The following is a 144,179-nucleotide window of genomic DNA, read 5'->3' as shown; positions in this document are numbered from 1 at the left end:
TCTTCTTCAACAATTTCACTGTGGCTCAAAATATCTGGGGTGGAGTTTGGCTAGCCATCCATTAACAGATACAGCTGGGTCTCATCAGCATACTGGTGACAATCCAGCCTGAAACTTTAGACCAACTGGGCAAGGGGGTGCGCATAGATGTTAAATAGCCAGCATAGTGTAGTGATTCAGAGTGGTGGATTCTGACCTGGAAAACTGGGTTTGATTCCCCACTGCTCCATGTGAGCAGTGGACTCTTTTCTGGTGAATTGGATTTGTTTCCCTGCTCCTATACATGAAGTCTGCTGGGTGACTTTGGGCTGGTCACAGTTCTCTGAGAACTCTCTCGGCCTTACCTACCTGCCAAGGTGTCTGTTGTAGGGAGAGAAAGGGGAGGGGTTTGTAAGCCACTTTGAGACCCCTCACAGGAGAGAGTGGTGGGGTATAAATCGAAACTTTTCTTCTCATTCTCAGTTGTTCTGAATGAAACACTTGCCTCATAAGGCTTTTAACAACCTCTGGACTGAGCCAAGAAATTTTTGTTCCATTTCAAGAGTAATTTACAAAATAATATTAAAAATACTGAAATTAATTACAGCAGTGGTATATCATATAATTTCTGTCATAGATATTATAATCTCATTTTCACATTCCATTCATTTATTAACTACACAAAATTAAATATGAATAGTAAGGAAATTGGTTTTTATGCATTCATGATGCTTTGAATTTACAGTCAATGGTGGGGAGCAGATGTGTGTTGCTAGCATGTAATGAAGGTACATTCTGGAAAAGGCCAAAGAGCACTGCTAGAATGGGCTGAAGCTCTTTGAGATGAAGAATCTCTCCACCCTCCCCCAGCCAGCTGCCCCAAGGATTTGATGTGGGATAACAGATCTGCTGCTTTGTAGAAGTGCCTCTTTGTTTCCACGTGTGCACCGCACATATATTTATAAATAAAGCAAATACAGTAAAAGTAACATTAATCTCCACTGCAGACTGTCTCTTTTGAATGGAACTAATCTAGATAAGTGATGCCTCTGAAACTTCTCCCCACTCAGAGAAACGGCCAGTATGCATCAATAATTTTATGTTTATTTATAAATAAGGCTGAACTATCCATTTGCAGACTGACAGAGAGGTCAGGACTGTGTTTTTGCTGAGATTGTTGCATATTTCAACAAAGCATTGTGAAACACCTTCAGCATGATCCCACTGTTCAAATGTTACAGTGCATCCATGATCAGCGTAGTTTGAAGACAGGTATAGCAGAAAACCTCTCTCCAGGCTATTTCCAAAGCAACAGAAGTCCAAAACAGAAGCAGATGTAGAAGCCCGAAATAAAAGCAAAATAATCTGCTTTTCCCATCTTTGTTCAGAGTTACTAATTTAGATAGAACCAGACAAAAATTCCCCTTGTTGGAAAAACTGTGGTGTATAACAGGAAGCTTACGCTTGCTGAAATCATTAAGGTTATCTAAAACCAGTTAGAAGGGCTTTTGTGGGGGGGGGGGTTCCTTGGGTTAATGCCTACTTAATCTTTGCACTAATTACTCATCCTTGAGAAATAAAAGTCAAAGCAAAGATGTTCCAAAGAGTTCTCTCATTCCCTCTTCCCAAAGGCTAAATTTCATGTCAATATCAAGTTTTGGTTAATGATGTAAAACTGCGATCAGTGTAAGGTTGTGGGAATTTCTGTCATTGTTTATAGTCGAACTTTGATTTAGTATAACTTCTCACAGACCTGTGATCTAGACTAGCATGCTGATATCTATATTATGTGTTGCAGTCAGGACCAAAGGGCAACAGTTCCTCTCTGAAGGAAAATATTTAGCAAAATACATCCGGATGGTCCAAGCAGTTCCTGTGTACTACGGAACCTTCTTGTTAAATTATAACATGGTTAAGCAGTTAAACCAGTGAGGTGATGTCTTTATTCTGAAGAGACAGGAGGACAACCCTCAGCAACGGACACAGATACTTTTTTGGGACAGGAAACTTTATGTTTCAACTTCAGCAGAGAGATTATGACAGTGGATAGTTAACAAATGTCATAGTAAGTATAAATCCTGTGTCACAATCGAGTTGCCACATGATAAATTAAAACCTAATTCACTCACTTTCCCAGTTTTGGCCCTGCAACATTTTCCTTGACAAAATCCTGCTTGCTCTTAGGTTTAAAATGGGTGGCATACCTATCTGGCAATCCGCAGTTTCTGACCTAGAACACTTCCTGTCTAACCCTGAAGGAATGAAAGTCAACTGTTGGAGAATACTGTTCCCCTTGGGGACTGCCTGCTACTTAGCCTTTGGGGAGCCAGGTTTCCTTTTACCCCAACTTATAATTCATGGGGTTGTCTTTCCAGATCATATTTACAGTCTGCTTCTAGCTTATGGGTAATTGCCATCACGTCACAGATGGCTCATGGGGACCCCAGAGCCCCCATGGGGTTTTTAAGGCAATATATGAGCAGAAGCGGTTTGCCTTCCTCTGCTTAGCAACCTCAGTCTTCCTTGGTGATTTCCCATCCAAGTACCAACTGTGACTGACCATGCTTATTGACCTGAAAAGACTGGACTAGCCAGGGCTATTCTGGCTGCTACAGATAGCCTGCAAATGGTGTTGTGAGACTTGTTTTAAGCTAAATGTTTTTGCTGTTTTATGCTGTGGCTGAGTTTTTAAGGTTGATTAAGATTCTTTTAATAGATTCTTACTTTTTTTATTCTTTTATTCTGTTTTGGGTTTTTATAATGCTTTCCTTGCAAGTTACCTCAAGCTGGAGAGCTGGAACAGACATTTTCTGAATAAATGAATGAATTTTTAGAAGTTGCCTAGAGTTAAGGGGTATGCATTTAGTGGCTGTTGTGAATTTCCCAGACAGTGGGGCCATGGTCTGGTAGTTTTTGCTCCTTTTGTTCCATCTATGGTAGGGAACCTGCGGCTCTCCAGATGTTCAGGAACTACAGTTCCCATCAGCCCCTACCAGCATGGCCAATTGGCCATGCTGACAGAGGCTGATTGGAACTGTAGTTCCTGAACATCTGGAGAGCCGCAGGTTCCCTACCCCTGATCTATGGCAAGCCCGCCATAGATTTGGCAGAAGCGCTAGGAGCAAAAACTACCAGACCACTGCCACACTGCTCAGAAAACACACAACAGCCAGTTGATTCTGGCCATGAAAGCCTTCGACAATGCATTCAGAATTCCTGATCATTATTAGATCTGTCCACAGCTGAGCAGTGGCATTCAAACAAATTCTTTATCTGAGCCCTCCTGATGAAGCTCCAGCTCCAGTCACTAGAATTAGTATCATAATGTCTTTTTGTAAAAGTACAACCCAGAGCACAGCCTAAAGGATTCTATTCAATTTGTTGCTCAAATTGAGAAGGTTCCTGTCTTCCTGATTTAGCAACTTTTAGTGATGAAAGCATGAAGAAGAACGTTATTTTCAAGCTGTCCTTACTGATGCTCATCATATTGAAAATCATGAAAAAGAAACAGCTCTCAGCTTATGATATTTTCCTTGCTATGTGCTTTTAAGTGATTTTATGATGAATAAACGAAAGGTGCAGCACATTCCAAAATCCTGCCATTGCCTGACATGCAAATCCAGTCAAGATGTTTGATGCTTCTCAGCCCAAGATGATGCAAATGGCACAACAAAAATCCTCAGAGAAATGGGCTATAACTGGTGTCATTTTTTAAAAGATTGGGAACTGTGTGGTAACTAAAAGTATAGCAACACCACCATCTAATGGTAAGTCTGAGAATGCACAGTGTTAGGATTTCAGACAGCAACATTTTCCCCACTAACCATATATCCTGGGATAAGGAGGTGAAACATCCCAGTTTGGCCATGACTTCTGTATGATTTCTGGGCCTAAATCGGGTCCACCCCGCAAGATGTCCCTTATCCCATGGCTTTCAAAAAATGATAAAATTGGCAATTCTTTTGAAAAAGCCCAGACCAATTCTGCTCCCATGCAAACACCGCAGGAGATGGGATCAGTTTACTTTTCTCCCTCGCGGCCTGCTCTCCCCACCCCACAGCTACAGCCAATCAGAATGTTGGAAAAATGGAAATGTTCGTGCATGCGCAGGAATCTACATAAATGTATGTAAATGTACGTAAACTACATAAACGTTCATGTGGAAAATGAAAATAAACCAGGGGCTTGTGCATAATTCACTAGAGTTCTTCCTCCTGGCCTGAACGCACTGACAGGGCAGCCATGCGAAGGGAGAAAGAGAGATACAAATAACCCCGTATGTTTGATCCTGGTTTTCCCACGGGATATTATATCCATGGGGAAACCGCCAGTAATTCCCAAACTTGATCTGCTGGAGCAACAAATTACCCAAATGCAGAGAGGATGCCAGCAGTCTCTCTGCTTATGTAACTGCAGTCTGTGTTGCCTTTTTTCCCATCAGTCTTTCCTGCAAACAGGTAATACTGTTGTGTCCCTGTATCATGATCAATCGGATCATTTAACTGTTCTTAATGCAGATTTGCTCAGAACTAGGGTTGCCAATTAACCTGTAGAAAAATGTTCTGTCCCTTTAACAAAAGTGTAATGTGGATAGTACTGGGGACTGCAGCACTTGTGGAGGAAGGGAATAACTCCAACCTTACCTACTCACTGACTTGGCAAGCTAGCCATTTGCAAACCAGCCCACCCCAGCCTCATGTCTCATGTGGTGGTGGGCAGTGGCCCCCTTGCCCATGCCCACAGCTCTGCTATAGCATTGGCGAAAGGGGCCATTGCAGGCTTTTGCTGCTCATTCCCCCATCAGCCTCCAGCACTGCAGCCACCACCTTGGAAGACAAGTGTGGGTGGTAGGTCCATCACCTCATTTCGCCCTGCCTCCAGTTCCATGCACTTTGCAGTCCAGGGGCAGTAAGGGCTCCTGCTGCTCCTTCTCTCACCCTCCTTCAGCACTGTCATGATGACAGAGGGTGGAGGAGGGTCTCAGTGCCTGGTGGGGAAGCAGCAGTTCTCTTCCCTGTCAGTCTTCTGCACCTCTTCTATAGGTTCATTCTCTGTAGCTGGGGGGTGGGGGGTGGCAAGGGTGGCAGTTTCGGCTCCTCTTCCTCTGCCCTCCTCCTCCTTGTGTACCTGCCTGCATCAAGAGAACAGTTTTCTGCACTTGGGGCAGTTCTGTTTTGGTTCTGGTTTTGCAATCCTCCTTTTTTAATTTCAGGATTTTTCTGTAATCCTAGGTGTCCCCACAAGTTTTGTAGAAACATGCCCCCAATTTGCAGGTTTAAATATCCACAGATGGAGCCGTGAGATATGGTGGTGTGTGGAGGTTGGCAGTTGTAGCTTTTCATGGTACAAAGCTAAATAGCATTGCCTGGTAAATAACTTCTGATCGGACCTCTGTTACAGAGATAAGGATTTTTTTCTCCAGTCTCACTGGCAACCCAGAACTGTGACTCAGGCAGAAATGGGTGGGAGCCTCTGGAGGCAAGCAAAACTTACTTTCAAAGTAAATATTTTGGGGGGTGAGTTCCTCAGATTTTAATTCTGAAGTATATCTCAGCTATCTGAATTTTGGAAAATCCTTTTAGACAGATCCCAAGGTCAGCGATAATATTTTTCTTAAATGAAAGCCCTGATCCTATGCAAACTTACATGGGGATAATCTCCACTGAACAAGCTGGATATGTAGGCCTAAGACTGTGCTGAAAGACACTTTGTGTAATTCTAGTCATTCCATTTACTTCTAATAATATATATTTTCTAGAAAGTATTTATGTTGTATGACTCAGGTTAGCTTGACCTCATAAGATCTTGAAAGTGAAGCACGGGTGTACCTGGTTAATAAGATGGAAGCCCACAAAGGAAGTCTGGAGCTGCTATGCAGAGGTAGCTTTAAAATGCTGTAGAGTCTCATAGATTAACGTATGACCCAGCTAAGCAGCGTTGCCCCTGGTTAGTACTTGGATGGGAAGACCACCAAGGAAGCTCAGGGCTCTATGCAGAGGTAGGCAATGATAAATCACCTCTGAACTTTTCTTGCCTTGAAACCCCTGTGCAGTCCCCATAAATTGGCTGCGACTTGACAGCCCTGTCCACCCTCTTTTGTTTTCCATTTTCACACATACACATTGACCTCAGGGAGGGAAGCTGTGCAATCAGGGCCCTGTGTCTAGCTTTTAGGACTCTGTGCACAGATCTTTATCTGACTGGGGTTCATACATCCTGCCTTTGGCAGGGAGTTCATATATCATCTATCAGATTTTACAGCTTTTTTTTACTGTCCCTTTGTCCTAGGGAGAATTCTGTCTAGGGGGCTGCAGGGGTAGACAGACTCTTTCTCTGATTTCACAAATTAATGGGTGGTGGCTGTCCCCTAGGCCTGCTGGCAGCTGGAAACAAGTCAAACTGAGCCCCAGTGGCATTGGCAGGTAATGATGATTGTGACTGGCATAACTCACCCACTGAGTACTCTTAACACTGACTAAACCAGAACTCCTGGGCTTAGACCAGCTGCCAGTGATCAGGGGGAGGAGACAGGTGTGCTGATGTCTGTCATTATCAACACAGCTGGCTAGGTCCAAGCAAAAGAGATAGCTTTAAAAAGGGCTTGGACAGATTTATGGAGGAGAAGTCGATCTATGGCTACCAATCTTGATCCTCCTTGATCTCAGATTGCAAATGCCTTAGCAGACCAGGTGCTCAGGAGCAGCAGCAGCAGCAGAAGGCCATTGCTTTCACATCCTGCATGTGAGCTCCCAAAGGCACCTGGTGGGCCACTGCGAGAAGCAGAGTGCTGGACTAGATCAGGGGTAGGGAACCTTTAACACTCAAAGAGCCATTTGGACCCGTTTTCCATGGGAAAAGAAAACACTTGGAGCCGCAAATAATTTTTGACATTTAAAATAAAGATAACACTATATATATATGGGTTTTTTTACCTTCTACTCTGCTCATTCTGAGAAGCGCATGGATGTGCCCGCCCTGCTGCCTGCAGGGTGGGCAAGGATGAAGCTGGCGGCTCGGCCTCACTGGCCGCCAGGAAAGCGCCCGCCCCGCTCCAACGGGATGGGCGAGAGGGGAAGCCCACGGCGCGGCCCAGCCGACCATGGGCAGTTGGTGCACCCGCCCTGCTGCCTGCAGGGTGGGCAAGGATGGGGCCGGTGGCTCAGCTCGTGGAGCCACAGTGCAAGGGCAGAAGAGCCGCATGCGGCTCTCGAGCCGCAGGTTCCCTACCCGTGGACTAGATGGACTCTGGTCTGATCCAGCAGGCTAGTTCTTATGTTCTTATGTTCTTATTAAAAGAGGATCCTATGAGCTGTTTGGCATCACTTGCACTAGTACAAAACCAAAAACGCGTTGCATCAACCGCTTTTATGTGCTAAAAGTGCATAATAAATAATAAAGTGCATATATACATAGAAACAAGTGCAACAATAAATACAACAGCACTATATGTGCCTAATATTCTCAAGGACAAAGCTCTTAGCTGTACAAGTTCTCAGCTGTTAAAGTATCAGCATTAGCACGCAGTACTTCCAGTTTACCGAGACAATGTCCTCTTAAGCAGTAATAATAACGGTACCCTCTGTCCTTAATGTAAACAGGGACAAAGCTCTTAGTTCTTAAAGTGTCTGCATTAGCGCGCTGTACTTCGTTTGACGAGACAACGTCCTCTTATGTTGAATCAGTCAACGGAGTATCTGAGAATCAAGCGAACCCATCTGTGCGGAATGAACGGAATGCGCTATCTTGGCCGTTTACGAATAGTCTTCTTCAGATCAGATTTTCATCATATCAGCCATAATTGGGGTAAAATACTTCTTCGGTGAAATCTTCACATCCATGCACATCCCCATCTAGCACCACTTGCACTTGTACCATTTGAATAATGTCTCAGTCCATTACTGGGTGATGGGATTGTCCAGTTTCAGTATCAGGCTGATGGTGATGACCACCTTTCTGCCAGGCAAGTCTGCTACACAGAACTATGTAGACTGCTTGCTCTGTGCATGCAGATCTGGGAATCACAGCCAATGTTGTATCACCTTGCACCATTTTCATGCACCTGCTTTGGAAAGCAGTGCACATCTTAATTAGCATCATTAAATTAATTGCTTAATGTCCATGCAGGCAAATGAAAATGTCAACCCTCCATAAATGTATAAATTATACAATTTTTTTTAAAAAGCACTAACCTAATAAATTTTAAATGAGCTACAGAAGACAGTTATTGGATTATCCAGGCATAATGTTGCAATGGGCAGGTTGACATGGAGCAGAGTCTGCTGCTAAAAAGGAGGGGGCATACAGCTGTCATGGGGCTATGACTGAGCTTGCCAGTATCCTTAACCAGTAGAATCTTTATTTCCAAATGGGAAGGCCCGACAGGGAGAGAGAGTTTAACAGTCCAGTCCTAAAGCTGCAGCAAAAACAACCCCAGAGCAGCTGGTCAGAATCCAGTGCTCTCCCAGAAGAGTAACAATAGAATAAAATATTCCATTGTAGGGGATAGGTTACCATCCTAAACTACACCAGAATGGATTGGGATTGAGTCCCAAATTTCCTGGGATGGTTCGGCACTTTAGTTTTGTTTGGTGCAACACCCAATAATCCTACAAATACATCTATGATAATTTATTTTATAGAAATGTTAAATAAATTGAGATCCACCATGGTGAAGCAGTTAGTGTCAGATTAGGATCTGAAAGATCCTGGTTCAGATCCCTGCTGTGCCTTGGAAGCTTGCCAGATGTCCTTGGGCCAGTTACACACTCTCAGCCTCACCTACCTCACAAGGATGTCGGTAGGATATAACGGAGGAGAGGAGAACGACGTAAGCTGCTTTGGTTTCGCATTAGAGAGGAAGATGAGGGCATAAATCAAGTAAGTAAATTGAAAGAGGATTCCAAGAGCTTTTTCTTGACTGGCCAGAAGACTGCACAGACACACACCCACACCCCAGTAAAACCCCAGTCATAATGTCATTATCTTTAGTTTCACCAGTGAATATCAGAATTAATCAGAATGCTGTACTGTTCATTTTATTGTTACATGCAGGAACTTCTTCTCTTTCTCCTCAATACATCTTAGTTGTGTTTAACTGTTTTGCCTCTGGCCATTCGGAAAAAACAACAGCCGCTGAATTTCACTGCTGCCAAGAAACACATTACTCTTCATATGCAGCAAAGAACAGTGGTTTGAAAAGCTATGTTGAACGAGGAAGCAGTGCAAAGACTATTGAATCCACAAGGAAAAACTGAGAGGATGGATTAATTTGAGCAAAATCAGTGTGAAATCTGGTGAGTAATGAAGATTTTACTTAAATGCCTGCCTTCATTTCTTGTCAAGTTGTGTTTTCTTTGCCAGATGGTTTCTATATTTTTTTAACTTAAAAAAATGCTTAGAGTATAAAAATGAGGTAAACACACTTATATTCAGGAAACTGCTTGCGTTCCATGGCTGCATTTCTCAAACTAGGTTCATGGTTCATGAATCTACAGAATCTACAGAAGTACTCTATTGTAAGGATACATGGTGAATCCTTCCTGTGTTAGTCTAAATAATGTGAAACAGATACCTCTCAAATGTAGTCTAGACAATGCAGTAATCAGAGGATTATTTCTATTTTCACATGACATTTTTGTTCATTAATACGAGCTATCCTGTGCATTTGGCATGTTGAGCTGGAAGCTTAACAGCTCAGGAATCCACTTCAACAATTCCGTGACGATTTCAACGATTCTGTGATATTTTTTGCCCCATATCAATTAGGACATTTGCATTATACTCCAGGGGAAGTAGTAGGCTTTCAATATCAACTGGCCTTAGAGTTCTGATGCCAAACCATTTGAGGAGGGGGGAAAAGGAGACTACCCAGCCTGCTGTGTGTCTATGGTTTTTCTTTTAAAATACTGGCTTCTGCAGTTTCCTTTAAGAACACTGCAATAATATGGAGCCCCCAGAACTCCAAAGGGGAAACACATTACAATGGGAAAAGGTGTCTCTTTTTTATTCTTTCCACTACACAATGCATAATCAACAATTGTGGCAAGTATTCTGGCAACCTGATGTCTGGCAAACCAAGAATATGGTAAGTTATCCTGTGCAGACCAGACCTGAGATTCCTAGGAATGGTGCAGAGACTCTTCACCTCAGGGAACAGGTACAGAATAGACTTTCCCCTTTTTTAATACCATGAGCTTATTGAGCTGCAGCCATCAGTAGACACCTAGTTTCCAGTTCACTTCAGAACACTCACCAGAAATGTACCTATGCACTGATGCTCACCAGAAATGCACTGGATACAAACAGCTCAGTCCCAAGAACTCTAATTGGTTGAATGGCAACAATGGGGTACAGCAAGGGTCCCCAACCTTTTTGAGCCTGTAAGCACCTTTGGCATTCTGATACAGTATGTAGGCACAGTCACAAAGTGGTTGCCACAAGAGGTGGAGCCAGTCACAAAATACCTGCTACATCTTACCTTCTAGCACACAGCAAAGATTCTTGTGCTGCTGCCAAAAGTTTGTTTTGAAAAATCTGCACAACCAATCAAATGACTGATCTTTGCTTGGGCAACAGCCCTACCTGGCCACATCCACTTTCTAAAATCACTTGGTGGGAAAGGTGTTGTCAAGCTCAATGGTGCCTAGAGGCACCACATTGGGGAACCCCGGGGTAGAGAGTTAATGTAGTCAGAACAATTACTTCTGGTATGAAATTGAACTGGTTTTCACTCTGTTTTCCAGTGTTTAAGAATTCACATAGACAGAGACACACCACTTTGTATGTATAAACAATAATACACTTGACAGTTTTCAAGTGAATTTTGGAAGCGGCTGCCCTCTGAGACCTTGCAGGCCACCTGAGAGCCAGCGTGGTGTAGTGGTCTGAGTGCTGGATTAGGATATGGGTGATCAGAGTTTGAATCCTGAGTCTACCAATGGCATTCTTGGGTGGGGGGGGGACACACAGAGGGAGCATATGTCCCAGGTGCCACTTTAAAGTATCACATGGGGGGCACATTTCACTGGTTCCATGTAGATGATCCTGACCCTTCTCCCTACTTATACTGATAAAAACCAAGGCTTGAAGGTTGCAAAACTGTTGTGGTTGCCTAGCAATGGCCACTGAACACAAATTAAAGCTACAGATGCTGCTATCATTGTGGGTGGTTTTGGGTGCTATTATTTTGAGTGTGAGTGTTAGGATTTTGGATTTTTCTGCAAATCTGGGGCTTTTCTCAGTCGGTAATCCATCTTGTCTGTTCATGCCTCCAAATGTAAGTATCCACAGACAGGGCCACACTGAGAATTAGATGTATTGATCCTGTTGGATCTAAGAGAGTTGAATTCAATTCTGCAATTAGTAATGAAGTTTGCAAATTACCTTGGGCCAGTTAATGTTTTTTAGCCAAATCTACCTTGCAAGATGGCTGTGATGGTAACACTGAAAAAGGGAATATCATGGATGCTGACCTGAGGATAGAATGAAAACGTAATTAATTACAGCTTAGACACTAAATCCAAAACATGGTTTGCTGGTTGCTTATTTTGATCTGGCCACCCAAAGCATAAGAAGCTTTTACAAATAACAATACTCAGTACACACATATTTGTTTTTTGCTTAATTTACTAAAAGGCTGCCTTTTCAATCCGAGACACAGCCTAAGCCAGTAACTTTTCCTGTCTTAGTGCACAAACTTCCACCTGTGCCAGGAAAGTGCCTCTTGTTTGTCACTGATACTGAGTCTGTTTTCAATTGTCTTGTCTGTCTTTTGATTGTAGGCCCTTTGCAGGCAGGGCTGTTAATTGCTTAGCAGGCTTTGTTTACTGTAAAGAGCTCTGGTATGCACTCATGTTTCTGTATTTGATTTCTAGTTCTTCCTTACTGCGGAGAGAATGGAATAGCCTATTAGCTCGGCTTAGTCATGCCTGGAGAAGTGATGCTAATTGCAGTATCCACAGTTCCCTTTGTACTGGTAAGCATTAGGAATTGCTTGGCAGTGTTTCAAGTGCAGCAGGTTCTGCAAGCTGTCCCTGAAGTTCATTTTGGAGTGCAACCCACAAACCGCTTGGAAAGCATGCTTGCATTTAGCATAGCTCAAGTCCACAAGGTAGTTAGTATGCTTTTAAGTGCAGGACTATTATTTGAAGTAGCCTGAAAATCACTGCTTTGAACAAAGCTACAAATCCCATCTTAATATGCTGAAACTTCTAACTTATGAATTTCATCCCTTTGTTACACAGAATGGAACTAAATGGTATGTGGACTATGCGACTGCCATCGAAAATAACAACCTTACCCCGCTGTCCCTTTAATCCTATTATATGAAAGGCTAGTTGTGGTAGCGATGAATCACTTCCAGCCAGTCGCCATGCATAACTCACTTCTAGCCCATCACCATGCACACATGGCTTGGGGATGGGGCTTACACAGAATGGGTAAAAAAACAACACAAACAAAAAAGCAGAATGTAGCAGTTACTCACTCTCTTGCGTGCTCGCCCTTCTCCCCCATTGCTGAATAGTTACAGTCACTGTTCTGTCTGCAGCTGCCTGAGGAGGAGCAAGTACAGGCATCAGCCACTCCCCATGGGAGGGTTGTGACTGCTGGTAGCCACGTCTGCACTGTTAACTGTTGCGTGGCAATACAGGCATCTAGGAAGAGGAGCAGAAGTCCAGAAACTGGAGGAGGAGGAGGAGGAGGAGGAGGAGGAGGAGGAGGGAGCTGATGACACAGGGCTGGGGGGGAGGCAGGAGGGAGTCACCCCCCTCAGTGGGCGTCATTAACCTTTGTGTGTTGATGCAGGCATCTGAGACGAGGAGGATGGCTAGGAGAGAGCTGGTGATGTGGAGCTAGGGGGACAGGAAAAGCAGGAAGGATTGGCCTCCTTAGTTGCCACCATTACCCCACCAACAGTTTTCTAGCACTCATTGTATTGACTTGTACAACAGGCTTTACTGCTATTGTTTACTAGTGGACTTGATATCATTGCTTCACGTGTTTCTCTGTTCTCCTGTCACATTACAGTAAATCACAGATGTGATGATGAAAGCACACACACAACAAAATAATGTTATCATATCAAGCTGGTCATGCTCTCACACTAAGGAGAGTCAAAAACGGATGGAAGATTGCTGTTTTCAGCAGCAGCCCTGAGGTCGGATCTGCATCTATTTGTACTGTGATTTCCTCAACGTAGAACACCACATTGGGAAGCAAAGAGGAAAGAAAGCAGTCTAGAGCCCTCACCTGGATAGTCCCAATCAAACCTGTTCCCATCAGATTGCAGAAGCTAATTTGGGTTGACCCTTGCTTGTAATTGGATGGGAGTCATGGTGAGGAGGCAGTCAATGGCAAACCACTTCTCAGTGTCTCTTGCCTTGAAAATCTTGTGGGGTCACCATCAGTCATATGGGACTGATGGCAAAAAAAGAGAGAGCATTAAGGAGGATAGTTTTATTTTCCCAAGCAGAGTCCTTGTAAATGACCATGATTTCTGGGTTTGGGCAGTAACTGCTTGTTCTTTAGCTTACCTGTTTGCTTATATTTTTAATAGGGGCCATAGAACCTTTTTTTAAAAAAATAAAAGAATCTGGTTTGAAATAAGCTGATTAATGACTTTAGTTCTTAATTATTGTGCAATTATTTGATTAGTGATCCATCTCAAAAGCATTTAGGTTTAATGCACTGGTACTATTACAGTAAGCCAGTATGATGAGATGGTATGGATATCACATGGAATTAAGTGGGTCTCAGGACCATATTACTCCAATCTTGGCCCATCTACACTCGTTCCCAATCTGTTTCCAGGCAAAATTCAAAATACTGATATTGTCCTTTAAAGCCCTTTGCAATTTGGGACCAAAATTCTTAAAGGACCACCTACTCCAGTATGAAACTTCCTAACCACTGCAATAATCTCAGACTCGAGGCCCTGCTTCAGATGTCCCTGCCTTCTGACATTAGGTGGGTGGCAATCCAAAAAATGGCCTTCTTGGTCACGGCACCAAAACTCTGGGACTCTCTCCCCAGTAACTCTCCTCTATTTCCTTCTGTTGCCATTGGGCCTTACCCCACTTACCGTAAGCCCCGCGCTACTTGAGGAGAGTAGCGCGGGGTTCCTCCTCCCTCCCCATGGCAGGGGCGGCCACAGCGCAGCCGCCCCGACGCTGCCGCTGTCGCGCCCCCTTAGCGCGCGGCATCTCAGGCACTCTTCCGAACGGCGCCTTTTGACGACCTCGCACAGAGGGCGGGGTCGTGGTGACGCCTGGGCGCGCGCCTGGGATGCCGTGCGCTGAGAGCAGCGCGCGGCATAGGGGGGATGGAAGGGAGTGGGGAAAGGCCCATTGTCTCCTAGTTGGTGAAGACTTTTTTTTCTTTCATTTGGCATTGTCTCCTCCCTGTCCAGTGTTTTAATTGTTGTTTTTATGTTTTTGGATGCATTTTAGCTCTGGTTTTGCTTTATGTTTTTCTTGTTGAATATGTGTTTCTACTGTGTTTTTTAAGATGTGTTTTTACTATTTATGTTTTAATTTACTTGCTGTCTTGGTGGCCCTTGGTGGGCAGAAAGGCAGGGCATATATTTTGTGAAACAGATAAATAAGCACATAATGGCATTTTGATATAGTTGTCAGCTATGTTGTGAAGACTAAAATCAATATTTTTGTAAAATAAAAAATATAACAGGAGGAGGTATGGCCTGATCAGGGATAGGAGAGAAGATATAAATCAGTACCTAAAGACATTCTAGTACATGTGCCATGTATGCTGACGTCTGCTAAAGGATATGATGTATCTAATAGCTAGCCAGATGATGTATGGAATGACACACAGTATATCAGGATAGACCTGCTTCAGTTATGCTGTACATACTACTATGCCCAATGTCATTTTGACCTGTACAAACCCTTTACAAAGAGCCCTAACCATGAAGACAGTAGTTTAAAAAAAAAGACAACATCACTTTCAGGGAAAACATAGAGTTGACGAGGGAAGCTCTAGGAATCATAGAGTGTCCAGCAATTTCTAGAGCTGTTTTCTGTCACTTTTGGGTTTTCCCCAGAAGTGACTGTGTCGTACTAGTGTCCCCACTACATGTTACTCAACATTGTTAGTGTTGAGTTAGGGGGTGGGTTATTTAGATATTTAATTCTATATTTAATATAGGTAGTCACCCAACTCGATTGTAGTTTAGCTGTAATTTAGGCTAGTAGTATTTATTAGCAGAGCTGGGCCCACCTTTTAGGGGGGTCTAGTTTAGTTAGTCAGGCTTTGGGTGGAGGGACGTTGGCAGAGTCATGGGGGCACCAACTTTGGGGCTAGGGATCCCTGTGCTGGTGGGAAGGGGAAGATATTGCGGTAGGCGGTGGCCATATGATAGAAGGCGTACGAGATATGGTTATGCTCGCTCGCCTTCTGACCTCCGACCTATCCCGAAGGACGATGGTGGCTGGGATCAGGGATACTCTGCTTCGTCCTTGGTGTTGATCAACGCCAGGTCCATCAATAATAAGACCAAGGTGCTCCAGGATTTTCTTGGAGCCCAGCAGGTGGACCTGGCGTGTGTCACCGAAACCTGGGTGCGCGAAGGTGAGACCGTCGCCTTGTGCGAGGTCGCGCCACCGGGTTTCGCGTGTCTCCACCAATCTCGAACACAGGGCCGGGGGGTGGGGTGGCTTTGTTCATCCGTGAAGCCATTCCCTTTAGGGCAGTCCCCGTTCCGGAGATCGCCGGCATTGAATGCGTCGGCCTCGAGTGGTTGGCCGTGGAGAGGCTGGCCGTTCTCCTGGTGTACCGGTCACCTAGCGCACCGGGAGACGGCCTGCCGCGGTTGCTGGAGGTGGTGTCGGACTGGGCGTTGCGGTTCCCCAGGCTTATTGTCTTGGGTGACTTCAACGTCCATGTCGACACCGCCTCATGCACGGTGGCTGCGGAGCTAGTGTCATCCATGGCGACGCTAGGCCTCTCCTTGATAAATTCTGGCCCCACTCATGAGGCCGGGCATACGCTGGATTTGGTCTTCGGGTCGGGGGTGAACTTGGTCGTATCCTCTGTTAACAGAGTGCCATGGTCCGACCACTATGCCCTGAAGGTCCGGGTGGACTCGCCGCAACACCCCCGTCTAGGCGACGGGCTAATTTATGCCCGCCCGCGGAGACTTATGGATCCACTTGGTTTCCTGAATGCTCTACGGGACCCTGAACCCGCCGGCACACTCGATGAGCAGGTGGAGGACTGGAATTCCCGGCTCTCCGATGCCATCGAGATTGTTGCTCCCCAGCATCCTCTACGCCCCCGTTCTCGGCGCGCTCCCTGGTATACCGAGGAGTTGCACCATATGAAACGGGCGCTTAGACGTCTAGAGCGAGTGTGGAGGAAATCTCGTGACGAGGTTGCGCGAACATCTTATAGGACGTTTATGAAAGCCTATGAGATGGCGACGAAGGAGGCGAAGAGGGCTTTCTTCTCCTCCTCTCTCGCATCCGCTAGCTCTCGCCCGGCACAATTATTTCGCATAATTCGGTCTTTAACCTCCCTATCGGAGAGGTCCTCAAATTCACAATTGAGCATTAGCTGTGAGGCTTTTATGAGCTTTTTTGCGGATAAGGTCGCGTCGCTCCGCCAGGATCTTCCCCCCACGTTAGCTACAATTAGTGAACTGGAGACTCCCTTGCCGTCTTCAGGCCCTTGTTTGGCCCAGTTTTCCTTGCTCTCCGAAGCCGCTGTCGACAGGGCCTTGGCTGCTGTTAGACCAACTACCTGTCCTCTGGATCCGTGCCCATCCTGGCTTGTAAAAACTTGCAGGGTGGAGCTACGACCCCATCTGTTGAGTATCATCAATGGCTCCCTCGAGCAAGGAGTCTTCCCGGATGGGTTGAAGGAGGCAGTGGTCCGCCCACTCTTAAAAAGACCACCGTTAGATCCAAGAGATCTGGCCAATTACCGCCCCGTTTCAAATCTTTCGTTTCTGGGGAAGGTAATTGAGAGAGTGGTGTTGGAGCAGCTTCAAGGTTTCCTGGATGTCGCATCGGCCTTCGACCCCTTCCAGTCCGGCTTCCGTGCTGGGCATGGGACGGAGACTGTTCTCGTCGCCGTCACAGATACACTCCGTATTCAGCTCGACCGAGGCGGATCGGCGCTGCTGGTTTTGTTAGATCTTACCGCAGCGTTTGATGTGGTCGACCACGACCTTTTGACCCACCGCCTGGCTGCCTCCGGGGTGCGGGGCACCGTCCTTCAGTGGATTGCCTCGTTTCTCCGGGGTCGGAGTCAGCAAGTGAGGTGCGGGGATCAGGCCTCCCGGAAGTGCCCGCTTAATTGCGGTGTACCCCAGGGGGCTTTACTATCCCCGCTGCTATTTAATATCTATATGCGACCCCTTGCTCGACTGGTACGGAGTTTTGGGCTGACCTGTCATCAGTATGCTGATGACATGCAGCTCATTCTGTTGATGGAGGGGGGAGCGGTCACCGCCCCTGCGGCTCTCCAGCACTGTTTGGAGGCGGTTGCTGGTTGGTTGCGGCAGAGCAGGTTAAAACTGAATCCATCGAAGACGGAGATCCTCTGGCTTGGCCGTGAGGGGGGGGACAGGATCTTCCAGCCACCGGTGTGGGAGGGGGTCACATTGGCGCCGACCCCCTCCATGCGCAACCTGGGGGTCCACCTGGATTTGTCTCTCTCAATGGAGACCCAGGTGGCCCATATAACCCAGGTTGCCTTTTTCCACCTCCGTCAGGCCCGACGGCTGGCTCCTTTCCTCTCCCAAGCAGACCTAGCCACTGTGATCCACGCAACGGTCACCTCCAGATTAGACTATTGTAACTCACTCTACGCGGGTCTTCCCTTGCGTTTGATCCGGAGATTAAAACTGGTCCAGCATGCAGCGGCGCGCTTACTCACAGGCAGCGCCATCTACGATCATATTCAGCCTGTGTTGCGCCAGCTGCACTGGCTCCCAGTGGAGTTCCGGATCATCTTCAAGGTACTGGTGTTGACCTTCAAGGCCTTACGCGGCCTGGGACCCTCGTATATCCGGGACCGCATCACCCCATATGTCCCTGCACGACCTCTTCGCTCAGTAGAGGCCAATTTATTAGTGGTCCCTGGCCCCTCGATGATGCGGCTGGCCTCCACACGGGCCAGGGCCTTTACGGCTCTGGCCCCGGCCTGGTGGAACACCCTTCCTCCGGCTGTTCGGGCCCTGCGGGACCTTAATGAGTTCCGCAGGGCCTGTAAAACGGAGTTGTTCCGCCGGGCCTTTGGAGAGACCAGCCGCTGATATGGTGCCCCCAGCTGGCCCTTTCATCTGGGTCTACTATCCAATGTGACTCACCGCCCTCCTCCCCCTCTTTCCTGGGGAGAATTTTAAAAGTGGGGTTGACCGGACGCCTCTATTACTACTATTATTATTACGGCCATTGTTATCGCTGTTTTAAAGGTTTTAATAATTTATTTATTTTTATGTTTTATATTGTACACCGCCCAGAGCCCCTCGGGGATGGGGCAGTATAAAAGTTTAAATAATAAATAAATAAATAAATGTTCCCAACTTCAACCCTCCTGCTGGCTTAGCAACCTAGTATATTTATTGTTAATTTATGTAATAAAGACCTGTTAAATTTGTCTTTGATACCACCCTTTTGCAAGTTTGCCTCTCCCCAAAATTAAGAAGTCTGTGCCCCTAATATGATAATTTTAATGGAAAATTCTATCTCATTCTTCCCTAAAATTACACCACTATTACTTCACAGAACACAGACTTGCTTGTCAGCAATGCTCAGGACTAAGAGGAAATGTTGTGTAATTATAGAAAAAAATCCACAGCTCTTATTTATGTTAAAAATAATGGTCAAGGGATATAAATAATAGTGCAAGTTTAAAAACTAATTTCAATGCAGTGTTCATTTATTGTCAGTTTGAATATACATTAAAATATAAATAAGAATTAAAAAGTGTCACATTAAAAAGTCATGCCCTTCTAAGACCAGTGTTGTCAATGTACCTAGAAGTGTGTTAACCCTGCTTAAGCTGACACTGTTAGTGACTTACAGTGCAATCATTACTTCAGTCTAACTCCATTCATTTCAAAAGTTTTCGACTGGAGTAACCCTGCATAGAATTGCACTATAAGTCAAGGTAGAGATGTCTTTAAAGCAATAGGCCAAGCAGATCACAATAGTCATAAATGTATGTAGACATGAGTGTATGTCTAGTGTATGATAATTGTATTGTGTGTCTAACAAAAAATCCCCCATGAATGTTTGCATGGCAGGCCTGTGAATCTAGGTAATAAAGCAATGAAGGACCAGAAGTATGTGTATCTGTTTTAATTTAACTTTACTATCCCTACCACAATGTGTGACTAGACATTATCCATTCACTGTCCATATTCTTCTACTGAGGGCTGTCCTACACATTACTTCCCCCCTCACCCCTGCTAACACAAAGATAATCTTTGTAGGAAAAAGTATTTATATTAGAATGGATAAAGGGTAGCATAATACATTTTTCTGCTGCAAGCACATGCTCAGTAGCCTTTATTGGGTGGTTGAGCAGTGCCCCTTCACATGTTATGTTTTAAAATGTACCCAAGATATACCTTGCCCTGGATGGTCCAGGCTAACTCAGTGTCATCAGAGCATGGAAGCTAAGCATGGTTGGCCCTAGTTAGCATTTGGATGGGAAACCACCAAGGAAGTCCAGGGTGGCTATGCAGAGCCAGGCAGGCAATGGCAAACCATCTCTGAATGACACTTGCCTTGAAAATCTTGCGGAGTTTCCATAAGTTGGTTGTGACTTGACTGTACTTTCCTCCACCACCAAGATATTTCCCTAAAACTCTGAAGTGTGAATGCAACAAATGTGTTTGTGAGGACACATATTATACAAGTATACTATTCAGGGATCCAGGATTGGTTGCATTACCCTGTTAAGTGTAGATACTACAGCAAATCTAGGTTTGCCCTGCGAAATGAGTGGTTGTAAAGAGTCTGATATCCATCCATGAGGACTTCTCTCCATTAGTTGTCGCACAGAATATTTCATACATGCTTAACAAACTATCAACACAACAAATGGCACCTCTCCCTAGTTTCTTTATTACAGTAGGCTTGAGAATATGAATCTCAACCTAAGTCCTCATTTAACACCAAGTACAATAGATTTCCAAGCTTAGTGCAGAGACTTCTAGCTTACCTTTCCAAGCCATTTCAGTGTATGCTTTTTCTCTATAGCTGTTGGGGTTACTTAAATGGCTATCCATTTTCCCTAACACTCTCCCATATCATGTCCTAGCTCAGGGGTAGGGAACCTGCGGCTCTCCAGATGTTCAGGAACTACAATTCCCATCAGCCCCTGTCAGCATGGCCAATTGGCCATGCTGGCAGGGGCTGATGGGAATTGTAGTTCCTGAACATCTGGAGAGCCGCAGGTTCCCTACCCCTGTCCTAGCTTATTCCCATTTGAATGGATTAATTTATATTTTCTCTGGAGTGAGTCATCCAACTCCTGTTGACTTTCCGCCAGGAGTTAATTTTAAAGATGCTCTGCAGCCTTTTGATATCAAGTAGAAGCAGTCTGGTACTATTGCAGTTCAAGTGCATCTTCTCACTTTTGTGTAGAGTCTCACAAAATGTTCCCCAGTACCTAACAAATCTAAATCCTCCCACCCAGCACAAGTGACACATCTGTACATTGAAATTCAGCTTTATAACTTGTATTATACCAAAGTGGCTACAATTGTTTTCCTCTCTTCCATTTTGTGTCCTCACAAAAGCCATGTGAGGTAGGTTAGGATGAAAGTGTGTGAGTGCCCTGAGGTCCCCCAGCAATCTTCCATGGCAGAGCGGAGATCTGAACCTGAGACACCCAGATCCTGGGTCAAAACATTAACCACTATTCCAGCTTAGCAAATTACATTTTTCTTCCTGGACTCCAAGACTGCATTCCTTAGCATCATTGGTAGAGTTATGTACCACAACCACAGCAGCCTTCTCTACTGCACCTACCAACCTTTCTAGACAACCAGGAATGTCTACAGCCTTCACCCTGGGCAGGCATGCCACTGTGTGGTCAAACTGCTCTTCAGAGACCTCTGTGCAAGGAATAAATCTCCCAAGAGCCCCCCTCATCGGAACCCCAGAGGGGGATCAGAGGATACTGATTCACCCCTTAATTTCCTCACTCCTCAGACTGATGCCTCCCATCTGGGGTTGTCAACCTCTGGGTGGGTTCTGGAGATTTCCCAATATTACAGCTGCTATCCAGACAACAGGGATAAGTTCTCTGAGAAAATAGCTGATTTGAAGGGGCACTGAGGTCCACCCATCCCCAAACCCTACCCTCTCCAGACCCTGCTCCCAAATTTCCAAGAATTTCCCATCTTGATGTTTACACCCCTACTCCCATCACTACCCCAAATACTTCATTCCCCAAGATGGCGGAGAGGAGATCCGTAGAAAGTTCCTACATCTCTCAGCTCCTCTAAATCACTAGTCTTAGTCTCAAGGCAGTGTCAGGAGGAATGGAAGTGGCAAGATGGCTAGAACTTTGTCCTGGCCCCAAAGCATAAAGGGGAAATCAAATTTAGACACTTGCTCTTTTTTTGCCGCTTGACAAATCTCATGGCTTATTTTTCTGCTCAATGCATGAAATCTTTTAAATTTTTATTATGTCTAGGCTTCTCAAAAAACAGAAATAGCCCTAGCCACTTCTAAACCTCTGAGCAGGCCTGACATGGATATGAATTCATCCCTGAAAGTCTGAAGCTCATTGCTTGACATTCCCTGTCAACCCATAACTTGTACCTAGCAGTGAGGCAGTCATATATGCAACACTGGATAGTTCCCATTGACCATGCTGGAATTCTACCTCCATGATTCATTTCATCTAGTGTGTATGTGTCGAAAACCTCTAGTCCAAGGGATTCTCAGGATGGGACAGCAACACAGAGAATTTAAAAAATACTAGTGTATGAGCAAAGGGGTGGGGAGTGCGTGACACATCGGGTGTGCGCTGGTGTGGGGGTGTAGAGGGGATGCTCCAGGGTGGGGGGGGGGGTGGGGCAGGGGGGCAGGGCACACGCATGCCCCAGGCACAGTTCCCCCTCGCTCCAGCCCTGTGTATGAGTCTTCACACCTCAACCTTGGTAGTTGCCATCAGTCCCTTTTCACTACCTAAATATTCAGAAACAAAGGGCAAGCTTCCAACCTCCTTCAGATTAAAGTCAAAAAAGTCACCCCTGCAAGATAATCCATTTGCTGCATGAGTTACACAAAACAATTAGCCTGGTAGGCATAGCCATGTATGACTAGGTACTGGAATTTGATTGAAGCCACTTAAAGACAAAACATCACAAGATATACTTAAAATGATTTATTAAAATTGTGCAAGAATATTTATAGAAAGAACAGTGGGCAGTGAGGATTAAAATAACAAAGGCTAAATCAAAAGGACCAACTACCTAGTAATAACATTGGTTCAGTTTTACCTGATGTTAAACTTTTCACCTGAAATTCTTTAGCAGTTGAAGTCCACTCTTTCCAAGAATCAGTACAAGCAAGTACAAAATCAAAAGGTCCAAGGTTGGATCAAGGAGCCATGAATAAGGCACCAGGAACAAAGCTTGGCTCCAAAGGGTGATCACTACTGCACAGAGGATTATCGGCTGCCCTCTCCCCTCCTTGGAAGAACTCTATAATTCTCAAAGCCTAAAGAAAGCACAAAATATTCTGAGAGACCCATCTCATCCAGCACACTCTCTTTTTGAACTGTTATCATCTGGCAGACGATACAGGTCTATAAAAACTAGGACAAAGAGGCTTAGAGACAGCTTCTACTCTAGAGCTGTGGCTATGCTGAACTCCATGGCTTCGTGTTGATGTGTTTGGGGCTGTGTAGGGATGGGTGGAGGAAGGGAAAGTGAGGATGGGGTATGAGTCTGAAATTGTGTGCATCAAGGAATGCTGCTGTAAATTTCGTTGTGCGTGTACAATGACAATAAAAATGCTTATGCTTAAAGTGCTAAACTTTATAGCCAAAGGTCTGAATTGTCCTGATCTCATTTGACCAATCAGATCTATGGCTGGAGATGTCAATTGACTACATAATCCTGTTACTAGCCATGTCATGAAGTACTGATTGGCCAGTAAGTCTGCCCAGTTCTCACAGGTATTGAGGCTTATGATTTCATCTTCACTAATTATATCGAATGTGGCTTCACTGTTCTTGGCCTTGGAAACTAAAGAGGAGTCAGGATACAAACTTCTTCCTCCCAGCATCTGGGTCCTTATCTCAGTTACAAAAGATCATAGCTTGCTGAATCTCAAACAACAGCACAATTATTTTCCAATTTATATTTTTCCATTATAGACCTGAAGCCTGAACCAATGTGTAACAGAACAAGAAACTGCACTAAGGGACTCAGTTTCCTTTTCACTTCAAAGACATTTATTTGGAACTATAAATAATTTTTTTAAAACCTATTCTATTTATTTCATACAAAGAAATGTTGGGAGGTTATTTGAACTCAACTCTGTGTTGTGGTTTGACATGTGCATTAGAGAGCCAGTGATTGCTTTTTGCAGGACAAATCTCCAGAAAATGTACTCATTATGCTCAGTCACTATCTGAGTACCGCAAATGAAACCAAGCTAACAATTATGTTTGGCTAAGATCGTGAAACCAAAAGGAAATGAGAAAGATCCTCACAGCCCGGAAGTATCTTTAACATGTGCCACTAAGAAATATTACTTTGAATCTTGTGTTTTTAATAAGAGTTTCAGCATGAACAACTTTTACACTAATCCCTTCTCCCTGGAAACTGGTTTGGCCTAATTAGAAAAAGGAAGTATTGAGTTTGCAGTGGTACAAGATAATCACTGGCTTGTACTTTGGTGTTTTTAACCAGTGTGAACCTGGAATCATGGAAGAATGTAGTTACACAAAAGAATTGTACAACACCTAAGTGAAATAAGGAGAGAAAAATACAGCACACCAGGAAACGATCTCACGTTTTCTTACTGATAGCATTGCTACATGCCTAGAAATCATATAGTACATTTCCTCCTGAACTTGGGCAAGCATGGCCCACAGCCTGGTAAATCTGACAAGGGAACCCAGCAGCTCCACTTTCTTCTGTCTACTTAAGATATCATTACAATTATTTCACTGGAAAGCATCATGTAAGAGTGATAGCTTAGGTTACCAAACAACCATTTCTACATGAATCTCCCAGGTTTCTTTCAGAAACAAGTGTAAAACTAGTGCAGCTCAATACATCAGCTAAAACTTGCAAACCTCCCCCCCCCCCGCCCCCATTCTCTTTCGGCCATTTTTGTGTAGTACAAAGACTTAATAATCTTTGTATTGTCAAAGGCTTTCATGGCCGGATTCAACTGGTTGTGGTGGGTTTTCCGGTCTGCGTGGCCGTGGTCTGGTGGATCTTGTTCCTAACATTTTGCCTGTATCTGTGGTTGGCATCTTCAGAGTGTATCACACCTCTACCAGCCATGGATGCAGGCAAAACATTAGGAACAAGATCCACCAGATCACGGCCACACACAGCCTGGAAAACCCACCACAACCAGTTAATAATCTTTGATCATTAACCCTATGTACTTACTCTTACATTTGGTTAAAAAAAGCTACAGAGACCCAGCCCAGTTGTGTGAGCCATCCCTGAAATATAGGGCCACTATTGCTCAGGAAGGCCTATTGGAGAAGGCTATGTAAAATGAGAAAGGTTCAGATTTCTGGGTTTTAATTAATTCCTCACACCTTTAATGTGGGCCGCTCCCCACAATTCTCCAAATAGCAGAAACTATTCCATATCAGCTATCCATCACATCTAAGGTAATCAATTTGTAAGTATATATATGTAACTTACCAGGAAAGATCACAACAAGCCTGAGTAAGGGAAAACTAGTTAGAATGGCTATTCTCATAAAATATGGCTTGATAAGAGAATCACCATGAAACATTGTATGAAGCTGAGTCAGACCATTGGCGCAGTATGATTCCTCCAGGTTCTCAAGGAGATGTCTTTCAGATTACCAGCTACCTGAACCTTTCAAGTGGAAATATTGGGGACGGAGGGTGAGAACTTAGGAATGTTCTGCCACTGATGAACCAGGGTGCCTCCTCTTAGCTTCCTTTCCCTTACTGAGTTCATTTCTACCCATAAAACTATAGTGGATCATGATGGTTCAAATACATTTTTTTAATGTAGGAAAAAGGGGATGACACTTTGCTGTTTAATCTGATAGTGATGTAGAGCAAAGTTACACTACTCATTAAAGCAAGACCCCAAGTAGATCCTAATAAAAATTTAAAACAATAAACTGATAATAAAAGCAGCTGACAATACCATAACAATTTAATATTAGCTTGTTATCTTTAAACAAAGGTTCTCTGAAAGAGAATAACTTTTTTTGGTATGGTTAAGGCCTGCAGAAAAATAGGCAGACAAAATTTCATGGTTATGCTTACATTCTTTCACTTGAAGTGATGTGGACTAGAATTGTGGGTTGCATACAATCTTATACTTCCTCATGAGTCACTAGTACATATCTCAAGAGTACAGATTATAAGCAGCCTGAGGCTGTGAGAATAATACTATGGATTAAAACATACTATGAAAAGAAATACATTATTGAGCAATATATTCCTGCAACCTTTATTTTAATTTTTTTAATCAGGTGATAGTCATTTATATCCCTATTTATCTGTTTTCCCCCAATGGAGAGTGAGCATTCTCATCTCCTCCATATTAACCTCACAACAACCCTGTCAGGCAGGTTATGAGAGGAAATGACTGGCCTAAGATTACGGATTCTAAACTGGGTTTCCCAGATCCTATCCCAACGATCTGAACACAGCAAGACACTGGGCCTAGTCAGGAGGTGAACGCCCATGAAGATGACCAGGAATGCTATCAAAAAAGATCCAAAGTTCCTGTGGTCATCATAAGGAACACTCATGTCGGTGGTGGGATTCAGCAGGTTTGCACCACTTCAGCAGAACCGGTTGTCAAAATGGTGCTTGTAAACAACCAGTTGTTAAATTATTTGAATCCCACCACTGACTTATGTCCTATATAAATTATGTTTTCAGCATATGATTTTGGAAGCATCTTCCTTACCTCCTAAGAACATAAGAACATAAGAACAAGCCAGCTGGATCAGACCAGAGTCCATCTAGTCCAGCTCTCTGCTACTCGCAGTGGCCCACCAGGTGCCTTTGGGAGCTCACATGTAGGATGTGAACGCAATGGCCTTCTGCTGCTGTGGCTCCCGATCACCTGGTCTGTTAAGGCATTTGCAATCTCAGATCAAGGAGGATCAAGATTGGTAGCCATAAATCGACTTCTCCTCCATAAATCTGTCCAAGCCCCTTTTAAAGCTATCCAGGTTAGTGGCCATCACCACCTCCTGTGGCAGCATATTCCAAACACCAATCACACGTTGCGTGAAGAAGTGTTTCCTTTTATTAGTCCTAATTCTTCCCCCCAGCATTTTCAATGAATGCCCCCTGGTTCTAGTATTGTGAGAAAGAGAGAAAAATGTCTCTCTGTCAACATTTTCTACCCCATGCATAAAGGTGAAGACAGATGCAAAGAATTCATTCAGCTTCTCTGCAATCTCCCTGCCATCTTTAGCACACCCTTTGTTCCTTTGTCATCTAACGGGCCTACCGCTTCCCTTGCTGGCTTCCTGCTTTTGATGTGCCGAAGGAACTGTTTTGTTGCTGGTCTTGATGTTAGCATGGCGTTCCTCATGAAATCCTTTTGCCTCCCCTTACGGCTAATGCTTGCTTCTCTTTTTTGCCCACCATTTTGTGTTTCCCTCTCATATTCTTCATCGAAGCCAAACTGGACTTCCATTTTTTCTAAAAGACATTTTCTTTTTCTTTTTCTGATAATTTCCCTCAACCTCTCTTATTTTAACCACATGGTGGCAGCTTTCTTTTGGACTGGGTGCCTGCCTTTTCTAATACCTGTGGAACTTACATTCCAGCTGAGCTTTTATTACTGTGTTTTTTAAATAACCTCCAAGCATCCTGGACAGTTTTGACTCTCTTGATTTTTCCCTTTCAAGCTTCCTATGCACTTTATCCCCTCATCTTTGAGAAATTTCCCTTTCTGAAGGCGAATGTAACTACATTAGTAGTTGCCACTTGTTCACATGCTGAGATACTGAATCCGACAGCATTGTGGTCGCTGTTCCCTATCTGCTCAACAACACTGACTTCCTGCACCAGGTCCTGGGTCCCACATAGGAATTAGATCTAGGATCACCTCTCTCCCTGGTTGGTTCCACAACCATCTGCTCTAAGCCACAGTCATTTTAGCATATCCAGGGAATGCTCTCTCCTTACTATGACTGCTGAACATGCATTTTTCCAGTTTATATGGGATAGTTAAAATCACCCATTACCACTACATTTTTGTTGTTTTGTTGGCCTCTCCTAATTTCTTTTTCCATCTCAGAATCCTCTCTTGTGCACTTTGGTCGGGGGGACGATAATATATTCCTAATATTAGAAACTGTCCTTCACACCTGGTATTGATATGCACCCAGATGATTCTGTAGGGGAACCAACTCTACCTGCATTGTCTGAAATTTTATGTGATACTATGCTCTCTTTGATGTAAGGGCAGCTCCACCCCCAATCGCCCTGTCCTGTCCTTCCCTATAGGGAGCCTGTAGCCTGGTATAACAGCATCCCACTGGTTCTCCTCATTCCACCATGTCTCTGTAGTGCCCACTATATCAAAGGTCCTCCTTCAAGAAACTCTGTACTCTAGCTCCCCCATTTTAAGGTCGAAGATACTTCTACTATTAGCATAGAGACACCTGTATACCCCTGTCTCTGTCCCTTAACCTGGGATTTATGTGCTTTACCCTCAAGTCTTTTGTATGGACACTATCCCTTGTCCACATGCACACATTGTACTATGTTCCTTGCTTGTATGTGGTTGAGTTTAGAAAAAACCTCCCTCTCTGTCTGCATCCCCCATAGATACTGTATTCAGAACCAGGGAAGTCACCTCAGCTCCTGTCGAGAAACTTTCCCCAGTGATCAGTTTAAAAGCTGTTTCTGCCACCTTTTTTTTAATGTTGGTAGCCAGCAGCACCTAGGTTCCCTCTTTGGTTAAAGATGAAGCCCGTCCCGTTTGTACAGGCCTGCCTTGTCCCCAAAAGGTTCCCCCAGTTCCCTGACAAATCTGAAACCCTCTGCCTTAAACCACCTTCTCATCCACACATTAAGACCCTGTATCCGGCTTGCCCTAGCTAAGCCCTCTTGGCCTAGATGGAGCAGGGTAGCATTTCTGAGGGAATGCTACCTTGGAGGTCCCCTGGACTTCAGCAGCACCTTTTTTTCCTAGCAGCCTAAATTTAGCTTCAGAACCTCCCAGCTACATTTCCCAATGTCGTTGAATTGCCAATGCTTGGACCACAACTGCAGACTCCACCCCAGCACTGTCTAAAAGCCTATCTAGGCGAAGGCGTGACATCCGCGGCAACCTTGCGCAGCACCAGGCAGGCAAGTCACCATCGCGGTCATCCGCCTCTCCACAAACCCAACTCTCTGCATTTTCTAATGATCCCGAATCACCCACTACAAAGGGAGTCCCCCCACCTCCCGGGAGGGTATCCTCCGAGTCTTGAGGATACTCCTTTTGGGAAGAGAAGAAGAAGAGGGGGGCTCAAGGAATGTGACAATGAGAGACAAGAATGTAGGTGCTGTGGCTCGTGTTTTTTCTTGTTAAGGATTGCTGGGCTGAGGGGCTTCCCCCTATGTTTAAGTTCTGACTAACTGCAGTATTTGAAATCAGAAATGATTTGCCCCTTAGGTCAAGAAAGCTGGAAAATTTTTACCTTCCATAGCAGCGTGTAGTGTGGTATAAATGTCTGACTTGCTGGAAGCTATAGATATAAATGGCAGCAATAAACAATGAATTGTAGCTATAAACTTTTTTGTTTTATTCTCTATGCCATTCTAAGCATGGTTGTTTTGAGCTTTTCATTTTGAAGCTAAGCCCCAGAGTGTTTCTCCTTTGTTGAAATTTGCAAGTTTCCAGTAAACACAAACAGAGCTATTTATTTTTATTTACATTATTTATACTTCGTCTTTCTGACTGGGACTCAAGCAAGATTACATAGATGAGTTAATACAATCAACAAGATGAGACATTCAATAAACCATGAAATAGGATTTGGATTGTAGAACCAACCAGCAGTCTATGGCACTTACAGAAGGTCTTGCACAGATGAACAAAGTGGCATAACACAGGGATAGTCTCACCAGTATGAAGGGCTTTGCATGTGATAGCCAGTACTTAAACTGAACTCAGCAACTGACAGATAACCAGTGGATTGACTGTAGAACGGAAGTAATATGCGTGCTTCATCTAGCTCCCAATAATTGTCAAACTGCAGCATTCTGAACCAAGTGGCATTTCCAGATTGATTTTGAGGAGATACCAGTGCACAGTGCATTACAGTTGTTTAGTCTTGATATTACAGTGGCATGAATCCAGGTGGCCAGATTAGCCATAGCAAGGTAAGGGAACATTTTTTGAGCTACTGGAAGAAAGCCCTTTTCCCCCCACCTGTATTAACTGGCTTCTCCAGCAACAACAACAAAAAATTGGCCTAAGGGCTTTACTGAAAAATTAAAGAGCATAGGTGATTAGATTGCACCCTGTGGGATCCAAAGGTCAAAGATAAGGGCCACTAAATTAAAAACTGTTGTATAGCAAAAAATACCTAGGCATTTATTCAAATTAAAATCATTCCATCATAGTAGATGGCCCGTGTGTATAAAATCACAATGAATACACACAAAAAGTGTGACAGAGGATCTTTTTAGTGCTAATTTGTTGTGATTTTATACAGAGCAATGGCTCTGCAGTATCTTAGGCTGAGGTTCTTCATATCACCTGCTACCTGATCCTTTTAACTGGAGATGCTCTTCCACTGAGCCATATCTCCTCACCAAGGTTTTTGTATGAGGTATGAAAATAGATCGTTAGATGTGCATAAGTACAGGAAGAAAGATCCTTGAGACTATTAGAGTCTAAAACCTGGCACAATAGAGACAACGGGCAGAGGAGTAGGAAGTGAATGAATAAACAGGGGAACAATATGTGTCCATTTCAGTTTCATGAACTGAGTAGGGTTGCTAGCTACCAACAGAGATCAGTTCGACTGGAGAAAATGGCTGATTTGGATGGTGGGCTCTATGCCATTACATACCCATGAGGCACTCCCAACCGCCGCCACCACCTTCACTTTCTAATTATCCAGATATTTCCCAACCCAGACTTTACAACCTTTAGAACTGAGGGTTAGATTCAGCAGGGATGGGGACTAAGGGTTTTTCCCAAAAGCTTCACAGTAAATGTGGGCTTTGGAAAAGTAAGATGTTAGCTCATTAGCCATTTGTCACATTAAACATTCTCAGTTGACATGACATGACCTACTAGACAGGGTGACATAGGTTTACTATAATGTTTTTATTGTTTAAAAGGTTCACAAACTTATTGTTAAAAAAGATTAGCAAACTTCCATACTAATTTAGAACCTGTGTAGTAAAGACAAATTATTCATTCCCTTTATCTTTCTAGTTCAATTTCCATTAGACCTGCCCACCACTGAAGAGTGTTCTAAATTACAAATGATAATTATAGTTGAGTCTTTATAGGTGTTTTTGTGTGTTGTGAACTTATTTCTCCTTCACAAAAGTCTTCAAGAAGATTATAAGAATCTGCTGCTCCTTCCTCACCTGATTTGACCATCATTAGAATATAAATAATAGAAAGGTTAAGATGAGTAGTGATTTCTCCAAACCATCTACACCATCTGGTCACCATATTCCCACTTGTTATATAATTAGAAGACACTCTTCACCTCTTGAGAACTTATAAATTGCAGCTCCTTAGTAAACATCTTAGAAGCAAAGGACTATCCTTGGCATCCCCCCCCCCCCCAACAAGCAAGAATATTAAAAGCAGTATTTGGCTCCATTCCAAAAGCCACTCACTCCATTAAAGTCCCACTACAATAAGTGGCATTGGTCCAGAGAAAGTGGTTTTATTGACTGAAACTATAGGTCTACTGGTTGTATTTTTCAAATGTCCTTTGTAGTCAACTATAAACACACATATTTTCAAGCTCCAGGGCATTGTTTTCAACATTTTTTTAAAAGGCTGTTGTTTCCCAAGGTCTAATTTTGTTTCTTATGTAACAAAAGACTTGTGTTGATTAGAAAACAGTGTAGAGAACTGGAGGGGGGAGTGAACTTCTGTAGTAGCATGTTTTGTTTGTTTAGTTTGTATTTGCTTCTTGTAACATGGTACAGACGGGAAGGGGTCCATTGATTTTTACTAAGCAGGGGGTCATATTGGGTAAAACAAGGACATCAACTACTAAACCTAAGCCAAAAAGAACAATTTGTATTCAATCTTGAATCTCCAGTGACATTTATCTTTAATTGTTCTGCTGAGGCTCTGTGACAGCAAGTACAAAGTCCAATTATGATAAGAAGCACAGCCCTACTGAGTAAAGCTTATTATGCCTTCAAGAGCATGTTCACCATTAGTAATTACTGAACAACAAATACCCTTGTGAAACCAGTTTTGGTGCAAGCTTCATGAGCTGTCTCAAAGAGTATATAAAGTATTTAAATCCAAACATGAATACTTATTTAGTATGAGTCTGCTGTTTTCCATTTGTATTCTCCCAGAAAAGAAGATGCAGTGAAATTTGTGAATACAGCAGAAGTCATATTTGTGACAGAACAAATTTGTCTGACCTATTTCTATGTCTTAATTATTTCACTTCATAGTAACACATTACTGAGAACAGTATCCATTGGATACTCCTCCTGGCCAAGTTCCATTAAAACAAACACATAAGCCCAATGGAGCTTGAGCAGGAGAACATGGCAGTAGACTAACCCAGAGATTAGAAATGCACGGTATCTTAAAGAAGTCAAATTAGAAAACTTTTAATTGACATCCATAACCAAAGTATTATATATCAGTTAAGCGATGAAAATTTAGCTATTTCCTTCCTAAGAGAACTGCTCATGAGTAAACAGTACAAAGTAAAAACTTGTTTACTTGACCCAAAAGCTTTAAGCATCGGCTTGGTCTAATTACCTTCTGGACCCCAAATCCTGCTTAATACTGTTAGAAACGTTGGTCCAAGGACCCTCAAAATAATCTGGACAAAATTGGTGAAGCAGGTAACAAAGCTTTTATTGGTTTACGGTCTTGCAGAGCGGGTGTCCACCCAGTAGTAGGCACACCCTTCCTTTGTTCTACAGCAGTTTATAATGCTTTTTTCAGGACCACCCAATCCCTCCCTCACTTCTCCATTGGCTAGGAGATGAGGGCCATAGCCTATTACAATTCATCTAGGCATACTATGTCATATACCAGGTGGTATCTCCTCCAATTAATACATCTCTATATGGTCATTTCCTGTAATTAATATTTGGTTCTTAGCTGTCAACCCTTCGTTAGTGTCTTCATGATATATATCCATGCACCTGCCACGTCTTTGGTTCCCTTATCTTACTGTGAAGACACCATCATATTTTACCCCTTCATCCAAAGGCCTTCTACCTTGGCACAGGATCTTAGCCTCCTATAGCGGGTGCCTCTTGGCACAAGAACCTGGGTCTTCCTGACCCACTTCCCTGCTTTGAGAGACACTATCCCAAGCTTGCTAGGGGCCCTCTTATCAGCAGGTGTCTGTTTGGCACAAGAACCCATGTTCCATTACTGTTTATGACTATTGAAACCGAGCTTCAGAAGCATCTTAGAAAAGACTTTTAGCTAGGGCCTTAAGAAGCTCTGAATTGAGTTTCTGCTTAATAGCACCTACTGATTAGGATCTAGAGAAGCAAGCTGTTTTAGCTATTTTACACTTTAAACTGAGAGAATAACATTTATAGCAGGATTCATTACAAATGAAGCATTAGGATACATATATTGAACATGGTGATTAACATATTCTTTAAGTTTCATTGTTGGCTACAATATAAAAGCATTCAAATATACAAACATGATTATAAACTACTACATCACCACATCACCTGTATTCCCCTCTAACCCTTGACCTTTCTTCTTCTGCTAGCTCATTATTTTAAAGCAGGTGTGCTTTTAATTGGGATATGATAAGAAATACACAGGTCAAATGGAATATACTAAGCATCATACTCCCATCTCTCTTAATTCCATCCAACTTAACAGGCTTTATTCAAGTGTAGATACTATACATGGACTTTATATTCAGAGTTCACCTACTAAATCTTGTGATTCTGTGAAGGGTATATTCGTGACTTCTAAATCCCATATTTGTGCACTAAAATATGTTTATGTGTGTAGATAACTCAATATAATCTTACACCTTATGAAAACACCTAAAGCTACCTTCTTTTATAACTTATAAGGCAATCATTGTCATTGTCCCATGTATACTTTATAAAAGTAACACCTCTTTGGCATATGTAAAAGCAACATTTTCATCTATCACAATACTACACAAGGGGTCTGCAATCTTTTTGACCCTGCTGGCACCTTTGGAATTCTGACACAGTGTGGTGAGTGCAGTTATAAAATAACTGCCACAAAATGAATGGCACATGAGGTGGAACGAGTGACAAAATGGCTTCTGCAATTTAGCTTCAGTTACACCAGCAAGATCCTTGTACTATGGTGACAACTGCTGCCAAAGCAACATTTTAAAAATCTCCAGTGGCAAAAGCCACACCTACTTTCTAAAAAACACTTGGTGGGCACCAGAAAAGGTTTCAGGGGGCATCATGGTGCTCATAGGTACTAGAGTGGGGATACCTGTGTAACATACTGCATCTATGGCTGCAATCCTATAATGTTTTCCTGAGTAGAACTCCTGATAATTGTTATAAGTCATAAACTATCAGTAACTATCAGTGCAGTCCTAAGCAGAGTTACATCCTTCTAAGCCCATTTATTTCAGCGTACATAGACCGGTACTGTCTCTAGAAGCTAAAATGACTAAACTGAGGCTGTCATAGTTTGGTCATATTATTCATGGAAAATACAACAATGCTAGGAAAGGTTGAAGACAGCAGGGAAAGAGACCCAGCATGAAATTGATTGACTCTATAAAGGAAGCCACAGCTCTCGATTTGCAAGACCTGAGCAAGGTTGTTAATGATCAGGCATTTTGGAGAACATCAGTCACCATGAGTCTGAAGTGACTTGATGGCACTTAACATACATACAGACAGGTGTAAGATCTGCTTCAGATTGCAATGTATGTCTTCTAAACACCACTGTCTTTAAGAGATGCCTTCTTCCTCTTGAATATGAAGTTTATAACGAATACAAAGTTATATCCTTCTATGTTAATTGAAATCAGTGGGATTAAAAGAGCTTAACTCTTAACAGTATACTGTGACTGAAGTTACAGTTCAAATTGATAATAAGTACTTCAGTGCTGTGCAGTAGCAGTAAAATATACACTATTCTTCCATTAGCAGTTTCAGGTTTCTTGGCTACCCTAAGTGCTTGACTATTCACACATGACCAATAAACCAGCATTATTTAAGGAAAAAAATTCTAAAGTATTATAGCAGACCCTGTCCAATCAGTATAAAACAGAACTGCTGTTACCTTGTTCATAAGACAGTTCTTTGTCTCATATTCCCCACTGCCCAATATTAAGTTCAGGATTAAGTTCATTTGCTTGAAGAGTATTGATGCTGAAGAGTATTGATCATGGATTGCTTTAATCAAGATGAATTCAGTATTGGAGCGAACTCTGTACTGCACCAACTAGTGTTTGTGAGAAAAAGACATCAGCCCAGAGGTTTTATCCTGCCAAGAGTCTAAAGCAGGGGTAGGGAACCTGCGGCTCTCCAGATGTTCAGGAACTACAATTCCCATCAGCCTCTGTCAGCATGGCCAATTGGCCATGCTGGTAGGGGCTGATGGGAATTGTAGTTCCTGAACATCTGGAGAGCCGCAAGTTCCCTACCCCTGGTCTAAAGAGTAACCAGTAACCTAGAACAATCTCAAGTTGGAAATCCCTATCATTTTGGCTTCCTTTTGTCCAACACTTGTCCCCTGAGAGTTGAAGTCTGATTCTCTGTACCTTGTTTCCATTCCTTCCACCACTTATTCCCCACGTGTTTTCCACACAACCACGGAATGAAGAAAAACATTTGTTCAAAAAGAGTTTTCTCTGCCTTCATGATCGTTATTGAGATCTGTTCTGTAAGAACCACCAATATTCTGCATTCTAATTTGTTTCCTGTGAAGGTTCTTCTACATAGGAAGAATACACCAGACGTTGTCTTCAAACAACAGCCTGAAACTGGATGAGGGAAGAGGGTTATGTTCTGTCAAGTCACATGGTTCTATGATTTCCTTGAAAAAAGACATCTATTATGATCTGTGGAGATTTGTTGCTTTGAAATAAGGTGTGCCTGACCAACATTCTTCTCTCATTCTATTCCCCTATTGACCCTCACTATGTTGATACTGATCATTATTGTACAATTCCAATAAAAATATGCTTCCTTCTTCCAGAATTGTGCAGTTTGGGTTTTGTCCCTAAAATGCCATTCCTTGTTTTTGTACACTGGATTTTTATTCCTCACAAGTGCTGCTGAGATGGAACAAAAGCTTTTCCTGCCATGGATTCCTGTCTTTCCTGAGTTGCTTTCTAGCTGAATACATGGAAACCATTTTATACTGAGGTGAACCATTGATCTGTCAAGGTCTGCATTGTCTAGTCTGACTGGAACATCAGGGACTGAATGTGCAAAAGCTGTACCACTGAACCAGTTCACAGTGAAGTCCACCCACTGCATCCAAATGATTTGGATGTTTGCTGAAAAGTCTTTCTCCCTTTTTAAAGAAGAAGCCATGTTCCAGTACTGTTGCCAGGTCTTCCCTGGCCACCAGTGGAAGAGGGGGGGGGGTGTAGAGTTCCCAGACCCAGGTTGGGAAACTCCTTGAGATTTGGGGATGGAGTCAGGGAATGACAGGGACCTCAGTGTGGTACATAGCCACAGAGTCCATCCTTCAACTGATCTCTATAGACTGAAGATGAGCTGTAATTCCAGGGGATCTCCAGATTCCACCTGGAGACTGGCATCTCTAGTTAACGCAGTAAATTAAGAGGACTGTTGCAAGCAAATGTGTTGGTTTTTTTAATGGGGCCTTTTCAGAACTATTCAATTATCTTCTTTAGAAAATGGAAAAGTCAGACAACAGTACTGAGAAATGATCAGCAGGCAATTTCTGTCCTGACCAACCACATGATTCATACAAAAATATGGAAGTGGGGAATTCAGGGCAGATGGCATTACCTCATTACATAAATGCCAATAGCTGAATGCATGAAGAGAAAAAAATGGACCAAACCTTTCTCTTAAAATCTTTCTACAAAGTATGACAAAAACCAGAAGCTAGGTTTTCCCTCCATGGCAATTGTAAGTGTTCGGACAGACATTTTGCTATTAAGAAATCTTGACAAAAACCTAGTTGCTCTGTTCTAGAATCAGGGATAGTGGCATCTTGAAATAGGATGCAACCTAAGCGAAAATAATAATTCTCTTAAAAATAAAGGAAGCACACAATAGAAGTCTAGATCCCTTTCTTTAAAAAAACCACACTGGGAAAAAAGAAGTTATCAATAGTCCTACATGAATCTCCACTAGAGAAGGAATCTGCCCAGTGGTAGGGTTCAAATAATTTAACAACCGGTTCTGGTGGTGGGATTCAAATAATTTAACAACTGGTTATTTACAAGCACCATTTTAACAACTGGTTCTGCCGAAGTGGTGTGAACCTGCAGAATCCCACCACTGAACATGCCCCTTCTCCCCAAGGCAGAGAGCACCGTCTGAGAACCTTTGTGGGATCCCTCCCGCGCACAGAGGCCTCGCGCGTCTCCGCGGGGCTCTCAGGGAACCTGCAGTGCTTTCACACACCTTCCCTGAGAGCAGGAGGGACCTCTGAGGAAAGGGGGCGAGCGCGGGCTCCTGGGGAGGACTGAGGCTGCATCCCGAGGCAGAGGCGGGAGGGAGAAGGAAGGAAGGCAGGAAGGAAGGAAGGGGAAGAGCCTTGGTGCTGCCCGGCGACGGGAGGGGCCTGAGCCACCGGCGCAGTGTTGGGGCTCTCCTTTCTCCTCTCCGCGCCAGAGCTCCAAGGAGGAAGGGCGCAGAGAGGCCGGCCGACTGGTTTTTGCACTGAGCTCCGAGGAAATTGACTGGCTGGCGTAGCCTGCGACTCGAGGAAGGTACTCGTCGCTCTCCAAACAGCGGCAGAGCTGGCAGGGAAAGGCAGAAAGGGAAAAGCCCCGCTTTTGGAGTTAGCCGGCAGAGAAGGACCAGACCGGTCTGGCGCCTCGTTAGCGGCTCCTGCGGCGCGTAGGTGCGAGTGGGTTGGAGTGCAGAGCAGAGGGGCAGCCAGACAAGTGCCGCCGCCGCCGCCGCAATCCTCTCCTCCTGCTGCGCCTGCCTGGAGTGGCTTTGCCTCCTGGAATTGCGTCGCCTGCGGCAAGCTCCGAGTTGCTCGAGGTAGGGGTGCGGAGAACCGGTGTTTCCTGGCCCATTTTTGGAGGTATCCCCCTCCCCCTCTTTGCCTTTCACCAGAGCCCGCATGGGAGGGAATGGCACGGAGTCTCTGTTGTGCTGAGGGACGATTCGTTGCAGCGCCGGTGGAGGATTGGCGCCAAGGTGAGTGGGCAGTCAGACTGGCAAAGGTGGGAGCTGCGTGGAGGTCGGATTCGGAGCCCGGAGGGCTCTGTTGAGGGGCACCCGGAAAGTCTCTTCTGTCCCCACCTCCCGCTTGTTTCCTCTCTTGTTCTGTATCCGGATTGAACAGGTGGAACGATGTTGCTGTTGGCAATGCTGTCTCCAATGCTCCTTTCGTTGGTTGAAAATGATACCAAACCTTCCCAAATGGAGAGGTCGCTGAGAGTCAGAAGATGGGGTCATGAACAATTCTGATTTCAAGACGGAATGCAGGTTTCTCCTGCTCTCCTCGTCCAGTCCCAAATTGGACAGGCTGGCTGGGGCCAAAAATCTGCCTTTGCTGCTGTCTGGTGGCAGAGGTGGCTGATGATTGCAGAGTTCAAGGAAGTTGTGGAGATGGGTGGTTGCATGTCTGACAGTAGAATCAGTGCTCTGGAACAGTCATGACCACGCTTAACACATGCCTTGATTTGTACTACAGCAGCAGAATCTCCTGAACAAACCCCAAATAAACCTCCTACTGAATCTGTAGGTGTCCTTAACTAAGCAAGAGCCCTGTAATTCTTGACCGCCTGTGGGCATTTAACATGTTCACATCTGCTCCTTGTTTAGTTTTGCCTGCAGGTAACTGAAATATCTTGTTGTGGAGAACAGCAACAATTAGACCTGCATCAATATTTTCATATAGCTAGGCCATTGCCCCCATTTCCTGCTCTCCATCTTTGGAATTTCTTTGGCTGATTTAAAAGACAGAGTTTTTGTCTGAATAATACAGCAGGTGATTAGATTTCTGTAAGCCTTTGCTGTTTCCTAGCAAGATCAAACTTAGGTAACCAAATCTCTCTTACATTCCACACACCTATATTAAAGTGGGAGATTTAGGATTTGGTTGCCAAATTTTAAATGGATGTGCAGATATACTTTTTGTAAGCCAAAGATCACCAACTAAGTATAATTGCCTTACATATATAGGAGAGATGCCCCAGTAGTCTCTAATGGAATAGAAAGTGTTGAATGTATTTATTTATTGACTTATGTGGGAAAATGCAAAAGGTACTTCCTTTGACACAGTGCAATGTGTTCCTCTAGAACTGAAAACGTTAGGGTCATGGCAGGAAGGCAGTCTAAGATAACAAAAAAAAAAAGGGCCCAAACCATGGAACTCTTCTACAGTACACGGAAGTGTTTTCTTATGTGGCTTCTCTGGGAAAGAGGACTGGGATGCAGATAAGATTGTGTGTAGTTGCATCGTGAAATAGTTATATAGTCAGGCTTCTAAAACATTTAATTTTGCTGCATGATGTTCTTAAACGAAGCTTTCTGCTCAGTATATACAGTTTGCCTTGCGTTGTCACAGGATTGTTTGCTTAAAATAGCATTGCTTCCTGGAACCAATAGGTATTGCAGTGGTTTATGTAGTCAGTGCAGGGGAGAGTTTTCTCTTTCATTATATGCAAAACATGCTTTTGTATATTTACTGTGCTTATCTTTGTTTAATTTTTTTTCCATAGAAGTGCTGTTGCATTAGGTCACCTGAAGGAAATGTCATGTGGCTCATTTTACCTTTTGGAAAAAATGGCAATGGGGCCCCGGAAAGTATGAGAAACATCTTTTTAAAACTGGTGATTCTGAAAAGTGACTCTATAAGTTTATATAGTAGCTGAGCAACATGAAGTCCTCCCTGATTTCTTCCAGTGGTCTGCAGTGTATCCCTGTTTCTTTCCATTTATGCAAAATACAGGAAGTTGTGTTTATAAACCCTGAGTTAATCACCAGTGCTGAGGGATCTGATGAGTTCACATAATTTGCAGATATTTTGGTTTCTTGAATTAGGAAAGTATGTTTTCACTGTGTCCCTCCCCCCCCCCACTGTTTAGCCAGTTCACTTTTTCTCATTTGATGAGAGAGCCATTGAGATCTGTCTGTAGACAGAGAGGCTTGCCTTCTCGTGCTTTCCATGGGTTCATTGTGCAGCCTTAGTACTGTCTCTCAGTCTTGATTTCCCACTCCTAAATAGGGCTGCCAAGTGACTAGAAAAAACAACAACAAAAATCAGGCATGTCCCTGTGCCTTTAACAGCAGCTTGATCTGACATAATCAGCAGTTGAAACTTTCATAGCATGATCCCTATTTGACATGGCTGATAAAGCCGCTGCTATGGTAAGAACAGTATTCATAAATTACACAGCAGTGACCTAACAAGAATATTGTGAAGGTGAATATTGTTGAAGCATTTTGCAAATCGACAGTAAAAAAGAGACTTAGGGAAAAGTTGTATCTGCTTATTTCTTGAAGAATGTGGGCAATTTTCCCTCTTCCAGTTACGCATAAGAAGGACTACTATGCCTAAACTCTTCTAGTGTCACTAAATTGGGACTTTGCTTCTATAGAGTAAAACTATTTTCTCAGGCTCATTGTGGATGTAAGCGGATTGGATATGTTTCTCATTTTGCAACTAAATAGAAAAAGGTAGTATTGCATCTTATAAACTACAGGCATTTTTTAATTAAATATTCTCAGCCAATGCCTTTCTGTATTCCAGAATTAAAAGTTGCCACTTTAACTACTTGAAGATGCAGTTAATCACTACATTAATCCCAGTCTGAAAGTTTGGCAATGACAGTAAGAGAGAACACTGGGACATGGTGTTCTTAGAGCCATGAAGATGTGCTAGTGCCATTCAGCCAGTGTGTTCTGGTCAGCATTTAATACTAGGAGTGGGTTTAAAAGTATGGATCAATTCACTTTTAAAATAGTCTATAGTATTATTGAGGAATTTAAGCCATTATAATTGAGATTTTTCTCTTCATAAATTAAATTCAAGTGCCCTGACATGGATGGTCTATGCTAGCATGATCTTGTCATATCTCAGAAGCTAAGCAGGGTTGGCTTTGGTTACTACTTGGATGGAAGACCAACAAGGAATACCAGGATTGCTATGCAGAGGTATGCAGTGACCACTGTTCATTTCTTATCTTGAAAACCCGTTGGGGTCGCTGTAATTTGTCAGCACATTCTACTGCCAAAGTAAGCTTAGTTTAAAAATAAATAAGGAACCAATTCAGATACCTGTAATCGACCTTACAGTGTGGTCCTATGAGAAGCTGAAAGTCAATATGCTTAGGCCTGAATAATTCTTCATACAGTTTTGCTTACAAATCTTGTTTTATTTTCTTGAAAGATATGCCCTTATTCTGGATTATTGAAATGAGCAGACACAAATTTGAATAACACTTCATAAAGTGCCAGTCAACTAGACATGCATAACTAGTAGTAGAACCTCTGCTCATTGTTCAACAAATATAAATGGGAATGTTGTAACTGAGTAAAGAAAATTCTTTGGTAGCTGTAGAAAGTCAGTATGTTTCCAGGAATTTGTCGCTGAACATGAGAAAGAAATGTTCTTGCATTTGTCGGCTACATTCCACACGATTCCCGGCCACATAGCTTACGTTTATTGTTTACACATTTACTTAAAAATAATTTCTTTCTGCCTTGGCTCATTCTTGAATTTGTTTACATGATCAAAGGATATATCTGGGACAGTATCCATAAGCAGACAGAGCCCCTGAAATATGTCAGGGCTTTCTGAGGAGTACCCTGTTACCACCTTGCATTAAATGTATGGTGAAAATCTGAAGAGAGAGATGGCTCTTAGCAAAAATTGGTGACTATATTCCAAGATGGGACTGTTCACTGGAATTTGGCTCCATTGCTAGGAAGACGCTGATGGTACAAACAAACCTGAAGCTAATTTTGTATACATAATTTGAATAAAAATGCTCTTTCTATCATGTCTCAACTTGTACTTTGTGCAGCTGTGTGCTGCATAATGTTTGTCTTTCTCATGATTCCATTTTGATCTAGGTGTCATCATGGTCTAATGTGTAGGCTCATGCAGAGCTTCGCATCATGCCTGATTGATAAGCCTACTGTATGCTTCCTGTACCCAGTGTAATTGGATAACAGAAATTAATAACTTTTACTTAACTACAAGATTGGATGTGTGATTTGCCAGTCAGCAGAGATTATTCATAAAAAGTTGAATGATCTGTATATACAGATTTTGAATGTTCTGAATTTTAAATTTGTTCTGTTATATCTGTTTATGGGTTTATTGTCGATTTATTATGCTTAATTAAATTCTTTTTTCAAAAGACGATCTCAAAATAACTAACAAATTCAGTTGGTGAGAACAGGCCCATAGAAGGGTAAGGAATGATGTGGGTGGGGCCTTTCCTACCATTATGGCAGAACTAAGAGGTGGAAAGTGGTGTCAAGTCACAGCTGACTAATGAAGACCCTGTGGGGTTTTCATGGCAAGAGACATTCAAAGGTGGTTTGCCATTGCCTGCTTCAGTGTTGTCACCCTAAACGTCCTTGGTAGTCTCCCATACAAATATTAAAGAGGGTTGACCCTGCTTAGCTTCTAAGATCTGAAGAGATCAGATTAGCCTGGGCCATCCAGGTCTGGGGTGTATCTAAAATGCCTGCTTGGAGAAACTCTTAAATCTTTGCACCCTCTTTTGATAGTGGAAGACGAAGGAAACTTCAGGTGCTATCTGGGGAATGCTAATGGGACAGGGGGTGATATTACCTTCCCTATTAATGGTTTGATTAGGTTTCTGGGTGAGTTTCAATGTAGTAAATGCTCTTATGTGGAGTGGGATCTAAGGTTATTGTCTTGCGAACATTGGTATTTTATTTTAACCTGGGTATGAAGGGATCCCAGTGAGTCAAGGAACAAATTGGGGCCATTTAATGGCTTTCTGATGGGAAGCTGATTGTCTCATGAGGAGATAACTTAATTGCATATAGGTCAGATCATGATTCAGTGGTCTGATATATTTTGGGGTTTAACGTGTTTTTCAGGTTGGAGTTTGATTTGTGTTTGTGCACGCACATGCATATGGGTTTTCCATGCTAAAATTATTGGGGTATCAGCATTCTTTCTATATGTATTATTCTTAATGTTGTTGCCGTCAGATATCTGATGTATATTTCATCTGTTGCAGAAGTATAGCTTCTGAAAGAGAATAAGGCTCTCGGGAGGGGATGATTGACTTTATCTTGGGTACTGAGTGTCACTTAGCTAAAATAAATTAAAAATAGAGCATATGCAATGCTTACAGATATCCATTACTGAGATGGTAACTTGCAGTGACATAGATGCACACAGATAATTATATGTTAGAAATAAACTACATATAGTTGCCTCATGTAGTGGATGGCCCTCATTGCAAGGTATTTGAAGGTACTAATTAAACTTTGCATTTGCAGATAGGATAGTGACCTGTTTGACTAGATTTTGTGCAGGGTCTGCAGCTTTGAGAAGTTGGTTTCTCCTGTAGAACAGCTGAGCAAATGTTAAAGCAGATGAGGTGAAGAGTATAGATATGCCAACCTTTTTAAGTATAATTTTTATTGGGTCTATTTGGCTAATGTAGCAGAGGTTTACCCAGTCATGGAAGTGTGATATTGAGTGCAGTAAATCAATCCTCCAAAGGAAGATTACTCCAAAGGAGAAAATCGCAAAAAGTAAAACATGCACTTACTCAAGTAGAGTGCATTTCATTAACACAAATGGCCAGCTATTCTGGCATCACATGTCTGCAAGTATGGTACATTTGTTTCTGTAAAAACATCTGTCTCCATTGCAATGCATATGGAAAGAGAAAGGTACAAAGAAACAATGGCTATTGAAAGAGAATGAGGAGGAATCAGAGGACAGCTCCCAGTTTCAGACAAAGAGAGGAACATCCCATTCAAGAGATAATATATACACTGATTTAGTCCCCTCCCTCCACAATGTCCAGGCATACTGAGTCACTCCCTACAACAGTGATAGCAAACCTTTTCGAGACTGAGTGCCCAAATTGCAATCCCAAACTCACTTATTTATTACAAAGTGCCAACATGGCAATTTAATCTGAATTCGAGGTTTTAGTTTAGAAAAAACGGTTGGCACCGAGGCGTGTGTTACTCGGGAGTAAGCTTGGTGGTAGTCAGTGGTTTGCTTTGAAGCAACCGTGAAACTCTTCCAACTGGTGAATCACGACCCAAGGAGGGTTTACTCAGAAGCAAGCCCCATTGCCAGCAACTGAGCTTACTCCCAGGTAAAGGATCGCACTTTAGTTCTTCGCATGAAAATCAGTGGGGTTTAACAGCACTTAACAGGGTTACCTACACTGCTTCCCCAAAACTAGGTCCTAGGTTTAATGCTAATAATTGGGCCCAGTGGCCCAGGCCAGCCTAGATGTGGGGGGGGGGACTCTGCACGTGCCCACAGAGAGGGCTCTGAGTGCCACCTCTGGCACCCGTGCCATAGGTTCGCCACCACTGCCCTACAACAATTTTCAAGGGCGCCCCGTCAAATCAGGGATGCTGTTGGAGGGGAAATGGAGTTTAATTCTTCCACCTCCACTAAGTAAGCTGCCCTCTCATTCCTCCTGTTAGCCACAGAAGGAGGAAAAGACAGGTGCTTGCTTCTTACTTTTCTTTACTTTAAAGGATTTGTAAAAGGAACTGTGTGCTTCAATCAGTGAAACTGCAATGGGGAGGAAAAGAGTTAAACATTCACCTTTGACCTGTGTGGCCCCAGTCTAAATCAGCTCTTCCCTGTGGCTTGTGTCTACATTTTAAGAACAGTGGGAGGATCCATTCACTAATGTTCCAGTGCCTTGTTTGTTTTGATTACAAATTCACATCCATCTCCCATTGTTGGCAACATTTAAAATAGTGTAAAGATAATTTCACATGTGTTTTTCCCCCCATGGGTCTTGACATGGATGGCCCAGTCTAGCCTGATCTTGTCACATCTTGGAAGCGAAGAAGGGTTGGCTCTGGTTAGCATTTAGATGGAAGTCTGCCAGGGCATACCAGAGTCTCAATGCAGAGGCAGGCAATGGCAGAGCACCTCTGACAATATCCACATGGAACTGCCTTAAATCAGCTGTGGCTTGACAGAGAGAGAGAGAGAGAAACTCTTCCAGTATAGGAAGAAAAGTGCCCCACGGAATATATACAGGGTTTTCTGTGAATGTGTTTATTTTTTGCACTCACAAAAAATAACCCAAGCAAATCTTGAATGATTGCTAATTGTTTCTTTAAAATAAGCCTAGGAGAGAAAATAAGCCATTGCAACCCCATTTAACTGTGTTATTAAAACAGCTTTGAAGAAGCTATTATGAAGATATTTTGACAATGACGTAGGAGTTCTTTTTTTTTTGATATGGTGGTTTGGAGCATATTGTCCTTAACATCTCCGCTCCCCCCCCCCCCAGCAGTGCAATATAGTTTTAACAAAAGCAATTATACAATGCATTTAAACCGCTGTTGATAATCTTTCAATAATCATAAATGTTGTTGTTAAAAACTATCTTATATCAGAAACATTCTAATCATTATGCGAACCAGTGCACCATCAACTATATGACATGATCGGTTGTCTCCAGCCAAATCCTAATGTTGCATTTGTTCCAAATGCTCAGAGTCATATGCCTAAGGGATTGCCAGGGGTATTTATGAATCTGAACAATGAGGTGAAAATTATATTGCCAGGAATTCAAGACCAATGCCCAAGACTGACCTATTATAGCATCCATCCCACCAAAGATGGCAGTATATCCTTTCTTGTTGCATACAGTTCTGAATTAATTTTTTCCCTTGGATTTACAGCCCAGCAATTCACACATGCCTTGCAAAAACAAATCCATCTGTTTGCACTTCCAAATAATCACCAACTTCAAACAGCTATTTGCCAAGAGCCATGTTCTCATTAAATAGAAGACAAACCTAGGAACCTAGTCCTGCAACAAACTCTATTGCAAATTATTCTCTCGTATCTACTGGGATGGTACTACTGCTAGATGAATAACATCAGCCTTTCCACTTACATGTCAATTACGGCATATATTTAGATGCTGAAAATAACTACATTCAGGTAGCATGTCAATTTTGTAAGAATATATTGTCACTACAGAAAACAAACATGCACCCGGACTTTTCTATCCCTACTCCCCACTGCAGCCCCTTTGTACTTCTTTCAAAGGTACACCCGAATATCAAGTGACCCTTTGAAAGACATTTGATGTAGGGATAGGAAAGTGGTAGGTGCATTAATTAGTTAATTAATGTTGAATTATTTTGTTAAAACTACCTAAAACTGCAGTTCAGGAAAACAAACCCATGTTTTGGTATGCTTATATAAGACAGAGGTGAAAATTTCTTCATGGGTGTCACTTACAACCCATGTCTTTTCTGAGCAACTACAGCAGCTTGTATCCTACACATTTACTAATCTGAATCCTTCCTCTGACAAGAGAATTTTCCACTGGTGCAAAGGCCACTTTGGAAGAAGGCATTGAAGCATGGTACAGAATAGTTGGCACAGAGGAGTAGGGGGATATATTGTATAGCTACCTTTACCTTGCCCAACAGTTGTAAAAAATAACTACATCTTGCTTTAAGAACAAAAAACTTGCTGAAGACAAAATATTTTCATTGATTTTCATTGCATTGCTGTAAATGACACTAGTAGATATCAAATGTCACAGAGGCCCCCGTATACTAGAATTAAGTATTTTGTAAACTTCTATCCAGGCAGCCCAGTGCACGGGGGGGGGGGGGGGCTGTTTTGCACTGCCTGGGAATGGCGTAGCTGCGCCGCCTCCAAAGAAGAATGTGCAGGAAAAATTAGTAAACTCATCCATACCCTGAAACTCCCTGTTGTGTTCCAGTGGGCTGCACCTGGTTGTTTGCTGGCATAAGTCCCCACTAGCAAAAGAGAGCATTCCCGGATTGATAGCCTTCAGGAAGCTACTAAAGTCAGCTCTGCACCCCCCCCACCACCACCCAGGAATGCCTCCAGCAGTGCAGGCATAGGCCCTTAGCTGAGGAATACAGGCATAGTGCCTTCAATGGCATCTGGATGAATCAAGAGTTATGTGGCTTCCCAGTGTCACTGTAAATGGCCCCTGAGGTGGTATACATGGTAGTTACGCCTGGCAGTGATGCTAGTGCCAGGGTCATGCTGACTCCACAGCCCCCTCTCCCACGGATTGTACTCAGGGGTGGATTGTACTCAGCAGGTTCGCACCACATCGGCAGAACAGGTTGTTAAAATGGTGCTTGTAAACAACCACTTTTTAAATTATTTGAATCCCACCACCGGAACCAGTTGTTAAATTATTTGAATCCCACCACTGATTGTACTGTAAGAGTTAAAACAGAAAGGAATGTCCCTGATCCTAATAAGTATTTTGAAACATTCTTCTTGCTATGAAGGCAAGTATATTATTTTTTTTCTCCAGGAATTGAAGAATAATAAATCTAACAAAAATGGAATCTTGCCATTTCTATAGTAGTTAAAAGATTACTGGGTGTTTATTGCTGTGTGTTTTTTCACAGATTAGTCCAAAGCACAGTATATTCAGTGGGAAATGATTGGTGTGTTGGGTGTGTGTTTGTTACATTGCCCAGCCACTGCCCTAATATACAGTTAGGCACAAAGATCCTCTGTTCCCTTGCTCAACTAATCTCACAACGTAGACTCTGCTTATGACAGCTGAAATACTATTTACTTGTGCTCTACCTACATATTGGTTAGAAATTGATCGTTAGTGAGTTTTTCTTCTGTACATAAATGCTGTGGATAAAAAAAACTTGGATGTGTTACATATTTTGAATAAATATGTCTTTTGCAGCTAAAGCAGAACAGTGCATCATTCTTTAAAAATAAGCTTTGAGTGGAGATCTGAAGTTGACTGTTGTAATTTTGTTCCTTTAGGTTTGTTTTGTTAACCCTTTATGGAACACTTTACGGAAGTATTCTATTCTGGAACACAAAGGGCAGCAGATCTGAATGTGTGTGGTAAAAAAAACCCTTCAGGAATGTTTAATAATATATATTAGGGTATGCTTGCAGAATTTCATATTTCTTTAATTTCTTTAAAATTTAATTTGCCCATTGTTCCATTTTGATCTTTCCAATTCATTTTATGATGGCAAAAATGCAAAATATAAAAGTGAAAACAAACAAACTTGGCTAATAGCAAGCATATATGCACTCTCTCTCTCTAATAAATGTTCTCAAAGCAACGTATATCTACACACGGGACTGTTCTGGTTTGATTTCTATTTTCTATTTCTATTTTCACCTTACTACAGAAAAAAGGGCCTCCTTATGATCTGCATAGAAGTTTGCATTCCTCGTAGTTGCTTGTGCTTTGTAATTTGTCTTTGCATGTTGCAGGACATGTAAAACTCAGCACAAGACATAGAAGAGACATCAGACATCGTGAAACTGTTGCATGTTGTTGCATACTTTTAGCTGAACTTGCAACAAGCACATTGCAAGAAACATTATACTTCTTTAGTAAGGTACTATCCCCAGATGAAATTCAGGAAGTTATCACTTTTACCCAATTCCAATGAAATTGGCTGGTATGGAATGTTCTGTGAGATAGTTGTGACCCTCCTCTGTGAATTCTACTTTTGGGGTTTGTTCCTGGACATTTATAAGTATGTTAAAATTGTAAATGTTCCTGCAAGTATGCCAGGCACATTGTGTCTTCTACTTGAAAATGTTGCAGGTTAATTTATTTGTTCAATTGCACGTTTAATTCAACAAGCAAACAGGCAAGTCAGTCACACATGGAGGAGGACCATTAATCACTAGATGGTACTTTACCAGGTTTTTCTGTCACATATAACAGATGCTGAATTTCCTACTTTTTCTATTGTTTGAATTGGGATTTTCTATTGCTTGATGGGATTTTTGATAAAATAAGCCATATACTCCATTGTAAAACCTATACAGGTTTGGCTGAGAACTTGTATTGGAGAGCAACATTTTGTACTTTTTATTAAGATCGTTAGTTACATTACTTTTAATTTTTTTGAGTAACGAACACAGCTACCCGTAATCTCTTTCTTATTTTAAGATGAGTTTATGGAACTGAAAATGAAGGATGAATTGAGTCTTTATGCCTATTAAAGGTTAATAAAGATAAAGATAAAGAAAGATGAATTGAGTCATACATGAAGTCACAGCAATGTTCAACATTGAGTCATGACTTGCATGTGTGACACAATTGTCTTAGCAACTGGCAGCACCACAAGCTTTTTAATTGAGGAAATTCACATGATCTTCTGAAACATATGTATGAATCTTCCTTATCATGCCAATAGCCAAGAAATCTAAAGGTTGAGATCTAGTTTTGAAAAAAAAAGGTTGCCTAGTTACATTCTCATTTGCTTTAGATTGCAGCTGCAGTATTTACATAATGTCTCCCTCTGTGGTGCCAGTAGGAGTTGCATTGTCTTACCAAATTGTGTTCTGGTTTTTATGCATTTAAGCTAGCTTCTTGAAAACATTATTGTGTTTAGGTTTCCCTGGCCTTTTCCATTTAACAAGGATCTCATGTAGAAAGGTTGGCAAGGAATTAATTCTGCTTGAGACCTTGAAGAAGCACTATCAGCTGAAGTTAGACAGTAGGGAAATAGATGAACCAATGGTTTCTGTCACTACAAAGCAACTTCATAAATATTCTTTGGGATAGGACAGGATAAAAGTGTGAATTAATGAATAAATATTGTTGAGGGCTTTCACAGCTGGATACAACTGGTTGTGGTTGGTTTTCCGGGCTATGTGGCTGTGGAACAAGATCCACCAGACCACGGCCACACAGCCCGGAAAACTCACCACAACCAAATGAATAAATAAATTACTACAAGTCAAAGACAGACACATGCCAATCCCAGATGCATAATTTTGCTTCTCTCCTATTACTATCAAAACAACAGTGTCTGTTCCTTCAAAATGAATGCTATTAATTCTGATTGCTAGCCTTCAGTGCTCAGAATGGGAGAACTGGATTTCTCAAACAAAACAACATACCAACATTGGAAGATTAGACTTTCCTCTTAACATTGTCCTATTTAATAACAGTAATTTTCTAGTAAAAATCCTATTTAAAAATCAAGTGAATAGTAATGATACTGAAATCAAGGGAACTGCAGTTTATTAATCTCAAACCACTATAAAGCAAAATTATTTTGCCAAGGGATGGCCTAGTAGTCTCAAATCCTACACTAGTACAAATATCAAACCTATTTTAAACTCAGGTGTAGAATCTTTCTAAATAACATTACATGACAATACAGTTGCCAAAATTTTCTTCCTAATTAGCAATTCCTTTCCAAACTATGCAGAGGGTTGAATATTGCAACTATAAACTGAATATTGTAGTTCTACCAAAATATCTTCTGAGAAAACTGTGGAAAAGGAAAATGGTGATACATTTTCATAATCTTTTCTAATTTTGGAGGGTTAAAACTTAACAATTTGTGTTTTATCTGGAAGGTACAAGTTGCGCCAGCTGTGGCGTAGTGGTTAAGAGCAGGGGCACTGTAATCTGGAGAACTGAGTTTGATTCCCGTTCTGCCACTTGAGCTGTGGAGGCTTATCTGGTGAACCAGATTAGTTTGTGCATTCCAACACATGCCAGGTGGGTGACCTTGGGCTAGTCACAGTTCTTCGGGGCTCTCTCAGCCCCACCCACATCACAGGGTGTTTGTTGTGGGGGGGAGGCAAAGGAGACTGTAAGCCCCTTTGAGTCTCCTTACAGTAGAGAAAGGGGGATATAAATCCAAACTCTTCTTCTCTATAAAAGATTAAAATAGTGGTACCCATAATTTTTTGCCATTTCTGCACCATTTACTTCAAAAGTCTACTGAACTATTCAGTGCCGAATTAAATTGCTAAGTAATACATTAACAGCTTTTTTTGGTGAATTATGTTCTCTTTATTTCTGAATAGCATTAAGCAAGACAAAATAATATATTCAAGTGTAACTTTGACTACTACAAAGGAGCCAAAACATGCTATCTGGCTACTACAAACCTAGATACACCCTGTTAATGTATAATTATGGAATGGCATTTGCTGTAGATATATTTGCTTAGTATCTGTTTTAACTTTCCAATTCTAGATCTTTGAGCATGGCATAAAAGTCATGGGTCTCATTGATGGTTCACCATCAAAAAGCCACATACCTGATTCACAAAAACAGGGCTTCATTGTCAAGGACAGGAAACAGAATCAGCAGGAACCTTTGTTAGCAGCCAGTCTTCTAAACTGAATATAAGTTGCCGATACTGGCGTTTGACGTTTGCTGAAACACCCTTTTCCAGCAGTGTCCTTTAATCTTAGTGATCACATTCTAACCAAATAGTTGTTGCATGCAGAGATCAAATAGTGTACACTCTGGGAGTTTCCTTTTTCTGTAATTAAATGAGGGCTGAATAAAAGTTACAAGAATTAGTGGATGTGCATTCCAGTTGAATAATGAATGTTATAAATGTGTATTACAAAACTAATAGTGCTATACTGAGCAAAGTTATACTCTTCCAAATCTATTGACGTGAATGCTCAGATCAGAATTGCACTCTAGGAATTCCCACTAAACTTTAGACAACTTTGTTGATCTAAGAAGGATTGGAAGTGATACAGCTTTCTAAAGACGTAAGAATATTCCCTCAACAGAAGGACATAATAGTACTTATTATGGAGCAGCAGTGGCGTAGTGGTTAAGAGCAGGTGCGTTCTAATCTGGAGGAACTGGGTTTGATTCCTCACTCTGCCGCTTGAGCTGTGGAGGATTATCTGGGGAATTCAGATTAGCCTGTGCACTCCAACACATGCCAGCTGGGTGACCTTGGGCTAGTCACGGCTTTTCGGAGCTCTCTCAGCCCCACCCACCTCACAGGGTGTTTGTTGTGAGGGGGGAAGGGAAAGGAGATTGTAAACCCCTTTGAGTCTCCTACAGGAGAGAAATGGGGATATAAATCCAAACTCTTCTTCTTCTACTACTTTCTAAGCAATTTCTCTTAGAACCTCATCTTTTAAGTACTCCTCTTCACTTTTTGTGCTTTTGTCCACAGCACTAACAGTTGGGCCAGTTTGTTAGATATGGAGAATGTGCTGATATGCAAAGCTTCTTCAGTAATTGGAGGAACTTTCATAAACAGGAAAGTTAAATTCAGTTTAACTTGCATGGCAACTTGTTCCTTTAGTCAGGAGATCACCATCTGTCTTCCTAACCTTGGCTGTGTTACAATGCCATGTTTTTCACGTGGATAAAAACATTGTTGAATAATTTATCCAAATATACCGTGCACAAACAAACCTTCTGTATCAAGCATGAATGGTTTTTTTGTTGGGAAAAATCCTCAATAGTTACATTCATATTTGTTCTCAAGGTAGTGATGGATTAAATTTTAAGCTGTTTTCAGCAAGCTTTCAGTCAGGTACCTTCTCTCTGGAAGTAGATGTGCTTGGAATCTCAGTTCTGAGGGTTGGTTTGGCTCTCTTCCTTCCTATGTTGAGTCAGATGTGGGCATCCCCATACTGGAGATTATTACACCAGTGCTTGCTAGTATTTAGCATAATATACGAAGGTGAGCAAAATGATGACAAACGCACATAACTGGCTCACTGTAGGTATGGTGCCTGTAGTAACAGAAAATGGCTCTAACTTACCAGAGGCGGGATGTATGTGTGTGTGTGGATATGAGTGAGGCCCAGTGGAAGAACCACACTACACCATGTTGGAGACAAAATAGGTCACAGCTTTTCGTGGCCTCAGCCACAGGACCACTAACGCAGCATGAGGATGGATCCCTGCATAGGGCAACCGCATGCCAGAGGAAAAACCATGGAGTGTCAAACCCAGGTCTGTACAGGCACAGGTCGCTGCGTGGTTCCTTGCCACCTGGTGGTAAGACCAGCTGATACTCCCTGATCTGGGTGTGCCGCTGTAGGGCTCTACCCCGAGATCCCTTATGGGGGTTCTCAAAATGGGAGAGATGCATACACAGGCATGGCCTTCCCTACTCAAATATAACTGCTTCAGTGTCCAAACTGCCACAACAACAGGGTGATAGAATAGAATAGAATAGAATCTTTATTGGCCAAGTGTGATTGGACACACAAGGAATTTGTCTCCGGTGCATATGCTCTCAGTGTACATAAAAGAAAATACATTTGTCAAGAATCATAAGGTACAGCACTTAATGATCCACCTGGTCACCAGCAGTGGCCAGCTCCCCCTTCTCGCTCCCCAGCCCTGCTCTGTAATCCTGCTCCTAGGACAGTCCTGGGTGCTGGGACTTCTGTGATTTGTTGTGAAGTACCAGCAGAGACCAAGATTTTTTCCTGTACAAGGGGAAGAAAAGATGGAGTGCAGGAATTCTGTACAAGAAACTCTTGTGAGAGCAGATGTTTCATAAAGAGGATTTGCTTATGCACCGTGTTTGCCATTTTGATGGATATGGGAGCATCCTTTTCTGCACTGAAAGTGTCCTGGGATTGAGTTGGAAGTCTTTTGTGTGTGCTATAGGACTTGCTGTTTAAGTGCTCTTCCCTGATGTTTGTTTGGATGAAGTTGCGCCTTGAGATAAATAGTTTTGCTGCAAAGATTCTAGATTATGTGAGGGCATTCATTTTCAATGTAATGCATTCCGCTTTTGAGTGTGCAATATATAGTGACAAATTCTCTACTTTTTCATTTTTGGAAGCATCCTATCAAAGATTGCATTAATATCCAAAGTTTTAATAGAGGGAATAATTAGACTGGATGTTAAATGAGAAGCTTAAAGGTCTTGTGATATGCAGCAAAATGCTTTCCTGGGATTAGAAGGATTTTTCTTTTCCACAGGATTTAAACTCTTAAAGCTTGAAGGCAGGCTTGATTTTTTTTTTTAGTGCAGAAATCACATATATAATGCTTTTTTTTTGGAAACACAGTGTTTTATTTGATTTTGCTTACCTGAGAAAAACAAAATCACTTTCCAGAAAGGAAATATACATGCACAGGTCTCTGATAGAAAGAAAACTACAAATGCCCATTTCCAAACATTGGTGTAGCATTCTAAGTATAAATTTGGAAATGAGAATTTTGTTAAGTAGTAGTAGGGTTTATATAGGGGGATATCTGCATAGAAAATCTTTATATAAAAATAGCCTTCAGTTCCTATAACGCAAATCTCAAATTCCAAAACCAGAAAAACTCTTTGCAAGTGCATCACAACTGGTATTTAAGATACCATAGCAAGATTTTTAAAAGCAGGAATTACTTCAGTGCTACCTTGTTATTAAGTTCTACCCTGGTTGCCCATGGCAAGTAACATTTATCTGAGGTGTGACCCTGTTAATAAACTCCCCTCCCCCTGCAAGAGACAGTGTACATTTGCAGACTCACAGCAGCTTTAGGCTTCCACTAAGGCAGTTTCACCTTTACATGTACATGCTCTCTCCCTGCAACAGGAGACGCAATAACTACCTTAGTTTAAAAGGAAAACAACAGACCTTTGTGGCTTTTATGTTTACGCACACACATTTTCTTTCTTGCTCTGAGAGGAATCTCACCAGCCATAAGGAAAGAAAATAAGAGGTTTTTTTATATCCTGCTTTTATCAACTGTAATGAGTCTCAAAGCAGCTTACAAACTCCTTTCCCCTCTTCTCACAACAGACACCTTGTGAGATAGGTGGGGCTTAGAGAGTCCTGAGAGAACTTTGACCTTCATTTGCCTCTGGGCTGGTGTTGTAATTGGAGACTTAAAGAGAATACAAAACTTTGATTATTTTTGCATGATTATATGTATACTAGCAGTAAAGCCTGCTGTAGAGTAAGAAATACTGCAGGCATAAATAGGGCTGGGGGTAAAGACAGGTAGGGGCTGGGAAGGCTTGCTTGGAGTGGGAGGTAGGGGATAGGGCAAGGGGGCTTTTGGAGCCAAGGAGCTGTGGCAGCAAGCTGCTGCTACTCCAGGGCAGGGATGGAATGTCCGACAACGAACCCTCCACCAATAAGGGAGCAGGACTCAGTCCGATGACAACCCCTCAGTTCTGCTCCCTTATTGGTGGAGTTTGTTGTCAGACATTCCATCCCTTGGTGCTTTATTATTGGTAAGATATGCACTGTATATGAGTTTATTGAGGTGGTTAGCAACCTACTGCTCTGGTTGAAAGTAGGCTAACTGGGCTCAAAGAACAGAGCAGGGGGGCAATAAAAAACATGGCTTTGTGTGTCTTTGTCCATGGGGTTGGGACTAATAGATTAACTTTCACACAATTATATTTGTAAACTATGGATAACTGGATTTTTCTGTGCAACAAAAGGTGAAGGAAGATGTCGAAGCAGCGGCTTACACGAGAGTAGGACACCTTGAGGGGTGCAAGGCAAACAAGAACTGCAAGACACACAGTCACCGTTCAGATCCGTTTATTTGCTAACCACCACCAAAGTGCTCCGCCAGACACAGCTGTTTCCAAGCTCCTTCCACTGAGTGGACTGTGTCTACTAATATACAAACCAGGTGCCAATCCGATGCCCATGCCATATCAGTCTTTGCACACGTTACTTGGTTATGCACACTGCACTGATTTACACACGGCACTAGCAGGAGGGAGTGTCCAACTGTCAAATAGATCATGTCCCATCTAAGCACATGTTCCAACACCCCTTCCATGATCGGTTTGACAGACATTACATATTTACACTTTATACATTGGATACAGACAGTACATTCAGTTGCTCACATAAAAGTACATACTTTTCTTTAGCAGTAGGCTTGGTTAAGGCGTCAGCTACATTTGACTTTGAATCCACATACTGCAGCTTAATGAACCCACATTGTACAAGTTCTCGCATCTGTTCATATTTCAGCCTATGTACTTGGTTCTAGCCTTTAGATTCTCTGTCTCTGCTAGATGAATGGCTGTCTGTGAATCCTCTAACACGGGATTGGCTGTTGCACTGTTTCCTAACTCTGACAACAATGCTTTCAACCAGATCAGTTCGTTGCATGTTTCAGAGATGGCACAGAACTCAGCCTCAGCAGTTGAGAGACTAACTGAGGTCTGTCTGTGGGACTGCCAGGATACTGGTACATTGGCATAAGTCACTACAAACCCCTGTGCATGACTTTTGGTTCTCACCGTCAGCAAAAGAGAGCTATCTGTTGTTGCACAAAGCACGTTACTCTGTTTCTCTGCTTTGACCAGTAATCCAAGTTCAGCAGTGCCATTCAGATATCATTATCCTGCGGGTCAGACCTATCCAGTCATGCTGCGTTGGCTTAGCAGCATGTAAACTTAGCATGCTACGGCAAAAGCCAGGTCTGCAATTAAGCGTCCAGTTCGATATGGAAGTAAGCTTCCTAATAGAGACCTGTATAGTTCTGGATCACTACACAGTTCTGTATCAGATCCTTTACAAAACTCTACAGTCATTGGGGTCGCGGCAGTTCTCCTGCGATCTAACTCCAGCTTTCTTGACTATGGCTTCTATTTTTCTTCTTCTGGCACATGAAGAAGCCTTGATTTATTACTTGTTTAATGTCTATGCCTAGGTAGTGGGTTATTTCACCTAGATCTTTCACCACAAAGGTTTCACTGAGTTCTTTGTAGATGTTTTCCTGCCTGCTGGTCAGTCTTAGTACATACACAAATGTCATCAACATACACCAGTATGATTTCTCTGTCTGATGCTTGACCTCTCACATACACACAGGCATCAGCAGAGGTGCGATGAAACCACACTCTTTTCAGTTTTGCATCTAAGCAGCAGTACCAGTTCCTCCCAGATTGAATCAGGCGGCGGTACAGGGAGGCGGCTGCAGCTGATAAACCATGTTTGGGTCATCGCCTTCATAATAACAGAAGTAGCCATATAGGCGTTTTGCCTTAGTGGGCATTAAAGTGCAGCACATTGAAAATCAAAATGGTAACCTCATGTCATACTTGCTCGCTAGGGCAAGGACAGACCCGCGGAGCTCTGGTCTGGCTGTGGAGAATACCCTTTCTCCTCCTCCGGTTTATCCTGCGCCAAAGGCGAGCAACAATTCTTGCCTTATAAATCAGCCTATTGTCGGGCAACAGTTTTCTTTTAAATACCCACTTAGAACCGATTACTTTTCTGCCGGGGGGTGCAGTTACCTTCACAAACACATTTTGTTTAACAAAGGGAGTACTATGTTCGCCTCCATAGCTTCCTCCCACTTCTCTCTTTCTTCAGTGGGAAGAGATAAAATCTCTGCATAGGAGGGACGGTTCAAAACAGAAGTCTGACACACATAAACATTCTGACTGTGACCGTACCCGGTCAGGTGGTACACCCTTGTTTATCCTTTTGATGTGCGGGGATAGTTCGTTCCACCTCCTCCCCTTCTGACTCTTCACTAGAGGAGACAGTTTGTTTATTTCTCGGACGTTTCACACTCTCTGAGCGCTGACCTTGAACAGCAGCTGGCAAAGCCTGCTGTCCATTAACTGTTTCAGGCTCAGTAAATGGAAGTAACACTTCTGTGTTTGAGTGGATTTTCTCCCAGTTCGCATGCTTAACAAAATTAGCACTCGGAGATGACAACCCGTCCATAATGATGAAAGAAAACCTTTAGGTCCAGTGGTTCAAAGCCAACAAAGGTCAGAGTTTGCCACTTGGGGTCACCTGTCTTTCTCTGCTGTGGTGGCACCAACACATGAGCCTTACTGCCAAAAATCCTCATGTTTGACAAGTCAGGATTTTTCCCATACAGCAGGAAAAAACGGGGTTTGTTTCACTACAGAAGACCACATTCTGTTCAGCACATATGTGGCTGTATTTATTGCTTCTGCCCAGAAGTATTCTGGCAAATTAGCATCTAACAGCATGCTTTCTTTCATATTTTTAAAATGCGGTATTTTTTCTTTCGATCGCGTTCTCATGAGCCCGATAAGGATTAGTTTTTGCGGTGTTGGATTCCCCTTCTTTCCAGCCAAGACTGAAATTGATTATCTGTCCATTCTCCTCCCCTGTCCGTCTGCCAGCGCGATCACCTTATGACCCAGCTCTTTCTCTATCATTTCCACCCAGTTCTTGAACTTTTGAAATGCCTCAGCCGACTTTGGAAAAGTCACGTGTACCTACTAAAATCGTCCGCACAGAACCATTAGGTACTTCGCTTTTCCCTGACTGGAGTTGGAGCGGTCCTGCAAGATCCATATGGACCAGTTGGAGTGGACGGACAGACTCTCTGGTGCTTCTGGCAGTTGAAGGATACGCCTTCACTTTGGTTTTGCCACACACAGAGCACTCCAAAAACTTTTTGCAGGGTTTTACCTTCAGACCGCACACCTTTACTAGGTTGGCTAGTGCTCTGAAGTTCATGTGTCCAAACACACGATGGTAATAATGAATGCATTGGTCATGAGGAGGAACATTAGACACATTTGCTACCTTCTCAGACATACAGACAGTACCATTATCACTGTGTTCTAAATAATACAAGCCATTTAACAATTTCCCTCGCGCACACACAACATCATTTTTAGATATTGTACATATTTGATCAGCAAAAGTAACAACATACCCATCTGTCGTCATTTTAGCGGCTGAGCAAACAGAAATCAAACAGAGTACATAAAGGGACATTTTTAATGTGTCGCTTGCAAAGCAGGCAAGTAAAGCTGTTTCCTTGCTTCTCCACAGAGACTGGAGTCCGTTTGCCAAACCTGCGTGTTTGATAATGCAGAATGCGTTGATCCTCTGTAAGCAAATGCTCGGTTCCGCGATGTGCATAGAACAGGCAGAGTCAATGAGCCAAGTTCCATCTCTGTCCTTGTCAGTGCAGCGTAACCACAAAAGCAGGCGAAGAGGCGGAGAGTCCCCTCTCCCAGGACCCTTCTTCTGTCTCTGTTTGGGCTTCCGTCCGGTCCAGCACTTTCCGCGCATGCTCTTGCTAAGTGGCCAGGAGCTCCACCGGTAGCTTAGCCTGGTCAGCACAAACAGCAGGAAGCACGACGGACCCGAACTCTCAGGAGTTGTTTCCCTCTGAGGCACCGGCAGCGCTCTTCTGGAATTCCCTCTGTCGCTCGCAGTCCAGCAACCGGTGGCGTAGTCCAGAGTTAAAGGCGGCATCCGCGAACTGTCTGGAGGCTGCTGACCAGCGACTCCCGCAGATAGATCTGGCGGCGAAATCAGCAGGTAGGCTTTATGTGAGTCCTCATAAAGCAGACCACGATCAGCCAGCTCAGAAAATAGCGTTCGCATTTTTCTGTAGGTGCTCAGAGAGCCGGAGTCACCCTTCCATTAGCCTGGTGATGCAACTGTCTTGTTAGTAAGACTTTCCTCCAACAGACTCAGCTGGTAGGCATGCCTCTGAGTAAGTTCCAGCATTCGAGGCCGCTGCATCTTTGATATAGAGCAGTTAAGGGCTTTCTACCGCCAAGATGATGGATGCTCTTGCCGGCTTCCTCAGCTCTTATCTCCAACGCTGAGGGCGGCGAGGTAAGGAGCTGACACAAAGTCCTGAAATCCTCCATGAAGAAAGGCTTTCATCTTCCAAACACCAGGTCACATAGTTGTGCTCTGTCAGCGCTCGAAGGCAAACCGGCAAAAGAAGCAGCCATGGTGCAGCCGGGAACTGTTTCGCACACAGCAACAAAAACAGCTACTCTCGGTAAAGGGCAGAATCTGGGCCCATAACCTGTCGAAGCAGCGGCTTACACGAGAGTAGGACACCTTGAGGGGTGCAAGGCAAACAAGAACTGCAAGACACACAGTCACCGTTCAGATCCGTTTATTTGCTAACCACCACCAAAGTGCTCCGCCAGACACAGCTGTTTCCAAGCTCCTTCCACTGAGTGGACTGTGTCTACTAATATACAAACCAGGTGCCAATCCGATGCCCATGCCATATCAGTCTTTGCACACGTTACTTGGTTATGCACACTGCACTGATTTACACACGGCACTAGCAGGAGGGAGTGTCCAACTGTCAAATAGATCATGTCCCATCTAAGCACATGTTCCAACAGAAGATACATACGCAAACCTGGCATCAAACTGGGTTTATACATCAGTTGGTTTGACTCTTTCACAACTTGGATCACTTGCAGAATGCAGGAATTGCAAAACCAGATTTTTAGGAAAGAATTCTAACCGGGTTTGTAAAAAGGCCCATCAAGTTCTTTTTTGTCCGACAACGAACCCTCCACCAATAACGGAGCAGGACTCAGTCCGATGACAACCCCTCAGTTCTGCTCCCTTATTGGTGGAGTTTGTTGTCAGACAAAAAGGGCAACGAGGATGATTGAAGGATTGGAGCATCTTCCTTATGAGGAGAGGCTGCAGCGTTTGGGACTCTTTAGTTTGGAGAGGAGAAGAATGAGGGGAAATATGATTGAAGTCTATAAAATTATGCATGGGGTAGAAAATGTTGACAGAGAGAAATTTTTCTCTCTTTCTCACAATACTAGAACCGGGGGGCATTCATTGAATATACTGGGGGGAAGAATTAGGACTAATAAAAGGAAACACTTCTTCACGCAACGTGTGATTGGTATTTGGAATATGCTACCACAGGAGGTGGTGATGGCCACTAACCTGGATAGTTTTTAAAAGGGCTTGGACAGATTTATGGAGGAGAAGTCGATCTATGGCAGGGGTAGGGAACCTGCGGCTCGAGAGCCGCATGCGGCTCTTCTGCCCTTGCACTGCGGCTCCACAAGCCGAGCTGCCGGCCCCATCCTTGCCCGCCCTGCAGGCAGCAGGGCAGGCGCACCAACTGCCCACAGTTGGCTGGGCTGCGCCACAGGCTTCCCCTCTCGCCCACCCCATTGGAGTGGGGCGGGCACTTTCCCAGCAGCCGGCGAGGCCGAGCTGCCGGCTTCATCCTTGCCCGTCCTGCAGGCAGCAGGCTGGGCGCACCAACTGCCCGCGGCCGGCTGGGCCACGCTGCGGGCTACCCCTCTCGCCCGCCCCGTTGGAGCGGGATGGGTGCTTTCCCGGCAGCCAGTGAGGCTGAGCCGCCGGCTTCATCCTTGCCCACCCTGCAGGCAGCAGGGCGGGCGCACCAAATGCCTGTGGCCGGATGGGCCACACCGCAGGCTTCCCCTCTCGCCCACCCCGTTTGAGTAGGGCGGGCGCTTTCCTGGCGGCCGGCAAGGCCAAGCTGCTGGCCCCATCCTTGCCCGCCCTGCAGGCAGCAGGGCGGACGCATCCACGCGCTTCTCAGAATAAGCGGAGTAAAAGGTAAAAAAACCCAATATATACAGTGTTATCTTTATTTTAAATGTCAAAAATCATTTGCGGCTCCAAGTGTTTCTTTTCCCGTGGAAAATGGGTCCAAATGGCTCTTTGAGTGTTAAAGGTTCCCTACCCCTGATCTATGGCTACCAATCTTGATCCTCCTTGATCTCAGATTGCAAATGCCTTAGCAGACCAGGTGCTCACGAGCAGCAGCAGCAGAAGGCCATTGCTTTCACCTCCTGCATGTGAGCTCCAATGGTGGGATCCAAAAATTTTAGTAGCAGGTTCCCATGGTGGTGGGATTCAAACTGTGGCGTAGCACCAATGGGGCTGGGCAGGGCACGACGGGGGCATGGCTGGGCATTCCAGGGGTGGGGCATTCCTGGGCGGGGCTGTGGCAAGGACGCAGCCGCTGCGCCGGTCCTTGGGCAGGAAACGAATGCACGCAGGCACAGGCTGCCAAGCACGCCGGTGCACCTCCTGCTAGACTGCTTCAAGTTCTGCGCACTACTGCTGAGAGGAGGGGCGTAACTAAGGCAAAAATCACGTGGCAAAATCACCAATTAGTAACCCCAAAATCACCAATTAGTAACCCCAATTAGTAACCAATTAGTCTCGGCACACACAAATAATTAGTAACCTACTCTCGGGAACCTGTGAGAACCTGCTGGATCCCACCTCTGGTGAGCTCCCCAAGGCACCTGGTGGGCCACTGCTAGTAGCAGAGTGCTGGACTAGATGGACTCTGGTCTGATCCAGCAGGCTAGTTCTTATGTTCTTATGTTCTTATGTTCTTAAAGATCATGGCTTTTCATTGTAAAGTTTTTGAGGCAGGTGTTATGTTTTAACTGCAATTTGTACAGAGCTGTTAATCACTACATTGTATAAATATTTTATTATAAGGAGGTCACAGACTGTATCTAGGACAAAATCTATATTAGAATACACAAAGGACAACTGAATTGATTCACACAATATGCAACTGACATTATATGTATTCGCAGCTTATTAGATTCCAGTTACAGTTAGCAAAGTATTTAATTTTCTTTTCTTTTAAAAGGAACTTAGAAAAACAAACAACGTCAATGAATGGGTTGACTGTCTTTCTCTGCTTCACATTGCTTGCAACATAGCTAAACAAGGTGAGTTAATCTTAATACTATCATAAGAATCTACTATTGTTTAAATAGGCAATTATTTTCACATGTTGGTTACAAAAGGCAGATGGAGTGAGGGAAGTACTCATGGAGTACCTTGCTGCTTTGTTTATAATTATTCATTTTAACGTAGGTCTTGTGGAGGTAAAAAATGTTAAATCACAAGCTTGTACTTCTTGGTTAATGGTGTCTGTAGCACCCAAATAAATCCAAATCGTAGCTCTTCCAGAAATCGTTGGTTAAAGTAGTGTTTTAGCATGGCCTGAGAATGTGCATTCTGATAAGGTTAGATAAGACTATTAGTTTAACTCTAAGCAGAGTGCATTGAAGTCAGTGAGCACAGAAGTGTGGAACATTGGCCCCTTCCCCACATGCAGAATAAGGCACTTTCAATCCATTTCGCACAGTAAAATCCAGCTGCAAAGTGCATTGAAAGTGCATTATTCTTCATGTGTGGAAGGGGCCTCTGTTTAGGATTGCGCTGCAAGTCATACTTCGAGAAACAGAAGCAAAAGGTGGGTGCAGAAGCAGCACTCACAGTTTCTTCCTCAAAACACATTTCCTTGTTCTCACTGTAAGGGGGAGGGCATCTTCAAATGTGGATTAGTCCAATTGGTCGCTCAGGGAGGCAGGTCCCTCTGCTGGGCTGTTGCTACCCAGTTTAGTTCCTGCCTAACCATAGTGAGGACACTCTTCAGCTGCTAGCTATATTTTCTTCTTCCTTTCTGCTTTCCTCCCATTCTTTGCTACTATATCCTATCTTATAACCTTATCTACAAAAAAAACACCCCCACCAGTCTTCCTCTCAATTCTTTTATTCTTCTCTTCCTCCACCATAATCTCCCACCCAAGGGGAGATGACCGAAGCTGGAAAGCCATGGAAAATGCTCTAATTAGAGCAGGTAGCCCTGAGAAAGAATTTTTCTCTGAGGAGGACACCGACCTGGGTCTGTTGTTGGCACAGCAGCTGGAGCTCAGTTCACTAACAAGCAAATTAGAAGAGGGATAAGAGCAGTGCATGGGGGTGCTGCAAATCAAGCTGTGAAAACGAAAGCGGGAAAGCGAACCTTACAAAAAAGCCATGAAAAAAGCCATGGCAGCAAAAGCCCCCTCAAAAGGAGTCAGTTCAGCCCTGAGGGGTGACAGTGGCCTGCCAGACCTACAGAAAGCTTCAACTTTAGCCAGAACAGTTTGATCATCTCTCAGGGGAAAGGAACAAATGACCCTTTCACCTTGAGGTCAGGCAGCCATCTTGAGAATAGGAAAGGTGGCCATCTTTTCCCTGGGATCTCTCCCATCTTTTACAAATGGATGTTAGGGAAGAAATGCTGCACCTCCAGGTCAGCCATGCCATAGCCACTACCACCGAAAGTGGCAGTAGATCTCCCTCTCCCACACCATCAGAAAAATCAGGTGCTGAAGACCCCTAGAAGACAAACCTGACTCGCTCAGGCAGCCAGAAAGGCTCCCTCATCAGGAGCCCCCAGAGGCTGCAGACGTCATCTCTTCTCTCTAAGAAGAAGAAAAAGAAGAGGGAGAGTTTTCCTCGGAGTGGGAGGAGGAACCAACTGTAGAACAATTCTCCAGATTATTTAAGGAGAAGATTTTCAATTTCTATTAGCTGAAACCATTGCTGCTCTTGACCTTACATAGGACCTGGGCAATGCAGAGGGGAACAAAGGAGAAAAATCAAAACCCAAGGGGAGCAAGCAATTCTTCCCTAGAGCCACTTCAGCAGAGGAGTTGATCCCCCTTCCAAAATACTTTGAGAGACTTATCAAAGCAGTGGCAGAAACCCATGTCTGATAGAATGTTTCCCAGCACAGCCAAAAAAATTACATAACCTAGAACAGGGGTAGGGAACCTGCGGCTCTCCAGATGTTCAGGAACTACAATTCCCATCAGCCTCTGTCAGCATGGCCAATTGGCCATGCTGGTAGGGGCTGATGGGAATTGTAGTTCCTGAACATCTGGAGAGCCGCAGGTTCCCTACCCCTGACCTAGAAAGTCAAGCCATGGAAATGCTACAGCTACTCTTAGTAGCTAGCCCCATCTCAGTGCTACAGCCTTCCAACCTGCTGTTGGTAGATGGCATGGGCACAATAAAAGACTCATTGGTTAGGAAGGTAGACTTCACTGCCAAGAAAGTCCACAAAGCCTTGGTTGCAATCAGAGCCTCAGCCATGACTGTTCTCATTGCAAGAGCCTCCATTGTCTGGTCTCGAAAACCTATTCAGCTTATACCACCAGACAGTTACAGAATCTTTGAGGGTATGAAGAGAGTACAGAAGGCAGTCTCCTTTATGATGGGCATCTCTGTAGATATTATGACCTATGCAGCACGTGTCATGGTGGCCACCACTACCTCCAGAAGGGCATCATGAGCTAACAGATCACCATTCCAAAGCTATCCTCATGGCTTGCCCCTTTGACGGAGGAAAGCTCTTTGGAGAACTGGACAAAATATTGATCAAAACAAAGGGTACGAAAAAGGCAATATCCAAATGTCTTAGGCAGGAGGACAGAAGGGTTCCCTTTCAGACTTCCTTTCACTCTTTTCATACCCTTCTTAGGTACCAGCCAGAACAGAAGAGACACTGGCAATCTTCAAAGGGGACCTCTTACAGAGGAAGTATGTTTCATAGACACTCTCATTACTACAACCAGGAGGGTATCAGAGCTGGGGACTTTTTCAGGCAGACAGAAGCTGTGTGTTTTTCACAAATATAAAGTTGTCCTAAGACCAAACCAGACCTTTGTTCCCAAAGTCAGCCTCAGATTTCCCAGAGAACAGGAACTCCACCTTTTCTCTTTTTGCCCTAAGCCAGAGCACCCTGGCACACCTTAGATCTATGCAGGGCCCCTAAGGATCTACATGAAACACACAACTCCAGGAAGATCATCAGACTCCCTGTTTATCTCTACCACAGCCCCTAACAAGGGCAAAAAGATGTCCAGAGTGGCCATTAGCTACATGATAAAACAATGCATAATTCAAGCATACTGATCCAGCAATCCACAGGTGTCAACAGCCACCAGTGCCACCATGGACATACCACCATCAGTAGAATATATTTTTCCAAGTGGTCTTCAGTCTCCACGTTCGTAAGACATTATATGCTGAATACCACAGAAGATGAAGTATTCAGACGGAAGGTGTTACAGGATTTTGTAGATGCAAAGAACTCCAAGCCACTCAGAAAGACACTGCTTTTGGACATCCCACATTTATAGATGCCCTCCCCGTCAGAGTGAGAACAAACCCAGATTACTTACCATGAAGGTTCTCTCTGCTGTGAGGAAGGGAGGTCATCTCTTGCCCATCTGGGCTTACGCATACAGTGAAAAGACCAAAAGGCAAACAACAATCCACAAAGAATAACAGCAACAAACAATCAAAAGGGCAAGTACCACATTAGAGACAACAGGAGAGAAAAACAGTAGCAGATCCTACGTGCTAGCAAAATCACTGACAAACTATCCCCTGCTATACTGCCCTAACTATCTTCTTCTCCTAGGAGATCTATTCAGTTTCTAATAGTTATACTGTTGCGTTCTAAGTTACAAGTATTAAGTTATGTTCAAGTTAACCTCTATAGCTTGAAAAGTTTTGAACTGGGTAGCAACAGTCCAGCAGTGGGACAAAAAGCAGAAGTTTAGTCCCGCCTCCCTGAGTGACCAGTGGGAATAACCAATGTTTGAAGATGTTCTCCCTTCCGCAGAGCAGAAGGAACCCTCATGGTAAGTTATCAAGGTTTGTTCTGCCCCCTTAACCGAGGTAAGCGGTTCATCAGCATTGGTTTTAACTCTATAGCAAATTGGAGATTGTTTTTAAACCAGGATCTGAAACAATGTTTCTGTGTGTGTAGGGATGAGAGGCCCCTTACGTGTAGCACAGGGGTAGGGAACCTGCGGCTCTCCAGATGTTCAGGAACTACAATTCCCATCAGCCTCTGTCAGCATGGCCAATTGGCCATGCTGGTAGGGGCTGATGGGAATTGTAGTTCCTGAACATCTGGAGAGCCGCAGGTTCCCTACCCCTGGTCTAGCAGTTACCGCTCAGATGTGATCTTTTTTGTTGCTGTCCTGCTAATAAGAGGCTCTTGACTATTTCTTGATAAGCAGCCAACTGACTGTAACATTTTCAAATCCTGCGACTTGATTTATTTTCTCTTTTCAGATGCAGTCAGTAACTGAAAATGGAGATCCCTCTTCTGGAAAACAAAATGAAGAGAAAACGTACAAGAAGGTTAGAAGTTATGTGTCTTTTTATCAGTATTTTTATCAGTGTCATTATAAGCCAGTTTGTACAGGATTCTGTCTCAATTCTTTTATTTGAGATGTATTTGAGATGTGAATACTTTGTGTGTTGAGCATGGGAAAGTTGATAGTCACGTTTTCACAGATCCCAACAGTTTGCATATTGTTTTCTTAATGAGATGCTTAGTGTTCAGAACTGAGCAGTCTTCCTGTGCTAGTCATGGGCACCAGTTCAAATCCTCGCAAGAAGCAGCAACAAAAGAGGAGTTGGGTTTTATATTATGCTTTTATCTACCTTTAAGGAGATTCAGAGTGGCTTACAATTACCTTTTCTTCCCTCCTCACAACAGACACCTTGTGAGGCAGGTGTGCTGAGAAAGTTCTCAGAGAACTGTGACTAGACCAAGATCACCCAGCAAGTTCCATGTGGAGGTGAGGGGAAACTAATCTGGTTCTCCAGATTAGAGTCCACCACTTTTAACCTCTACACCAGGTGTGTCACCCTGATTTGTTCGAGGGTCAAATATGACATAAATTTGATTTGGTCAGGCTGTGTCCTTGGGAGGGAGAAGTGTCTGCCTCAGCTGGTGAGCCCCTTGAGGGCTTTCTAGCTTGTGGGGGCTGCCTCAGATAGCAAGCCTACAGCAGGCTCTCCAGCCCAGATTGACAATGAGGGGAACGTCCACCTTGGATGGCAAGCCTGCAGTGGGCTCTCCAGCCCAGAATGGCATGGAAGGCCCAGCTGCCTCAGCTGGCGAGCCTGCAGCAGCCTCGCAAGCCCAGATCAGCATTGGGGTGCCGGGCGGGGGGGTTAGTCAGTTCAGATTGGGAGTGAAGGGATGGCTACCTGCACTGCTAGTGTAGAATACCATATGGGGTGTGGGTGGCTGCTGCAGTTGGCAGGCTCACCAGCCCAGATTGACACTGGGGAGTATTGTCAGCACTGGGAGAGAGTGGATGTCTCAGATGGCATAGAATAGATTATCATGAGGGAGGGGTGACTTGCCAGGCCAGATGAGTAGTAGGGTGTGGTGGTTGCCTGGACTAGTGAGCCTGCAGCAGACCAGACTTAGAGTGGGGTGAGTTGATGCCTGGACTGGCAAACCCACAGTGCGGTGGGCTTGGTGTCTGCACTGACTAGCCCATTGCAGGTTCACCAGGCCCAGATTGATACTGGGAGCAGGGTGTTGCCTCAGCCAGCTTGTGGGCACGATAAGCCCCCTCAAGGGGCCAGATCCAGCCTCTGGGCAGCATGTTTGATTTTCACCATGCTGACTTTCATGGAAGGAAAACACCAAGGGATGGAGCTTTTTTGATCCTGACTTGCAGGAAAAAATTAAAGGTATTTACTTCTTTTGAGTTATCTACGGAGCCAATCCCTAACGTTGAATAGTGTAACTTTTTTTTGTTTCTTGTTCCAATATCCATGCAGACTCTCTGACCCACCTGACTTGACTTAAAATTTAATTAGATGTTGCTGAAAATTCTTTGCTTAAGATGTCAGTTATTTGGTGTCTTTAAAAAAAACTTGTTCATATTTGGAGTGACAGCATTTTTTGGAGAGTCAGTTTCTAGTGTGGGGTGTTTGCCTTTTACTGCATTATTTTTGCCCCAGTGTCCTAACCATTTGAAGTTCACATGTTGGCAGACAACAACAGAATAGTGTGTTGGTTTGCTCAGAGACCCTTTTCCATGACACCTTGTCTACTACGAAATTCCAGTGCTCTGCCAGTGAACCTCTATATCTATTGCCAAGGACTTGTCAGCATATGCTTAGATGCACACACAGTTTTTGTAAGATGCTACTAGACCAGTTGTTGCTCCTCATGGGAATTCTGTTTACAATAAAATGCATTCTATAACACACCCAGTATTCCCTTAGAGCTATGCTTTGAAGGACGAGCCATTAGGACACTCCCTATGGGCAAACCCTTGATAAGTTCCTAAAGAATCTCAGGGCTCCCTGAAACACAGTTTGGAAAACACTCCTCCAGTTCTTGGAGTTTATCATTGTAATTATGCAGGTATTCTAGAAATACAGTCAGTTGTAGCTGCATTTGTGTCTACCATAGTGTTCAGAATTTATTGCATAAAATACTGTACCAGGATGGGTCAGGTACAAAGTTTTTCCAGACTTTATCTCCCGTTCTATAAATTGAGTTGTCTAAAATATGTAATCCAAGTTTTGACTTTTAAACTGTTTTCTGGGAATTAAAAAATGTGTAGCAGACTAATCATTAGCTATTAATTATTAGTACTTTTTCCACTAAGAGCATTCAAATAAATTCTAAAGTCAGCACAACACAGGGGATGTCCTTATCATTGTATGCTGTGGTTACTGGCTAAATACTGGGAGAAACCCCCAAAGTTAAGATGTAGCACACATCATCCTTACCTATTTCCAGTTCTTTCTAATCCGTGGTTTGGATGGTTGAGCATTCAGATGTTGCTGTGTATAAAGTACATATAGATTATACACCAAATTCTGAGTAAATATTGGCCGAAGGAGGAAAAACAGAGTTTTTGTTTTATAAGGTTGGAAAGAGGCATGTTTGGAATGAGAAGCGGAGTTGTTGGTAGATTGGTATTTGCAATAAAATATGACAACAATTGGGAGAACAAATAGTTTCTTTTTAATCAAGTGTTTCTAAAGCAAAAATGTCACTCAAACCTGCCCTGATCTGTGGCATTGGGATGGCAATGTTTAAAGCAATTTGGTTAATTCAGGAATTCTAGTATCAGTATACGGTATATGATATTTAATATCTAAATCAGCTTACAGTATGTGATTTCAACTGCAGTATTTATTTCCTTTGACTCTGTTCACCTGATGTAGGTGTGTTGTGCAAGCAGAAGATAAAAGCATTACATTGCAAGAAAGAAGATATATTCAGTTTGAAATCACAACAGTAATCTTACAAAGCATGAAAGAATACTTTAGTAGTCTTTGGACAAAATCTGATATTACTCAGAAGTACCAGCAGTAAATGAGTGTCTTGTTTGTCCTCTGTTTGCATTTCCTGTGTAATATCCAAATGGGGAACTTAAATCTCACTGAGTTTCATGAGCTTCATGTGAGTTCTGAATTGGTACAACTTGCCATGGTGAAAGTGCACAAAATCACTCTTTGGGTTGGTATACTAGAAGCATAACCTGAGGTTTTTTTGTGCATCTGCTGCTAAACCTTCTTTGTGTTATGGAACTCCTACTTAGAATTGTAGTTAAATCTGTGAAAATCTGGAGATGGCGATTGTATAGTATATCTAACAAATCATTCAAAGGAGAGAGTGATGATTAGGAAAAGGGTTGGAAGGTTTGGACATGGGATATATACCTAAGAATTCTGTGTAGTATTGCTAGCCATATGGTCCAGTGGATGGAGAGAAGAGTACTGCTATATCTTAAATATTCTTGAGCAGGACTTTATCTTTCAACTTCAGTTCCCTATGTATAAAAATGACCTATATGGTTGCCAGTACACATATATTGTGATTGTACAGCATTTAAGAAGATGAATTTACTGCAGTGAAGAGAGATGGGAGAATTTGGTTATCTAAGCAATTTTAGTTAATGCACAGTAAGATATGGTTGTAAGAAGCATGACATTGCAACCTTGTTAATCTAAGCAATTGAGGGTGGTGTAATTAAATTTTTAAAAATTTGGATACTGATCCACACAGAAATGCAACAGTACTAACAATCAAATTTCAAATGGACCCAAAAGCTATGTTATTGGGCATTCTACCAAAAATATACCAAAAAAAAAAAAGAACTATTTTTGTATATAATATCGGCAGCCAAAATTACTGTTGGCTTTACCTGAAAAACTGAAAGAGTTTCCTCTGGATTGGGAAAATAAGGCAAAAGAGTATTACTATATAGCAGAATTAACTCATTTTGTAAACAGAAGACCTGTGCGTGAATTTAAAGAAAAATGGGAGCCCTATTTTAAGTATTATCAAGTGTGAACGGTTTATCTAACTTTGATGTCATGTTGCATGATTTCATGATGTCATGATGCATGATTTCAACATGCAAGTGTATAAATGTAGACATGCATTTTTGACATATTAAAAAATCTTAAGTATGATAAAATGCAAAGTTTCATCTAATTTTAAGGGATGTTATCCTGGTTTTTAAATTTATTTCATATTCATAGATATTTAAATAATTTTAAATTATGTAATGATAAGGTTATAGAAAAGATTCAGCAAATTTATATATTAAATCATATTTGTCTTAAAATGCAATTCATATTCCTCTAGTATAACTGATAATTAATGCAGATTCATTTATTGTATATTATTTCCTTTCCTGTATGTTCTCCTTTTTTGTTTAATAATGTTTTGTCAAAAATAGTGAATCCTGCTACAAAAAAAATAAGCAGACGTGGCTCTGGTTAGTGCCTGTATAGGGGATGGGAGTCATTTGTAAGCCATCTTGAGTTCCATAATGGAAGAGGGAGGGATCATATGAATCATGGTGTGTAGCTAAAGGAATCATTCTGGATTAGTGCTCTGTAGTACAATGCAGATTCTGTTAATTGCATTTTAGCGCGAACTACTTAATCTGAAAGTGCCAATAAAATAGATACCTGACATTGTTATACAATTTAATAGGTTACTGTTTAATAGGATTAAGCTTCTATCCTGTTCTAGCAATTATACTAATGCTACATTCCCAGCCAAAAAGACGGAGTCCATGCTCAAAGAAGACAAAGCTGCCTTTAAATATTTTCAAATATTATTAGGAGACAGTTGCTGTTTCCCCAGTATATTTTACCACCTTTTAAGAAAGCAGTCAAGGGAATGTTTTGTTGATACTGTTTATTTCTTTAAATGAAATAATACTTAGGGGAGGGAGAAGGAAATTGTAGGTCGGTATTCAGTGAGACAGGTAAAAGAGTTTTGTGTTTAAGAACTAGATTGATTTCAGTCTATTAGCTATCATTGTGCATGAAGGTTGATAGCATATTTTAAACAAGCAGTAAAGCCCATTGTGGTAAACAATTCATTGGGCTCTAAACAGATATTGGTGACACATATGCACATAAGGTTGCCAATTCCAAGTTGGGAAATTCCTGGAGATTTTTTGGGAGGGATTTAGGCACAGCAGGGTCCACTCTCCAAAGCAGCCATTTTCTCCAGGGCCAAAAATAGAGTTATTTCCCCACCCCACATTTAATTTTTTTCCCTTTCCCCTCTAAAATTACAAAAGGCAAAACTATATATTGCTGATATCAGCAAGAAGAGCTGAATTCAATCATGTACTTTATTCAATAAAAAGGCAGGCAGCCACAATACCTGCAGTGCAAACGACCCTGGAGATCATCACAAAATGGCAGGTGCAATGAAGTGGCACATTTATAGTATGGGAGGGAAGGCAGCCACTGGGGAAGAAATCCTCAGCTCCTGCTCACCCTGGAGTCGTTGAAGGGCCCCAAGAACTCCTTTCTCTGGCTCTGATTTGGGCCAGCCCTGACTCATCATATGTTTGTCCACTGCCACAGGGAGAAAGCCTTTGAGCTGGTTCAGCAGTTGGGGGGGGTCGCACCCCTCACCCCCAAACCACGCGGTGATTAGCTGGCAGTGAGTTGTCGCCGTACGTTCCATTCTTTCTGAATTATATGTTAGGATGACTTGTTATACAGCCAATTATGTCATAGATGTGCACATGACTTATAGCATATGATATCTGCACAATATAATGGTGTTACAAATTATACAAATTTCTCCGGTTTATATTGTCAAGAAAAGCCTATTCCAAAAGAAGACCTGTTTTCTCTGTTCTAGCTTAACATAGTCTGTATGATAACCTTGTTGCTTGTCTTATATTCCAATAGTGAAGTCAGCCAAATCTTTGAATAGTTAAATCTACTGACTGGAACTGTGAACGAATAAGACAGATCTTTCTACAAACTTGAAAAGTGCCCCAGGTTTGCAGAAAAATCTGAAAACCTGAAAATGATAAAAGGAATAGAATAGAATAGAATAGAATAGAATAGAATAGAATAGAATAGAATAGAATAGAATAGAATCTTTATTGGCCAAGTGTGATTGGACACACAAGGAATTTGTCTCCGGTGCATATGCTCTCAGTGTACATAAAAGAAAAATACATTTGTCAAGAATCATAAGGTACAGCACTTAATGATTGTCAAATATGTCTAGTAAGCAATCAGGAAACAATCAGTAGTAATGAAAACATAAAATGTAAAATCATAAAATAAAATAAAATAAAATAAAATAAAATGTCAGCACAGGCTATAGTCATACAGTCATAAGTGGGAGGAGATGGGTAATAGGAATGATGAAAAAAGTAGTGCAGTAATTATATAATAAGTATATAATAAATAGTTTAACATTATCGAGGAATTATTTGTTTAACAGAGTGATGGCATTCGGGAAAAAACTGTTCTTATGTCTAGTTGTCTTGGTGTGCAGTGCTCTGTAGCGACGTTTAGAGGGTAAGAGTTGAAACAGTTTATGTCCAGGATGCGAGGGGTCAGTAAATATTTTCACAGCCCTTTTTTCTGACCCGTGCAGTATACAGGTCCTCAATGGAAGGCAGGTTAGCAGCAATTGTTTTTTCTGCAGTTCTGATTATTCTCTGAAGTCTGTGTCGATCTTGTTGGGTTGCAGAACCAAATTACACAGTTATAGAGGTGCAGATGACAGCCTCAATGACTTCTCTGTAGCCCTGTCTCAGCCGCTCCATGGGCAGTTTGAGCTTCCTGAGTTGGCGAGAAAAGAACATTCTTTGTTGTGCTTTTGATGACATTTTGATATTATGTGAGAATTTTATGGCATGAGATATGATGGAGCCTAGAAATTTAAAGGTCTCTACTATTGATACTGTGTTGTCTAGTATTGTGAGAGGAGGTAGGATGGGAGGGTTTCTCCTGAAATCTACCACCATTTCTACGGTTTTAAGTGTGTTCAGTTCTAGATTGTTCCAGTGGCACCACGAGGCTAGTTGTTCAACCTCCCGTCTGTATGCGGTTTCATCGTTGTCTCGAATGAGACCAATCACTGTTGTATCATCTGCAAATTTCAGTATTTTAACAGATGGATCGTTTGAGATGCAGTCATTGGTATACAGAGAGAAGAGAAGTGGTGAAAGTACACAGCCTTGGGGGGGCCCTGTGCTCATTTTACAGGTGTCTGATGTCTACAAGGAGTACTTGTAGCTTTAAGTAATGGATTCTCTCAGTGGCTTTTGCTAGGCAACTAGTGTTTCAACGATTAGCCCTGTCAGTAAAGGGCAGGGGGAGAGCAGAATTCTTTCAGGTTTATTTTGGCCTTTGAGGGAGAATTCACTGGGGCTAGGTTGTCAGCTCCAAGCTTGGAAATTTCTGGAGATTTTATGGTAGAGTCTGAGGAGGTCAGGGTTTGGGGAAGGAAGAGACGTCAGCCAAATATAACACGACCCCATCACCTTCAGAAAAGTCATTTTTTTTCCATGGGGGACAGATCTCTGAGTATTCCCCAGGTCCCACATGGAAGTAGGCAATCCTAGGCCCTGAATAATATTTGGGTGACTTGATGCCACCCAACTTGCCTGACTCCACTAGTCTGGGCTGCTTGCTGCTGTTTCATATCAGCCACCCTGTGAAAAACAGTGTGGTGTAGTGGTTAGAGCTTCAGAATAGGGTCTGGGAGACCCAGGTTCAAATCTCTATCTTGCTAAAGATGTTCACTAGGTGATTTTGGACCAGTGACATACTTCCAGCCTAACCTACCACACAGGGTTGTTGGGTGGGTTGAAATGAGGAGAGAAGGCTAATGTAAGCTGCTTTGGCCCCACTGTGAAGAAAAACTAGAGTTTTCCAAGATAGAGGCTGCTTGGGGGGGGGGGATGGAAAACTTAAGATAGAGGGGCAGATAAAGGTAGGTTGGCTGTTGGATGGGAAGGCGGTAGAGAGATTTGAGAGATGGAGCATGGGGTTTGAAGAGGGGAGGGACCTCAGAAAGGCATAATGCCATAGACTCCACTCTCCAAAGCAGCCATTTCCTCCAGGCAAACTAGAGTTGCCAGCCTTCAAGTGAGGACTGGAGATGACCCAGAATTATAGCTGAACTTCAGATGACACAGATCTATGCCTGTCCCCCCCAAAAAGCTGCTTTCGAGCGAGGAGACTGTAGAATTATATCCTTGCCTCCACAAATGGTACCCTTCCCAAGGCTCCACCCCCAAATATCCAGGAATTTCCCAACCTGGAGCAGGTGACTCTGAAGGGAACTGATCTTTGTAATTGGGAGAGTTCTGGATAGCTGCTGCTACCTCTGTTGCTGTAGGAAAGGGGAAGCAGGTGGGAGGCCAGGAGGGTGATTGAAGAAGAAAGAGGGAGTGATGGGGCAGAGTAAGAAAGGGGGTGGCAGGAGGGAGAAAGAGTGAGATACCGAGAAAAGAAGGAGCACAGGGGAGGAAGCAAAGGGATAAAATGAAATCACTGCTCCCGCAAATTTGTTACTTATTATTTTACATTTATTTGTTTAAAAGAGTTATATTCCCCTTTTCAATGCAGAGCTTTCAAGGCCGCAAACAAATAAAAAGTAATATTATCTGAATAAACAGTCAGTGATATTAGTCAAGTGTATAGCAACTTAAAGAAATAGATTAATTTGTTACTCTTAAGATTGTGATACAAGGATTACTGTCCCAAGCTATCTATATTTATATCTTGGCAGGGAACCACTAGTCTACATAAAGTTTATGTGCATCTATTTCTGCTTGAACAGATAAACTGTATCTCCTACTAGAAGCAGGGTGTGTGCCATGAGAAAGCACTCTGCCAGGAGTCTTGTTATGTAGAATTGTGCATGTGAATTGTAGTTAAGTGTATTTTATGTGTTCTCATGACACAACATTAACTGAACAGTCTATTTCTGAAAACAAACACTGCCTCCCCCCCCCCCACCCCCCAGCCATTGTTACTGAAACATGCTTTGGACACTTAAACTTTCAGTTATTCCATTATTGGTATATAATTAATATAGCATGTTTTTAATCCTGGCTCATATTGCTAAAATAAACTTTTTAGCCTACTCTGATAAGCCACTTCCAGATGGATAGGCAGTGACTGAAAAGTCTGCAGTTAAATTAAGGGCAATCATACAATCTTGTGAGCTGACACAGCAATTGAGATACATTGAGAGGAGTACATCTCGTATATAGATGCATACAAAGAGAAATAGTCCTTCAAATGTGTAGGTCTCAAGCCTTTCAGTTAGATTCAATCCAGTGTCTCATTAGAGACCAACAACGTTTTCAGAATATAATCTTTCAAGAGTCAAAACGAAGGGAGCTTTGACTCTTGAAAGCTTATACCCTGAAAATCTTGTTTGTCTATAATCTGATACTGGACTCAAATTAACTATTCTACTACAGACCAAGATGACTGACCTCTGAAACACTTTGTTTTTTATTCCTTATGGCTTTGGTGTTGTAAGAATCTGTATGAATGCTCTTTGATGCTTTGACATTGCTTTGAAAAGTCTCTCTTCCTTTCCTCCCCAGGGAAAATTCTCTCCCACTTTTCAGGGCATTAGATCCTGGTTCTTTTATCTCTTTATCTCATGGCACTGCATAGTTGTCAGCATTACACTTTGCAACTCTCCAGTTCGCTTCGAGTGAGCTTCTTTAGAAATTGTGAATGCTTGTTAGTTTTGTGCAATGAAGTCAGTTAACAGTTATTCACTATTAAGATGACTAGTTATGGATTGTGAGGACAAGGCATATTTTGTATAACCTATGATCATTAATGTGCAGTTGTACTTGTACTGTATCTGTATAGCCATAGTAACTCTGAAGTTCATAATTAGCATATCGATTTTATGAGTTAAGGGCTTCAAAAGAAAAAAATGGCAGGAAATGTTGGGAGAACTGTGGCAGGAGAAATGTTTTGTATATTTTCTTCATTGAATCCTGTTGAGTTATGAGTGGAATATGGCTAAAGATGAATAGCGTTTGGCATATATAGCCCTATATGGTTCTAACTAACTCAATGTATTGCTTATGCAATCAATTCAAAGTATCAGTAATATGCAATACAGTGCTCAAAATCATTTAACATGGAAGAATTTTATTTTTAACCAGTATTCTTGTTGCATTAGTGTTAAAAGTATTAAAGGATAACACTGGAACTGTCTGGGTAATAATAACATTACTACAATCAATACACAGTTTATTATCAGGGTGGAGAGTGCATTTAACACATAAGTGCATTTAACACATAAGTAAACGCTACTGGGGGAAAAAATCAAGACAGAGCTCACTGAGCCCACTGGGCTCAAATTCAAGGGTCAACTAACCAATAAATACTCTACAACAAGAATACATTTTTAAAAAAATTAATAAAATACATACAAAATAGTCAACCTTTGAACAAATCTTTTAAGAGTTTATGTACACTACATGCTACTTTTACAAGTTTAGATTGTCACCTTTAATATTACAAATATTACAAGATTTAATAGCTGAAGAAGCATAAAGCTCTAGCATTTGAGTAGTGTCCTGGAAAAGCACATAGGTTTTTGAGTCACTTTGTAATGTATGACATATAGAAGGAAGGTACAAGCAGCCAGAACAGAGCCTTAAGGATAAACATTCTGGCAGACATCGCCAGGTATAAGCAATTCCTTTGGGAACTAGCAGGGAATTCTATAGTTGTTCAGCTTTGGTCACCAAGGGAAGGTACTACAAGAGCAACAAACCAGAACAAAGCTAGTAGCTACATCAGAACTCTCTCCCATGAAAAGGAGAAAAGTGGTAGGGCAGGTGTGTGGGAAGCCAGTGTGGGAGAAGGCAGCTGAATCTCATTGCATACAGAAAATAGAGCTGTATCTGTAATTACATTTACTATGTTACGTTTCCTATCTTGGCAATCATATTAACTGGCCCTCTGTGTAGGAAAGCACTGTTTTCCCCACAACCGTTCATATGCTAATTTTCCAACTATGGAATCACACTTGCAAGCACTCCATAAAACTTTACTACCAAATCAAGAGCTCCTTGCAAGAGTGAGGACGCCTGTCCTTATGCTCCTAAGTCATTTGCACAAGGAAAGGCTTCACCTTTCATTCAAGTGCCAAGCAAAGCTAAAAACCCTGGCTGTTTGCTCAAGATGCATATGTGGAGTCCACTGCTGTACATGCAGGTCTGCGGATCAAAGTCAAAAAATGGTTACACAAATCTCTTCCCTACCCACTCAGGCATTGTACTATGTGCAGCTATGTCTACATTATCAAAAGTAATTTTATGCTTGCAAATACAAGGAATTGGTACTTGGAGTTATATCACCTTTCTAAAATTATTATTTTACCACTCTCATTGCTCAAGAAAGCACCTCTACCAATGGCCTCCATACTTGGCCAACCAGTCTGTCCTTCCATGAAGCGGCGGTATGGGTGTTGGGTGAGTCAAGATGTTAATGCCTTTTGCGGCTGGGTTGTAAGTAGGTCCCGGCGATGGAGCATGGCCAGCTGTGGCTGACAGCCCAAGAGGTGCTAACTGTATTCTCTGACCAGCTAAACCAGCTTCATTTTTGTGAAAGGAAGGGATGTAGCCTCCGTGGGCATTGTAAGCGGCCCCTACAAAGCTGGGGTTTCCTGCATTGACAAACCTCCAATAGGCGCTGGCGGTTTTGAAAACACATAGTTGTTCCAGGTTCCTTGACATCCTTCTTTATTGGCTGCTCCAAGTATGTATCTTGATTGCTTGAAGTAGTATTGTTTTGCTGATGTAGTCGATATCCCAGAGTCAATTCTCTTCAGAATTCTGTTTTCTCCACCTGGCTGGCATGACATAGGGGACTTGGGAACACTAAAGAGAGATTCCTTGGATTTCTTTTCATGTATCATTGTAATGCTGGGTTTGGGTTTGGAAATGTCCAAATTTTGCATCCTCAAAATCATCCCAGCTATCCATAGTCTTTAATACAGTTTGACCCCATCACCGCCGACAGTTTTTCAGGCCCACGGCACCACAAGGAGGCCCTATGGCTGTTTGCTTTGGAGAGTTTTTATTGATGGCTGGAAAGAACGGTTCCTGTGACTTTGACAGTTGTTGATTGGTTGAGTTCTGCGGGAGCTGGATTGGCTGGAGGGGATGTTGATTATTCTTGGACAGAGACTGAAGTTGAAATCTGTCAGGTGCATCTGGTGAAGACTAAGATTCTGACTTGGATACAGATTCTAATTTTGACATAGGTTCTAGACTGGGCAGAGAGGGCTTTGGCTCTGTTGGCAGGACTGACTTGAAAGGTGGCTGTTTCTGATCCAGATATTGTGGAGGTGGAGGTGGTCCTGAAACTGACTTGAAAGGAGGCTGTTTCTGATCCAGATATTGTGGAGGTGGTCCTGAAACTTAACCAACTTGGAAGTAGGAAAATTTCAGTGCTCGGCTTGCTGTTGGCCGCCCCTTTGGATCCCAGGTCAGCATTTCGTTCATAAGGTGGATGGCTTCATTGCTAGCATTCGGAATGAGAGTCTTTAAGTTTATGGAGACACACTGAGGGAAGCGGAAGTTCATTGCAGCTGCAAGCTGGTACCCTTCTGGCCAATTGGCCTTCTTTGGGGTTCCTAATGTAACCTCAGCTTGTGGGTTCTGTGGGGCAGAACTTGAAAGGAGTTTGCAACAACTAAATTTTAAACAAAAAGGTTTACTTTCTTTAACATATGACAATTATCAAACATTAACATTTAACTTAACATTCCAAGGTCCCATTCAAGTTTCATTCCAAGTCCTTCTAATTACAGTCTGATAATGCCAAGTCCATTCTTCCTACTGGTGGTTGGCTCATGGAGACTCTTGAGGCTTGGTGAACTGGATTCAAGATGATGAAGGTCCCCAAAAGAACTCTCAACAATTACATATACAAAAACCCTGAAACAATAAATTCTAACATTTACAATAAAGCAAAATAAACAACTCCCTTCCCACTAGTTCCCAACAACATTGCAGTTACCTTAAACAAGGTGTTAAGGGCTTAATAAAATCAATCAAGGTCCTAGCCTGGTAGCCTTGCTTCCTCCAACCTCATGAGTTCTGCAGCCTTCTGCTTCTTTTCAGACTCCACCCCTTCCTGGGTCATCCCATTCTTACATAGGGGTTATACTAACAGTTGGCAAATTTTGAAGATCTCATCAACTTCACTTGTTCCTGGAAAAATTGTGATTTTCAATGTCAGCTTTATATTCATTAACTTTTTTTGTGTAGGGATACGACACAATATAATATTGTCACATTATTTTGTTGGGTGCATAATGTTTGTCCATTCATGCGCAGTCTGTGGAATTAGTCTTGTGTACATTATAGAATACAACTATGATGCTTTTGATTAGCAGCAGATATTGAGGCTAATTATTACCACCAGTCTTCTGTTTTCCAGAATGTTTAATTAGGGAATTTAACAAAACACTTTCTCACCTGCCAGCATAGTTTTTATTCAGTTTCTGTTCAATAGCTTGTTTTTGTTGAACGTGACAATGTCTAATGTGCAAAGGAACTGAGAAGAAGACCCAGCAGGGAGTGGGCAAGTAGTCAGCTAGATAGAGGTGTAAGGTTAGAAACCCTTCTGTCCTTTTGTGTCACCTCTTCTCTTTTCTTAGACCAATAATTTGAGGTCTAATTTCCTACTTAGAAATCTCCTCTTCCTTTTTTGCTTGCTAGCAAGGTAACTGAAATTTATCTCTTGTCTCTCAGCTTTCCTATCTGAAATGTAGTTCCCCAATAAACATCTAAATGTACTTTTAATCAGTGAGTCCGCCACTTCTCTGCATAACTAGGAATCTACCAACTGTTTTTAGTATTGTGATGTGGTTTAAATTATAGGCTACCTTGAGCAGGACTTTGAAGAGGCGGTGTAGAAATCCTGAGTAATGATAATAAACTTTACACTGATAATAAAGCCTAGTTTTTCTTGTTGCTAAGGTTTTATGATCACCTTAACTACTCAAATAAATCCACCCACATTAGTATACTGTTTGCCTAGAGACAGACTAGAATCTACATTTCATATTTCATTCAGTTCATTTTTTGCACACAGCTCTTGCGAAGTAATGTTTCTTGAGAGGATTCAGTTTCTTTTATCTATAGTCTTTTGCAATTAGCCTCTGTTTTCTGTGGCTGTTCGGCATGCAAAGGTTCAGTCACTGAAAAAGGATCAGACTGAAACAAAGCCTAATCAAAGTTACATAATTTAGTGTTTATGCAGGACATTAATCTTTTATAAAAGACCTTTTCAGGGGAAGAAATGGGAAATTTCTGAGCAATTCATTCAGTTCTTTTACCAATTAAAGTATCAGTTCAGGAGTGACCAACTTTGTCTTGTAGTTAGCAAATTGGCTCTTAGGAACTTATGCAGCTTTCAGTATTAACTAGTTCAAATAATAACACACTAATGACCCATCAGCACATCGTTTGTTATGTGAAAAATAAACTGAAACTCGACAATGTACCTTCGTTTCATGAAAGGAAAATACCATTTTCTATGCCAACTATTCTTGTGACTTTCAAAAGAGTTTGCTGAGGAAAAATACTGTGTGATAGGAGCAGTTTGTTTTCTACTGTTCTGCAAGCTCCACCGATAAAGGCTCCAGGTGGACAGAAGCAGTCATGTCATATGTGGATCGTACTCTCTGTATTCTTTTTGATATAAGAGTTCAGTGAAATTCAAGTAATAGAGACACTTCTTAATCATTATATTTTGGCTTGCAACATTGTGTTTCTAGGGGTTAAAGTAAGCAGAGCCATATCTCTGGAAAGGGCCTATTGCTGTGTAATCTAATTAACTAAATGGGCTGCTGCTATTTTTTTGGTTCAAGAGCAACATGCCCAGCCAGGTATGCACAAAATTATGGCTATGTAACAGTTAAGTTCACGTTATTTTGTTCTGAATAGCAACAGTTGGTGAAGAGTATTTAAGTTTAAAAGTGTACAATGTTTTTATAAACAGGTTTGCTCCATAAAATTTAGTTATCTTTGTGTTTTAATTATCTAAAATGGAAGTGGCAGGAGGAAAAATTCTTCAGGAGATTTGTCAGAATGTTTAGCACTTAATGTGAAAGCACTTTACTTTAAAAAGAAAGAATAATCTGTACTTAATAGAATAGCTCAGGATCTTTTTTATGCAGTCCCAGCCAAACATAACTTGTAAAAATTCACACAGCCAAGTAGCAAACACACACACACACACCCCCCCTCTGTGAAGAGCTTTCAAACAGAATGCAGTAAGCATCAACTATAATCTTTTAAAAATAAACCTGCTTCCCATTTGGTTCCCAGGTTCATATATAATGGCTCACTAGCTGTGGCTGTTGCTTGCTTTTTCCTTGACTTACTGTCTCTCATTCAACTCATTAACATATTGTTCAGTAAGGTACCAACACAGCATCATGGTAGCCACTCTTAGCCTACCCAACACCTTCTTTCCTGACAAGGAATATGCCCACCATCTTTATTGTAATCATCAGGCTTAGAGTGGTTGACTTCATCCTATTAGTCACTTTTTCCAAACAGGGTTGTCTGCTGGTTGTCACTCGTTAGTTGCCTTCTCTACTCTTCTATTGCCGCCCCACCCCCCATAGCATGGAGGATCCAAGACCTCTTATATTACAGGTGAACAAACAGACACAGCTTTAAAAGAAAGGGAGTGAGCTTTGGAGGTGTACCTGTCCAAGGGAAAGGCAGGCAGGAGAGCTGAGTACTTCCCTCTCTGTCCTCTCTTGCTAGAATAATATAAATGTGAGTGGAAGTTATTATGGTTCCCCCTTAACTTGAAGAGCTGTTAAAGACTTCTTGCTATAGAGGGAACCAATCTAGGCTCAAGAATGAGGTGGATGTTATTAGCTGTCTGGTAAATTCTGGTAAACACAGAATTACTAAACAAATATTTGCCCTGGATTTTGTGGGGAGGATCTTAGAACCATTCACATATCTTCTCTGAACTTTGCGTGTGTGTGTGTGTGCGCGCGCGTGCGTTTGTGCCCCTACCTGTTGGATGCCAGCTTTCAAGCAGTGATTTACACAACAAACTTCTATGTATACAAGTATCCTAACATCTCTTTCAAATATGTTAGGTGAACTTTTTAGTCTCAGTTATGATATGGGATTTTTTAGGCCTAGTAGTTTCTGAAGCTATATCTTCTAACTAATGTTCTGTATGTCAAGATGGACTGTTTTATACTGTAGGCAGAGAGGAGCAAGCAATGAATCTCCAGATTTCTAGAAATGTTGCATTGTGCACATGTGTGTATTTACAAGCTAGTATTTGAAAATGTTCTATTTCTTTGCAGACTGCATCCTCAGCTATTAAAGGTGCCATACAACTGGGAATAGGATACACAGTGGGTAACCTCACCTCTAAGCCAGACAGAGATGTACTTATGCAAGACTTCTATGTAGTAGAAAGTGTATTTCTTCCCAGGTAAGGACCATATTAGAATTTTCTTCTCCAAATGTATTCATGTTTTATAATTTTTTTCTTTGCATCTTCAAAGAATTATATTATATTCATTATATTACTTTTTCTCCTTCAGTGGGGCTCTGTCATCCAGGCTGGTTAGATCACCCCTCCAACTGTTCAGGCAGGGCTATGCAAACTTTTTGCTACTGTCCAGGACTGTAGGGCCCTTCCAGTTCCGATAGCTCTGCAGTTCAGACAGGTTGCTATTCTCAGCTCCACTGTAAGAGAACAGAAAGAGGAAGTAATAAATTACATTCATGACTGAAATGAAGAGCAGTTCTTCTTCCACTCCAATTTCCTTGACACCTGCAGTAGGGAAAAATAAGAACTTGAGTAAGAAAAGGTCCGCTAGGCCAGGATCATTGGGTGTCAAAGAGACCAGCAATTGGGGACTCAAAGAAGGGGCCAGGCCAGATTACTCCAGTACACCGGAACAAAACCTGAACCCAGCTATCCCACTGCTGGGACCCCAGGGGACAACTGAGGACTTTCTGAGCCTAGCAGGATCTGTGCCACAGAACACGCACCTGACTAAGGCAGTGGGGCCAGTGCCAGCAACGACTTTCCGTCTGTGCCAGCAGGTGGGATGTTTCCCAGGAGATCTGAGAGGACTGAGCCCATTTAGAACCCCCTTCAGGCCACAAATTGGATGGGAGGCCTCCTAGCTGCAAAACTAGCAGGGAATGTTTTGGCAGGAAACCCTATAATGGTGTCACTGCCATATTGCCTGCCAAATTTCACCCCCCTTGCAGAGCTTAAATCCCCGGTCATTGTCTTGGCCATAACCATGATGTTGCAACAGGCCTTCCAAGGGAATCAGGAATAGCCGCAAGCCTTTTCGCTGCCCCAACAAAACCAGTGACGAGGCAGCAAGCACGGGCAACCCCCCACCCCGTGCAGAGGAAAAAGCCGTGTACCTTCAAGCATGCAGGGAATCGACTGGAAAGGCAGCCAAAAGTGCAGGGAAATTTGTCCCCTACCAGCCCAGCAATTGGGAGGAAGTGAACTCTGTCTAATCAAGCCCCTCCTTCCCAGCCACAAAACATTTCAACATTTGGGTTGTTGTTAACTGAAGCTGGACTTTGAGGATTCCCTTTCCACTAGATTTGAAGCTACAGCTCAGATGAGGAAAGGGGGTGGTCTGGAGATGAGGAGGAGTCACAGGACATTTCCACCAGGCTGTTTGCTAGGGGGCTCTACTTAAGGCTCCTTAAAAAATGGTTGCTAGTGCCAACTAAAGGAGGGTAACCAGGACTTTTGCCAATCTTGACAATAGAGCTTTAAAGCATACATCTAAACCTATTTCTGGCAGCACCTTTCCAGACCACTTCAATACAGTCATCAAAAAGGAGTGGATTTCTCCCAACAACAGACCTCTCTGGGTCTGATAGCTAAAAAATAATATACCCTGACCTAGGAGGCCATGGAGGAATTCAAAAGTGCCACTGGTAGATGCCTCAGTTGTTACATGAAGTGGTGGGAGTCTGTCCCTTTTAGAATTAGGGAATTAGCAAGAGAAGACCTTTGGCTTAGTGAGCAGTCGGGCAAGCTTGGAATCATGGTTGCCAACACATTCAGCTAAAAGAAGGTTACAGGGAGGAGTCATAATTTTTAATGCTGACCTTTGTAAAAAGCAACCTGCAGGAAGCAACCTAGAACACATCATAGGCTAGAAGATTCCTCCTTGCTGTGATAGTTATTCGCTTACAGAAATTTTTGCAGACTGATTTCCCTCCTTTCTGAAAACCTAAGTGGCATAATCAGCCGAACTATTTTGGGATTCCGTCACCTTATTCTTCCGTATATGTAGATCAGAACATTTAACTGGCGAGCACTGGCTGTGGTTTTGCTCTGTATTATAAACACAATCTGGTAATATTTGTTGGAGCTGTGAGAGTTTGCTGAAGGCAATGCCAAGTTGGTTAGATGCCGAATTTGTATGCTGTCCCCAGCACTGTATTATGACAATGAAGAGGCATTGTTACAATAGATTCTGCCTACTTGAAATTCAGTAAAGGAGTCTTGTTTGCATTCCAGTACAATGACACTGATTCACCAATGTAATGGAGCTGCTTCATAAGACAGCCAACAGATGCTTTTCTTGATTAAGTAATTACACTAAAGCAAAACCTAGTACAAAGTTCTCTGCTTATAAAATCGCCCCATTTTTATGCAGCTAGGTTTAATAGCCAGACCCCACAGCACCAGAAAGTCTGTAAGTAATTGCAGTTTTGAGATAAGATCAAAAAAGTAGCTATTCTGCTTATGGTCAGCTAGTTAGGTATCTCCAACCAGATAAGAACATAAGAACATAAGAACAAGCCAGCTGGATTAGACCAAAGTCCATCTAGTCCAGCTCTCTGCTACTCGCAGTGGCCCACCAGGTGCCTTTGGGAGCTCACATGTAGGATGTGAATGCAATGGCCTTCTGCGGCTGTTGCTCCCGATCACCTGGTCTGCTAAGGCATTTGTAATCTCAGATTAAGGAGGATCAAGATTGGTAGCCATAAATCGACTTCTCCTCCATAAATCTGTCCAAGCCCCTTTTAAAGCTATCCAGGTTAGTGGCCATCACCACCTCCTGTGGCAGCATATTCCAAACACCAATCACACGTTGCGTGAAGAAGTGTTTCCTTTTATTAGTCCTAATTCTTCCCCCCAGCATTTTCAATGAATGCCCCCTGGTTCTAGTATTGTGAGAAAGAGAGAAAAATGTCTCTCTGTCAACATTTTCTACCCCATGCATAATTTTGTAGACTTCAATCATATCCCCTCTCAGATCTCCTCTCCAAACTAAAGAGTCCCAAACGCTGCAGCCTCTCCTCATAGGGAAGGTGCTCCAGTCCCTCAATCATCCTTGTTGCCCTTCTCTGCACTTTTTCTATCTCCTCAATATCCTTTTTGAGATGCGGCGACCAGAACTGGACACAGTACTCCAAGTGCGGTCGCACCACTGCTTTATACAAGGGCATGACAATCTTTGCAGTTTTATTATCAATTCCTTTTCTAATGATCCCCAGCATAGAGTTTGCCTTTTTTACAGCTGCCATGCATTGAGTTGACATTCCCATGGAACTATCAACTAAGACGCCTAAATCCCTTTCCTGGTCTGTGACTGATAGCACTGACCCCTGTAGCGTGTACGTGAAGTTTGGATTTTTTGCCCCTATGTGCATCACTTTACATTTTGCTACATTGAACTGCATTTGCCATTTCTGAGCCCGCTCACCTAATTGATCAAGGTCCGCTTGGAGCTCTTCGCAATCCTTTATGGTTCTCACCACCCTACATAATTTGGTATCATCTGCAAACTTGGCCACCACGCTACCCACCCCTACTTCCAGGTCATTTATGAATAGGTTAAAGAGCACTGGTCCCAAAACGGATCCTTGGGGGATACCACTCCTGACATCTCTCCATTGTGAAAACTTCCCATTTACACCCACTCTTTGTTTCCTGTTTCTCAACCAGTTTTTAATCCATAGGAGGACTTCCCCTCTTATTCCTTGATTGCTGAGTTTTCTCAACAGTCTCTGGTGAGGAACTTTGTCAAAAGCCTTTTGGAAATCCAAGTAGACAATGTCCACCGGTTCACCCCTCTCCACATGCCTGTTTACACCCTCAAAGAACTCTAGTAAGTTTGTAAGACAGGATTTGCCTCTGCAAAAGCCATGCTGACTCTTTCTCAGCAGGTCTTGCTTTTCTACATGTTTTATAATTTTATCTTTAATGATAGATTCTACTAATTTACCATGAACAGATGTCAAACTGACTGGCCTGTAATTTCCCGGGTCCCCCCTAGATCCGTTCTTAAACATTGGTGTGACATTGGCCATCTTCCAGTCTTCAGGGATGGAGCCTGATTTCAGGGATAAGTTGCACATTAAAGTGAGAAGATCAGCAATTTCATGCTTGAGCTCTTTAAGAACTCTTGGGTGAATGCAATCTGGGCCAGGGTATTTGGTAACATTTAGTTTATCAATGGCTGCCAGAACTTCTTCCTTGTCTACCACTATCTTCGCTAGTTCCTCGGATTCGCCTCCTAAGAAGCTTGGTTCAGGTGCAGGAATGTTCCTCACCTCCTCTTGGGTGAAGACAGATGCAAAGAATTCAGTCAGCTTCTCTGCAGTCTCCCTTATGCTTATTTTCGGAATATTGCTATTTGGAAAAGTTGTGTTGACAGACACCAAATGCAGTTCTGGAAAACTTGATAGGAAATTAACAGTTTTATCCTAATTAGAGTTAACCCTTCTAAGTCTGTTGAAGTAGAGGGATGTAACTACTTACCATACCATAGTACTGTGGGACACTGGTACTGAGAAATACTGTGTATCTCCAAGGACTTCTGCATCCTTGCATTAGATTAGCAGTGTAATAAAGCAGAATTTACAGTTCGTTTCTAGTAGATAATTATTTTGGTTCACTCAGTTACGATGAGGGACAGGCAATTAAATTATTTCAAGGGTAAAGACTTTTAAAATCTACTCTCCCCCTCCCCCTTTTAAGCAAGTTCTTTATTACTACTTTAAATATAGTTGCAGAATTCCACAGTACAGGTTTGAATTAAATAAATTTGGAGGTAAAATATAAATGACTAGCAGCAAACCCCATTGTATTAACAAATACAATGGGATACAGAAAACTGTTAGTGGGGTAACAGTGCCCACCAAAGGGACCAGGCCCTCCTGCTTTCCTCCTGACTTGGCCCTACAATTTACCAGATGACAAAAACCTAGCCTAATTATTCAATGAAAATAAAGCTTACTTACAGATTCCACCCTTCCCCACAAACACACAGACAGGCTTCCCTAACTTTGCAAATGGGCTCCCCTTTCTCAGATTTTTCCCTCTCCCCTCTCCCTGCCCCACACATAGACAGGCTCCCCTAACTTTGCAAACAAGCTCTTCTGGCTCAGACTTGACTTGCTAGAGTTTGTCCTGTGTTCCCAGGCAGGAAGTTCTTCAGAGTTCACCACAAGGACCTAGTCCTGGTAGGGAAAAGCACACTGTTTGGGGAGGAGGGGAGTATGGCTTCCTACAGCGAGGGCTGCTGGAAAGTGTAGTCCTTGCCCCTCTACTAGGAGCTGGAATCTGGGTCTTCCTTGATGGCTAAGGACTATACTTCCCAGAAGCTCTCGCTTTTTCTGGTTCGTCATTGGGAATACACTGCTCAATTATATAATAAGATATAAACAAGTTTGGACATACACTGTGTGTGCTGACTGACAGTGGCCATGGCCTAAACGTATGAGTGAAGCCTTGCTTTGCATTTGGTTGGTGCTGTGATGTTCCATTTAGATGGTGTGCAAATTAGGACTCATATTCCTTTCAGAAATTTCCTAGTCAAATTCAGTGTTTTTACTTTTCTCTCTTGACCCCATAGTGCTAGAATGGCTGTAACTAATTGCTGCATTTTTGAGATAAGAGATGGAGACTGGCCATTCTGTTTCTGGTGCTCACTTATTCTGGAATTTCCAGTTAGATTTCTGGAATAGTTGTCATTGATTTTAACTGTATACCTGCATACACAGAACCACATACTGAAGTCAAAAAGTGTACTTTTATTCATTTAACAGTTATTCTTATCAGTGGGGGTGGCTTACAAGCTCCTTTCCCTTCCTCTCCCCACAACAGACAACTTGTGAGGTAGGTGGGGCTGAGAGAGTTCTGAAGAACTGTGACTAGCCCAAGATCACCCAGCAGGAATGTAGGAGTATGGAAACACATCTGGTTCACCACAAAAATCTCCAACACTTAGGTGGAGGAGTGGGGAATCAAACCCACTTCTCCAGATTAGAATCTATATGCTCTTAACCACTACACAAAATCTGGACTTCCTAAACCAAGGCCCTTTCCGCACGGGCCATAAACAGCATCCTTTGGACGGCAAAAATGCCGTCCCTAGAGAGCTGTTCGCATGGGAGGCGCTGATGTATCGCAGCAGTGCCGCCCTCACTCCCCCCCCGGCGGCGCAAAGATGCTGCTTTCGAACTTCGCTCCCTGAGCGAGGTTTTTCGGAAGCAGCATCTTCCAACCGCTGCTGTGCAAACGGTAGCAGCGGGAAGGCACCATTCCCCCCCCCCCCATTTCCTGAACGCCTTATCATCCCCTCCGACCTTCCGGAGCTTCGCACCGGCCAGGAGACACAAAACCCCTGCCCTGTGACTCCAGAACTGTTGCGCAGGACAGGGGGGCATGTCCCCTGGCCTGTGCGACGCGCCGGAAGGCTAGAGGGGACGGTAAGCCATTTGGGGAACAGCTCAGCCTCTGCACAGGCTACGCCGTCTTCTCCACCCCTACCGGGACCGTCCGTGCGAACAGTCCTGGGGGGGTGCGTCGGCGTTGTTTATTCCGAAGCACCCCCGCAGCGTGGCCATGCGGAAATGGTCTAACATTGAACAACAAGAGTTTATTGTTAACTATTGTTTGAGTTTCTATATATTTTGTGCTGTTACTGGGATATATCGTGTAAATGGTTCATAATTCACTTTATTTTAAACTTCTGTGTCATAATATAAAAATCTACTAACAGTGGTTGCAGATCTAGACACAAGTTTCTTTGAATAGTTTCCAAACATCTAAAAACGTCCATTCGCAGTTGCTAGCTATATGCCATATATTCAAATATTGATAGCCTTCTAAAATCCTCACGCCACTGATTTACCAGAGGTGGCCTTTTATCTTTCTGGTGTTGTAATATAAGTCTTTTAGCTGCAGTAAAGGAACAGAGGGTCCATTTTTGTTGACCATCGGTTAGCCTCTAAGAGACAGGCAAATTGTTTAAAAGTATATAGACATCCTCAAAAATCAATGAACAATCTATTACAAAATGGATGTAATAACTTCTTCCCAGAAAACTGAATGACTGGACATGCCCATATGTTTAAGTGAAGTGGCTGCTAAGTTACAATTCCAGCAATTAGATGCTTTTCTCATTCCTTTGCTAAAGAGTCACTGTTGTGCCCAGTATATCTTGAACATAATGTTTTGCTGAACAGGTCTCAGTGAGATCCATGCAGAGGGCAGATATAAGTTTTAAAGCCATATCCCGTTGCTTGGCAGAATAAGGTGATTTAGTTGCTTATTCCATTCATTCCTGAGACTTTGCTTATCATATTTATTGATCAACCTTAAACATTTATAAGCAAATATTGTAAGTTTTTTTTCTGCCTTTGTTTTCTGCCTTTGATGTATTGCCATTCTACATTTGGTAGTAGGTCAAATCTAGACCTCAGCTCAGAAACTGGCAAAAACTCACCCTCATAATCAATTGGTCCAATGTAAAAATTCCCATCGGTCCAAGCATTCTGTAAAAAAATTCTTCCCAATTTTATGATCTGGATTGGTCCATAATGTTAATTTAGGGTGTGATAATGGATCAAATTTATGTTGACGTGCCACTATACACCATTGTTCGCTAACTGCAGAAACTAGAAGAGGACTGGGATCCACTTTCGCATAAGTGCATTCCATTTAGAGTGGGGCATCAGACAAGAAACATCCAAATGAGCCCAAGATGGATAGCCTAGCTGCAAGGAATGATCCCAGTAATTAGTATAGATTAACAAGTGCGTCTTGTGATATGAGCTAAGATCAGGAAAAGCAAATCCACCTTCATTAAATGGAAGTTGCAGCCTGTTCAAAGAAATCCAAGACAGTGAAGACCCAACCAAGATGTCCAAAACAATCAGTTTTGGAATATATCTGCAAGGTATATCAAATTAATTGCACATAAAATATAAATAGTCCTAGGTATATTGCTCATTTCGAGTGCATTTTCTTTGCCCCATAGAGACAAGTTTAAAGTTGCACATCTTTCTGAATCCAAAGATATGACAGCAATTGGCTTGTAAAAATTAGCATAATCATGTGCATAATATCTCTAGGAATCAGTATTCCAAGATATGTAGCAACATCTGGGCGCCATTGAAAATGTCCTTAGGCACATCACTCTGATATCTTGTCTCCCAGTGGCATCAACTCAGATTTTGTCCAATTAATTGAATATCCAGATTGGTCTCTGAAGGTATTAATCATATTCATTAATGTAAGAATGGAAGATAGAGGTTCTGAAATAAATAAGAAAAGGTCATCTGCATAAAGGATAACTATAAATTCCGAAAACTTATGTTTAAATCCATGAATATAATTATTTTGCCGAATAGTGCAGACTTTTTATACGTACGTAAGTACCTGCAGGTTTCATGTCAGTCCCAGCAAGGGGCTTTGAGGGCAGGTAAGCAGAGGTGGTTGGTCATTGCATTCCTCTACAAAACATTCCTTGGTGGTTTCCTTTCCAAGTATCAACCTTGCTTAGCTTCTGAAATTGGAAGCTATACCATATGCCACTTACCCTCCCAAACAAGGATATTATAGGGGGGGGAAAGCAACAAAAATAGTCCTGGCATCAATAAACTGTTACTTCTTTTGACGTCAGACAGAATGTCACACTCAGTAGTCCTGCCTGTAGTGCCAGTTTTCTTTTGTCACATTGGTAAAGGTTAAACAGAAAGTAGGAAGAACTGTCAGTAAAATGAACTAATTTGGTGGTTAGAATAATGCTATGAGAATCATCTGCAATTTAAGCTTCAGGGGACAAATTCTATTCTGATAACAGATTTCTTTCACAAGCGTCTCTCTCTCTCTCTTCTTTTCTGTTTGTCTTGAAGTGTGTGCCATTCCTAGAATCTTATCAGTAGCTGCAAGGGCTTTGGAAGGACTTCCTTTAACAACTGCTGTTGCCACTGTGCTTAAGCTAGTTATAGCCTATTTCACTGTATGCAGCACATTTTGGCAAATTCATGTCTTGCTTAGCTCTCCTGCATTGCAGACAATTCTTTTTCCTCCCTGAAGAGTAGTGTCTAAAGCAGTAAAGCAGAACAGTGAAGTTGGCAAGCAGTTTTTGAATAAGAAAAAATGCTTTTAAATTATATGATGATTATTTAACAGCTTGTTATATGCAATTTTCATTCTTTTCCATGGGACTTTCTGTGGATCTACTCTCTGAAACCTACACTGTTTTAGAGGAAAGCATTGTGTAGGCTAGTGTTGTGCTGTTGTAAATGGTAGGGATATAGGGATGTAATAAGAAACCTGGCAGCACTCTGTAACCCCTGCCAGTGTTCATAGTGGGCCAGAAGAAGAAATGAGGTAAAAATCACTGTCATTCCAGCAGCACCACTTTCAGTGCAAGTGCAGAAATGAGATCATTGTGTTAACATGACATTCTAGGATTCTTCAGAAACTTTGTGGTTTTAACACAGAGCTTCTGGTGAATTTTAGAGTGTTGTTCCAATGCAGTGATGTCACTTCTCGGTTCATCAAGGAATGAGTTCATGCTGTTAGGGCAACTCCCATCCTGACTGGCAATCCTGTATATATGTGCTGTTCCTTTAGGCATCTTGTACCTTTTGATCTCCATCAGAGGCAAAGTGCTACTTTTTTCAGGTTTTAAGTTTGCATGTTTGGTTCCTATTATGGCATCTGACTGCCCAGGTGATGAGAAAGGACTTCTGTTGTGGGGCTTTTCTGTCAATTTTGCCAACTGTCCCAGTTTAACAGACAATAAGTTCTGTTTCACTTTGGAACTGCAGTCTAACTCAGTAAACACTATTATTTGGAGTTTCATAGTGCTGACGAAGAAGTAATTCACCCAATATGTTTGGCTGGCCTCTTGCCCTGAACACAGTGGGGTGTCTTAAAAGACAAGGTACTTACCCTTTCCTGGGACATTTTCCATTTTCTGCATTGTGAATTATGAGAAGGAAAAAATGAAAGACAGCACCAAAAAAAGAGATCAATGTGGATATTGCAAAAAATATATTGGATATTAATGTCTATACTCTAAGAAAATACAGAACCAAATGATTTAATGTAATAATACATATTTTAATTTTTTAGCGAAATATTTAAATGAAAGCAAAATGCTGTGCTCAGACCTTAACTAGGTGGAACAGAGTGGACAAATTAAGATATGTCACTGCCCTTTAAGCATTTGTTGTGTAATGCCTTTTATGTTTCTCCTTCAGTGAAGGGAGCAATCTGACCCCTGCTCACCATTATCCAGACTTCAGATTCAAGACATATGCTCCCCTAGCCTTCCGCTACTTCAGAGAACTTTTTGGTATTAAACCTGATGACTACCTGGTAAGGATTTACGTTTTTTCCATAAAAAGGAAAAAAGAAATATCTATGTTTGAACTAATAGGAGCAGACCCGGTTTACTTTAAAATAGGAAAAGCATCATTCTTCCGAGGTGCCATTTCCCACTGCTTATTCCTTACCAGGTAGGGAATGTTGAATTTTGCATACTGTTGCATGATTCATATCCAAGGAGGCAGTATCTGTTTTGTGGTGGAGCTAAGAAGAATTCCCTGGTAAGTGTGATGGTTGATAGTACAGTATTCATTAATGCCTGCTTGGGGCCTGGAGGAAGATTCATGTGCTGCCAGTAGGTCTCTCTAAAAATTCTGAGATGCCCAGTAGCGCCCTGCCCCTGCCCCCCCCCCGCCCCAATCCCCTGCCTGGAATTCCCTTGTCAATTCCACTGTTTCTCAGTTGAAAGAATAAATATTCATGTAATCTTTTTAAAATCCATTTGTATTTGACATCAGGATTTAATTTTTGGTTTAGAAATTTTTATTATTAAGACTTTAAAGACATACAAAAGTCAAACAAAGAGAAGAAATATAAAAAAAACCTACACATATCATGTGGTAAAGGAAGGGCTCCAATTTCAACTGCACCAAACCAAGCAGAAACACATGTAAAAACTTACTACTTGTTTTCTTGTTACAATTGTAAAAATTAATTCTTAATTATTCTTTCTAATAAGTTTCATACTTTTCTCTATTATATCTGTTTTCTTGTTTTCTGTTCCTCAGACCCACAAATCATAAATTCCTTTTTTCTGCTTCATACAAAATGTCTATCAGAGGTTTCCAGATCTCAGTGAATTTAGATACTTTTTTTCTCTAATCAAAGAAGTAAGTTTAGGCATCTCTGCCAATTCCAACAACTTCATAAGCCATTCATCTGGCATCAGTATAGATGAAGTTTTCCATTTTTGTGCATATAATATTTTTGCTGCTGATGTCACATATAGAAACAAAGTTCCGTGTTTTGTTCAAGCTGTCTGTCCATAAACTATACATTTAGTTCTTGGCAATGTATTTAATTTTTCAGCTTTTAATAGTTTGCCCTAAGAAATTATGTGCTAATTGAAAACTCAGAAACCCAACAGGTAGCTGCTGGATCATGTCATTATTTCTACTGGAAATATTGTAATTGAAGTTAAATACTCCCGTGGATTTTGCTGATTGAATTCTAGTTGAGAGACCTCCATCTGTTAATTGCCTTATAATTGTCTCATGAAGTACATAAACATTTGCTTTGATATATTGTAACCTTGACCTGAAAAAGAGACATATAATCTGTAGGATATAACCTCTGCACTTTAAAAACTGTTTGCAGTTCTTAATTTTGCAGACATGCAAATTGATACACACTGAGGCCCTTTCCACACGGCGAAAAGGGTGCCTCTCCACTGGCAGAAATTATGCCAGTGGAGGGGAGGGGGCCATTCGCACGAGAGTGTGTGAGCGGCCGCTGCAGAGGCCGGCGCAGAAGAGCCACCTCTTCTGCGTTCCCCCCCACTCACCTCGTCCTCCAGCGTCAGTCTGGAGGTCTGCAGGGACCTGCCCATGCTGCCCTCCAACCTCCAGGGTTTGGAGGGCAGCGTGGGTGGGTCTCAGCAGCCCTCCAGACTGACGCTGGAGGATGAGGTGAGTGTGGGGTGGACGGGAAAACGGCGTCTTTGGCGCTGTGCTGTTCGCACCGCACCAACGCGATTGCGGTTCTTTCCAAAAACCTCCCTCTGGGAAGGGAGGTGGAAAGTGGCGCCTTCGCACCGCTCGGGGCCGCACAGGACAGCGCTGCTGTGTTACAGCAGCGGCACCTGTGCGAAAAACACCCCAGGGACTGGTGTTTTTCTGTCCCTGGGCCACTGTTTTTGGCCCCATGCGGAAAGGGCCATAAATGTGGAAACAGGCATCTACATGTGCTCAGTAATGGATGCAATAGCTTGGGCCCAACAGAGTGTGAGTGGGATTCTATTTGTGAAGAACTTCTCTGTTCTACATCTCCAGACTTCCCGCCAGATAATAGAATGTCACAGGTGGGAAGGGGACACTGTGATAGGAAGGACTAGGATTGATGAAAGTTGGGTATCTCTTGTTCAGTCAGACGTGCCTTTTGGTAATGCATTGGTATCAAATCCATAGGAGTGGAAAAGGATGACATACAACTATGTGCTTTGTCCTGTCCATTTAAAACATTATGCCACTTTTCCACTCAAAGGTCTCCAAGGTTGTGAACATAAAAACATTCTGTACTTACTGTAGCTTTTGGGTGGTCTTCAAGGGCAGCCCCATGTAGCATGCATTGCATTAATTTAGAGTCATGTACCACAGTGAGAATATTTTTTTTGCTGAGGAAGGGCCACAGCTGTTTATCCAACAGGAGTCCTGAAGCACCCCAAGATTATAAACCTCTCCTTTAGGGGGAGTGCAACTCCATTCAGAACAGGGAATGACCCATTCTGCCTATATGGCAATAAAACAACATACCGGTAATGTTGAAGTTAAGCACAGCCAGAAGCATTTCACTTTGAAATCTCATATTCAGTTAGAGCTTGCTGTGTCATAAATATTTACCTACAGGCAGCGTCTACGTACAGTCCTCCTTCATCTTGTGAGATATAAAACAATGTCATATGTCTAGACTGAGATTTCCACAGCAGTGGGCTGACTACAGGTGTTGGAATCGTTCTTTTATACATGAGGAAGAATGGAAGAATGAAAGATGGGGAATGTTTGGTTTACACTGATAGGGAATGGCAGTGGACAGCTCTGCTTCTGCTTCTTCTCTACAGTTGTCTCCCAAAGAGCATGGCAGAAGTGCAATGGGAATTGGGAAACAGAAAATACATACGTTGGAACTGCTTACAGAAAAAAATTGTGGCAGAAAAATATATAAAATGTTGTCATTTGATAATGAAATTAATTGAATGAGTATAAATATGTTCTATGAGTATAAATATGTACTATGCAAGGCTAGGGATAGCTTTTTTAAAGTAGGCAAACTTTCTCAAAAAGGCATGACTGAGGGAATCAGGTGTCTTTGTACACTTTATTCCAAATAATTCAGTGTTCAATTATAATTTTGGAACCTGAACTACCATTATTCACGAGGGCTAGTCCCCAGTCCTGTTTCTTACAGTACACTGCAGAAACTCTAGAATCTCACTGCCCTAAAATTGTTATTCATACTTGGGTCATTAAGCCCCCACTGTTCTGTACCTGCCATTAACCTAGCTATAGTGGGAAGAAATAGTTTCAGAGCTGTGTTGTATAAAATTGTTGTTTTTTGGGTTTATTTAATTTTAACTTGCTTCACACTTTATTATGGTTCTATATGTTGGGAGGAGGGGACAATTCTACCATGTTCAATTATTTACTTTCCACTGACACTGGCCGATTATGCACAAGGTGTCTGCCGCGCAATGGGGCAAATGTCAGTCACAGCAAGATTTCTTAAATGAACATATTTCCTTAAACTCTGCTTTCACGTTCTATTCTATCCACAGCAAGTGAGACCACTTGTAGCACAATTTTAATTTTCTTCACTGCCTAAGTGAAATAGATTTGACAATGAGCACATTGCTCCAGACCTCTTCCCTCTGCCCGCAGCCAGCCTACCTAGTCTCACCCCTCCCTTCTGCTCGCATTGCTTTTCATGCTTTCCCACTTGCCCTCCTCCCTGTTTTTGACTCCTTCCTGCTTCTTGTCCTGTTGGATCTTTGTTAAAATTTTAATTTCACAATATATCAATAACTTGATGTAAAAATGATCAACTCTAGTCGATCCCTCCAAACACCCAATTTGCCCATGCATTGTTTTCCATTGTCCCTGTTCCTTTGCACTGATCAACAGCCTGGGATGTCTCTCGCCCTCCTCATTTTATATACAAGCTATCAGTGATTTGAGACCACTCCAGGAAAGGACCATCGGCCTTGATGCATGGCATTTACAGCACATCTGGAGAGGGACCATTGGGAACCTGGGGAGTTTAGCAAAAGGCAGTTCACGTTGTCTTTTTGCAATCTGTGTACCGCTATTACTCCTCCATCACTTCTTGCCATAGAAGGCAATCAGTGATCAGGCAAAGTGAGCAGATGCCATATTCAAGACTTTGTTTTGGTAATAAGTCACCTTTTTAGATATTTCTATATATCACTATGAGAATTTTTAAAAATTACATTAAAAATTAAAGCACGCATGCGCAATAGAAAACTCACAAAAACAAGTGGAGATTGCAGAGATCTCCCTCCCTAGGACACAAGCAAAAGCCCGCTGATGGGCAGTGCCTGCCGTGCTGCAAACAGGGCGGTGGGTAATAATGCCAAACATGCCCTGAAACAAAAGCCGTTTCCGCATGGCCACGAATGGTCCCAGAATCAGCCGAGAAGACGGCACCGCGGAGCGCCGTTGCCCGGTTGACCTGCCGTTTCTGTGGCCATCGGGCACGTCGCCGAGGCCTGGGGACACGCCCCCCCTGCCCTACGCGACTGCTCCGGCATTGCAGGGCAGGGGACGTGTCCCCAGGCCTCGGCGATGCGCTGGACAGCCACAGAAACGGTAGGTGGACGGTGCAAAGGGGGGAGGGAGGGCGCCTTCACACCGCAGTGGCTCAAAGCCACCGTTTTCCGTAAACCTCGCTCAGGAAGCGAGGTAGGAAAACGGCGGCTTCGCGCCGCTCGGGCGGTGCGTCTGCGAAGCAGCTGCGCCCCCTATGTGAATGGCTCCCTGGGGACTGCATTTTTGCTGTCCCCAGGGCGCCGTATTTGGCCCGTGCGGAAAGGGTCAAAGACTCCGCAGTGAATTCTCTTTGCAGTTGCGAGAAGCTTGCCGTGCTTAATGGGCCACTGTTTATTTTCATTACTGCCTCTCTTGTGCAATTTCCTATTTCAAATGCACCTTCACTTTTGATGAACAGTGTATGTATAAAATGTATGCAGTTTCCTATGAAAAAATTGTATCCATGTTGGAAATTTGTGTGATGATTCCTTTACATGCTTCACAGTTCTGTCATGAAAAAAAGGGTTACCGGTACAATAATTGTGATATCAATTCCAAAATTACCACAGTACTTAGGCACAACTTCAGAACTGATATAGCACTTTACACTTTTCTGTTTGACATATTTTAATTAGGAATGTTATTTTACTTCAATAATAATGAAACTGTTAACGTTTTAGGGAATTTGGCAATATTATTTCTTACTGTTAAGAGAGGCCTCTTACAAGGGAATCTAGATTGATACTTCTTAACTCAGCTAAGCATGCTTAATAGCATGAAGTGTCAAAATACTGTCATTTGCTCTGATAGATCTTTGTGCACTAACAAATCTTATATTGAATATTTAATTTTGAATGCCAAACTTCAGAAGTTTCCATTGGATAGATTTCTCCTACATTATGTTTGTTTCTTTTTCCTTCAACCCTGATAAGAAAAATTTAGTCTAATTTTATTAAGTTTTTAAGAATCCTATTTTTTTGTCACATTTCTCATCAGCAACTGAAATTTGTACACACAGGAATGAATCTCTGTGCTTACAAAGCAAAAGTAAAACTTAATTTCACATAGAGGGTCCTGTTAATAGAACCCCATTATATGAATTGTGTATTACAGTTCAAAGATTGTTACCTATATTCCAGTCCCTCAAATTCGTGAAGGCAAAGTTGCTAAAGCCAACCCTGTACAGCCCAAGAGGCTCCTCACAGTGGATTCAATTCAATATCCCTTGCATGCATCCAATAGCAAACAGAATTTGGCAAGGGGGGGGGGGGGAGCTGTGTTCTTGAGCTGTTTCTGTAGGTTTTAATTTCTCATGCGCAGGAGAAGTTACCAAAGAGATTTACCTAACAAGAGAAGTTTTTAAGTAATGCCTGAAAAGTCTTGTGATCCTTGTGTGCCAGTTCTCTCCAAGCACTGTGGAAAAGAAAGCTGTTTGTGAGATTTGGGAGAGCTTGTTTGGGCTTCATCAGTTCTAACCAGGCTTTCTTTTCCAAAGTTACTGAGTATTGCAGAATGTCTAAATACCAGGGCCTTTCAAGCTTAACCTACTTTTTAAAAAAATAACTGTACTGTCGTTGTCACCCATAGTGTCATTAACATTTTTTGCTTCTGTGTTCAGTATTCAATTTGCAGTGAACCTCTGATAGAACTATCCAATCCTGGTGCCAGCGGATCCTTGTTCTTTGTCACTAGTGATGATGAGTTCATAATCAAAACAGTTCAACACAAAGAAGCCGAGTTCCTTCAGAAGCTGTTGCCTGGCTACTATATGGTAAATAAATTGAAGTGCCAAGCTTTCCCTCTCTGTTTTCTTTCTTTCTTCTGGTTAATTTTTACTTACTTCTTTAACAATCACTTCTCTTTATGTGTGTGTCTGCGTGTGGATTTTAATACATCTTGTGTTAGCGATATTAGTGCTGCATGCACATGAGGCTGATGGATCTTTAATCTCAGTCTGAATAGATGACATCCTGATCTAAGGAGCTGGTGTATGTATGTGCCCACGGTATTACCGCTGTGATACCATCACTGCATCCTGTTTCATTTACGCTTTTGTGCTTGCATCTTGTTATGAGTATGAGTGCTAGCAACATAAATCATAACACTTGACCTGTTACAGTGATACTCACTCATTAACTTGAGAAACACATGGCTTTTTGATATGCCAACTGTGACTCTTCGGGGCACTGTTCCCCAATGTGACATCCAACCCATGTTTTTGAGAAATGGTCAAGGCTATTGCTCTAGGCAGCTTATGGCTGGCAGATGTTTTACACCTTGAAGCAGCCACATGGATGATCTGGAGGATGGGTTAGCTGTGAACTTCCCAAATCTACAGGTTTTGTGATATGGATGGAAATAAAGGGCCCATCCTCTCCATCCTCCTCCTCCTCACCCACCCCCACTTCTCTGCAGCCTGTGCATTCGTATCCCAGCATTTGAGCCTCTGCCAGGAAGACAGCAAGCTAGTCCTGAAAAGAGATACTAAAACTGCTGCTGCAGCAGCCACCCAGAAAAAGAGCAAGTTACTCACAGTGGGTAATAGTGGTTTTATTTCCTTTTCTCCATGAGCAGTTTTCTCTCCGTGCCTTGACAATCTCTCTCACCTGACCTGCTATACCTTATGCTGAAGAAAGTATAGATAACCCTTTTTCTTGCTCCAGGTATACATGGACAAGGTTCAGCAATGGTGGGGAGAGACAGCCCTATATGTCTCTCAGGCAGTTTCAGAAACTTGGTTATAGTTACTTACTTAATATTAATAGTTACCATATATTATTGTGCATATGTGGTTGAGATGAATCACAGGGCTTACAGTAGCCATGTGGCTCTTTTGGTTGATGGGAATTGTGAATTCGACTGCCTATGAGCCACAGAGTGAGTGTCACTGATTTATAATGTCTGATTTCATCACTCATCTGTTCTAGCCCTTTTTAAAACTATCCAATATTTAACTATGTAGGCTTTTATTTTTGTAAAAACGTATAAGCTACTTGTGATCATTCACTGTGGTTGAGAGATTGGGAACAGATACAGGATTGCATATACACAAACTTTAATGAGAAGTCTTCTGTAGTAATCTTGAACCATTAAGGGTTACATTAGTATAAACAGTAACCTCCAGTATCACTATCTAGGTTTCTCTTTTAACCAGGATCAAAAAGAGAATAGTGAAAACTGATTAAGGGAGAACTTCGGTTATTTTTTGCATTGCTTATTGTCAGTGTCAATGAAACATTAAACCATGATTAAGATAAGGGGCATTCAAACTTTTGGGGTGGAGTTTGCAATCTGGCAGCCATCTTTGTTTTGGAGTATCATGTGTTCATCACCCAAACATTGCAGTGTTTTCGGCAAAACATTCACTGAGGTTTAACATGTTTTGAACGACTATAGTAACCAAGTTACTGATAGTCCTGAAAATAACTACTAAATTTCTTCAAATTGATTCTTGTCTGTTTGTCAATGAGTTTGATGTAGCAGTTGATAGTACGGGCACTTGTAATGTTGATATCTCTCTTTTTTTAAAGAATCTCAACCAGAATCCAAGGACGCTGTTACCAAAATTTTATGGACTCTATTGTGTTCAGTCAGGAGGTATTAATATCAGAATAGTTGTGATGAACAATATTCTGCCTCGAGCACTGAAAATGCATTTCAACTATGACTTGAAAGGCTCCACGTACAAAAGGAGAGCATCCAGGAAAGAGAGAGAGAAGTCTAACCCTACCTTTAAAGACTTGGATTTCTTGCAAGACATGCATGAAGGATTATATTTTGACTCAGAGACATACACTGCACTGATGAAAACACTACAGAGGGATTGTCGAGTAAGTGAAACATTTTGGTATTGTTCAGACAGTGAACCATCCTTTTATATTTCTAAGTAAACCATGCAGTAAGATAATAATTGCTTTTAGATAATATGAAGAAAAGAATTACAACCTAAGATAAAGCACTATCAAGACATGCAGCAGAAGTGGTGGTTGTTGTGGTTTTTCTGGACTGTGTGGCCAAGGTCTGGTAGTTTTTGTTCCTAATGTTCTGCCACATCTATGGCCGACATTGTGAGATGTGTTTCTCTCTGCAGCACAGTGCTACAGAGAGAAACACATCTCACCGTGACATGCCTCTTGGGACTGTAAGACAGTTCCCCATGAGCAAAGTTTGGTGGTTATTATCACTCTGCAGGACTGTTGCTGAACTTAAAGGTACCTTCTGCATTTATTTATAGTGAGCTTGGAGATCTAATGATCAGCTGCATATTCATCAGATGACTTTCCTAACAAAGGTCATTGTTGTTGCTCCTAATCTCTAACACGAGGATTTGGTGAACTGAAGCAATTAGTAATGATACAAAATGTATTGAAATATCTGCCCTGGAAAAGCATAAGCTCTTTCAGCCCTTATTATGTCAAACGTTTATTTGTTAAATAATGTGTAGTTATTGCAAAATGTACTGCACTGAACATAAATGAAGTAATCAGATTTTAAAAGCACAAGAAAAAGTAATTTCTGACACAGTATGTAAAGAAGCTTATTGTATATTTTCTCCAAACTTGCCTACTAAGTTTCCAGACCAGGATCATGGGATTACATGCTTATGTACTCCTGTAGTTTGTGCTTGAGTGTGTGTTTGCGTGTGTCAGAATTTTGTGGAAGCTGCTGCAGGTGTGCACTGGCATTATGCAAACAGAACTGTCTTGGTTCTACAAGTTAATGTATGGAGTCACTCATACAGGACCACCTTAATGCATAGCACATGCAGAGCTTTGGTTTAGTGTCCAAGGCATCAAACTTAATGGTTAGACTAGCAGGCTTAGATAGATCTCCAGTGTTCCAGGGAAGCTTGTTGGGTGCCCTTGGGTTTGTCCTCTCATTCTGCCAAATGCACTGCACAGGGTATTTGTGAGAATAAAATAAATTATAGGAGAATGATGATGCAAGCTGTTTGGGTTCCCAGGGGTGGGGGAAGCTGAGTATAAATATCTGAATAAATAAATAGAATGTCACCACTGTGCTTTGAAAACTCTCATGACATTTTTAGCTTTGTAAAAGTTTGACGTTCATTATTGCCACAGTATAACTCAACCTGGTACACAAACAGGAATTATCTGGGACTATGCAACAGTGACTTGACCACCAAAACTTTAGCGCCTGGCTGCTCACCCATACCTACAGTAACATTAGCTATTTGTGTCCCCAAAAATAGAGAAACCAACCTCTGCTAAAAGCTTTCCTGCCCTGAAAGTCCCCTGAATGTGCAGCTCTTACGCACCACAGGAGACTGGCTGTGTGGAAGTCCGATGTGCTGTAGTCATACACTGCAGACAGTAAAGATCACAGGTCATTGCTGCTTTTCAGATCCAGGGTTCTTTTCCATTGGACTACTCTGTTTAATGTCAAGCATAGGGAAGAAATGACACAGTCAATCATGGCACCATCTGCCTTTGAAACTAGCAAATCAAATGCCAATTGGTTGTCCCTTTTTGATTCCTACAATTACTTGTGCTGAAAATCATCATACGTATAATTATCAGATGGTAGGGGCAGTGCCAGACATCCAAAGATGGCGTGTTTAGGAAGCCACAGTCAGGAGGAGCAGGAAGGGCATTCACTGCACTTGTGTGCTAGAGACAGATGCAGAATGAGAGCTGGCAGCGGCAACCAGGGAGCTGAGCTGTGAGCTCCTTTTCTGTTGCACATCTGGCTACAGCTGTCTTTCCTTGTTCCTGTTCCATACTTCATCTATACCAGCATAACATTCAGGAAATGTTTTGTATCACAATAAAATATCACATTTCACTGCATTTTTTCTCTCTCTTATTCCAGATGTAAGTCTTTCTGATCCCTGGCTTTAGGAGAATAAGGTCAAAAGCTGTTTTGCTTGGTGTCTTCAAATATTTGGCCAAAAAGTTCTGATTAGCATAAGCCCTAAAGCAGTGTGTGTACCAGCAGGATATCTTCTCCGTTAGTGCAGATTCTAGTTTCATACCAAAGAGAGTGGATGATTTCTTTCCCAAGCAAAACACATTTCAGCAAAGAATTAGAACCTTGTTCCCCCAGAGAACTTCAGCTAACACCACAAACCAAATATTACTCTACCTCATAAAACCATCTTTCTCAAACTTTTTAACTCAGTCCCTCCTTTTAAGTATACACAACCTCTGTACACTCTCTTTACTTTCTCTCTGTGCATCTCCTTTCTTTCTTCCCTACAGCATTCCTGCCCCCCCCCTTTTGAGGGGGCCAGACTCGTCATGTATTTCAGTGCATCTTTCCACTCTGAACAGACACACGTTTAGGTTTCTGGATGCCATAGTTATTTGAAAAATTGAAGCCTTTTATTTACCACATTCCATTCACCTGCCGAGTATTGAATTTTTCTGGAAAGCAGCATTGAAAGTTTTGTATCGTTTTTCCCTTGTTCCCTGTGCAGTACTGAAGTATGATAATAATCCAGCAGCAAAGCAGAGGAATTTAGTCTGATTGAATATTTGTGTGGCAATATTGCTATTCTCTATATAAAATATTTCAAGTGCAAAATCAAAACACAAATTGATAAAATAACTAAAAACAAAATAACCAGAGGAGTCAGGTTACAATGTCATGTTTCTAATTAGAAGTCTTGATGCTGGAAAGCCTCCTAGGAGCACCTCTTTGGGTCAAACAAATTGTGATATTAACTGCTCTGGATTCCGCAGTTAGCATTAGATATTGGCACTTTAATCTGTTATGTATTATTGTGGAATATAGCAAGATTTGTACTTTAGCGATGTCTACGTCCTTGGGTTTTTTAAGGATAGCTTTTGGCTTTTGTCAGTGGCAGTTCCAAACTCTGAGTTCCTGATTTAGCTTAAAATTTGAGTAAAAACAATCCTCTCTTGGTTTATTTTGTGAGTTTCGCTCAAAAGCTAAAGCCGTTATTCTTAGTATTATTGAATTGTTTCTTTAGATGTATTTTAATTCAGAAACTAATATATCTTTTAATAATCAACTTTGATTATTTCTTATCAGGATTAAGGGTGTTAGAGCAGCACGTATACCACTCTGAGCTCTTTGGAGGAAGTTGGGATAACAGCACAATGGGCCAAACGACAACTACATGGGATGTTCAAGGGTCCTTGAACTACCTGTCTCTTGATAGCAGCAGCAAACACCTGTGGGTGGGATGACTAATGTTGGTTAAAGCTCCAGTGCCAGGGAAGGGGCAGCTTAAATGTTTCCCTTTTTTCCTCCTGTCTGAAGCTTTGTTGGCCGTTTTAAGCCCAGGCATACCCATATTATGTTTCATCCTAACTCAACAACTCCACTGTATAAATGGCCCCATAGGACTCTTTATCAGTTGAAATACACAGTGGACTTCTAGTCATGAGTCCCCTGTGTCAAGTGTCACTTGGTCCTTAATATGCTTTAGTGGCTGCTAATATTAGATTGAAGCTGGCTGTGGGGCACAGGGGATTCAACAAATATCTGTCTAAAATGGTTCTTATAACCTTTTCTGTTCCATCACAAAACCATGAAATGTCTGCATTCCTTTTAAAGTTATTTTTTTGTTCATGTGTTACCATCCTTCTGATAGCAAACTTGATAGCCCAGTGCCTGTCAGTAGGCATTGAAACAAAGCAGGGAACTCCCCAAGTAAGCAGGAAAATAGTGCTGTGTAAGGCACCATGGTCCCCCCAAAAAAGTCCTAAAAAAGAATAAACATTTTATTGCATTCAAGTAAGTAGAAAATACTTAGAGCAGTGGAGTGTTAATTAAAGGGAGAAGGAAGCATAAGAAGAGGCTGGGCTTCTAAAAGCATATTGAATCTTAGGAGAGATGGTTTTTGTGTGCCCCCCCCCCCCCCTCCCGAAATTCCATTTTCTTGTGGAAATTTATTGTGGCCCTACAACTTTCAATGAATACCTGCATTGGTACATTTACATATATTTGCATTTTAGGGTTTGTGCAGTTTTATACTTGACTCTGGCCTTAAACTGGCTAAGGGCCACAACCAAATGTTTGTTTGAAGATCATAGACCAGAATCATATTGTATAATATCCCAGATAAATATTTGTTATATAGAAATGTAAGACATTTAACTTCTGATAGGGCTAAACAGACTTTTGGGGGGTTGCTTGCATTTCAAAAAGTTTATCCTGGTGTCTTGTAATTATATATAAGTACACCCAGTAGCTTAATTTTAGACACAGCATATGTCCAACTTTACCTAGTTTGAGGATTTGTAATTATTAATTGTTTAATCCATTGGAGCCTCAGTGTTGAAATAAGTTATTCATTCTCTTTCTTAGTATAAAGATATAGTTATAAACAGAACAGAAAAAAGAAAAAATTAAAAGCCATGTTAATACAACTGTTACAGTTCAATCAAAAGACAGAAAATACATACAATATAATAAGCAGTTATATAATAAACAATAGACAATAAGTGATGATGGCAGTTATGAACAGAAAATAATGAGTATTAAATAGTGATTATCATAATATACCCTGTACAGTATTAGATAAACCCATAGTGATGTTAAGCAATACTTTAAGTTAATTATAATGAAATCGAATAAATATAAAGCTTGCAATGTTGGCTATTATTGTAAATTTCTAAAAATATTTTCCTGATTTACAAAATAATGTAATTTTCTTCAGAATATCTTAGATTTTCTAAAACATACATTTGTAAATTATTTATATGAACAGTAACTCCTTTTTTTAATTATTTAGTGAAGCCAGGTACACTTTGCCCAACTTCTTATTATTTAAAATGTGTTTTTGTTTTTTCTTTATATGAGTCTCTTGAATGCGTTGCATATATGCATTTTGTTTTTTAATTGATGTAATATTTTTGTTCACTTAGAACAGGGGTAGGGAACCTTTAATACTCAAAGAGCCATTTGGACCCATTTTCCACGGAAAAGAAAACTCATGGAGCCGCAAATACTTTTTGGCATTTAAAATGAAGAAAACACTGAGTATTTTGGTTTTTTTACCTTTATGCACGCTTTGTATAAAGGGCAACTCTCCTCTTTCCTCAATTTCTCCCTTCTCGTCAGGGTCCGCTTCAAACCCTTTGATTATGACCTTTTCCCAGTCTGTTTCCTCCTTTCCCCCTTGTACTGTCTCTAATATTTCTACCCAGCTTTCAGTTATCTTTTCAGCTCCCCCCCCCCCTCTACTACATTCAACCTCCTTCCCTGCTATTCCTCCCCTCTCTGGGGCTTTCCCACAGATCTCCACCCCGCTTTCTTGTCTCTCTCTCTCTCCTCCTCTCCTGATGCCTCGGCTCTCCTTTCCCACCCTCCCACTTTCCCCAGCTTCTTCTTCTTCTGCTATTCACTCCCTCTGGGGCTTTTCCCACAGATCCTACCCCTCTCTCTGCATCTCTCTCCTCTCTCTCTCTCCTCCTCTCTCTCTAGTCACCTCGGCTCTCCTTTCAACCCTCCACTTTCCCCAGCTTCTTCCCCTTCTTCTCTCTGCTATTCCTCCCCCTCTGGGGCTTTTCCTGAATCTACCCCCCTCTCTTGTCTCTCTCTCTCTCCTCCTCCTCTCTCCTAGTCCTTTCGATCTCCTTTCCACCTCACTTTTCCCAGCTTCTTCCTTCTCTGCTATTCCTCCCCTCTGGGACTTTTCCACAGAATCTACCCTCTCTTGTCTCTCTCTGCCTCCTCCTCTCTCCTAGTCACCTCGGCTCTCCTTTCCACCCTCACTTTCCCCAGCTTGGCTTCCTTCTTCGGGCCTCGTTAAAGGCCGTCAAGTCCTGGGGAAGAACCTCCAGGTTCCTGCAGCTCCTTTATGCGCGGAGCGGGGCGTGCAGCCAACACCATCCGGCCTGAGCAGGCTGCCTTTTCTCAGGATTCTACCCCTGAGGGGAGGAGAAAATAGCAGCCTGGCTCAGGCAGGCGATCACCAGCTACCGCTTCCCGTTCATGCGGGAGGCGTGGGTGTCCCGAGGCTGCCGGAGGCTCCTCCCCAGACAGCCCGGAGGCTGGCCAGACGGTAGCGAGGCGCTCTGGCGCTCGCGCAACAGCGGCGAGGCCTCGGTCTGGCCGCAGCCCGAGCTTTGGCCCAGCGTGCGGCTGTGTGCCCAGCTCCGTCCTGAGGGACAGCGAGGCGGCGGCTGCGGGCAGCGAGCCGCCCGAAGGCGATCACGCTGGCAACACCCTCTCCAGCCGGCACCGTTGCAGGGCCCGAGGGGCAGCAAAGGCACTGGGGCAGGATTTAAGGCGGCGTGGGAAGGCTGAAAGCGAGGCTCCGAGAAGGAAGAGCTGGGGAAAAAGGTGGAGGATTGGAAAAGCGAGGCTAAGGAAAGGAAGGAACAGAGGGACAGATCTGTGGAAGCCAGAAAGGGAACCCATCTCAGGAGCCGCACCACAAAGGCGAGGAAGAGGCTTGCGTTTCATTTCTCGCGATGCAGCGGGAGTTCCCGACCCTTGAAGCTTAGAAGGAGAATTCAGGGAACCATTAATATTGCCAGTCCAAGACAGTCTTTTTATCCATTTTATTCCTAATGCTGCCAGCCTGATCCTGGATTTGTTTCTTTCTTTTTCCTCTGAGTGCGCAACTTTGTTTGTTTTCGGGATCCATTTTGCTGGCTAGTAGGAGATTTTTCTAACCAGTTCACCAAGCTTTCAGATTGTACGGGAATATTCTGTTGATAATTTGTCTGTCAGTTGCTTAGCTTGCTCTACTGTAGTAATTATTCTTTTGCCCTTGAGTAGTACAAATACTAAAGCAAAAAGAATTCCCCAATGACACTGTATTACTTTCTTTTGTAACATTCATCTTAGAAAATCAAAGTCCCTGCTTTTCCTCAATAAATTTATAGGTAAATCTTGGAAAATCTGAACCTCCTTTCCCTGAATCTTTGAGGGGAGATTCTCTTTGTTTATTCATGATTTCTTATATGTAAACTTGACCAGAATTTATTCTTAATATCTGGTCAATATCTGGAAAGTCTCCTTGAATCTTCAGTTAGTCTTGTAATAACTTGTGAAAAGTGTAATCTAGATTTGTCCTACCAAGATCTTTTAGAGTTCACCTAAATCAGATATTACTGGTTCTGCTTTACACTTCCAACATTTCAGTCCAAAGTTCTTGCCCATCTAAATGAAGTTCGATTCCATTCCATTTTTCTTTTGTTTTTCTGCTTTCTGGAGTATTTTTGTATCCTTTTTTAATTTTTTGATAATCCTGTTTCATGCCTAGAACTTTTTATATGTTCAAGGTGTTTTCCCCATGGACAGTATATCCTGGGATAAGAAAGTGAACCATCCCGGTTTGGGCAGGAATTTCCGATAGGCTTCCGTGCCTAAATCAGGCCTGCTACCCATCCGGGGTCTGTCGCCTTAGGATATTTTGTCTGTGGGGAAAACATCTTTCTCTACTTTTTTCTTGACTTCTTTCTTCAGTTTGTTTGATGTGGTTCATGATTGTCTGAATTCACTGTATCAATGTTTCTGAAAGTTTATCCATTCTGCCTAAAACATCCCTTTCTTCTTCTACTACTACTACTACTACTGCTACTACTACTTCTTCTTCTTCTTCTTCTTCATCATCATCATCATCACCATCGTGTAATGTCATCAAATAAATCATCATAATATTTTCTTCTAGGATGTTTTTTGGCATGCCCGATCTTAGTGCCCATTATTGTCTTTCTATTCTTTTCTCTTTACTGATATATTTTATAGTCTTTCCCTATATGAATCTATTGACTAAATAATCAACAATATTCAAAATAGCTTAGGCTATCAGTGTTATCATCTGTTCCATATGCAATAATTCAATAATTCAACAAATATTTATAAATCCAAAAAATTATTTTTTCCACAAGGAAAATAATTCAGACAGTTCAACTATCAACTTACAGTGCAATCCTGAAGAGGGCAGCTGTACCACAGCCGGGGATGGTGCAGCTGCTATGCAGCTCTGCTGCCTCCAAAGAGGTGTGGTACACCACAGCCAGCAAGCGAAAAATGACACTACTCCTTTCCTAATAGAAATGGACTGTGCAGCTCAATGGGCTGTGCCACTGGTTTTGCTGGCATATGGGGCCATTTCCATACCGTACCATGCTACAAGCCAAGCTAAAAGCTGTGCGTCCACAAAACATTTCATCTTCAGCACAGGATCTGTGTGCTGGAGAACCCACTGATACCATGGCTGTTGCTGAAGATGCACAGGAATGTTTGGTGATACTGTGGCTAAACCACATCATTTAACATAAGTGTCTCTATGCTTGTGTCAGTGCCTCTTATGCTGGTGCAAATGGCATTTATACTGGCACTGGGGTCAAGTCACCTCCTGAGCAGTTGCACCTCACCCCTCAGGATGGCACTGTTATTTTCTTAATCATCTCAGTTTATAAAAATTCAAGATAAAAATTATAAGAAAATAAAAATATAGATAAAAATATATAAAGAAATATAAAATTATATTAAAACTATAATAAAAGGAAAGACAATACTAAGGTAAGAAAAAGGAGAGAATAAAGTAGTAATGTTAGTATATTAGTACTAACACAAAATACAAAATTAGTATTATTACTGGTCAGTATTAGTTGCAAGAAAATTAGTTGGATTGTTTTTCTTTTTTAAAAGTAAAGTCCCCAAAAATGGTCCCAAAAGGGAAAAAAGGAACAGAATATTGATTTTCTTGTAATATTGATCTTCTTGTAATTCTTTCTCAAGGGCCCCAAAATCCTTCATGATCAAGCTCCAGCCTCAACAATATTCTACTATGTCACCTTTTAGTTCTCAAGTCTGTTCTAGCCTACTGCATTTTTAAACTGTGTCATAAGAGAGAAATTAGGTCAGGTCTTGTAGTGGCTTGATCCTTTGGGGAGTTATTCTGGATCAAGTATTATTAGTAATACACACCCATATTAAAGGTCTCATTAGAAAGAAAAAGTGATGATGAGAGAGAAAAATAGTCTGTTTTTTGGGGGGAGGTGTCTTCTTATAGTCTGGCAATGTAATAAATCCAGCTTTCTTGTTTTTGCCAGCTCAGAGGATGGCTTACGTCATCGCTTCCTACCATTTCAAGCAGAGTATTCAAAATATATTTCAATCATGTAGGCCTTGAAGTATCTAAAGCAAACTCAGGAAGCCTAGGGGACAAAACCTGACTTTGGCACCCCCCTGGTATGGGCCCTCCCCACCTGTGACCAAACAATTATTTTACACCTTTCAGCATCCGCAGAAACACCTCCACCCCAGCAAAACATACATGGGTCTCTCCCCACCAGTTCTCTTTCCCAATTTTGTCCTCACACCAACCCTATGAGATAGGTTGATAGCCTGAGGAACAGCTCCAAGCCAGTGCAAGTTGGTATTAAGCATGTAAATCTCTCACAAATCACCCCCAGCAAAACATTTACCAAACAAATGTCAGTATCATCTCTCACAAAACACTTCCCAGTGACGGAATCCACCTCCAAACAGCGTCACTTTCAATGGTGTTTAAACTAGGGAGCCCAGATTCTTATTTTAAATCCACCTTAAAGGGAGAATCTGAGGTTCCCAGTTAAAACAACATTGAAAGTGTTGCTATTTTGGGGTTGATTCTCCCCCACCCTGAAACAGCATCACTTTCAATGTTTAAACTAGGGGACCTCACATTCTCCCTTACAAGTCCATCCCGAGAGAGTGAGATTTAAAAGGAGAATATAGAGGAGCGGAGGGTGCCTGCTGTCAGAGGTGCAATTATTAAGGTAACAGCACCAAAATTTCAGGGTATCTTTAGGAGTCTCTCCTGTTGATACCACCCAGGTTTGTTGAAGTTTAGTTCAGGGGGTCCAAAGTTATGGACCCTCAAAGGTGTAGCCCCATCTCCTGTTAGCTCCCATTGGCAGAACAATGGAGAGTTGAGAACACCCTTTGGGGAGTCCGTAACTTTGTGAGTTATTACCCTGAACCTCCTGCTGGGTAGCCAGTATCATCATGAGATCTCCTAGAAAAAATCCTGAAATTTTGGTGCTATATATATTATTGTGCCCCCCCTACAGAATAAAGAAACTGAAAAAACACTAAAAATACAAAAAAACCCCACACATGAACCTGAAATTTTTGTGCCTCTCCTCCTACTGAGTAAAGGACATAGAGGATCCCCCTGGCTTCAAATGCACCACTCTGTTGTGAAGCAGACTGCCCCAAAATTGGTTTTTAATTAATCAAGGTCTCTGAAGAACCAATCTTTCCTCCCTGTACTCTGTCCCCAGTATGGAGGCAGATATGACAATAGCACCCTCTGTGTTCTTTCCCTTCTGTTTTAAACATCACTGTATATCTCCCAGGAAACAGTTGAGAATTTTCAGCTATTCTTTTTCTAATGTTAAAATAAGGTGTTGCTTCTGCAAAGGAAGAAAAAAACAAACCATCTGTTAGTAACAAAATGTTACTGTCACTGAGTATGTAATGTTTTAATGGGACTGGATGGATCCATGATGCTGAGGTTTCTTATTCATTTGCTGAGAAAATTTTCTCTCTTTAAAAAACAAAACATGCCTTCATTTATCTTAACGTGAGTTTGAAACACTTCACATCAATTTCATTCATCACCATTTCAAATAATGACCATACATTACAGCACTAGCAGCAAAACCCTTTGCGAGGGAGATGGAATGGGCCCTAGCAAAGGGTGGAAGAGGAAGCATCTCCCCCTGCAACAAGCTTTACTGGGGCTGTAGTATCCCCCCACCATTGCTTCCGGCCTGGCAGCTTGTACTGCCATCTATCTGGATTCTGGGATCTGTGGCTTGGGGGTGGGAGATGTTGTAGATGTGTGGTTTGGGGTAGCTGGGAAGATGAGGATTGGAGGAGGAAAGGTGAGGCTTGGGTGGAGAGCAGGGTGGCAGGGAGCTGCTTGGAGTGGGGGAGGGTGGAATGGTGAGGACCAGAGTGAGAGGAGGAGTTGGAAGAGAATCACGACTGGGGTGTGGGGAGGCTTGGGTGTGGGGAGAGACTTGGGGTGGGGGAGAATTTGAAGATGAGTATGGGGGGAGGGTAGAAAGGTGAGACTTGGGGTGACGGGTTGGAATGGGGATGCTTGCAGTAGGGGAAGGCAGGAGGTCTTCTGCAGCCCGTGGAACAGCCAGTTCTGTGGACCCAGGCTGGCAGGTGGTAGAGGGAGATGGGAAGGCTTCTGTGGGCCTGCAAAACAAGTTTTCTGCAGTCCTGGACTGCAGAAAACCCTGGTGGGGGTGGGAGGCAGGAGGTGGGGGTGGGAGGCAGGAGGTGGGGGTGGGAGGCAGGAGGGCTTCTATGGGTCTCTTGAGGTTAACACTTTTCTACCCAGACCCAGATTGCCCTGTTGTGAGGGAGGTAGGAGGAGGCTCCGGCGGAGAGGGGATGGAGATGTTGCCACGTAATGGGGAGCAGAGCTCACCTTGTGAGAGTCCCTTCTCCCCTGCAGGGTGGAGAGGTACGTCATCATGACATTCCATTCCTTTAGCCATTTATTGTTTAGAATATCTGAATCATAAAATTAACAACTCTTCATGTCAATTGACACATGTTTGTTTCTCTGTAGTCAAGCTGACACCAACGAAATCCTTTTATTATAATTAACTTAAAGTACTGATAACAACTGGAAGTTGACTACTGTCCAAATTATACCTAGAAGAATTTGACTCTAATACAAGAGTTTCTGTTGACATTGCTTTTTTATTTATAAGTTTATATTAGGTAAATTACTTTAACTGGTAATATAAGAGTTGCTGCTTGCACAGGCACATTTATTTGTTTTGGTTTAATGTGCTGTCCCTCCCCTTTTCATGCTGTAGAATAGTAGTATTCTTATGTTAGTATTTGTACCATTGAGAGTTGCTGTGCTTGTCCCAGCCTTGATGGCCTTTTTTTCCTTAGAAAAGAACATTGTGCACTTTCTTTTGAAAATTAAAATTCTAAGAACTGCTTTAGGTCTTCACATACATGTACAGAAACAAGGAAATTCAGACATATGAGCAGCATGTTATTTTTATAGGACTCCGTGAATTGTGCTTTCTATGGACAGGGTCCCAGGTTGAATCCTTGTCATGTCCAATTCAACCAGGAAACTGCTGCAGTAAAATTGGGAGAGACTTTTTTTCTGTTAGCTTGGAGTCCGATATTTTCCCAGTTACACAGTACTGAGCTAGACCGATAGCATGACTGACTGTGGCTTTCAGGTTTATGTTGTAGTAAACTCCTAAAGAGTCCTCCATTGGGAAACCATGTCTCAACTCATTTATCAACAAATGAAGTGGAAGAATTCACAGTGGTGGTCAAAGCTGCTGCCTGGTGATTCTCCTATCATGCTTAAATGATAAATTTGAACGTCCCATTATAACTAAACATGTAAATTGCTAACATTAATTAGTCTTTATTAAAGTTTTATGAAATACTTAGCCAAGATACCACCTTGGCATTCCATAGTACAAACACTGCTTTTATTTCAAAGTTCAGGCCTCCTTTATCTTGCCTATCTTCTGTTTCTCTTATGTTTTCCCACAGTTCTATATCTGAAAGCATGGTATTTTTTATTTGGATTTTATGTTAGATATTTTAACACAGAGTTTTCTGTGGTACAAATTGTTTATTGAAAGAGTGTATGCAGATATGTTTCACTTGAATGCATTTATTGCTTTTTAAAAAATATACCTGTATTGTGGACTTTCTCTGATGCAACAAAACTAGTTTCAATCTAATTTTTTTTATTTAATAGGTGCTGGAAAGCTTTAAAATAATGGATTATAGCTTATTGCTTGGAATTCACATATTAGACAGTGCTGCAAAAGAGAGAGAAGGCGAGAGTTCTCAGAATGCATCTGATTCTAAACGTCCAGGAGGTCAGAGAGTTCTTTATTCTACTGCTATGGAATCCATACAGGGTCCAGGAAAAACTGGCGACTCGGTCATCACAGAAAGTACTGACACGTGAGTTTCTGAAAATCTGAATGTTTTCCACTTGACTGTTGCATCCAAAATAAAACCAGCTGTCTTTCAGTTTATAAACAATGCAAAAATACCTTAAATCATAATGGTTCTCAGGAATCATTTGGGCTATTTTCCTGTAAACTAGAAGATTTTAAAAGGAATTGATAATCTTTTTAAAGGAATTGATAATGTACCCTTGATCATGTACCCTTAAAGTTCTGGTATTATCAATAATGAAAATACTCAGGCTACAATGATGAATAACAGATAGCATTAATTGTGTGATTCAGCTATCCAAATAAAAATGCAACTAAAATATCTAAAAGGAAAATAGGACTATCTGATAAAATATCTGAAAGGAAAATAGTTCCTTTTGCTGCCCAAGTCATGTTGTTCTTGGCCTTGTACTCGTAAATCTAAGCAACATAGATTTTTTTTGAGTTACTATAGTTCTATAACATACAATAACATACAATATCTGAAAATTTAACATACAATATCTGAAAAATATTTTGTTATTGCCATCAGAATGGGAGGCATACCTGCTAAAAGCCACAAAGGAGAGAAACTGCTGCTATTCATGGGTATTATTGATATCCTGCAATCTTACAGGTAATGTAGAAACTACTGTTTTTATATCTGCTCAGACACCAAATTAAAATACATTTATAAGATGGACACTGAGCTAATTTTTGTTGTCATGTCATCAGGTTAATAAAGAAACTGGAACATTCCTGGAAGGCACTTGTTTATGATGGGGTAAGCCCAGATTTTAAGTTATATGCATTTTTGATTTTTCATTTGTTCCTTCCTGTGAAAACCTGATTCTATGTTTATAGTGTGTGTATCATTATGACACTTGGAGGTCATTCACATTATGGATTTAATTGTTTATATGATAGTATACTGAATAATATATACTCTTTAAAGAAACCTAGCAACAGCCATGGAATTTACAGTGTACATTCTGAAAGTGGAAGAGAAAATGGAGTCTGGATTGGCCATGAATGACTATAATGCATCTTAACTATGATGCTTTATCACGCAGCAAATATACATGTCAGGTAGATTCCTGCCTGCTGCCAAATTGGACAGGTAATTCATTCAATAGAAACATTTTTCCCTCAGGTCTCAGTAGACTAGCCAACGTACAAGAGCTGGCTAGCCGTTCAGGCAACTGTCTTTGGAATGTCTGTATGTTATGGATCTGTCAGAGAAAACAGGGGGAACACTTCAGTAAACATTATCTTAGTGTCTCAACAGAGGGAGGAATCTAACTTTTCTTGATTTAAAAATAAATCTCAGTACATTATAAACATTAGGAAACTTAATGACTTGCAGATATGTAGTGTATTTTGCCAATGATAATTCAACAGTAGATTGATGTGGATTGTGAGGTGAAAACATTGAATTTTTTTCCGTGATATATTGAAGATTCACAACTTAATTTAGAATCTAATTTGTCATAAATGGTATATGTTGACTGTTATTTGGGTTTTACTGAGTTCTTGTTTTATCTTGTAGGACACTGTTTCAGTTCACAGACCAAGCTTTTATGCTGACAGGTTTTTAAAGTTTATGAGTTCCAGGGTTTTCAAAAAAACCCAGGGTAGGTACCATCTCATCATTATTTAACTTATGGTCAGGTAACAAGTTGTTTTCCAAGAAAGAGCACTTGGAAATAGTTTTCAGTGTAGTAATTTCACTTACAAATGTGTGAGCAGTGTCAGTTTATAGTTTGGTGAGAAGTTAGGACAAAGATACTGATGTGAGGAAACAGTCCTCAAACAGCCATGTGTTATTCAGGCATCATTTCAAGTGACATACGCTTCAGGAGGTGGCTATGACTACACCTGAAGTGTCTGTCACTTGGATTAGCAAAAGGCATAAAAGCTAAAGGGATTAGGGAGGCTCTCAGGCAGAGTAGTCAATGTATTGTCGAAGGCTTTCACGGCCGGAATCACTTGGGTGCTGTGTGGTTTCCAGGCTGTATGGCCGTGTTCTAGCAGCATTCTCTCCTGACGTTTCGCCTGCCATCTGTGGCTGGCATCTTCCAGAGGGATCATGATCCTCTGAAGATGCCAACCATTCTGGCAACGTCAGGAAAAATACTAAATAAAATTCAGTCCTTTAGAAATAGCAGCATAAGTGAATCCAATAACTTCAAAGTGTACTGTTCCTGCTGCATAGAGGCCAAGAAGGAATATAAACAGGAACCCCACTCCTTTTGAAGGATGACTGAAGGATTGAAATTAGCCTGAAAAGACCCTAGTGTTGGCATAATATCTAGTTCTGAATCATCAGTGTTGGCAACCCTAGCTGAAGCAAGAATCTACAAACAGATGACTAATTATGATTACAACATAAGGCCCTATGATGAAGTTAGTTTCTTTATCTCCCTCCCTATCCCAGTTTTGGGAGGCAGCAGGTTTATCATAAAGACTAGGGCTATATTCTCTGAGACTATGTGTTACTTCAGTAATGAAATAGGTCATCTTGTAGAAGCAGGTTTGAAGTGGTCTGTGTATGTTCAGAATAATGTGACTGCATTTGGACCTAACATTTGAGCTGGCATTTCTGGCTTTGTGCCACCACCACAACCCCAGAACAATGCTGCTGCAACATGCTGCTTCTAAGATTCTGCCAGTGTAGCAGTTAGTAACTTCCTGCCTTGTATGATTATCTACAAGCTCGCATAGCATGCCATATAAACAGGCTGCTTTTGACCTATCTTACCCATAATGAAATGCTAAGGGATGGAATCTCTCTAGGGGATTAACCCTCCATCAACGGGGGAACCGGAGTCACAAAGTGTGTCCTGCTCCCCCATTGGTGGGGGACATTCCATCCTCTCCCCAGAGCAGCAGGGCAGCGGCCTCCTGCCTCCCCTCACCAGCCTTAACACCCAGCCCAGGTCTGCTCCACAGGCTCATCAAAGCACTCCTGCCTCCCTCCCACCCCCATCAACCACCCCAGTCTGCAAATCAGCCAATCCATGGGCCAAGGTAGCCCTTCCACCTCTCCCCCACCCCCAGCAACCACCCTGGCCTGTTGATCACATGATCTGTGGGTCACAGAAGCCCTCCTAGCCCCTGGTAAGTCCTCCTGCTTCCCCCCCACCACCACCCTTAACGCCCAGCCCAGGCTTGTAGAGCAGTCAAAGTGCTCCCCTACCCCGCAAACCCTAACCATCTCAATTTCACTCTCCCCCCACCCTAAGCCACTCTTCTAATCCTCCATCACCTCAATACTCATCTTGCCACACTTCCCCACCCCAATACTCACCTTGCCACCCTCCTCCCATGCCAAGCCACACCTTTCAGCCCTCCCCACCCCAAGCCTTACCTTTCAACCCTCCTCTCCACCCCAAGCCATGCCTTCCAACCCTCCTCTACCCCAATACTAACCTTCCAGCCCTGCCCCACACTAATACTCACCTTCCAACCCTCACCCCACCCCTAGCCACACCTTCCAACCCTCCTTTCAACCCAAGCCTCACTTTGCCACCCTCCCCCAAGGACGTAGGTAAGGAGGGGTTCTCGGGTTCAACCCCCCCATTGCATGTCTGAAGCTCCGCCCCCGTTTGTTGTTTTTTTAAAAAATATTGAAGTGTTTTTTCAGTTTTTGGCCTGGAGGGGCGGGGTTTTATTTTTTAGGATTAGCGGGCACTTGCAAAAAATTTCAGGGCTGTTAAAGTCAGATGTGCCCTCCTGATGATACAACCATGTTTAGTTGAAGTTTGATTCAGGGGTCCAAAGTTATGGGACCCTGGGGCAAAGAAAGTGCCCCATCCCCAATTGTTTCCAATGGGAGCTAATAGTAGATGGGGCTACCGCTTTGAGGGTCCATGCTGGTCGACTCCTGAACCAAACTTCACCAACCTGGAGTATTATCATCACTGTAAGAATCTCCTAAGGCTCTCCCCTGAAAGTTTAGTGCATGCTAACTTAACAATTGACCCCCTGACAGCAGGCACCCCAAATTCCCCTAGATTCTCGTTTTGAATCCACTACCCCCTACTGCATGTGGATTTAAAGGGAGAATCTGAGGTCCCCAGATTAAACCTTTGAAAGTGATGCTGTTTCCAGGGTAGGGGAGAATCCACCTCAAAACAGCATAAGCTTTCAATCATTTAACTGGGGACCCCAGATTCTCCCTTTAAGATGGATTTAAAAAGAGAATCTGGGCTCCCTAATTTAAACACCATTGAAAGTGATGCTGTTTGGGGGTGGATTTCAGCATCACAGCAGCCACCCGTGGGGGGGGGGCACGCGCAAACCTCAGGTTTTGCACCAGGCTCCATTTTCCCTAGCTACCGCTCTGCCTGGAGGGGAGGGAGAAGGGACTGCCGGCTACCAGCTGGGAGCCCACCCGGTGGGGGGGCGGGCAGGGCAGGGGAGTCTGCCATTTCTGGCCTTGGAGAGCTGCTTTTATAAGCACTGAGGCCAGGGGTGGGGCTTGGGGAGGTGTGGCAATGCCCCCAGGGGCAGGTGGGGGCGTGGCCTTGCCCCCCATCCCCCCATAAAAATCTATACCTACATCACTGCCCTCCCCCACCACAACCCTCACTGTTCCAACCTTTCCCTACCTGAAACCAGTTGGTTCCATGCTCCCCCAATCTGCCAACCCAAGCCTCACCTTTCAACCCTCTCCCCACCCTAAGCCACTCCATATCATTCTCCCCCTCATCTTGCTACCCTCCCCCCATGCCAAGCCACTCTGCTCCACCCTCCCCCTATCCTCACTTTCCCACCTACCCCAAACCACACCTCTCCAACCTCTCCCACCCCCAAGCCACAGACCCAGAACGAGCTAAGTGGCAAGCGTCACTCTGGGAGCAATGGATGGGGTCCACTACAGCCCCAGTAAAGCCCATTGCAGGGGGAGATACTTCCTCTTCCATCCTTTGTTAGGATCCATTTTGCATTTACCCCATGATGGGCTTTACTGCTAGTTAGATATAAAAGTAATAACTTAGATGACTTCTTTCAAGGATTGTGAATGCACCTGTGCAGGTTTGTACACTGGATACAGTGGATAGGATCTTCCCCAACCAGGCACAGCACCAGTACTCCAAAGGGTTCCTGTAAGATGTCTCCAGTCTTCACTTCCACCATACAAGTGCTAGTCAGCATACCTAATTGTTATAGGAAGCAAAAGCCTGTGCATTCTTCTCGTGTCCTTATTTGGAGTTCCCTCTCTGCTTGGAAAAGAAGCAGCAGCTGAGTGAGCACTTGTGTTGCTTAACTCACTTGGGGAGAGATCTTGATGATGATATATGAGATCCCCAAAGACTTCCCATTTTCCATAGTGCTCAGGTACAATAGCAGTGCTTCTATAGTAAAGGTGGATTTATACAGGAACAGATATTAGCATCTTTCTTTAATATAAATTAAGCAGATTCTGAGTATATTTTAATTTTTTAAAAGGCTGTGGAAGCTCTTAACAGTAGCCTTAAAGAATGTCCTCAAAAATAACTATTCATATTTTGTTCACTTGGGATTATGTTTTGAATCCAATAAAGTTTCCCTTTGTAATTTTATTTTGCAAAAAAAATATATGTTTATATAACCATAAATGATCATATAGTGAAACTCAGTTACTTGGGTTCATTAAAAAGGTAGGTCCATTATACTATTGATAAAAGCCAGTATTTCTTAGATATGTGTAGGCTTATGCTTTAAAAATGTCAGAAGACAGTTAAAATTCTTGCACAATATTTGGGAGAAATTGCACTGTTAACTTGCTCTAATTATTGATTTTAATTGAGAGAGAACCAACAGTAATGCAAAATTGAATATGAAAAAAAGAATTGCAAATACACTTGCAGAAAAATGCTTAAGAAGAACCTGCATTTAACCTATAATTGCTTTACTTTTTCTGTTTTCAACCCAGCTTTAAAATCCTCTCCCTCCAAGAAACGATACAATTCAATTGCTGCTCTAAAAGCAACATCACAAGAATTTGTGTCTGCAGTTAGCCAGGACTGGAAAGATGAAAGGCATGACTTGCTTACAGAAGGGCAGAGCTATTCTAGTCTGGATGAAGAAGGTAATGCTTCAGTAATGGCTCTGTCACTGGGAATAAATCCTAAGTTTTCCCAACACTAGCTGTAGGTCTCCTGAAATACAGAGTAGGAGGGTTTAAAAAGAAAAGAAAATGAAAGAAAGATTATCAGATTAAAGGCTTTCTTTAAACAATGTTAAATGATTCTAGGTTGCCTGGGCAAATACAAGAATTCAACCACGCGTTGCTGTGGCTTATTGTGGTGAAATGGGAAAGGAACAGTAGTGCAGCACAGCATCAATTATAAGGAGCCTAAAGCATTGATTGCTCAAGTGGAAACGCATGCAGGCTGGGATACTGTGTGATGTCATTGATGTGTGTGACCGCATCCTCCCTCACTTCTCTTCCCTTGCATGGCACACCCTCCTTCCCCTTTCCTTTGCTTTGTTTCAGAGTGGGTGGGCTCATATCCAGATGCTGGGCCCCCCTCCCACTCCCCTTCCTTGCATGCCACCCTTCACTCTCCTCCCCTCCCTCCTAGCCTGCCCTTGCATGCCTCCCCTCAGATCCTTGCCTCCCACACCCTTTCTTAACCCGCTTGCCTGCCACCCTCTCCCCACCCTCCCCTTCCCGTCTCCCTCTGCTAGGGTGATTGGGTGGGGGGCATATCCAGATGTTGTGCTCATTCTCCCTCCCCTCCCCTTTGCATGCTACCTCTCACTCTCTCTGTCCCCTCCCTCACTTCTCTCTTCCCTTGCATCACCTCCCCACCTCAGGTCCCTTCCCTCTCCCTCTGCTGAATGTGTATGTGAGAGTAGGTGTGTTGTGTGAGTAGTAGTGGGTGAGGCACAGAGGGTGAAAGGTACCTACGTGTGTGTGTGGGGGGGGGGGGAACCCCACCCTGGCGATCTCCCACACAGCAAAGCGTGTGTATGTGTTTTCAGTGTGTCCACTTAGGAGTTATTGCCTATGTACTGTTTTCACCCCTGCCCATATCTGGCCATCTGTGAGCAAAACATTCTAAGAGACACGTAACATTCTAAAAGAGTGACAGTTACACACTGAGCAGCTTCATGGCCTGGTGCTCCAGGAAAAAAGATGTTTTACCTGGCTTAGAGTGTGTTGTCCTGGACTTAGCCGGAGGCACGTGCGATAGAACACAGTTGGAGGAGGAATGAAGTGAAGTGTCTGTGAGATTTTCTCAGAGCCGCTTTGGAGCCCAGCAAGGTGCGGAGTTTATTCTCAGAAGGCTTAACAAGCGCTTGTGGTTCCACTAATATATATAGATATAGGCCCTGGCAAATAGTCGAACAGTCTTGGAACAGATCCATGATTTTGGATAGTATTATATTTTGGTAGTAGCAGAGCACTGAGGTTGATTGATTGGCACAGTGCAACATTGGTCTGTAGTTGCTATTTTGGGCAAGATAATGTTTCTAGTTAATAAAATGTTTGCTTGAGTTGAGTTTTCCTTCCCTGAAAGTCCCCATAATCCTTTCCCTGTTTCCTTCTATCCTTTCTACCCACCAACCAACCTGCCTCTATCTTCCTTCCCCTTCTTCAGTTTTCATTTCTTTTCTTTGGCAGCCTTTCCCCTAGTGTCTGGCCCAGTCTGGCCCAGTCACATGGTGCCAGCCACTCATCTGGGCCAGGCTTGGCCCAGTTCCATAATGGGGAACCTGTAAGGATTTGTGGGGTAACTTCACTTTTCTGTGTATCCTCTCCTGACACAATTTCTTCTTTCTTGGCAGCTCCCATATCTTCAGCTTTCCCTCATTCTTTGTCTTTCACACCTATCAACAATTCCATCTTTTATCTGCTTCCCATCTTCAGCTATATGTATTATTTATGTACGTCATACATACCCTGCCTTTCTTCCACATTTGAATCTGATTCTCCCTGATCATGTTCTGAAACTCTAAATTCCACACTGGCTTTCATGGGGTGGCAGCTGTTGAATTATAGCAAGCAGCCAGGCCTGAGTGAGTCATTCAAGTCATGTAGTAGCAAATAAGTAGCCTGGTGGGTGCTGATGGGCCTGGTCCCGATGAGTCTTTCCTCAAACGCCCCGCTCCTCTCCCTGCTTTTTACTGACAGAAACCAGAGTTTGAAGGCTGGTAATACTGCTGTGGTTTACAATGCACTCAACCACACCTTTGCATAACAAGTTCCACCCAAACACTTAATGATTGGTTCCCCACCCTGGGACATGGACAATATACCGCACTAAACTTTCCCTTCTCACCTAGACACAGTGTGAAACAGACTTTTCTCCTGTGATGACGCACCTCTGAAGATGCCAGCCACAGATGCAGGCGAAATGTTAGGAACAAAATCCACCGGACCACGGCCACACATCCCGGAAAACCCACCAGAACCAATTGCTGTGGTTGTTTGGCAATGACCATTGGGGCGTTTGTTAATTAAAGCTACAGATACTGCTTCCATCTGTCAAGAAACCCCTAATCCAAGGGATTTTCAGGATGTGCTAACAAACACAAATTTACAAAACTCTGGTGTATGAATCTTCACAAAACTCTGGTGTATGAATCTTAGTAGCTACCACCAGCCCCTTTTCACTACGCAAGCAATCCCTAGCCAAAGGACAAGCTTTCACTCTTCCTGTAGTTAAAGTCAAGAAAGCCAGCCCTGCAAGGTAGACCACTTGCAGTATGAATTTCACAAAACAATTAGCTTGGTAGGTACAACCATATAGGCCTAGGTACTGGAATTAGATTGAAACTATCTGAAAACAAAATTACACCTCAAGATGTAATTAAGTGATTTATTAAAACTGTGCAGGGATATTTCTAAAAGAACAGTAAGCAGTGAGGAATAAAAAAGCAAAGGCTAAATCAAAGCTCTAACTACATAGTAATAGCATTGGTTCAAATTACAAGATGTTACTATTCCAGCTGAAATCCTCCAGCAAAATCCACGCTTTCTAAGAGTCAGCATGGGCAGATCCCTACGCAGGTTCAAAATCACAAGATCCAAAGGTAGATTAAGGATCCATGAATACAGCAACAAGAACAGTATCAGGCTGAAACTCCTAAACTTTATGGCCAGGGTCTGTGAATTGGCCTGGGTCCGCTTGACCAGGTCAGATTTTTTGGTTACGGTAATGTCAATTAACTTACTTAACCCTGTTGCTTTAATGCAAAATAATGATCCAGGGCAGGGGGGGGTGTAACTGCAGAGAGCAAACTGTAGCAGCCTATGGGCAAAACCAGAGTTACTTCACCCACAATGGGCTAAAACCCTCCACAGCGACCAAATTTTTTTTTGCACCAGGACATTGTGGTGCCCTGCGGAGAGATGCATTTTTTAGACATATCAGCACCAAAATTCTCGGCCCGACATCATCAGGAGACTGTCCTTATGCTACCCTTTAAGTTTTGGTGAGGTTTGGCTTAAAGAGGTCCAAGAGTTATGGACTCCCAAGTTGGGTAACCCCATCCCCCATTGTTTCCAATGGGAGCTAATAGCAGATGGGGGCTACAGTTTTGAGGGTCCATAACTTTGGCCCCCCTGAACCAAACTGCACCAAACCTGGAGGGTATCATCAGGGCAGTCTCCTGATGAGATCCTGAAAGTTTTGAGACTGTGCGCTATCAGAAATGTGCCCCCCAGCCTTACTAACCCCCCCATTGACAGCAATATAGAAAACTCAATGCAGAGACAAAAAAGGGTTAATACGAGCAAATTTCTGGGAGTGTTCACCAGGGGGAGCAGGGGGCATTTTTGGATGTATCGGCACCAAAATTTCAGGGTATTTATTTATTTTATTTATTTATGGGAGTTTTTTTTTCTATATGATCAATCCCCAACTCTAGAGAGGCTCCGCAAATTGCACAACATGGATTCCACATACAGTATATAAACAAAACCCCATTAAATTAAAATGTAAGTTTTTTTAAATGCAGCAGTATCATCTGGAAATTGTCCTGATCGGACCTCCCAAGTTTAGTGCAGTCTCAAAACTTTCATGGTCTCATCAGGAGACTTCCCTAATGATACCCCCCAGGTTTGGTGCAGTTTGGTTCAGGGGGGCCAAAGTTATGGACCCTCAAAACTGTAGCCCCCATCTGCTATTAGCTCCCATTGGAAACAATGGGGAATGGGGGCACCCCCTTTGGGAGTCCATAACTTTGGACTCCTTAAACCAAACCTCACCAAACTTGGGGGGTAGCATAAGGACAGTCTCCTGATGATTCGCCGAAATTTTGGTGCTGATATGTCTAAAAATGCACCCCCCGCAGGCACCAATGTCCCATAGTTGCAAAAAAAATTTGATTAGGTGGTAGGAGTGGCTTGCCCGACTGGGGGGGGGCATGCAACTGGCTCAGGTTTTACCAGGGCTACAGTTTGCCTCGTTACACCCCTGCCCTGGATCATTTGCATAGCAACAGGGTTAAGTAGTTAATTGACATTACCAACCAAAAATCTGACTGGTCAACGGACCCAGGCCAATTCAGACCCCTGGCCATAAAGTTTAGGAGTTTCAGCCTGATACTGTTCTTGTTGCTGTATTCATGGATCCTTAATCTACCTTTGGATCTTGTGATTTTGAACCTGTAGTTAAAGTGATTTTGAACCTGTAGTTAAAGGACAGTCTCTTGATGATACGCTGAAATCTTGGTGCCGCTAGCCTAAAAACTGCGCTCCCTGCAGGCCAAAAATGGAAAACCACTAAAATACCCAAAAACAAACCCTACATTTTGATGCCCCCCACAAGGTGGTGCCCTGGGCAGCTGCCCACCTTTCCCAATGGGCATTACACCCCTGAGGTGTTAGATAAAGTAGTACGATTTATCTGCAGGCTAAACTTTCATACTTCTCATAGATGACAAAGCTCATAATTTCATTTGCTAACTAAATGGCATGTGGCTCCCCTGTTCTCAACCTTGGAGATCTCGGGGGAGCCAGGATAGAGACTACCTCCTCCCAACAATTAGGGTCCCATCTCAGTTTCAAAAGCTCACAGCCTTCCGGAGTCTCAAGCAACAGCACAGCCCCTCTTCACTTCAAACTTTTATAATGTAGGCCTGAAGGCTAAACCAATGGTTAAGAAAACAAGAAACTACTGTAAGGGACTCAGTTTCTTGACATTATCATTTTTGATAAAAATCCCCCAGTGTGTTTTTAGGGGAGTGTTGTGCAAATCTAGGACTTTTCTTAGGTTTGTAGGAAGATCTGTCATTTGTCCAAGGCACCAGTCTCTGGAACCATGCTGAGATATTTTAACAAGTTGGGGGGACCTGCAGGGCCTTTCAAGGGGCCACCTTATTTTTCCCTTCTGCACTCTTTCCTCTTTCTCTTCTCTGAAAGCCCCCATAGCTCTCCTTTTTTTCTTGCTTCCTTATCTCCTTCCTACTCACCAGCCAGCCTACCTTTATCTGCTTGTCTTCAGCTTTTCCTTCTTCCCTTCCCCGACACTCTCTACCCAAACAAACTATGACTGAATTGTGCAATGCCAACCATAAGGCCCATTGCATGGTGGGGACCTATTAGGACTTTCTGGGTGCACTTCATTTTCTCCTCTGTCCTCTTCCCCCACACTATTTTCTCTTCTAGCAATCCCCCTTTTTCCCTTCCTTCTCTCTTTCCCCTCCACCCACCAATTTATCCTTTACTTGTCCCTTCATCGTCAGCTATATTTATTATTTATTTATACCCTGCTTTCTCTCAAATGTGGACCCAAAGCAGCCTATATAATTCTCATTTCAGTAATGACAGCAATGCCTTTGAAAGTCAACTTTTGTCAGCTGGTTTTCATATGTATCTTCGCAATTGGTAAATAAGTAACTTAATATGTCCTTTTCCAATAATCATTAATTTTATGTAATTCATTTCACACGTTTAAAATGAAAAATGTGCAAAAACAAAGAGGTCTTTTCTTTTCTTTTTCAGTCTTAGCTTTGCGACATCGACCAGACTTAGTGCCAAGCACCCCGTCCTTATTTGAAGCAGCTTCTTTAGCAACCACAATTTCTTCTTCTTCCCTATATGTAGATGACAGTTACCAACATGATGGAACGAGGCTTTATTCTAACAGGTAATACAAATAATTAATTTGTATGCACTAGAGATGGGGAGGACACATTCTCCCTGCCTTGCCCTGGTTTGATTGTGTTATTATTTCAGAACAAAAAATATATACTACAGATTGATTGATTGATTGATTGATTGATTGATTGATTGATTGATTGATTGATTGATTGATTGATTGATTGATTGATTGATTGATTGATTGATTGATTGATTGATTTCTCACCCTATCCCTAAAGGGCTCAGGGCAGGTCACGATAGCAATGCATACAATCCATAAAAACATTTAAAATAGAAATATACAAAAAATAATAATACCGTAATTGTATCAAGTTCCCAGTGGTCCAGGGAACTGAAGGTTTGCAATATCCCATTCAAAATTGATAGGAATCCTCCATTTGCCCTCCCAGTTGACTCTCTGAACTTGGCAGAGAGTATAGCACAAATGACCTAATTCGATGATTTCTTGGGATCCAAAGAAGAGCAAGAATATTGCTGTGTGTACGTTTTACTTTCAGGGGCTTTGATCATATAGTCCATTTCATAATGAACATTAACAGTGCAATCCTATGGAGAGTTAGTGTAAGCCCATTGACTTCAGTGGGCCTAGACTGAACTAACTTATCATAGAATTGCATTGTTAATTACATAACATTTCTTTTCTGAACCAAATATTTGAGTGTAGTGTGGCAGCAAGTACAGAATATGGTTCCTAGATTAGAATTCTATCTCCCATGGCTTCACAGTGCTGTATTAGGGATTCCTGCACTGACCTATCCAATAGAGCTGTGGGGAAGGAGGATGCCATTCAAGAGTGTTTTCGTGGTCTGTGTTTCATAAGAGAAATAGTGTACTCAAGATGCTTCTGTTTTTGTAAAGTGCTTTCCAGGTGTCTTGTTTGAAATTTTGACAGCCTCAATAATTTCTCCTGAATTGGTTTTTCAAGCCATTCTTTGTCTGTTCTAGCAAGGGGGAAATAATTAAATGTGTTAAAGTTATGTGTCAGACTTCTCTTGAGTAACTTAGAAGCCAGTCTTAAGCTGTGCTGAAGCTCTGAGAAGCTATGTTTTAAGATAAGCTGATTTAAGTGGCAGCTTCCAGTAATTTACATACATACATACATACATACATACATACATACATACATACATACATACATACATACATACATACATACATACATACATACATAGGCATATACATTAATCATGAAGTTACAGGACGAAATACAATAAAACAAACAACCAATAATTTAAGAAAAAACGTCACTGTCCAAAATAAAACAAGTTGTATTGTTGATGTAAATATTCTTGATACATAATTACAAAATGAGTTCATATCTCTGCCAGCCTTTACACAAACAGTTACTGTGTAGAACAGCATATTTGTCCCTACTCCTAAATGCCCTGAAACAGAGATAAATATCACATCCAACAAATGATTGAATGCTGTTTTCAACAACTACCACCCAGTGTTATTTGACAGCTTCTGAGTATATCAGAATTGTATGTGAAATAGATTTAATAGTTGCAGTTGAAAATTGCCCATGATAAACCAATTTGGGATGAAATGGCTTCAATTAAATGGGTTTTCACATTTGTGGAGAAAGCTATGGGTACGTGCTGCAGCTGCCCAATTCTCCTTGAATGTATCCAACACCAAAGATGAGTCTTACTTTTTGTCATCCCCTGATTTGGATCCATTTGTTAGTTGGCATTATTGTTCATTAATAATGATAAATGCTGTGGTCTAACTTTCTTTCTAGCGCCCTCTGTGTTTGGACAGGCACTGAGCACAATGTCAGAGTTGTATTTACCTCCAACAATTTGTTATATCCTGTCTAAAATGATCTTCTCTTTCCCTCTCTGCCTCTCCCTCGCTCTGCTATTTTCTGCAGTCAGCACTGCTTTCTGAGCTAGAATCTTAGTTGCAAAAATGATGAAATATAGCGCTCATTAAACAAGTCATTCTAGTGTTTTTCTGGCAAACACAGAATGTTTGTTTGCATTTAGCTCAGCACTGGAGAAAGTACCAGCCGGAGTAAAATGTTGCTATGTGAGATGTGAATAGAGAACTTGCTCCTGCCCATATTGTTATGTATGTGTGAAACCATGGAGACTATACGTACAGATGGGTCTCCTTGATATGTAGCTGCAGTACTTGTATTTTTTTTCCTTCAGACTTGTGTAAGCATACTTTTTGGGAAAGGGACACTCCATCCTACAAATCTCTTTATGGAGAAACCACACTTTCAAAATCAACATTTCATTTTCTGGGGGCCCTGCTCCATTCACTTCCGTTATGTGGCATATTGGCAGACAATATATAGCACCTGAAAAATCCACAGCATAAATAGTATGTTTATAGCTTAGTATGAACTAAACAGGAAAAACCACCACAGATGAGTCTGTGAAGCCTGACCCATTCTGTAGGTGTGTCTAGTTCAGCTTTTCCTGTTTACCCCAATAATTATAATCACAAATTGTCTTTTAAATACTGTGTGTATTAAACAGATTGAAAGAATGCAGACATAGCAAAAAGGCCGCCTCGAGCTCTTGATGAAGTAGACACATCAAATATTGCTTGAAAAATAACAAAGGCACATAGGTTACACCCATCCCATCACCAATACTGCTAGTAGCCTCTAACTCTGCAGATTTAGACAGATACAATTTTAATGGTGTCAAACATTCCAGTGTCCAAAATGGATTCCTGTAAATGTAGCAAACAAAATGGCGGCTCTCTTGACAAGTGAATCAGATGAATAGTGCATAAACTTGACACTCCTCATATGGGCACCATGGCAGCAGGCTAGCTTCTGGGCCTGGGGAGGGGAAGAGCCGGTCTGCTGGGAAGCAGGGGGGCGGGGCTCAGCGGCAGGTGGCTCAGGCAGGCAGCACAGTGGTAGGCCAGTTCCTTCCCTCCCCAGCCTCTCTGGGGGGCGGGAGTAGGCCTATGGCCCTGGCAAGCAGCTTGGCTGGTGAGCGGCGCCCTGGCATGGGGGGAGCCGCCGGGCACCGTCCAAGTCACCGCACTGCAAGAGAGGCCGGGTGCAGGGACCCAGCCGGCACCCGGTGCCCCCCCATGTGACAAAATGCCGTGCGCCCAGGGATATGAGATACCCTGTGTCCCCATGGCCCCTGGGTGGGAGGTATATTCTAGTCCTGAGAGTCCCTGATTGGCAGATTTTTTGAACAAAACTGAATGGCCAAACAATGCAATTAGATACATTTTGTGAAGTGAAAAATTATGTTGAAGGTAGAATCCCACCCTCTGCAGCCATATAGCTTAGAGCACACAGTAATTCCACAAGGCTCTATTATATCCCTTCACAAATAGCTAATATGCACGACAGCTCATCCAAACACACTGAGACCCATGTGAGCCATTTAGCACCAACCAAATTTCTTCTGAGTCTTGCCTTCAGCACCTAGACCTTAGCTGTTACCTAAACCTTTGTGCACTGTGGTCTTTCTGCTAAAGGTATCCAGTATTTGGGATAAATGAGCAGGACCATAGGTGAATTACGATAGTAAAACAAAAGAGCGCTTTGGCTGCAAAGGAATGGATCCATCTAGTCACAATTAAAGTGAATTGCGCATAGCTAGTGAAAGCCTTTGCATAAAGTGAAATGAGAATTATTTACTGCTTGGGGGAAACCATAAATGTGTATTTTAACATAGTATTTGATTTTCTTTTCATGCTCCTTGTGTGTTCCTTTCACATCCAGTAAAGGATTGCCTTCAAGTTCAACATTCACCTTAGAAGACAGTGCTATCTACTTGACTTCAGAACAGAGCACAGTAGAGACAGAGAATGATAATGCTTCTGTGCTGGACGTATACTTAGTAAGTTGCCTAACAGCACTGCTTTTTAAAACAATGTTGATATATCCATACAATGTGGGTTGTATTCTCCAAACTTGAGCACTTGCTGTTAACCAGCCTCCCCCCTTCCCCCCCCCCCCAAAAAAAAGACACATTTTGTGGCAAATATAAAATTCCTTCCCTGGAGATTCTTGTGAAGTTGAAAGACAAGGTTATCCGATTGAGAGCTGTCATTTGGAGGAAGAGAGACATGATACAGTTGTTCTTAAACTATAGTCTGTTCATGGTTTTGTAGCTGAATTTGCACATAAGTATTGATTCTCAGTATTGCTTTGGTTGCCAAAAAACCTTCTCTTTCTTTGTTGAAGTGGGAAGTGCTTTGCCCACAACAATTTAGTGTGGCACTAGATTTGGTATGTGCTGACTGGAAATTTTCAAGAATATCGATTCTTAAAATTCCGGCAGCAGATTTTGCAGTCCCTTAAATAGGACGATGTAAATATACCACTATAGAGAAAATGTCCTCTCATAACTCATGGCTCTGCTTAAAAATATTGCTTGTCTCCTTAATTTGTTTTTTTTTTCTCAATATAAAGGCAAGAAGAGTGCCTGTGACCTCTTTGCGATCCCCTTGGGAAATCCCATGGGTGTGGTAACTTTCCACAACTTTGTATGGGTTAGCATTCACAGTTCTTCTATTCTAGGTTCCTTTCTTATCTAGTCGCTCTAGTGCCACTTGTTTGTACTAAGACCCGGATGCCATCACTACCCTTTTGTTACAACTCCACAGGCTTTTCCGTGTAGAAAAGCTTTAAACATAAAAATGCTTTGCAGCCTCCAACTAACTTGATAGTATAATTAAAAATATTTAAGAAGAAACAAATGCATCTTTTAAGCATTTTTTACTGTATTGTTCCACCTAAATAATGTTAGCAGTCACATCCAGAATTAAAAAGAATTCCTCAGTAATTAGTGATGCTTGGAAAACAATTCCCCCAAGGTGCATATGGCTTCCAGATACTAGCTCAACCAGCCTCTGTGCAGTAGGTGAACAAAAATCATAGCATGTTGCTGATACAAGTTGAATGCTTCCATGGGGCTTGTGTGGGAACACCTAGTCCAGTGATGGCGAACCTATGGCACAGGTGCCAGAGGTGGCACTCAGAGCCCTCTCTGTGGGCACGCGCAAACAGAGTTTGTCATGTGGGGGGGAATCGCTCCCCCCCCCCAACACATCTAGCCTGGCCTGGGCCGCTGGGCTCGATTATTAGCATTAAACCTAAGACCTAGTTTTGGGGAAGCCATATAGGTAACCCTGTTAAGCACCGTTAAACCCCACTGATTTTCAAGCAAAGAACTAAAGCACGATCCTTTACCTGGGGGTAAACTCAGTTGCTGGCAATGTGGCTTGCTTCTGCGTAAACCCTCCTAGGGTCGTGAGTCACCCGTTCGAAGAGTTGCATGGTTGCTTCAAAGCAAAGCCACCAGCTACCACCAAGTTACTCCCGAGTAACGCATGCCTCAGAGCCAACCATTTTCCCTAAACTAAAACCTCAGTATTCGGGTTAAATTGCCGTGTTGGCACTTTGCGATAAATACGTTGGTTTTGGGTTGCAGTTTGGGCACTCGGTCTCAAAAAGGTTCTCCATCACTGACCTGGTCTGTCTCTGTGATACTCCAAATATTCAGAGAAAAATGATTATGGGCAAAATGAAAGCCAAAGTCATGTAATGTCTTTTATTAAGACAAGCAAAAATGACACAACCAATTGTGCAAGTTTTTGAGGCAGGGTATTAAAACAACAAAGTGGTGGGTGGACACACACAAACTTTTCAGGCCTTGGTATTATGACCTCTGTGTCTGCATCCTGTCTGCTTTCTTCATTGGATGCAGGGTGTGGCTAACTGATATTGGTTTGCTATGAAGAAGAAGCAAAAGTGGAAGCCATCCAGTTGAAAATATAGCATTGAATAGTTATTTTTAGTTCTCAAGTTTGATTCATACATCCCTTGAAGATTATAGATAGCTTCATTAAGCCACAGTTTGCTTGGACAGCTTGTGGTGACAGGCAATGTGAATGCTTTGCCACATCTGAACAAGTGTTGCTCAAAACATCCAAAAATATTTCAAACTGTGAATTCAGACAGAAGGTGTCTACAATCTTGGCATACATCTGAAAATAAAATTGTTCCCACACTTGGTCATTGACTGCACTCTACCAGTAAGCTCTGTATTTTATGGGAATCCATCCTTTTGCACATTGTCTTAAAAAGAAAACTATAACGCATTTAATAAGTCTGCCTGGGAATGTGTAACTATGCCAAATACAAAGAACAATGGGTTCAGTAGAGATTGTGTTGTCTTAGAACAGCATGTAATACCTGCAAGGCTGTGCTACAATTAACCACTCATACTAAATGTGTACAGCTTAAGACACAATTTATATAAAGTGATCTTGCTTTGTGCAGCCAGTTTCAGCAGCCAAAAAGTATGGCATAATAATATCCTGTTCCTCTTCCCAGGTTTTCAAACCTGATGCCAGTGTGCCAACATCAGAAACTATTAAGGTGTGTCATTATGGCATATTGCATGATCTGCTGGGTTTCAGAGAATTCACCAATGCAGTTTGTATAAGAAAGTATACCTAGACTCTTGCATTGGGTCAGGTTCATAGAATGGTAGAAGACGCATAGTATCTCCAGGAGGCATTTGGTAAAAACACTCTGTTCTATAGTTTGAAACATCACTATACTGAAGGATCTCTGCACTTCTTTTAACACTTGCACATTGCAGCAGAGAAGAGGACAACTTCCGGAGCATATAAAAATATTAATGAAGTATCATGAAATGACGAACAATTCAAGAAAGTGAGATGGAGGCGGGTTTGTGCTGTTCTTGGGGTGGGAGAGACAATAACTCTGATCGTTGCAAAACGTGGGGAACATGTTCTGCCATAGTAAATGTTTAAGAATTAAAATTGTAGAACATTTAAATGGATGTGGTTGAGAGAAAACCATGCCATTAATAACCAGTAATGTCTTATGAAAATCATGCTTTGCATTCCACAATAATCATGGTTGCAGAAGTGTACTCAGATAAAATATGATAAAATCCAAACCTTCCGCTCAGTTAGTGCCATTTCCATATTCTGGATTGATTTAATTACAGACTGAGTGACTATAGTTGTATTCATTATCACCTAGCCATCAGAGCAGCTGAGAATACACATGCCTGAAAGTTCTAGGCACTTTCTTGGGTCTTACTCAACAAATTGGGGGGGGGGGGGGGTTGAACATTCCTACATGGATCCTTTTTCTTTTTCACAGTAGGTGTGCTGATATTTGGAACTTTATAAGCGCATGTACTTCAGTGGCTAGTTACACCACAATGCAGAGGCGTAGCTGGGCCAAACTGCGCCCGGTGTGCAGTCTATATTTTCCATTCCTTAGTTCATTTCCTTTTCCTAGAACTTTTTCAGGCTGGAGAAAAGCCCTATTTAAAGTTCAGGCTTTAAAACGGCCTGAAGGGAACTATACTTCCCAGGAGATCTTGTGAGCCCCAAGGTCTCCTGGGAACTGCAGTTCCTCAGGCCGTTTTTAGCCTGTACTGTGAACAGGCCTTTCTTTCAGCCTGGAAAAGTTCTAGGAAAAGGAAACGAACTAAGGTAAGTGAGGGAAGGGGAGTGGGGGGGTGCCGCGGGGGGAAGGGGGAGGGGCCTGGGGGTGATTTTTCGCCCCCCAGGCGTGCGCCCGGTGCACGGCGCGTGCACACACACCCGTCCCCTTGCAGCTCTGCCACTGCCACAATTTGCGGAGGTGACAGTAGCAGCGATATCTCTACAGGTCAATTCTTTAAAATAAACACAGCAGTCTCTCTGTTCCAAGCTTTCAAATGTTTGTGACAAAGCAACTAAAAGGGGAAATCATCAATCCATTGGTGTTCTGCTCTAGCATTAGTATTCGTTTGCATAGCACCTAGTCACCTAGAGTGAAAAGCTTTTATTCAAGAAACAAAGTTTCTGTGAATACAATCAATATCTCCTTTGGTTTGAAAAGGTTACTTGAACAGTTGTTTTCATGTCACTGGGTACAGATTATGATGGGCATTCTTAGCTTGGGCAAGCTAAGGGTACCTTTACATAAACATGCTGAAATGATGGGTACTCAGTGTGCAGCTCTGGAGGGCAGTCCTTTTCATGATGCAGGAAATCAGATAGAGCAGGGGTAGGGAACCTTTAACACTCAAAGAGCCATTTGGACCCGTTTTCCACGGGAAAAGAAACACTTGGAGCCGCAAATAATTTTTGACATTTAAAATAAAGATAACACTGTATATATAGGGGTTTTTTTACCTTTTACTCCGCTCATTCTGAGAAGCGCGTGGATGCATCCGCCCTGCTGCCTGCAGGGCGGGCAAGGATGGGGCCAGCAACTTGGCCTTGCCGGCCGCTGGGAAAGCGCCTGCCCTACTCAAACGGGGTGGGCGAGAGGGGAAGCCTGCAGTGTGGCCCAGCCGGCCACAGGCATTTGGTGCGCCCGCCCTGCTGCCTGCAGGGTGGGCAAGGATGAAGCCGGCAGCTCGGCCTCACCGGCTGCCGGGAAAGTGCCCGCCCCGCTCCAATGGGGTGGGCGAGAGGGGAAGCCCGTGGCGCAGCCCAGCCAACTGTGGGCAGTTGGTGCGCCTGCCCTGCTGCCTGCAGGGCGGGCAAGGATGGGGCCGGCGGCTCGACTTGTGGAGCCGCAGTGCAAGGGCAGAAGAGCCGCATGCGGCTCTTGAGCCGCAGGTTCCCTACCCCTGAGATAGAGTAACTAGCACAGACAGCAGAAGAGGTAATGCTAATGCTACTGTAGCATCAAAACAGTAGCATTAGTTCTGAACCCCATCAATGACCTCCTCATGTGCTTTCACACTATTGTTCACATGAATGGTTCCCTCCCAATGTTATCCTTACAATAACCCTGTGACAGTAACTGGCTAGTTTAGGTTAACAGTATCTGGCTTCTTGACACTCAGTAAGCTTCATGGCTGAACTGGGTTTTGAACTTGAGTCTGTTGCATTTAAGTCCAGCACTCTGGCCACTATGCTACCCTTGGCCGATCATACACATGTATGTGGGGGGGGGGGTTGCCCACCATTACACATGTGCACTAGTAGATGAGAATGTACTGTGATATCAGCTGTGAAGCTCTAGAATGTATTTCCTTACAACATTTTTGTGCCCTTTAATAGGATTCTGTGATCAGTCCTTCTCAGGGGCTGTGATATGAAATATTAAAGAAACCATCGAAGAATTAACATGCTTCGAGCTGTGGCCTAGTTGGGGGATTTTTATTAAGAACTTGGGTTTTTCAAGATTATAACTGAATTGGGATTGTGCTCTTTCCATCCATGTGTGACACCCAGAATGAGTTACCTGTTAAAGTTAGCCCCAGTTGCAATGAGCTATTTAGCAAGCTGGAATTAAAATCAGTCATCATAAGTATTTCCCCCCCCCCCCTTAATTTATTGCTTAAAATATTTTGTCGAAGGCTTTCACGGACGGAATCACTGGGGTGCTGTGTGGTTTCCGGGCTGTATGGCCGTGTTCTAGCAGCATTCTCTCCTGACGTTTCGCCTGCATCTGTGGCTGGCATCTTCGGAGGATCTGATAGTTGGAAAGGAAAGCAAGTTCCTTTCCAACTATCAGATCCCCTGAAGATGCCAGCCACAGATGCAGGCGAAACGTCAGGAGAGAATGCTGCTAGAACACGGCCATACACCCCTTAAAACATTTTGTTTGCTGCTTTTAATTGATCTTGGAAATGGCTTGGTTTTATTTATCCAAACCCAATACTGCCACCTATTGCTTAAAAATAGAGCAGACAAGACAGTATCTCTTTATCATTAAAATATTGTTTGAACTTTTCAGTGTTCCTTTGCTATAGTTCAGAACAATATAATAAAAATGGGTGTTGTCAGACACTGTTTCTTACCTCCTGTTCATGTGTTGCTCGAAGTTATCATCTTCATAAGATAGTTCTGAGAAGTTTTCATATTCTGGCACCATGCTATAAATTACTTGTACTCTGAAGTACTTTTAATAGACTTGGAAATTTAATTAACTTGGATTTGCATATGTGGGGAAAAGCATCAAAAATAATCATTGTGGCAATGAAGTTTGATGATAACTCCAATACCTGACATTGTCAAGGATGCAAATTACATTATTATTTAAGTAGTTCAGTTCAGATTGCATTGCCTCAATACATCACAGCTAGTGGAGTACAATTCCAGTGAGCTTTCATATGCCCAAATAATGTTGTTTAGGCTATCTATTAGTGGCTACCTTGCCTTATAAACCTTAGTTCGTTGTGACATCTAAATGCAGACACTCCAACAAAACTGGGTTCATTGTTTGGCATCAATCAGGAGTTCCAACTATCTGGTTTGTTTAACCACTTAATGATGTACTAATGGTTGTGATGTCTGAATTTACAAACCATAGTTTGTTGAGTAGCATTGATTCTCTGAGCCTCTTCTCTCTGCCCACCTGCCCATAAATCTCTCCCCTCTCTCCTCCAGCAAATGGATGTTTGCCACTATGGCTCAGCAGAGGGTGTCCCCCTCCCTCCTCTTTGGGCTGCACACGAGCCTCTGCTTAATGTGATCAAAGGATCCTTCTCTCCTCCCCACCCCCCCGCCATCTTTGCCATTTGCATTTCTGACTCACACTTTTGGCGCAGAAAGCGTTGGGTGGGCTACAATGGCAAGGTGAGAAAAATACAAAAGTTCTACCCCGGATCTGCTCCTGCGATTTTTTCACAGCACTGGGGTTGCTCAGGGTATTTAAAAAGTACCACCTTGGTAGCAATTTCTGAAATTTGCAGAACAGATGTGATACTTCAGGGCGGTGCCGGCACGCTGCAGCTTTGGGAGCCATGAAGAATCCCCGAATGTATAGGTATATTCTGCATGCTCACACTGGTGCAATTTCGCTGTGAAAAACCAGCCCTAAAAACCATAAACTGAGAGTTAAGAACTGGGTAATTTCCCCCTCCATTTATTCCCCCCCCCCAAATCCTGTGAACTTAGGTTGAAAATGTGTGCAGCTATAGAATCATCTAGTCCAAGCCCATTTTCAATTCAGGATCAACCTAGAACACACCAGTCACTTACTGAGTTTCATGGCAGGACTTTCCAAGCTTTGTGTAACATTCCAAGCACTGTATCACACTGTTTTTGGCAGATGTATCCAAGGTTTGTGAGCCTGCCGGAAACTTTGGAATTCTGATGCAACCACAAAATGGCTGCTGCAGGAAGCCATTCTTACCACAAAATGCCATGGAGTGAGGTTATGCATAAACCTAGGAACAACATTTCAGGCAAAATCTCTGATGAAAAGGATGTCTTTTAAAATTAACATTTTGTTTACAAATATTTTCTTGCATATAGAGCCAGTGTGGTTATGGTGTTGGACTAGTCACTAGGACCTGTGAAACTGAGGTTCAAACCCTACTTATGCCATGGAAGCTTGCTGGGTGACCTTGGGCCAGTCTCACACTCTCAACGCTAAACTCAGCTAGTATTTTGGTGGGGACTTTCAAGGAATACCAGGGTCATGATGTAAAAGCAGTCAGTGGCAAACCACCTCCGAGCATCTCTTACTTCGAAATCTCTATGGGGTAGCCATAAGTCCTCTGTGACTTGAGGGTAAAACCCCCCAGCAATATTTCAGGAAGAAGCTCTGATTAAAAGGGTGTTTACAAATATTTTCTTGCATATACACTTAGTCACACAGTGAAGATTCTTGTGCTGTGGTATTAGCTATTTCTAAAGCATTTTTTTAAAGCTGCATAGCCAGTCAGATCTCAAATGTCTAATCAGAAACCCTTCTGGGAAAACTCCCACTAGCCCAGCCTATTTTCTAAAAATGCTTGGCTGGTTCAGGGAAGTGTTGACTGGTGCCATGGCACCCACGGGTGTTGTGTTTGGTACTCCTGTATCAGTTATTTAAAGCAGTAGCATTCACATTCACATTTTAACAGTCTGTTAAGTGTCTCAATTGCCAATGAGTTTATAATAGAATTTGGAGTTGCTAGTGAAAGTTCTTTATTATGAAGCATAAGCATAAGCATAAGCATTTAAATTATTGTCATTGTGCACGCAGAACGAAATTTACAGCAGCATTCCTCGATGCACACAATTTCAGACTCATACATCATACTCATACAATTTCATACAATACATCATACTCATACAATTTCAGACTCATACCCCATCCTCACTTTCCCCTTCCTCCACCCATCCCTACACAGCCCCAAACACATCAACACGAAGCCACGGAGTTTAACATAGCCACAGCTCTAGAGTAGAAGCTGTCTCTAAGCCTCTTTGTCCTAGATTTGATAGTCCTGTATCGCCTACCAGATGGTAGCAGTTCAAAAAGAGAGTGTGCTGGATGAGACGGGTCCCTCAGAATATTTTGGGCTTTTTTTAGGCTTTGGGAATTATAGAGTTCTTCCAAGGAGGAGAGAGGGCAGCCGATAATCCTTTGTGCAGTAGTGATCACCCTTTGGAGCGCCTTCCTATCTGCCACTGTGCAACTAGAGAGCCATACACAGATGCAGTAGGTTAAGACGCTCTCTATAGCACAGCGGTAAAAGGACACCAGGAGTTTTCCATCCAGTTGTTGCTTCCTTAAAAGTCTCAGATAGTACAGTCTTTGCTGGGCCTTCTTAACCACCACGGCAGTCTGTATGCCCCAGGTTAAGTCCTCTTTAAGCATAACGCCCAGAAATTTAAAACTAGCTAGAAGCAGCATCAGGGGAAAGCATTTAGACTTCTATTGCCAGAACTAAAGGTTGAGCGCCAAAACACCTTCCATTATGCCCCATGTCATGCCCCTCCACATCACATAACACCACCCCTTAACACCAGTTCCCAAGGGGGGTTGGCACCCCTCCAGCCTTCACTTTTTTGTTTATTTTGTATATATTGTATGCTGCCTTGCATTTATTTAGCTATTTGTACACCACTTTTCTTCTGGATGGGTACCCAAAATTTCTTCAAACATTGCTTTCTCCCTCCATTTTATCCTCACATCCCTGTGAAGTAGGTTAGGCTGAGAGAGAGAGGGAGAGACTAGTCAGAACACCCAATAAGCTTCCATGAGTGGGGAATGGAAACTGGATCTCCTAGATCCTAGTCCTGCACACCATTTTATAATGAATGTTACTTAATCTATAATTATTCTGGACTTTTTAAAAGCGGTGGTTGTTTTTTTACAAAGAAGTTCAGGTAGCCTCAACCAGGGCCAGATGGAACTCTCTCTATGCTGAGATTAGGACCCTATGGGACTTTGTTCAGTTCCACAGGGCCTGTAAGACAGAGATATTCCACCAGGCCTTTGATTGAGGCAACATTTGTTTACTGTCAGCATTGCTGGCCTCCCAAATATTCCCCACCCCCCAGCTTTCTCCCCTTTTTTCTTCTGTTAAGGAAGAACTAGAAAGTTTTCAAACTAAGAAGGGAGGATTTGTTGTTTAATTGAGTCTGACCAATGCCGTCTGAAAGTTATATTTTTATTATATGGTGTTACTTATTGGAAGTATTGTTTTTGTTTGGTTATGGAATTATTTTAATTGTTAGCTGTCCTAAAGCCTGCCTTGTGCTGAGAAAGGGCAGCATATTACATCTAATAAAATAAATAAAAGAAGAGTTTGGATTTATACCCTGCCTTTCTCTTCTGTAAGGAAACTCAAGGTGGCTTACAAACTCCTTTCCCTTCTTCTCCCCATAGCAGACACCTTGTGAGGTAGGTGGGGCTGAGAGAGGTCCAAAGAACTGTGACTAGCCCAAGATCACCCAGCAGAATCAAACTTAGTTCTTCAGATTAGAGTCCATTGTTCTTACATCGGGGGGGGGGGGGTGGAATCCAGCAAAAAAATATTTTTTAAACACAAAGAATACTTTTTTAACACAAACACAAAGAATATCTGAGAACCAGATGTTTTCAAAGTGGGAAGAAAGCTAACATTGTGAAGAAGTTCTTTGTTACATTGAACCAACTTTATGTATGAATGTTCAAAATGATAAATATTAGCACTGTATCAGATACTATTGTAAAAGCTTTTGAAAAGAACCAAATGCTCTCAGCAATGAATGTTATACAGTATTAGAAGACTCATCTGTGATATCTCTTTTTTAAAGGTTGGGTTGTTTATGTGTAAAACATTTGCATGTGAAGGATAAGAGTGGTGATTTGATAATGCTTGTAAAATGTTTTTTTTCTTTTACTTTCAGTAACAGTGCATTTAAAATGAGCCTATTTGAAAAAAAAAAGCATTTTCTGCACTCCTGACTTGCCAGGAAAAATGGCTGAGCCTAGAGTCCATAATCAGCGGAATGTCTGTGGAAAGTATCAAAAGGTTCTTGAACTATGGGAGAGAACGCCTTAGACTCAGCAGATGAGATGTGAAACATTCCATACTTCGATATGCTGTGCTGTTGCCTGCTGAACTGTGAAGAACTGCATATGCCATAGTTAAGCTGCTTTCTCTATTATTGCCAATCATCTTTTTCAGGACTTGAAAGTGGTATTTTCCTATTGACTCTGAAGTGATTTTTCATTTGCATGTATTCATTGATTGTGCGCACAAACAATATATTTAATCCGCTTTGCCTATTTAAAGAGCCATCATCACAGTGATGAATATTATGTAAATCAATTCTGTTTTCCCCTCCCCTTCCCCCAGAATTATAATTGCTCACATTAATCTCATACAAGGGTTAGTGTAATATGTCTGCACATACTTTATGGAAACTCTTCTGTAAAGAAATTTTCACTGTTTATTAGTGAAATGAAGAAATGCTATTTATAACAAGGCCTTATGTTGTGTACATAGATTGTCTTTGAAATATTTGTGATTAGATATATTGCTTGTAAAGGACAAAAATTACATAATTTATTTAGTATATTCTACCGTAAACTATAGTTTTATTGACAAATAAAATATTTTGTTCTCAAAACAGTGTTGCACAGTGGCTTTGAAGCGGCATAATGGTAACTTTCCAAAATTGACTTCTTAATTGTAGTACATTAATGTAGTACATTGTTTTTTTTTATAAAATGGAATGAGTTATCCTGTACACCTGGAAAAGAAGATGGTGAGCAGTGCAAAGAATGGTAAACCTTGAAAAAAGAGAAAAAATACAGTTGATGTATCTATCATATGTGGCATGAGAATATTGCAGCTCTCTCACCGTGGGTCATTCATAAGAAAGTAGTGAAGAGGATCTACAAGTTATTGTGATTTTAACATGAGGATTGTGGTTGCAGAATGCTAAACTTATGTCTAAAGCTGTTTTCATGAGAGAGATGTGCTCTTGTGCCAAATTTGAGCGTTTTCATCTAACAGAATGCAAAAGTTAACATTACATTTGAGCAGATGTAAATTTTACATTAGCACTGAAGACCGATTTAAGTATATACTTCCCAGGTGAAAATGATTTTAGAACTATGTTTAATGTTGACAGATAAACATTACAAGAGATTAACAAATGCCACTTCACAGTATGTACCAAATTTTAGGAGTGACCTATATTCTGTTAGGCAACCAGTCTCTATATTGACATTCCCCAGGGAGGACAACTTCCTAGCTAAGGCATCTGTTGAGTAAAATGATGGAGGCTCAACAGACATAACTCCTATGCAGAATTTTAACTCTCGACAATGCCACTGCTAAACCTGATTTGCTAGTCTTTATATGCTCAAAACTGTGCTATATTGCTTACACTGATTCGGGTATGCAAAACTATTTAAGTTTCAGAGAAAATCTGTACTGCAACTAATAGTACAATAGATATGGTGCTATAGTATTCCAGAGTAGTCCTGATTAATCTAATATAGCAGTTTCTAAGAGTTGGTTCACGTTCTAAAGCTTCTGTATACAGATTGGGTCAGTAGGCCCATATGTGCAGTTCTTTCTGCTTTCAACATATGTGATACAAACATACACTGACAGTATGGCCAGCTCGCCCAGTTCTTCTGTGTCAAAAAAGTACTGCTGGCAGAAAGGGTGCAGGTGAATGCCTTATTAATTATGATTGAGTGAAACAGCCCAAAATTATTGCTACAGCTCTGCTTACGCTCAGGCATCCTGCTGATGCTTCTATCCTTTTGACACCTTGACAGTGACCCAAAAAATCTTTCCAATATTGAAACACTTTTGCTCTGCTAGCAATCTTTGTCGTATCGATTTAACTAATGTATCAACCGTCCTAGTACCATAATTTTACTGTACGAGGCTCACTTGATAACCCCCCTGTTATGGGAACACTAGCAACTATTATACTTCCCTCTGTGCTACCATATATCAGCCAGACCATACAATAGGGCTGCAGAAATAGGTTTGAAAATATGTTGGCAATGCCTGGCTAAAATCTCCAGAGCCAAGGGAGAGGATGAATCGGGTGGATTTTCCAGTTTAGGGTAGGAAGAACAGGCAAGCCATCATAACTCAGCATCGCACTTCACGTTTCTTACGATTTGGCAAAAATGTACACTGGTTTCACAATACAGCTTATGGGAGATACCTAAGAAGGTATTCAGCAATCTGGATTTAGTTGGGGTTGCTGTTGGTCTGAAATAGTTCTCATGGACATAGTAAACCTGCTCAGTACTGTCTCAAATTGCAAGTGATTGAATGCTCCTCCTTACCATAAAAACAAAAACTACCCTGAATTGGCAATATGAGAGTTTTCTCTTCTTCTTACACTATCCCACAGTTGCATTTCATTTATTTAAAAAATCTTCAAGAAACCCTGCAATAGTAGTTTAGCTCTGAAAAATGTAGCACAGACATACCTGTAGCCACAGGTTGCCACTTGGGAGTGGCAGGAGAAAGTAGGAGTGGCTTTGAGCCGGCAACATGCAGCCCTCTGGGCAAACCATTCAGGATTGTGCCAGCTGCTGGTGGGTGGGGCTGGGACAGCCTAATGTGTCCCTAAAAGGCTTGGATGACCGGCTCACTGCCTTCTTCCGAAGCCGCCTATTTTCCTGCCCATACTTCCCTCTTTTTTTGGCTGTTGTTTTAATGCACTGTAGATAGCAGTTGTGGTTGTTATTTAACTTTATCACAGCTTGGTGGTTTGGGCACGGAGATGGATCCTTTTGATGCCTGCCGCGACATTGATCAGGGGGCCCCATAAGGGGCTTGGTGGTGGAGGAGGCCCACACCCCCTGGTAGCAAAGAAAGTGCCAAGCAGTGCCCTGTGTGAGCTCTCTGGCACTTGCCACCCCAGCGGGTCCCCCCAAGCAGTGAGAGTGTGCGATCAGCAGGTGTGCTACCCTGGTGTTGGATCCATCCCAGGGATGTAGGTATAGATTTTTTATGGGGGGGTTCGGGGGTGGGGCCAAACCCCCACCCACCCCTAGGGCATGGCCATGCCTTCCCAAGCCCCACCCCTGGCGTAGCGCTTATAAAAGCAGCTCTCTGAGGTCGGGGACGGCAGACTCCCCTGGCCTGCCCTGCCCTGCCCCTCCCCTCTGGGCAGAGGCATAGAGGGAAAATGGAGCCTGGTGCAAAATCTGAGTCCCCCCCCCCCCCGGGCAGCCGCTGTGATGCTGGAATCCACTTCCAAACAGCATCACTTTCAATGGTGTTTAAACTAGAGAGCCCAAATTCTCCTTTTAAATCCACCTTAAAGGGAGAATCTGGGGTCCCTAGTTAAACAACATTGAAAGTGATGCTGTTTAGGGGTGGATTATCCCCCACCCTGAAACAGCATCACTTTCAATATGGCATTGTGGTTAAGAGCAGGTGCATTCTAATCTGGAGGAACCGGGTTTGATTCCCTGCTCTGCCACTTGAGCTGTGGAGGCTTATCTGGGGAATTCAGATTAGCCTGTGCACTCCCACACACGCCAGCTGGGTGACCTTGGGCTAGTCACAGCTTTTCGGAGCTCTCTCAGTCCCACCCACATCGCAGGGTGTTTGTTGTGAGGGAGCAAGGGCAAGGAGATTGTAAGCCCCTCTGAGTCTCCTACAGGAGAGAAAGGAGGGATATAA

At 42.4% G+C, this 144,179-nt stretch overlaps 1 protein-coding gene across 6 annotated transcripts; it reads left to right on the top strand.

The window, feature by feature from the left end:
* Window positions 1–37,073: 37,073 nt before the first annotated feature.
* On the top strand, window positions 37,074–141,140 carry PIP5K1B (phosphatidylinositol-4-phosphate 5-kinase type 1 beta). 6 transcript variants are annotated; one of them, XM_048504073.1, is made up of 16 exons: window positions 37,074–37,563; window positions 61,875–61,956; window positions 66,152–66,220; window positions 82,527–82,657; window positions 92,725–92,842; window positions 98,951–99,103; window positions 100,863–101,162; window positions 114,035–114,246; window positions 114,775–114,858; window positions 114,957–115,005; window positions 115,771–115,855; window positions 120,142–120,297; window positions 126,172–126,310; window positions 130,034–130,151; window positions 132,653–132,697; window positions 140,413–141,140. In XM_048504073.1, exons 3-16 carry the CDS (start codon window positions 66,152–66,154, stop codon window positions 140,413–140,415), a joined length of 1,662 nt encoding a protein of 553 aa, XP_048360030.1. In that variant the 5' UTR covers window positions 37,074–37,563; window positions 61,875–61,956; the 3' UTR covers window positions 140,416–141,140. The 6 variants fall into 6 exon arrangements, with proteins under 6 accessions (XP_048360030.1, XP_048360029.1, XP_048360027.1 ...); XM_048504072.1 differs by having other exon boundaries at window positions 37,075–37,283; window positions 126,166–126,310; XM_048504070.1 differs by having other exon boundaries at window positions 37,075–37,563; window positions 126,166–126,310.
* The last annotated feature ends 3,039 nt before the right edge of the window (window positions 141,141–144,179 follow it).

This window comes from Sphaerodactylus townsendi, linkage group LG07, assembly GCF_021028975.2.
Source record: "Sphaerodactylus townsendi isolate TG3544 linkage group LG07, MPM_Stown_v2.3, whole genome shotgun sequence".
NCBI lineage: Eukaryota > Metazoa > Chordata > Lepidosauria > Squamata > Sphaerodactylidae > Sphaerodactylus > Sphaerodactylus townsendi.
Note: the sequence above shows the minus strand (reverse complement) of the source record. Positions and strands in the feature narration are given on the sequence as shown.

Coding starts and splice junctions, on each gene's coding strand:
- PIP5K1B (XM_048504072.1), top strand. CDS start 66,152: ATGCAGTCAGTAACTGAAAATGGAGATCCCTCTTCTGGAAAACAAAAT. Junction 82,658..92,724: donor GAAAGTGTATTTCTTCCCAG/GTAAGGACCATA, acceptor TTTCTCCTTCAG/TGAAGGGAGCAATCTGACCC. Junction 126,311..130,033: donor ACGAGGCTTTATTCTAACAG/GTAATACAAATA, acceptor TTTCACATCCAG/TAAAGGATTGCCTTCAAGTT.